General features: G+C 42.0%; 1 protein-coding gene across 1 annotated transcript; it reads left to right on the forward strand.

Moving 5' to 3' along the window:
- Positions 1-45,988: 45,988 nt before the first annotated feature.
- Slc7a11 (solute carrier family 7 member 11) lies at positions 45,989-104,468 on the forward strand. The gene is made up of 12 exons (XM_090356945.1): positions 45,989-46,975; positions 51,018-51,144; positions 53,608-53,723; positions 58,454-58,579; positions 62,531-62,630; positions 69,429-69,473; positions 89,396-89,519; positions 91,204-91,307; positions 92,060-92,156; positions 93,810-93,959; positions 94,972-95,149; positions 104,095-104,468. Exons 1-12 carry the CDS (start codon positions 46,699-46,701, stop codon positions 104,160-104,162), a joined length of 1,512 nt encoding a protein of 503 aa, XP_090213071.1. The 5' UTR covers positions 45,989-46,698; the 3' UTR covers positions 104,163-104,468.
- The last annotated feature ends 39,711 nt before the right edge of the window (positions 104,469-144,179 follow it).

Consider the following 144,179-nt stretch of genomic DNA (forward strand, 5'->3'; position numbering starts at 1 on the left):
AGTTGGTGGGAGAAGGACACCGGCATTGGTGCCTGTCCACCATGTTTGCTACACTGTTTCGTCCTGTTAGTGTCATGGTTGCTTGTGAATACTGTGGCTGTGGATGAACACAATACCCAGACTGTGCATTCAATGTCAGGGATCAAGGCAGAGGAACAATCCTGAGAACATTTAGGGCTGGGGTGGAGGCAAATGGTAGAGCCTTGCTGAGCATATTTCAGGCTGTGGATTCAACCCCAAGTATTACTGAAAAGATACCTGCCATTGCTTCATGAAATTGCCTGAGAAAAGAAAGGGCTGGGGTAAGGTAGCTCATTCCAGTGAGGGAAAGTGGTGGTAAACTGCTCTGGAAAGGTAGGAGGCTTGACAGGTGCTTTCCCTTTGTTTGTGGAACCCCTCAGATGTCCTTTGATATGCAAAACATTCAACAGACTCTGGAGTAAGTGGATTAGTCCATATAAAAAAGAAAGGAGGAGAGTCTATGGATGAAAATCTGGGAGACAATAGAAAAAGACCCAGACTACTGGTATTGTATTGCAATAAACAAGGAAAAATTCAAAAATTGGAGGGGGGGGATTCCTGAAAGCCTGTCATGAAGGATAGGCAGAAGAGGGGAGTTAGAAGCAAGGCTAGCTCTTCATGTTGTTTGGCGTAAGGTGTAAATGCTAAGGTGTTTTTCCACTTTCTTATGCAAATATGAAAAAAATCTGTACAGTTTGTATGTATATATGCATTAGTGTGTGTATGGTGTATGTGTGTGTGTATATGTATGAGGGGAGAGAGAGTGAGAGAGAGAGAGAGAGAGAGAGAGAGAGAGAGAGAGAGAGAGAGAGAGAGAGGAGTACAGAGAGAAAGAAGGAGAGAGGAGAGAAGAATGGAGAGAAAAATCCTCAGAGCACTTAAAGAAGAAATAATTTCTGTATCCAGATTTACTCAAAGAGAACAGGAAGTTCGTGTGATAAACTCAGGAGCAAGATGGTTAAGAAGCTAATATGCCTTCTGGTTACAGAAGGAAAATGCTAACTAAAGTATACTGAGGGAGAGGGTGAAGGAAGAATCTCAACTATGTTTCCTATTATTTGGCCTTAGAAAGAAAATACCTACGTGCAATTAAAATGAAAGCCTGGGAGGAAAGGAAGGAGGATTGAAATGAAGTTAATTGCTATTATTGTAATTATTAGTAACCATTTTAGAGTGAGAGTTAAGTAGTTACTCATTGCTTCACTGTTCTAATATTGCCATTTACATATTTAAGCTCCTTTTGACTCTCTGAAAACTTGATATATCTAAACTCAGAGCCTCTCCTCTTATCCCTGTGGAGTTTTTGTGTTAGCATTGAAGCAACAAGCTTGGTGCTATCATGACATGCCAACTCAAACAAAATGAGAAGAGATCAAATAAGAACAGCTAAGTAGGCTAGACTACGTGGGGAGGTTTATTGAACTGGGTCATCTTCTCTTTTCCTGGGGGTGTTCCTCTCTTTGTCCTTGAAGACTAGGGAAGCCTCTCAGTCCAGCTACTAACACAGCCCATCCAGGGCTCAGTCCAGCTGCCTACGCAGTCCACCCAGGGTTCTCAGAGCCTGACTCTGGTGCTGGGCTTCACCTCTGTCCTCCACAGTGATGTGGACAGAGTGGACTTTGCTTGGACTCCAGGAGTTTACAAGGCTCATGCCTCCAATCAGTAAAAGGGCGCAAATTATGAAAATCAGTTATTTTCACTGCAGGATACCTGCTGACTTGTGTGTTTTAGCCATTATCTCCGGGGAACCAAAGATTAGAGAACAGAATACTAGGAGCTAGACATGCAAGGAAAAGTGATCCTAACTTAAGTTGTTCACACCAAAGCAGTCTCGAACTGCTCTCACGAAAGTAGCTAAACAACTCACACTGGAGACAGGACAGCCTTCTCCACGTATGCTGCAGGAAAACTCGAGGATATACACGAAGAAGGAAATCATCTTTTGTCAGCTCCAAATAAACTCAACATTTTTCAAAGGTTTACGTATAAGACCTAAACCTATGAAACTCCTGGAATAAAATATAAGAAAGTGGTTTCAGGATTATCAGGTTTATTTTTTTAGACAAACCCCCAAATGTTCAGGAAACAAATCAAAAACAAAAAAAAAGGAAAAAGTAGACAATAAATCTACATCAAACTAAAGGACTTCTGCACAGGAAAAAAAAAATCATCATAGTTGGAGAACATGTTTGCATACTCTACAGCTAAGAAGAAGTTAAGAGGGGCCGGGAGTTTGGCCTAGTGGTTAAAGTGCTTGCCTAGTATGCACGAAGACCCGGGTTCGATTCCTCGGTACCACATACATAGAAAAAAGCCAGAAGTGGTGCTGAGGCTCAAGTGATAGAGCTCTAGCCTTGAGAAAGCCCAAGGACAGTGCTCAGGCCCTGAGCTCAAGCCCATGACTGGCAAAAAAAGAAGAAGAAGAAGTTAAGATCCAGAATAGCAAAGGAATGCCAGTTCAACAGCAAAGAACAAAACGTCAGTTGATATACATTAAGTAGTGATGACCACAACCACATCAATGCGTGTGTTTCTCTGCTTGGTTGATGTGTCGGTGTTGAGATCTCTCTTCGCCAGTTCTAAGTAAGCCAGGCAGCACTCCAGCAGTAGGCCCGTGCTGTGCGTTAGGTGTCTGGAATTTGTAGCTTTCTGTTCTCGCCCTAGGCAAGTCCTCCCATTCCGTCCATCTTCCCTTGCAGGCCATTCTTTCAACGTGCTGGAACAGTTAGGTGGGTGCTGATATGGTATAGTATTGTTGAAAGATTAATTTTAGGCAACAAGTGTTTTTCCAGTTGATGTCTAAGATGCTAATGACTCATTTGGTGTTTTTCACTGACCAAATGCAAGACATTGGAAAAGTCCCTTAGATCCCAGCGTGTTGTTTACTTACTGTAAAACCAGAAACTGGATTTAGTCCATAAATATGTAATTGAGCTCTATGTATGTAATGATTTCCTCCTGAAAGGAGTCACCTATGAGAGGGAGACTAAACACATGTGCAGCCAACACTGGTACAGAACAGACGGAGAGAGAATAGAATCGATGAGCATCTATATTGGCTTTCAAAAAACGCATTGTTGAGTGTGTGGTTGAGTATCACAGTGGTTCACCTTCTGCTTAACATGTGTGACGCCCTCGCCCATCCCCGGCCACTGTGAGAAGCAGGGAAAGAAAACAGAACCAAGAAAAGGAAAAAGAACGTACATGTGTCTATCAACCAAATGCACAAGTCAAACATAGCAAGACCCAGGGAAGGAGGAAAGGAGATTCTTCCAGTTCTTTAATTCAGGGATGTTTTTCAAGAGCTTCTTCTGTTTGTGTGGTGTGATTTAGAAAGGTAGATATCTCTGCTGGGTCACTGAGGAGGCCGTAACCCTTGTTGTGTCCATGCCCTGCTGGGCCTGCTTCACCTTGACCGTCGCTGGGAGAGAGAAACCTCCCCGTCGTGGAAGGGAGATGAGAAGGGGACAGGAAGGATATCCAGAAAAGGTGAATGTGGGCAGACAGGAGTGGCGTCTACCTCCTTCCCCAACACCCCCTTGTTCTCTTCCTTCTTCAAAACTGCACCCCAGATCTCTTGGGGGTGTTTCTGCCTCAAATAACAAGTATGGTCTAAAAGCCCATTAAGAGATACAGGACATTAGAATAATGGCGCTGGAGTTCAAGCTTGAATAATGGAAATCCACAAAGAGGGAACTGTGCAGAACACACTGGTAAGAGACTCCATGAGGTAATGGAGCCCGTGAGCAGAGAAGTGGGAGGATGAGGCAGTGGATTTCCTCACACAGGATGTATGATTCCAAGCACGGGGTTCAGGAAGTCATGGACACCGCATTGACATGCTCGTCGACCCCATGCAGGGATGGGAGTGGTACAGCATGCCATTGGGAATTGGTTCAAATCAAGCGAGTGTACCTGGAGGGGCGGGGCAGAGGAGGAGTGTACAGGGCTGGGAACTCATTCAAAGGCTCGAAGTGGGTAGCTGACTCAGTGTTGTAGTTTAGACATATAGAATTATAAATATCAACCGAGTATATATTGACAGAAGAATACAAAAGGCACTATCTAGTGTAATGCATAAAGGATGAAGTATCCATCTCTTTCTCATGTTGAGTTGGACAGCTCTTGGCCCCTGAGAAGGGAATTATGGGGTGGTGAGCTGTGTGGTGGGCAGATTGCATGCTATGAGTTTGGAATCTTGAGTATCCTGTGCCCCGGTGGTGCTTGCAGAGCCAGGAGCAGACGCCTGAAATCAATCCTGTCTACTCAGGAGGCCGAGATTTTGAGGACCAGGGTTTCAAATCCACCTGACGGAAAAATCCTGGTGACTCTGCCTCCCAACAACCAGGAACAAAACAAAATGAAACAGAAGTAAACAATGTGTCTCAAGAAGTAGAGCCCTGCTGAGCAGGCAGGTCAGACAAGTTCAAAGCCCTGTAACCAAGCACCAGTACAAAAAAAAAGTAGTTCTACTTTTCTCCCTTTAGCTTTTATTATTTTACATGTAGTCAATATTACCTAAAATAATTATTGAATGTTAATTATTCCTATCCTTTCAGATTCTGCCTTCCCTTTAGGCCTCCCCCCCTTTTTTCCCCAAGAATGCCTGGAGTTTGGTATTTGGTGGAGGAATCTTGGGGGAAAGTGTCATTTCATTATGTCCACCATGGGACTCTCCGTCAACATTACTTCTCCCTGACCACTTTGACCTTGATCATCTGGTTGGTGTGGTGTTTGTCTGGTTTCCTCATTGTGAAGTTACTCTGCCTCCCTCCCTCCACACTGTACTCTTTAGAAGGATGTCCCCACATACTCAGGGAGTAGAGAATTATGCTCTCTTGGTTGAAGGTTGGACACCTACATAAATTATTTTCCAATACAGTGTAAATATTTTTGCTTTGTTTGTTTTGTTGTTTGTTTGAGGCTCTTAGCCTCTTACCCAGGCTAGTCTCAAACTGCCGAGCTAAGTAATCTGCCCTTCTTAGCTTTCTGAATAATTGGAACTATAATATAAGCCATTGCTCCTGGCCTACATATGTGTTTAAAACTATATGTTATGGCCCAGGAGTATGGTGTAGTGGTAGAACGCCTGCCTAGCATGCACAAAGCCTTGGGTTTGATTCCTCAGTACCACATCCCCAGAATGGTTGCTGTGGCTCAAGTGGTAGAGCACTAGTCTTGAGAAAACCCAAGGACAGTGCTCAGGCCCTGAGTTCAGGCATTTTTTTAATGTTCTTTGACCAATTTGTTTTTGACTACATTTTACCTATAAGCCAATTAGGTGAAACCTACAAAATCAACTGAATTTATGACTTATTTAACAACAGCCATCTTTAGGCCACAGGCTAATTTTAGTCTTCTGCATGATTTAGTCGTTTCAGTTACTGGGCCTCTGGGTTCATCACTCAAGATCACGCTACATATTTATGAGCCAATAACACCATGTGATTTGGCAATAAAGATGAGCTGGCCCCCTGCGGGAGACACAGAAAAAGAATGTGGGCAGTGCCGCTTCTGTAGTTCACAAAGGTGACATCTCCGACTGAAGATACGTTAGCGAGGCTTCCATTTTCACAGAAGTGTGCTTAACCCGTGCTGCTCAGCATAAATGCCACCACGGTGTGACTTCAGTGTCAGTGTCAACTGAGTTTCTCATGACAGACGCAGCACAGAGATGGACATATGAGCCTGTGCGGGACGTTGGGGAGGAGGCAATGTTTTCTTCTCACCTCAAATGTGATGAGCAGGGCACCCGCCGTCCAGAGAGCTGGGAGAGACCCTGGGAGTGGGATTCTCTGAAGGGTGAGCTTCTCCTCGAGGGCTGGCGGCCGAGGCCCAGGCAGCCCGAGGCTGGCATGAGTTAGGGTATTTTCACTTAGTTCATGCTAACCCAACATTCTGCCCCTGTGACAACAGAGCTGAGAAAATTAGCTTGAACGAGGAAGATCCATTCTGTGTTAACTGTCAGAGGTCTTACACCCTGGTTGCAGGGCCTCCTGGCCTGGGCCTGTGGCCCTTCTGCAGGGCAGAAGCATGGCATGAGGGGAAGCTGCCAAGGAGCGCTGGGAGAGCTCGCTTCTCTACCAAGGCCCTTCCCTCCCTGGCCAGCCAGGACCAAGAGCACACATCTGAGAGGCCAGAGACCCGAGGGTGCAGCTACCTGCAGTGTTTAGAAGTCTTGCCACGCAACTTTGCATTTCTTCTTTGACTCATGGTTTATTTAGTAGAAGATTCTCTTGTTTCCAAATATTTGGGGATTTTCCAGGGATCTTTCCGTGGTTGATTTTGAATTTAATTTAGAATTCAATCTTGGCCAGACAAGATACTCAAGATGATGGGAACCCTTTTGGTTCCTGTCAGTCCTGGAGAGGCCTGAGGGATTGATGGACGGTCCACATGCACTGTCTTCCATACCACTCAGAGCTCGCTGTTCTTTGCTGTCTGAGGCCCAAAGCATTTAGAACTGATGGGATATCTGATACAGCATATCTATCTATCTATTTATCTATTTATCTACTTATCTATCTATCTATCTATCTATCTATCTATCTATATGTATAATGTATATGTATGTGTATATGTATTTTCTCCGTCTGGGTTCTCAGTTGTTGCAACCAAGAAGGTAAAAAAGAAAAATCTGGTCCTTGTTACTTTGTACTGTTTAGAAGCAAAAGTTGAAGGCCTTGAGTGGCAGATAAATATCTAATGCTAGCTACTTGGGAGGCAGTGGTCAGAGACGTTTGTGAGCTTCCATCCTGACCACTGCCGGGTTCACAGGTAAATGCCATCATCCCCAGCAAACTGGGGACATGCAGGTACCCATACCATAGCCCAAGCCAGCCTGGGCAAACGATGCAAGTTCCCACCTCAAAAACAACTAGTGCAAAAGGGGTGACAGCCATGGCTCAAGTGATAGAGAATGAACTGAGTTCATTATGTCCCCAGATGTGCAATCCACCTGGGTAAATGATAAACTCAGATTTTGTATAGGATTTTGAAACAACAATTTGCTTTCAATGTAGCAGGTAAAAGACTAGCCCTTACATCTTATGCTTTTATATAAGACACAGTTTCATTCATTCTGTGAAAGAGAGCCTAGAATAGCAGGGTTCTACAAATAAGATAAACAAAATTATGACTCTGATACGTCATTGTACTTACTTGTGCATTTCTTTTACTGATATTCTAGATCTTTAGTGAGAATTTATCTATTATCTGTTGATATGCATTAAATATATATCTCTATATATAGATATACATAGATAGATAGATGATAGATAGATAGATGTATTCCCTTCATAATACCTTTAAAAATGTAGCACCTCAGGTCCTAAAAGTCACTTTCATGTATTTAGTCTCTCATTGTCTCTTCCCTTCCAGCCACTTATAATCTAGTCTCTTAGTCTAATCCCTTTATAATTTTGCCTTTTGTTATAATTCAGGTGACAGTACTTTAAAGTGCCTTCTGCATGCTTATTTCCCATTTTCAACTTTGTAACCCTGGAATGGGTACAGACGTTCATATGTTAGACGTATCAGACATGAATAAATAACCTGTAATCTTGTGAGCCTCATAACGCAAAGTCCTTAAATTCCATAAGTTCTACACAGATTCTGAGGGAGGATAAAATGAAGTAAAATGGACGCTTTATGTATGTCCTGCCTAGATTTGTTTTTATTATCTTTAAGTAGCTGCACAGAGGAGTTTAGGGATATCATTTCTGTATCTCCTGATCACTGTCACCCCTTTGACCATTTTCACGGATCCTCCTCTACACACCACTTCCTTCACACTTCTTAGTCTTGTGGATATACATACTGGGTTCTTGACTCATTCTCCCCTCTTCTCCCATCCCTTCTACCCTCTACCCCTTCCCCTTTTTTTCTGGTATTTTGTTTGGCTAAACATTGATTTTGGCTTTCTGAGGAATTATACTAATTGAGAACTCCCTTGAATCTCCTGTTTACATATGTGTATACACTGGCATACCATTCAGTGTGTTTTCTTATGAGTTTGTAAGTTAAACCCAACTTCACATGTAAGAGAAAATATATGTCCATTGTATCTTTGGGCCTGAAGCATAATTGTTTCCATTTCTTTACAAATGGTACAAGGGGAAAAGATTTTATCTTTTGCCAGCTGCATATTAGACAATGTTCTAATATCCAGAATATGTAGAAAACTTAAAAAATTAAACTTTCACAAACCCAACAACAGACACAGAAAGGAGTGTTCAACATCTGGCCACACAGGAAATACATACAAAACAACATTGAGATTCCACCTCAACCCAGTCAGAATGGCCATTACTAAGAAAACTAACAATAATAGACACTGGCTAGATTAGTTTTTAAATAAATACTTAATGCTTGAGTATTTTTTAAAGGGGGAGCCTTGGATTGAGGTCACTGATTCACATTCTGCTCCTTCCTTCAGTCTCCTACCCACTTGCTTTGTCTAACTTCTCTCTGTTTAATTGGAGCTTTCTTCCAACTTGAGCTGATTTGAATGGAGTTACAGAGCGAAATTAACCAATTCCCAGGGAAAAAGCAAGGGCGGCAGCAATACTTTAGAAATCTTGTTAATTCCTCTTTTCACTCTGCCTCCCTGCTGGGCTCTCAGGCCTCTCTTGGAAGCCCCAGAGAAGAACTAACAAGTCCCTGAAGCTGAACAGCAGTCTTCCAGGGGAACTGAGTCATTTCTCTTCCAGCTCTATTAGCAGAAGGTGCTGGAGCAGTGGTCCTGGGAGAAGTAACAGGACCTGCTGCTCAAAATCCTTTCCATTTTTAAATGAATTTCCACTAAGTTTGCTTATCAAATGCCAACAAACTCCTCATAGTTCTTCTACAATGTCCATTTCAGCCATTTGAACTTCTAACTCTTTTGACAGCAAATTCTTACTGAATAGATTAGTTTCTTCCAAGCCCAGGGATTATGTTTATCAGTGGGCAGCCAATCGTTGACCTTTATTTTTTTCTAACTTGCTTATTTGTCTCCCTTTCTCCTCCACTCTACTTGCATTTCAGAATCCGGAGTGCTTCCTTTGGTCCTTGTTTGGCAATCAGTAGCACTGCATTTACTATTGAAGGCATACTCAGCTTCACCCTGGGGCTGGGAGGGTATCATGGCAAAGGATTAGAAGGTCTCTGGAAGCTCACACCACCCTGAATTGGAACGCTTTTGTCACGTCAGCACCCTGTCACATTCACAACCCGTTCTTTTCCTAGGTTAATAAATCCATTGAACATGAACAAATTTAAACTGTCCTCTGGGGGCATCCCGCTATTAACCTTTTTGCATTTTCAGCCTTAACCATTTGATTCTTCTTAGTTCAGCTCAAAGATGTTTTCATGCTGGCGCTCCATCCTTTTGCCCTTTGGTTACTAAATTTCCCATCTGTGGAGAATTTTCATAAAAAGATGGCTCAGAGTCTCCAGTGAATTTCTTTTAGCTTTTCTGTGTATAACCCTTCAATTAGTTACAGAATAACGAGAGCAAATTTGACATGAGTTTGCAAAAGTTAACATGAAGAAAACCATCAGTAAAGTAACCCTCCTTTACACACAGGCATGCCTGACAAGCAGAGGTAGATGTTTCATTTTTTGTATTAATTTACACACCTTTCTGTGGACTAAGATTCTGTTGAGTGCTATTATGTCGTGAATGTGTTAATAAAAAAAAGGAACATTTCATGGAGAAGACTTTTTGAAAACCATGGAAAACTGGGGTGTTGACATCAGAGCCTTTGACAAGTGAATCTGTTCTCATTATCTCAACATCTATCTGGGCTTGTAAAATTCCTGCAGGTTTATGATGCGTCACGGTATCCTTCAGTACCTCCTCTGCTGCTTCCACATAAAGCTGCCACTTATACTAAAACAAGCCTGATAAGATTGTCTCCTAGATCCAATTCATTTAAACAGAACATTGGTGCCGACACTAATGTCCTTTTGCTGCAGCTCTTCTGTGCCTGAGTTAGAATATTATGTTCAAGAATGAGAAGGATTTGGTGCAGGGGTGCTGTGCACACAAAATCCCCTCTCCTTCCTAAAGGGCTAGAGCCTTAAATACCGAGTCATTCATTCTGATAGCATTACAGCAAAAGTGCAGCTTTTGCACTTTTTGAATGAGGCCATCGACTTCGACCATCTACTATACTATCCTTAGTAAGTGGACAATAAGAAGAATAATAAACCATGGCTCATTTTGGATGTTAACCCACATCCAAATACCCGAATGACCTTCTCTCAAAGCTGTTTTAAATAAATGGTGTATAAAATACACACCAAGAGAGTCATAAATGGCCAAGGTGATATTTGAGGCCTTATGGGAGGCACTCATTTCAAAAATTCCATGCTCTGTCACCTCTAATGATCTTTGACTCTTCATTTAGCCATGAGTTGGCTTTTTAATGAACAAACGCCCTAACCAATCTAGATGGTAGTCTTATTATGGTCATATATTTTGGAAGTACGATGGTGAAGAAACTGATATAAGAAAGCATTGAGAGGAGTAAAAAAAAAATCCCTGAATACTGGAGGGCACCTTTGTCCCCACGAAAGTAATGACAGACTGTATACCTGTGGACATGCTTGTCGCTTGGCAAATCAAGGCCATTTCTCTGTGACCTACACCTGAAAGAGGCTGGATAACTCAATGTGTTTGCTCAGATAAATCCGAGGTCCTGGGTGCACAAATTCAGCCTCTAATCATCTTGCCTGTGTGCATACGTGTGCATGCGCTCATCTGTTTTCCTTCCAGATAGAAAATACAGGGCTGTTCCTGGAGCTGCAAAACAATGTGGGGCTTTCTGGGGTATTCTCAGCAGCGTTGAACCACAGGACCTGCTCCTACAAGGCCTTGGACTCAGAAAGCGTTGTATTTTTCTTGTTAGGGAAGGAAGGGGGAAGAACCTATTCACATTTTGTCAGGGTTCCAGTGGTTTTCTTGCCTGGGAAAGGGCCCTAATTGAGTTATCCCTACAGGGATTTAGAGCACCTTGATTTTTATGATCTTGTTGCAACCGCCTTGTAATGGCTTGGATGATATTAAGATTTAAATAAATAGTTTAGCAGCATCATTGGGTTCTAAGTCAGGGAAAAAGAAAGATTCTAGTCGTCATTTCTGTGCCAGTTGGCATAGGCCTCGACATTGGTGTCTTAAGAAATGATGGGTTGTAGCTGAATTTCATGTGCAAATATATCTTCTCAACATTTGAAGAAGTATACTGGGAACTAAGATATCTGGTTTGGGTTAGCCTCTTAGTGTACTCTTGAAAATTTACATTTGATAAATGTAAAGGTAGCCTGTGCCATGTTGAAGCATATTGTATCAACTGACCTGGCTGCAGTCACACCTGAGCACCTTACTGGATTCTCATTATCTATCGGAAGCATTTGTTTTCGTATTGCATAGAGAAGCAGACTAATCAAGAGACACAAATGGCATGTGGTGATTGCTTTAATGAAACTCCTTGGGACTTATTAAGGTACATAAGCATATATCAGACTTACACGGGTATTTTAAGCATATTAGTTGTACTTGCTTCCTGTATCTCTTGATTGGATAAAACCTTTATATAGTATGTTTATTTACTTAGGTGATTAGGAGTGCAATAAAGTTAATTTCTGGGCTTATCTTTCCATGTATAAGACTCCAGATACAAATAGCATCCATTATAGTGATGGTATATAACCATTTTAGAGTCCTGACATTATGCTAACTTACAGTAAAAAAAATGTGACTGGAGATGGTATATCCACATGCTTTTAGTTTTCAGTGTCATCTTTTTGTAGGTCATGGGGCTTGAACTTGGCCTGGGTACTGTCCCTGAGCTCTTCAGCTCAAGCCCCACTTCCCATTTTCTTTTCTTTTTTTTGTTTTTTTTTCCTTTTTTCATATATTTTTATTGTAATTCATAGAAGGGTTACATTATATTCACCAGATAGAAGGTGCATTACTTCACAAACATTGATACCCTTTCTCATGTCTTGGTCCCCATTTCCCTCCCCCCACCCTCACCCCTCATCTAGTTTTTCCCCCTTCCCTATCCTATTTCAAAAAAACCACATAAACATGTATGCAATATATCAGATAATAAGGTAAAATACTGTAACAATATGAGATAACCAAGGGACAGCAAAAGAGATGAAAGATAACACAGTACATTACCACTTCCCATTTTCTAGTGATTAATTGGAGATAAGAGTCTCAGGTCCTTTTGTGTCTAGGCTGGCTTTGAACCTTGATCCTCAGATCTCAGCCTCCTGAGTAGCTCGGATTACAGGTGTGAGCATTGTGATGTATTTCTAACCTGTGATGTGAGGAAGATGAAATCTACAATTTCCAATCCTCAGTTTTCAGTATTTCTGGGGCCATTAATCTTGTGTGCATGATTTGTATAGTATGTGTAGTTTGGGCATGCAGGATGCATAGCTTCATTTCCCAATTGTTTTTCCTTATTCTCACTCATAGTGGGGAAAACAATGAGACCCTTTGTTATTGTCACTCTGTTGTCAGAATGCAAGTTTGTCTCATTGCCTCAGTGAGGTTGAAGGTTTGCCAGGATGGCACTAATTCTGCAAAGAAAGCAGATAGATATGTAGTGGCAAAAGAAGAAAAAATGAAAGAAAAGGAACAAAAGAGGGAGCGGGAAGATGGGCTTGAGGAGGAGAGAAGAGGGAAGGGGAAGGACCATGGCAAGGGCAGGATGAGTTTTCTGGGTGGCCTTGGACTGACCTAGTTTTTCCTCCTCTGCCACATCCAGTAAGTTCTCAAGAACAGCTATAGAATACGCTGGGAATGTAACACCTTGAGATAAAGAAGGACAAACTTCCCTGCTAGCACCTCAATCCAGAAATCACTGTGCAAATAACAGATGTAGCAATTGCCCCAGTGTGCGTACTGTAAAGCTGCTATTTCATTAAACAGCAGAAAGCAGAGCACAGAACGGTGTCGCCCCCATGTCTCCTTGTGATAAACTCATGTGACATTTTAGAGAGGACAGTTGAAAGAGGGAATTGTGCAAGTGATGAAGAGGAACAATGAAATGAAAGGCCATAATGCTGGGTGTGAAAGTAGATAAGATCAGAAGGTATTAGACCATGCTCACAGGGTTATCACCGGAGAGCCTCTAACCTGGAGCCTTGCTACCAGAAAGTTAAACGAGCACACACACACACACACACACACACACTCACACACACTCACACACACGAAAACAAAATAGATCAAAATTGTTGATCTCAAAAGAGTGGAGGGTAGAAGAGTGATCACAGAGCTGGAAACAGGGGCAGGGGACAGGGGACAGGGAAAAGGCAGGTCAGTGGGTATGGTATTGCAGTCATAGAGGTCTATATTATTATTACTTTTTAAAATTTCATGATTTAAGAGGTGAGTTTTCAGTTCTTGAACCAATGAGGCTGTGTTCATACGGACACCACTGGCAGAAGAACTTCAAACTTTTTGATGGTTTATTTGTACTGGACTCATGACTTCAGAACTGGGTACTGTTTTCAGCCACTAAGTTTATGGTAATACATATTTTAGGTAGGTGGCAAAAATAAGAAAAATTGGAGAAATTGTCCAAAGAACTTGAGGAGATAGAACAACTGAAAATCATGTCTCCTTGATGTGATTTTGGAACAGAAGAAAAGACATTCCACATTTTTGCTATACACACATGTGTTGTTTCCAAGGCATCAACTCCCTCTTAGCCAGTGAAATGACGTGCTTCCCTTCAAAATGAGGCCCTCTTTGCTTTCCAATTTATTTAGTTATTAGAAACAATGAGTTAAGGAAAGAAACTTGTTTATTCCCTCTTGTAACCTGCAATAGAATCCCAGAACATGGGACTTCTTCCTCTTCCTCAAGCCTCATGTGTGCTGTTTCTCTGTCCTTTCATCTTGTGAAACTCTCTATTCTGTTTGGAGAACTAAATCACTTACTACTACAATGCTGGCATGCCCCTGTGTTTTATACTATTATCCCTGTGCTTCACAAACACCTTTTACTTCCTTATAAAGGAGTCATTCAGTATTCCATTCACTTAAAATTATGTCGTTTTCATGTTTTGATCTTCAGTGTTTTAAAGTTTATTTTTCATTTCTTTTTATCATAGCACAAAGACATTTGGATTTAAACATGTCAATTTGTAAGTGCAGAACTTCTTGATTCCTGTCAACCTGCAGAGAGCACGCTTCGGAGGGCTGTCCTCTAGCGTCTCTCACTTAGTCATGTATTAAAATATGTATTCCTTGAGTGCTTATCATATCAAAGATCGTTGCAGGCTAGAAAGCAATGTCAGGTTCAGCATAGGCAAGAGCAGGAGATGACATAACAGGGGGAAAGGGTGAAAGTAACACAAGCAGGAATGAATGGTGGGATGCTCACATCTGACCAAGGGAGGCATGGGAGAAATTTAAAAGAGATGACTTTGAAATATGTGTGGGCAGTTACCTGGGAAACAGGAGGCTGTTTTCCAAAGGCAAGCACATTTTAAAACAGGGAGAGTTGAAAACAAAAGCAAAAAAATAAAATAAAAAATGAGCGGGTATGTTTGGGCCGCGCCCGTGTGCGGGAAATGAGAAGTGGGGAGCCCTGGGGAGGCCTGCTGGAGGGAGGCGTATGGGCTTGGATCTGTCAGCAAAATCTGAGTGTGGCAGATTCCCACGCTTCTGTCTGGGATGCCCTCCAGAGTGCACAGAGGACTCATTTTCCCCATAATAAAGCAAGTCCATTCCTTTTCACTTCTCTCCTGGAAATACCAGTCCATTTGACACCATCCTCAACGACTATTTTTTGAGAGAGAAGTATCTCTTGACTCAGTCCTGCATATTTTCCCAGTGTTACTAGGCACCCTGAATTACTGAAAAGATGATGGAGAGGGAAAAAATTAGTTTTTTTTTTTTAGAATCTCAATATCTAGAAATTCACATTTATCTTCCTGTGTCTTGTTGCAAGTGGGCCACGCTCTTTCATGGACTTATTGGTTTGCATAATAGATCTTAAGTAATCCATGGGCTTCAAAGCTGGCTGTCTGTTTTATATCCCGTTCATGGGTATAATTCTGGGGTGCTACCATGTAGCCCCTGGTTCATGAGGTTTCTCAGCAGAGCGCATACCTTCTGAATCCAGGGAGATTCTGGAGACTTCCCATTTTTATCCCTCACCTCTCTTGACTTGTTCTTGTCTTCTAGAATTCTCTTTCCCTCTCCTGTCACCTGTAAACTCCTCCGTAGCCTTGGAAGCACTAAGCTTAGATGCACTTTTCCGGCCAACCCCTTTAGACCGCCTTTGTGGCCAGATTCTCCCTCTCCCTACCTCTGCAGCCATCTGCGCTTTACCCACTGTGCCTCTCCCACTTCGGCAAATAAATTTCTGCTTGGATTTTTTTCACTGTGAAACTGAAAGCTCCCCAAAGAGCCCTCCAGATAGAAGAATGCCTATCTTGTTCCTTCCCAAATTCCCACAGCTCTCTACTCACAAAACAGAGTGCCTGGAAGGTATTTCACTGACTTAGAAATCAATGAATGCATGAAGTCTTCTCTATATTTCTTCGCATGAGGAAGAGGTTAATTTATACCTATTCCAACAGAACCACGAGGGACTTGCATTTAGAGATACACATTTCGTTCCGAAGAACTGTCCCCGTGTGTTCCTGTGCCACTTATTTGTGTGTGTGTGTGTGTGTGTGTGTGTGTGATAATATTTGACACTGGAGATTACATTAAAATTGATGTTGTTGTTTGTATGGATGTTTTTCAACATTAATCAAACACCTGGCAAGGAAAAGTATGGCTCCAAGTTATGAAATTAAGTGTCTAAGGAGTGATACAGGCCAAGCAAGTGAAGTTCTGGTTTTGTGCAAGGAGATGATATAAAACCCAGGCTACTGGATCTATGTCAAGCTTATCATCCTCTACTATAGTTATAAAATATGCATTTACAACTGAAGTTCCAAGTAGCATAAGAGTTTCTGTAGTATCTGTGAAGTATAGATTACCTTGCAATAATCAGAAAGTTGCAAACAATAATGTTAATAAAAATAACATTTCCAGAGGTTTTAACCTGTGCTGAGCATGGGGTGTGGCTGTTAAATATAGATGATCTCATTTAGCTCTCATAGAAATTATAAAAAAAAGTAGCTGTTATTTTCTCCTGGTTACTAAAGGGAAGGAAGGGTAAATTATATGTCTGTGTTTTTACTAAAGGATAATAGCCAAACCCAAGTGAAAATAAAAAAAACCCCACCACCGCAACAACATTAATACGGGAATTGTAAGTCTAGTTCTAGCAGTTGCTCTCAATGAGAGTTGATGCTGTTGTCTCAAGGACTGAAAAATCCAAAGCCTTTCTCTGGGATCATCTACGAGTCCCCAAAGACTATACTTCTTTATATGTAATAGAAATTTTTATTTGCCTAACTTTCATATTCACTATAGTTTCATCTTTTAGAACATCCCAGCAAAGCCTCACTCCTCTTCGGCAATCCTGTCCTTTAGACATTTGAAAGTTGCTAGATGAAATATGATAAAAATACTTCGTTACACAAGTAGGATTTGTGCCTTGTGAAGGAGGGTCCAGGAACCAGGCTTCTCCCTTCAACATGTGAGGACTGAATTCCCACCAGACATTGAATTAACCACCATCTTGATTGTTTCCTTCTGAAACTCCAGACTTGTGCGAGTGAATTCCTATCGTTTATATGCCATCTAGTCTGGAAAGATCCAGTCTGACAGACAAACAGAAGAGAAGATTTCATATTTTTCTCAGGTTCTTTCCCCCTAGTTTTTTTTTTACTGCTCCTCAATCAACACACTAGAAGTTGAATTTAGCTATAACAGCTGAAATGATTGACTCAGAATGAGCTTCTGCTTTTCAGATTCACAAATGATTCTTTGAAATGTTTGCGGAAGGGAATTTTTCTCTGGGACGTCAACAGCTCATTCATCATAGATACAAAGTTGGGATGGTGAAACAAACCAACTTCCCACTTTTCTCCATCGTTCCTCAGATGACACAGAAATAGAAACATGTCTGGTAATAGAGCCTGTCTCATCCGTCAGCCGGAAGCTATCTCCCTCGCCATATGTTTGGAAACATCAAATAAGAAACATTTGAAAATAGAGATAGATTTCTTTTCTTCCTCTTTCTTTCTTTCTTTCTTTCTTTCTTTCTTTCTTTCTTTCTTTCTTTCTTTCTTTCTTTCTGTTTCTTTCTTAAGAAAAGGTACTGATGAGTAAACGAGTCTGCTGGAAGATAATGAGTCTCTTTCAGTTCGTATATTAGAGCAACACTCCTAATTAAATATGTATTCGGCACCATCAGAGTGAGAGTTGAGTGGTCACTCTGAGGTCAGGATTATCTTTCCAAATCAATGATCACTGCAGCAAAACAACTTGAATTGCTTTCCTGAGGGGGGTAATAAATCCTCTTTCCCCAACTCTCTACATTCTTTAATACGTATGCTATACACAAATGCATATGTGACAAGCTCAGAGTTGACTAATACGTCTTGCCAAAGTAGGCAACGCCCCCAGGGGTCAGTGCACATGTGAGTGCTGTGAGGGCCTAGGGGAGGCTTCAGAAAGCATTTCGTAGAGAGACACCTGGAATACTGGCCTCACGTTCACAAATACATCCTCATATTCAGCCAGAGTTAGAGGGTGGCTCTGTGTCAGATTTATCTAAACTTGAAACGATGTCACATGCAGGTTAGTCCCGCCCCAGCCTCACTTTCTAGACATGAATCTGTGCTGTGTGGTGTTGGGAATTCCACCCTGGTGGGTTGTGCAGAAGGGTTTGTGTTTCCAGTCTTCACACCCCTGTGCTGGCTCCTTCCTTTTGACTCTGCAGCCCAGAGCCACTGTCTGCTCCTTGAGCAGCAAAAATTCTTGTTAACTTGAGTGGAAAGAGTTACTGACTCTGCAGCAGGCTGGGTGCTACCGGCTGCCTGACTTTGAGATGGGGCCTTGCGGATGTTTAATTCATACGCTGGCCTTCTGAGGTCAGGATTATTACCCTATTTAGGGGATCTGGAAGCCAAGGCAAAAAGGTTGAGTAATTTATCCTGGGTCGCGAGAGGGATCACTGTCTGAGCTAGGATTACAGTTCAGAAAGCCTCAGATTCCAAGACCTCGGCTCAGACTGCAGCTATTTCAAGCTGGCTTGGCCTACTTCAAGTAAGCCTTCCCTTCCTCCCCCGGCCCCCGAAGCCCTCTGCGTGGCAGCGGAGGAGCTGCTGCCCACGGAGTGGGACAGGCTGGAGATAGCCTGGAAAAGGAGACCAATCTGGCTGATGAGGCTCAGGCTGCATTATGACTTTAACTGGCAGTCTCTCCTCTGAAATTGGTTTTCCTATAAAGTTAGTTCAGAAGGCTTTCTCCTTGTGTGTTGGGATATTCAGGCAATTTAGTCAACCTTCCTTCACCAGGCTTTGTCTCTGAACCAGGAGGAGGAGCTGTAGATGCTGGATTACAGAAGTGGACAGGGCCTGCCACTGAGGGTTCTCCCCCACAGCGGCCTCAGCACCTGTCACCTACACTGGTGCTACTTTCCCGACTGTTTGGAGCCATACTCTTCCTGAGAAGATATGAAGCAGAATGTATGTGCATATTTACTGTGAGTGCTGGTATTGGTCATTTGTACATAGGTTCCTGAGCTTTGGGAAAACGGACAGGGAAGCTCATAAGAAATATGTGTAGAGGCGTGGACTTGAAGGCGGAATACTAGGTTTGCTCTGTGTTTTGTGCTGGTATTCTGCAGCTTCAATAACATCGTTTAATGTCTTTGGAAGGCACAAAGACAAACGGGGAAGCTCACGCATCTACGACAGTCCGGTGTGGTAGGGAAGGTGGATGCAAAACTGGGCACGGTGCCCTGTGGTTTGCACTGTATTACTGCAAAGATCAAGAGCTCAGAGAGCACAGAGACAGCAACATTTATGACCGTGCTTGGTTTCCACTGCCTGCAACAAAAACATAGTACGTGCGATACTTGCAATGACCTGGTGGGCCTGGGGCCTAAACCAGGTCAATATGCGACATGACTGCTTGAATGAGCAGGCTGCCCAGGAAAAGTCCCGAGCAATGGAGCCAGGAAGGAAGAGGGCAAATCTGAGACCAGGTGAGACATTTAGGCAGTGTAAAAGGGGGCTGTTCACAACTCCAGTCATTCATTCATGCAGGCAGGCTATGCCTGCAATCATTCCTTCATGTATGTGCACTGTTCACTCCACTTTACAATTCAGGCACCATGATCTCTAGTGCAGGCACATAGGTGAAAGACGCAGTATCCACTCTGAGGAAATTCTCAGTGTGCAGGAATGACAGCATGGTTTGGAAGACAGATGAGTAAGTAGGCAATTACAGAGTAATAGCTGGCACTGTGAACATCGGAGCACAGGAGCACAGCAGCAGCGTCAGACTACTCAGTGTGGCCTGAGTTGTCTTGGTATACTTCAGGAAATTTCTGAGGGGGAAAGAGGAGGAAGGGAAAGACCACAAACGAGGATAGGATAGGACATAAAAAGCATTTTTAGAAACAAATCTCATCTCAGAGGTAAGTCATGAAGAGATTCCCTAGTATTCTGAAGAGCTATCACATCCTTGTCGGATTTATCTTGGGAGGAAAAGCACAGAGCACAGCAGCAGTGGATTGCCTGGGGAGAGTGAGCATGGAAGAAGAGAATCCACAGCTGGCACCGGGGGTTCACACATGTAATCCTAGCAACACAGGGGCCTGAGATCTGAGGATCATGGTTCAAAACCAACCAGGCAGGAAGAGTCTGTGAGACTCTTATCTCCAAGTAATCACCAAAAAGTTGGAGGTGGAGCTGTAACTCTAGTGGTAGAGCCCTAGCCTTGAGCAGAAGATTTCAAGCACAGGGCCCAAGCCTTGAGTTTAAGCTCCTAGACCAGCATTAAAGAAAAAAAATAGACAATTCACTAGAACAATGTAAAACAATGTGAAGTTGCTGTAGTTCAGATATAGGATATTTCATTGCTTAGGGTTAGGAAAGTCAAACATTAATTTGTTCAATTGACTTCTAATGGTGGTTGTTATTTTCAGTTGCGTTACTGGCCAAAGAATAGTTTATCATTCTTATTAAATTAGCTATAACTTGTGAAAAATTAAGAGATAAGTTATTGAGAAATGAGCTTTCAAGAGCTGATGTTCATGAGGGAAGCTGGGGGCAGATATGTGGCCATCCACAGCTCCTGTCTCATCTATCCCAAGGCCTCCTGTGATGAAAGGCTCAGGAAAATTTCAAGGTAAGTTTCATATAGTTCATTATAGAATGAATATTTCTTCAATGCTTCTTCTTCTCTCTATTTTCTGCTGGTTTTCAAAATTCTACTTGTTCTCTGTGTTTCTAACAAATAACCACAGATTTTGTTTTGGAGTTGTAATTGCTTTGAGGCAAACATGTATTATTTATAAAGTAAGTACCATCAAAACTAAGACAAACTCATAAATCTATGAACCTCTACTATTGATGGTAAAAGAATGTCATTTTGACCAATAAAGCAGATGAAAGAGGCATGTGTTTATCATCAGATCTTAATTTAATACTTGTCAAGATTAAGAACCAAACAGTTATATACACATATGCATACCCTGACTTTCTTTGTGAAAATCCTAACATGCCAGACAATGATACTTCCATGCCACAGGATGGAAAAACATACAACTTTTCCAAGGAAGTGTCCCTGTAACATTGGCACCTACTCCATTTTTCCTCACCTTGCTTTTAATGTAAATATTTTTGATAAGATCATTTTAGGAGTCTTTTAAAAATGGTTAGTTATTATCTCAATGTTAATGGTTTTATCAAGTTCAAAGTTGTTTATGCTTTTTTATTAGCACCTTGGAAATTTTTGAAATAAAAATATACCTGCAGTGATCATAGATGCCCAGATCTGATTGTGATTCCACCACTCCGGAAGAGGCTTTCTCCCTCAAGAGATGGGAGAGGGGGGCATCTAAAAAGCAGCAAGGGTGATTATAGCACCCCATGTATTAGAATTCCCTCAATATCATGAAACCCATGCTTATATGTTGTCCATCATGAGGAACTAACAGGAATTGTTTTTCTGGATTTGAGAAAAAGGAATGTCACTAAATCTAAATGCTAGAAAATACTGGAATAAGAGGTTAAAAAAAACACTGCCAAATGCTTTGGTACTAGAAACTTGTGAAACACATTTTTATTGTAAAACCAGAGAAAAGACTGGCACATATTAAGTAATATGATCCATAAAGGATATCTCTGTATGGTTAAATTATAAAATGATAACAAATCATTTATTGAAGAAAAAATGAATTCTATGATAGTTCAACTACTTGAAAACTGCAGAGACCATAAATGTGGCAAGGGCATAAGCCAGAAACAATATCAGTCCATATCTATTTAGACTTACTTGGGACAGTTATGGTGGAGATGACAGAAAAAGTAGGAGGAAGCTGGCTTGCCCTTCAGGGAGCTTGTTATCGTGGAGAAATGAGCTGTGTGGTAGACAAGGTGGAGAAGAGTGCCAGGAAATCACACTTAAGCATGAGCTGGCATGGCTGAAATGATGTCTGCAGAGGGAGTGCGACATCAGAGGGATTTTCTGTAAGAGGCAGAAATGAAGGGTAGGTTTAAGGAAATTATAACCCAACATTTTGTAGAATTTGGGAACTGAAGAAAACAACAGGGTAACAACCTATGTCATTAGGAAGCAGATTTGCCAAACTTACAGCTACGGAAGACAGTTAAATGTCAAATGGAGCCCACAGAGCAGAGCAGAGATTTCCTGATGTCAGTGGAATGTGAAATGCTGTGGCTCTTCTGGGGGGAGTCTACAAATGCAGGGATTCACCATGATTTTGCTTGAATGGATTACTTCTTTTGACAAGTTTAACTCTTCCCCCCTTCTTATTTCCCTGGATTGATTTCCTTTCCCTTACATTATCATTGTGGTCTTACAGACCCGGCCAGCTGCCTGTCTGGCGTTCAGGGCTGGGGAATTTCTGAAGTCTAAGACTTCCTCAAATTGTTTCACTTAGCTACAGAGAAATCCTTGATGATGAAAGCACTGCAACCTTTGTAAAACACTCAGTTAGGTAATAAAACTTGTTTAAGATAAGTATTTGCTCTAATATTATTTATTTAGTCTTATTTATTTTCATTTTTTAACCTGAATTAGGTCCTTTGAGAGAGGTCCTGATACCACCAGATATATCACTATTGGGTATAAATCCATTCTAGTTTCTAGTGTTCAAGACAAGCATTTTCGAAAGAGTCAGTTACTAAGAGTCGATTTCAGGGAATAAGCCTCATCTCTGGGACCTGAACCCTAAGATATGAATGTCTTTTTTAAAAATTATCTTTAGTTGTACAAAGGAATTGACATTTTTTAAAAAGCATTAATTTATGAATACAATGCATCTTGAATGTCTTGATTATTGCAGAATAATTTCTGGTAGATTTCATTTTTATAACTATCATCATTCTCTTAGAATGTGTTTGTGGCATAATACAGTACAAGATTTTGGTAATGTGGGAACCCATGTGTGCTTTGATTAGTGTAAAATGCAGATATGTGAACAAGGTGGAGAATTGAAGAACGAAGAGACACCACTGAAATGATGTTTGCAGAAGGAGTGCGACCTCAGAAGAGAGAGGGAGAACTGGTATACCTAGTACTCTGGTTGATCCTCCCTCTGAAGGCCTGAGCAAGAAAGAGGATTTCTACCTCACAGTCACGTGGGAGAACCATGGTTGTTTGGTCTCCTTGCTATTGACAACTAACCACTGAACAATATGGAGGATTGATTTGTACTATGTAAATGGACTTATTGCTTCAGATATTATCAATTGCAAAAATAGGAAGAAGGGCTTTCCATTATAGTTCCACATCATTTAGGAGTCAGAAGGTAAAAAATGGCAGGCTTTAGGCATCAGAAACATCTGGAACAAATGTCCAGTCTGCTGCTTTTGATTTGGGTCAAGGGATTTACCTTCTTGTAGGATGCCATTTCTGGTCTACTAATTGAGGGTAAGAAAGTTGGTCACATAGGCTTATTTAGGGAGTGCCATGAGCTAGCCAGATCAACAATCCGACCTTGTAGGTAAATGGTCAGTAAATACTAGTTACCTCAATACTCAGTAAAATGGGAAAGATGAGATTGCTAGTGGACACTGAAAGCTACCAACAGAAGCCTAACAATCTCAGATAATAAAACAGGCAGATGACAACAGATTTCATTTTTTATTAGTCACACATATCTTCTCAACTTTCCAGTTCTTTGGTGAAAGGTAAGAGGTGACTATTTAAAGGGGAGTCATACTTTAAGACTCCAGCATGGGTGCCTCTCGTCAGACCTTTTTTTTTTTTTGCCAATCCTGGGCTTGAGTTCAGGGCCTGAGCACTGTCTATGGACTTTCTCAAGGCTAGAGCTCTACCACTTGAGCCTCAGCATCATTTCCGGCTTTTTTCTATGTATGTGGTACCGAGGAATCGAACCTGGGTCTTCGTGCATGCTAGGCAAGCACGCTACCACTAGGCCAAACTCCTGGCCCCTTGTCAGACCTCTTGTGAAGTGGCTCACTGCGTGAGCTCTGAGAAAATGGCTCTTTCACAATTTTAAACAGTTTGAAATTCTCCTTCAAAGCAGATCTTCAAGGGGAGTCATATATAACCCCTGTCTAATTCCACCTGGTATTCCATTTCTCTTTTGTTTGCCAGGCATTAATTATTAAATGTGCTTCATATTGATAATTATAGTGCATCTTATTTATTAATGACTCACTTATTAAGCGTAAACCTAATATCTCCACAGGTTATCAGGTCTCTGTTTTGGCAGGTCATTGCTTTTTTTTTTTTCCTTTCCAGGACTGAGGGCGAGGTTTCCAGCTTTGGGACCTAAGGCAGATGAGTCTAGATGGTGTGATTACGTGGCATGGCTCATTACCACTAATGGAGTCACCCATGCAGCCCAGGAGAGGGCAGGGAACAGCAAAATCATGGACTAATGGGCGATAAATTATCACACTGGGGGTCGTCATCATATACAAGAGCAGTAAGTGGCCAGAGCCTGGGAGAAAGGTATAGACCTTTAATTTCACCTGACTGTATGTCTCTCTTTTTTCTTTTTTCAGAAAGACAGATTTCATTTTCAGAGAAAGAACAACAATAGCAATGAGAAAAAAAATTGTTTTTTTTTTTTAACCCAGTCCTGGACCTTGAGCTCAGGGTCTGAACACTGTCCTTGGGTTTTCTCAAGGTGAAAGCTCTTCCATTTGAGCCACAATGCCACTTCCAGCTTTTTTCTATGTATGTGATACTGAGGCCTTCATGCATGCTAGGCAAGCACTCTACCACTAGGCCAAACTCCAGGCCCCTCCCTAGCCAGAGAACAAAATAGTCGAGGCAGGGATCCTCATGCTGTTGTGTCCTCTTTTTCCTTGCTTGGCTATCTCTCAAACTGAGAATCATACCCGAGTGTTAGGTGCAAGACCTCAGAGAAAGAGTCTGCAAGTTTACATTAAAAGAGGATAAAAAGCCACTGGTTTATCTCAGAGGAGAATTTGTGTGTGTGTGCGTGTGTGTGTGTGTGTGTGTGTGTGTGTGTGTGTGTGTATCCTAACTAGTAAATGCTCTTCACATAGGCTTAGAGGGAGATTTAATTAGCAACAGCAAAGCCCCATCAACCTAAGGCCACATGCACACATGAGAACATGGAAACCTCAATATCCTCAGCGTTGTGGCAGCCCCTGAGTGAGTTCCACTCCCTGGGGTTCCTCTACCACGTTCCGCTGGGTAATAACCGGGGTCTCTGCTGGATTGCTTCTCCGTAGCTCCCCACTTTCGGGTCTACTTGCAATAACTCCAAAGCAAGCTCTTCTGCATTCCACTTCAAGTAACAGAGACTGTAATGAGTCTTTTCTCATGCATGGAAAGCTGCCCTGTTTAGCCAATGCTCAGCTGAGATTTGGAAGCTCTCATCCAGCCCTGAAATTAGAAAAGCCAGACCCTTTCATGCAGGTAATTGTGCTCTCCAGTCTCTCTTCTGCTTAGCCAAGGGAGTCATCTCCACTCTTCCAGGATAAACCACTATCCTCATGCTGGTTCCAGTTTGAATATCCTCAGGGTCTAACAGAAAGAATGTCCTCTTTGCATCTTTGTATCTTTATTACAAGAGGGATGGATAGAGGGAGAAGAACAAGAGAGAGGGAGATGGGGGGAGTGGAATATGAGAATAAGAGTTAAAATGGTTTGTAGAATGGTTTTAGATTTACCAAAAACAACAAAAATTCATTCTTGTCTAAGAATGGTGGACCGAAAGAAGTGAGGAAATATATAGCTTGAGACCTGAGAAAGCAGATTTCCTGATGAGGGATTCTCTGAGTATCAAACTCTGAGGTAGGAGAATAATTCAGAATATCCTAGCACAAGAATTTAAGATACCAAAATACCAGATCATGGGATATGAATGTTTAGTATTTATGAACAAATTAAGAATGAATTATGTTAAATGATGATATTATTTTAAAAGAAGTACAGTTAAAATGAAAATTAAACTAGACACATCATTCATAGTTACTTTTTTTCCATATATTTTTATTGTAATTAATAGAAGGGTTACATTACATTCGCCAGATAGAAGGTGCATTACTTCACATATATTGATACCCTTTCTCATGTCTTGGTCCCCATTTCCCCCCACCCTCACCCTCATCTTGTTTTCCCCCCTTTCCTATCCAATTTCAAATAACCAAATATGCATATATCAGATAAACATTCAGAGTTACTTTAATCTTTACAATTTTCATATGTTTCTGTGAATATGCTTCTCTCCTAAAAAAAAAACTACATAAAAATTAAATGTTTAAAAATATGTATCCAGCTGTTTAGTCCTTCAACGGGAACACAAAGTCAGTTGACTATCAGGGGATACGGAGCACCTGGGTGGGCTGAGAAGGTATGTGCAGGGGTGTGGCCATTCACTTAAGCGTGCAATTCATTCTTCAAGACAATTAGATATTTAATAGACCATTCACCTAATGTTAGCACATCTCCATTCGTAATTAATCTCCATTTTAGTGGCAATATTTTATGCCTATACTTCAAATTCTACTTTAATAATAAAGTTTTACATTTGTAAGTATTTTTACCACTAAACACATACATGCACACCTATACACACGCACGCAGGATGAGGGAAATGAGAAGCAAAGTTGGTCAGAGCGGCTTCTTAGACGATATTTCCTAATAATCCTTTCAAAAATGATTTTCGCATTTGTATTTTAAAAATATCTGTGAGCAGTTGCACAACGGGTTTCAATTCAGCGTGGGAATTCCAGTGTATCTTGGTCCTCTTCCCTCGCCACCTCTTGCACACTCAGCCATCCTCTCAGCTGTCCTAATTCCATTTCCACGTCTGCACACTGAATTTGGTGACTGCGTTCTTCCACCCTTCCTTCTCTTCACACACCTACCTCCTCCCTGGCATCTCACGGCCCCGGTACCCCAACCCCAGCCTCCTGTACTTATTGTGTTGGATTGTAAAGTACTTGTTCAAGAGGAGTGGCTCCACTGCAATTCTCCTCTGCATTTATGGGGTTATTGACATTTGTGACTTCTTTTTCTAGACCAAGGATTCCCAGCCCTGTCCTGTTGAGGGTGCCGCAGTGTTTTCCTCAGGGTTTGGGGCCACAGCCCCAGTACAGTGTCAACTGCTCAGGACCAGAGTTACTAGACACCCTCAATCTTTGCTACAGAAACAGACAGTGGGATGGACTCTGGTTTGTCCTCCTCTCAGTGCCTTCATGGGATTCAGATTAATTGCCTGCTGAGGGTGCCTGCTTCAACTTCAACAACCTCTTTTTCTTCTTCTTTTTCTTCTTCTTCTTCTTCTTCTTCTTCTTCTTCTTCTTCTTCTTCTTCTTCTTCTTCTTCTTCTTTTCCTTCTTCTTCTTCTTCTTCTTCTTCTTCTTCTTCTTCTTCTTCTTCTTCTTCTTCTTCTTCTCCTCCTCCTCCTCCTCCTCCTCCTCCTCCTCCTCCTCCTCCTCCTCCTCCTCCTCCTCCCCCCCTCCTCCTCTTCCTCCTTCTTCTCTTTTGTCCTTAAATAGTCTTTCAGCATGGAATCCAATTTTTGGTGAAAAAAAGCGCTTCTTATTTCGACTTCCACCCACAGTGCTCCTTGCCTCCTCTCCGGGGCTTTTCTCTTATGCACTGTGATCTACTGAGACGCCAGGTCTCTACCATGCAGAGTCCCTGCGAGGGGCTTCATTTTTATTATTTAAGTAGATTGTGTCCCTTAGAGAACATCTGGGAAATACAACAAAATGTGAGAAAGGTATAAGGAGTCGTAAGCATTTAGCCAACCTTTATCTGGCTGGGCTAGGCATGTGCAGACAATTCTCTCCAGAAGTCTACTGTGAGCATTTCAGTACATTAGCATGTCTTCCTCAAGTAGTAGTTGTGCTCATACCAAGCAGGGTCATATTTCTTCTTTTCAGTTTTCCATAATGAAAGTATGTAACCCTGCTCCCTCTTAACTTTCTATAAGCGGTACTTCAGTGATGGCTATTACAACTTAGACTTGTTACACTCCAGTCACTATTTAACTAGTCATCACTATAGTAATTATTATGATGACTGTTGGGGTATAGTGAAGAATACGTTTGAAAATGTTCAGGATAGAATCCATAAAGGAAATTATGGAGTCATGTGGTATAAATAATTGAAGCATATTGCCATATTGTTACAAAAAATTTGATTCTCCAGAGAGTGGACACGGGTGGGGGTGAACTTTTCTTCCCAGCTTGGTGTTGAAGGGCATCCAGATGACACCCTCTCCGCAGCCATGTCAAGAATGTTCACACCGCAGAAATCAGGCATGCTTTAACCAAGCAGGCTTCTTTTTTCCCTGGCCCGGTATAGGACATGGCACTGAGCATTTACCAACAAGTCACTGAACATAGCTTCTGTATACCATTGGAAATTAAAATGCATACTTTGAAAATTCAGAAGGCTAAAATGGATGTATGTAAAGGTATTTTCTTTTTGGTTCCTTGCAAGTATAGTTAAATAGTTTCTATTAGCCAACTGCCTTTTTTTCTTAAAATAATCTCTATATTATTTTAGTAGGGAAGTCTGTGTTTTATGTGTAGCTGTTGTAACATCTTTTGTCTTTTGCTATAGTTATTTCTGTAAGTTTGTAATCTACAAAACTCTGAAACTAAACACAGTATCACATGTGTCTGAATCTTCCATAAAGCATTGTGCTTCATGTGGAATAATCACTGAGTACTTATTTTTAGTTTAGTGATCCTATAATATGTGTTCAAATCTTGAATAATTCTTGCTTCTACTTACAATAAAATTATTCTTATTTTTGCAAAAACTTGAATCAGTCATCCCTTCCATTATTCTCCCCAAATATCCTTGTAATAAAAATATGTTTAGATAATAGAATCTCAGTATCAAATATATTCTACTGCACAGTTAAATGGTCTGAAAAATAGAACAGATTGTACATATGGAAGTCAAAATACTAATTTTGTGAGAAATTATGTTTTAAAGGACAAGAAAATCCCATAAGATACCTTTTATTCCTAAGCATGTATCAGTGCTAAGGCTTTTTAAAACATGTCATTTATTACAGCCTGTGACATTGAACAATTTACATGAATGAACAAGGACATACCTGAAACAAAAATCTCACAACAAAACAGAAAATCACTTTGTGATTCCCATTCCCATTGAAAAATCAAGATGAAAACATACAAATTTTAGCCATGTTTTCAGATTAAGGGACTGGCAAGGGGCTGAACTGTAAAGAAACTGATAAAGGACCCTGGTGATGGCCATGCCAGAAGGCCAGCATGAGATTTTCTCTTCTCACTTGATAAAGGATTCCATATGCTTGCTTGCTCCTTCCTTCCTTCCTTCCTTCCTTCCTTCCTTCCTTCCTTCCTTCCTTCCTCCCTGCCTTCCCTCCTTCCCTCCTTCCCTCCCTCCCTCCCTCCCTCCCTCCCTCCCTCCTTCCTTCCTTCCTTCCTTCCTTCCTTCCTTCCTTCCTTCCTTCCTTCCTTCCTTCCTTCCTTCCTTTCCATTTTGCTTATGGTACTAAGGCTTGAACCCTGGGTTTTGAGCACCTGAGATTGCTAGGCAAGTTGTCTTTTTTGAGCCACACAGCCAGCCCTTCTGTGTTTGCCACTTCCAAGTAGCTGGGATTACAGGCATGTCCTACCACATCCCAGTTACTCTTGTGATCTTAAATGCAGCTGGCATTGTATAAAATTCAGGCTAAGATTCTTGATTTTATTTATCACGCCGAAGTTAAAATGGGCCTCTTTATTGAGACTGGAAATGATATGTTCCTCATCACATTGAATTTGGGTACCATTAAGTTTGTCCTTTTTAGACCTGTAATTTAATGATTGCAGTTCTACACGTATCGATGTGTGCTATATGTATGAAGTGCCTGTGAATTATTTAAAAATTTCAACCATTTAAACATAACGAGTAACTCTCTAACAGCACTGAGTGGTCTTAGCATAGGGAATAACTGTAAATGATATACAATATAGTGATTTTTATTTGCATGGATTATAATTAATATGTACTCAAATATAGGGATACTTAAAACATATAATAATCTTCCACATGTACATACCTATGCACATTATGTGCTAGATAGGATCATAAAACATTAGACTTTCTGTATTTCTGTTTCATAGATGAGATACCTCCAGCGATAACAATAAGATCATAGACAAAGTACTTTGCTTAGTTGGAAGAAATAAACTTAGAAGAAAACAATTTTGAAGAAGTTGTGTAAAGAATGTGTGGGCTCACACCTGTAAATACTTTCAAAACTATAAAAATGCGTAACACTCCAGTTTGCACAGACAGCTAAAGATCAAGAGTGCCTGTCAAACTAAAAACCAGCTCTAACATCTGATTTTTCATTCTAGCAAGTCTTAGCCATACTTCAGTTTATGTCTTTTCTAATTGATTCAGCAGACCAGACACTGAATGGCACATTATACAACCAACTTGATGGGCTGGAACTTGTCCAAAGGTCACTGGAGAAATTTTAATACTTGGCACATCTGTCCTTAGGTGTAGAGCTTCAAAGTTGGGCAGTATTACTTGCAGATAAATTTGAAAACAAAGTATCCAATTGCTATGCAATTTTAAAATTTGCTTTTTCAATAAAGGTAGTTGGGGGAAAATTGTAGTAGAGACAGAATCCAGGCACATTCATAAGAAAATATTGTATTTTATAGTATAGTCAGGATTTTTTTTACTTCATTAATGAAGCAAAAGTTCCTTTACTTTAACATGAGAAGTGAACTAGAGAATTGTGTCATTTCTTTCTAGCACTGAACGTCTTCAAATAAGCAACAAAATGATCAGTATTATAAAAATGCAGACAAAAGGAGTTTTTGTTTTTTTTTGTTTTTGGCTTGTTATGTTTTTGTTCCATTTCTTGGGTCTTTGTTCTACTTTCCCTTTGAAATAATGTTTTCTTTTAATATATTTTAATAGGAATTATCAAACTTCGGTCAAGTAGATCACTGAATGATGGGATAAACCAGGACAAATCCAGAGAAGTAACTGATGTATTTCTAGGCATGCTATCCTTATTCATCTTACTTTGAAAATCGAGTTATTTATTAGTTGCTAGCAAATTGCTTAGCAAGACAACGCAGGCATTTCTTTTAAAGTGCTTAGAAGGGAGGATCAGGGATAATTTGATTTCCACTCTCCCTGCCTTTTTTCCTTTGCATTACAAAATGCCATCTGAACGAGAACGTTTAAAAGCTCTCATTGTGATCCCTGTGCAATGGTAACAGCTGCCATTGCTGCAGTGCACACAGCTGTCTAGCCAAATCCCTCTCCTGCATTACCCCAAAGATGTGTCCAGTAATCTGTCATTATTTGTCTCTGCCATTGTGGTTTTCAGAGACGAATGTCTCCCCAGTCTGAGTATGTTTTTGACAACCACTGATAATCAGACGTTAGTGTGAAGAAGCCCACTCTTCCTAAGAACTGCCAGTGTTGATGCTTGGAAAATGAGGATCATTTTCTAAGAGGATCTGTTTGGTTTTGCTCTCTCCATTAGACCTCTCCTTTCACTTAGCATTTCTAAGCAGAGACTAGAAAAAGAGAGGACTAGAAGCTGAGCGAGAGAAAGGGCTCAGGGGATGAATATCTATTTCCACAAAGAATGGAACAAACCATGCTAATATAACCACTAAAGTAACACCATTTTTATCCTGCTCCCTGAAAGTGCAGGTACAAAGAACCAGCTATTTTATTAAAAAATACCCAATCAAAAGTTTTGGGCAATATTTGCCTATTGCCAGTTTTCCTTCTAAACCTTTTTTATGGAATTATTTTTATGTGTACAGGAAACATCATAGCAGCAAACGAAGCGGGAGGCGTTATGAAACTACTCAGAGTAGCATAGCTTCAGATTCTATCCACAAGTTTACATGGTTGAATTAATTTTTCAGTTTTAAAGTATGAATGCTATAGGTGTTAAATACAGAATGATTTGATTAAATAATTTGGACACATATTTTCCCACTCTTTAAACACATATGGAATATATAGGAATTTCTGAAAAAAGTTTGGGAAAGTTAGGATTAAATGAATCCACTCACCATGCAGGTGATAACATTGAGACTTAGACAAGATCAACCATTTGCCTAGAGTCCCTTTAAATGAATGGGCAGAGAAGCCATTCTTAAGTAAGCAAATGTTCTTCTCACATTCTTGTGACAAATCTCCACAGAATGTAACACTTCCACGTTAAAATATATCCAGTGACTTATGTAACTGCAACCCCTCTGTGCATCACTTTTACAATGAAATTTAAATTAAAAATTAATAAAATATATCCAATGAAAACATGTACCAGGAAACATGTAACTTCCTACTGAAAACTTGTATAGTATTTCAGTTATACCAATGCAATGTAAGTAAATACCCAATGATTCAAACAGGGGTGTTGATTCCTGGAACTATACTTTGTAACACCCACAGATTTATTATTTGAACAATGTGGGCTCCTTGTAAAATCCCACGCCCAGCTTTACCTGTTATGCACACAGAGTACAATTTATGAATGGACAGGTTATGATTTTGCGCTCGATCTTCAGACTTGAGAAAAGGCAGAAATGAAGAACTGAGTATAATAATATATATTACAATTACACAATAATTGATACACTTAGGAAGTTTAATTTTGTAGCCAGAATGATTTGAAATTTTTTTCTGGTGAGGACATCATTCTTTGGTGTTTGCTGACTGACTCCTTGGTGCAGACATTCAGAACATTAAATTGGGTCATTGTACCAAAAAGCCAATGAAGATCTCAGATAAAGGGTTCTACATTGCAGGAATCCAATAGTGAGAGAGCAAGAACATTCCTAAATATACCTCTCAAATTAAAAAAAAATAATGAGGGGTTAGGGTAAGGACATTAAATTAGGAACTGGAAATAAATGGAATAAAACCAAGAAAACCTCAGAAAATAGGTAGACCTTGAAATAAACAGTTCACACGTAAGGTGAAATATACATTACTATATTATTATATATGTAATACATTATTATATACCTATATAATACATTATATTATATATTGTGTATATTAAATATATTACACTATATAATTAATATTATATTATATGTATATAATGTATTATATAAAATAATTATATGTCTAATATGTTATGTATTATATAAAATAATATATAATAATATAAATATATAATATAATAGATGTATACATGTGATATATAATATACTATATACCATATTGCATATAAACATTGCATTAATGTATAATATATTATTATATACATGATTATAGATATATAAATAAACGATGAAGTATTTTCTCAAATAGGCACATGCTTACCATTCCCCGGAATCCTATTAGGATAGGATTGTGTTTTTCTTGTTTGTTTTCTTTTGGTGGTATTGGGGTTTGAACCTAGGACTTCATGCTTACTGGACAAGTACTGTACCATTTAAGTCTCATTGCCATCCCTGGAGATGTATTTTAGATAATTTTTAAAATGTGAGAATGACACTCCATGACAAAATATCTTTAGAGGTCATTGAGAGTGATGTATGGGATACATTTACCTAATTTCCTATTCCTACTACCTCATTTTTCTACCAGGGTCACTTTGTAGCTTTCATACTTTCTGCTGGAGGCGCACGTTGGAGTCTATCCTGAGAGGCAGGGAGGATTCTCCGCTGACCTCCAGAGGCCCTCACACGAAGGAGGGCGCAACACATTAGGAAGCACCTTCAAGAGGGAGAAAACGTGGAACCCAGCCAAGTGTTCGTGAGGTTGAGCGCTGTGGTCAAGATCGGTGCGGGACTGACTGCGGTGCGGGGGTGGTCGTGGCCCCCGCGGCCGGCCCGGCCCCGCGCTGTCCTGTGCGCCCTGGCACCGGGAAGCGCCAGGGCGCACGTGGGCGCGGCGGGACGGGGCCCTCTCCAGGCCCTGGGCACACTCACGAGCCCGGCCACGCCGCCGGGCACACTCACGAGGCTGGAGACGCCCCGGGCACACTCACGAGCCTGATGCCCAGAGAGCGATGCTGCTCAAGCAGAGACGCTGGCCGTGGTTTCACACCGCACACACAAGGTTGCTCCTTTCGTGTTGACTTCTTTCTCAGCCCAAGGACGATAGACACACAGATGGCTGCTCTGTGACTCTGCAGGAAGGGGCCACTGCCTTAGAAAGCCGTGGTCTCCAGTGATGGGGAGCAGGTTTCTGAGGCTGAAGTGAGCGTGGATTCGCTCGGCCCTGCGGAGAAGCTGACCTCCTGCCAGAGCAGCCGGACAGCAGGAGCAGAGGCTGCCAGCAAACCGTCAAAACCTGTGGACGCCTCACAGCCCACCTCACTGAAGACGTTACCTGCCACTGACCACCCATGCCGTCACCTTTTAAAACATCTTTTTAAACCGCCCCCCCTTACTCTTTCTCAACCCCATAAAAATGTCTGGCCTTAGTGACCTTAGTGAGAACCCTAGGAAGCCTTATTTCTCTGGCATGTTGAAAGCCAAGGTTTCAGAGCTGTTACCAACCTGATGGACTATCTGCTTATCTAAGCCACAAAAATGTGGCCCAAGTTGGTAGCCATGACAAAGCCTCGCAAGCTGTGTGGGCATTCAGCGGACCTGCGCTGGTGTTAGCCGAGGAGGAAAGCTGCTGCTGGAGGAAAATTAACCATGAAGCTGGAGACTGGCAACGTTCAAGCAGCTGTGGAGCCTGCAATCCCCAACAAACACAGAGTGCCTTCGCATTGCACCCTGCTCCCCCTGAGCTGGACTTCCTTCCCCTCTCCTAGCAAATATTTTCCTTTCTCTTCCCTAAAATGTGGGTTCCATATCTATCTTTTGGCATTTTCCCGCACACAGTATTTGTTGTTAGTTGTCTCCACTCTGGCGGTGGCTTCTTCTTCTTCTTCTTCTTCTTCTTCTTCTTCTTCTTCTTCTTCTTCTTCTTCTTCTTCTTCTTCTTCTTCTCCTTCTCCTTCTCCTTCTCCTTCTCCTCCTTCTCCTTCCTCTTTCTCTTCCTCTTCCTCTTCCTCTTCTCCTCCTCCTCCTCCTCCTCCTCCTCCTCCTCCCCCTCCTCCTCCTCCATCTCCTCCTCCTTCTCCTCCTTTTTCTCTTCCTCCTCTTCCTCCTTCTCCTCCTCTTTCTCCTCCTCTTTTTCCTCCTCCTCCTCCTCCTCCTCTTTCTCCTCCTCCTCCTCCACTTTTTCCTCCTCCTCCTCCCTTTTTTCCTCCTCCTCCTCCTCCTCCTCCTCCTCCTCCTCCTCCTCCTCCTCCTCCTCCTTTTGTTCTTCCACAAGCTGCTGCAGGTTTCAGTCTGTGGCACTAGCTGGCACAGGTTGCAGTTTGCTCATTTTCTAGGCAGAGTGATCTATTTGGTGTTTTAGTGGAAGACAGAGCACATTGCTCTGTTGATGGGTGTTGTCATTTGAGTGGATCCTTCAGAGGTCCTTGTCTTTACCAGCCACCATCAGCAGTGCCAGGCTCAGTCCGCTCCAGCCCCCAGCACATGTGTGCCGGCCGGCGCCATCTACTCAGCATTCGGCCATGTCTGCTTCTCTCTCAGGCAGCTGCTGCCCTTTGCCTGTTGACCTACACCTTGACATTCTTTTGCCTGTGTCCTCCTATCACATCGTACCACCGCGTACACTTTTCTACTACGATTTGAGAAACTGATGGACACACACAAATGGAACAAGGTCTATTCATTATAATAGTTTGAATAAACCACTCTGATTGCATGTGCCAGTCAGGACATCTAAATGATTTATTAAAGACAATTTTACCCCTCAATATCATTCCTTGTAGGATTTGTTCTGATTGCTTTGGCTTTAATTTCACAGTTAATGCTTTCAAAATTGCAATAAAGAGGAAAAAGGAAAGCTGTTAATCTGATAGGCGGGGAAGAATGGTGCGTCTGTTGAAGCCAGCGCATTGGCAGGCGTCTGCTTGGTGGGCACGTGGTTTTCATGGTTGGAACAGACTGGGGTACAAGCACACAAATGTCCTATTCGGGGCAACCTGAGAATGAGAGAGAAGATGAAGGTAGCTAAGAAAGAGCTGCTAGCTCTTTGTGCAAGGGAACAGCCTCCTGTGTGTGCTGGTTTCCGCCGAGAGGCCTCACAAACGGTGGCCGTGGAAGACGTCTGTGGCCAGGACGGTGTTCAGGCACCACAGAATCGGGTGCTGAGAGCTGGGTCCCCAGTGGAAAGTGGAGTCTACTGAGAGATGGCTAGATTGCCTGCCTGACTGCCTGACTGACTGATTGGTGCTGGACTGCTAGGAAGTGGTCAGTTCCTAAGAGAGGCGGTTTATTATAAAAGACGGAGCCTGATTGTGGTTCACATTCCCGCTTCTTGCATACTCGGTGTCTCTTCTGCGTGGACGTCCCTTGTGGCTTTTCTGTTGGATTTGCTGTGGCTCGGGGTCTCTCCAGTACATGGGTCCAATACTGTTTGTTTGAATTCTCTGGCTGCTAGAGCAAATACACTTCCTTGGTATATCAGTGTCCCAGCCCTGAACCTTTTGTGATAGAAAATGGACTGAAACAACAAACATATCTAATTTTCCCATGTGAACAGTTTTGGTCTGATTTGAAATAGCCTTCTTCAGTTTCTGTTGCGACAAACTTTATCATAATCTTCTAGATGCTTTTATATAGATAATCTAGCTTATGAAATCACAAGCAAACAAAGGCAAAATAATGATATAAAAATCAGGAAAAATATGGACTGGGTTTTGGATAAGAGGTAGAATACCTGACTAGCTAGTTTGAGTACACACACGCACGCACACACACACACACGCACACACACACACACACACACACACACAGAGCACAGTCTCAGGACATCATGGCTGGCAGAAATAATGTTCCCCTCTTTCCTGTTTCAATCTACAGCACACAGAAGGAATGAAGTTCCTCTTGTTTACTTTAAATGACTTCAGTATTATAGAGTCAATATTTGCTTTAGAATATACCTGTGTTTTGAAAGGAACTCTGATGCCATCGGTTTTAAATAGTACACTCATGTGCAATAAGATAAGAAGAAACACAAAATGGGCTGGTGACAGGAAGAGGAAGAATGGGAAGAGAAAGAGGAGAAGCCAGTTCTCCCTTCTTCCACGACCCTTCTTCCTTCCCCTCTTGGCTTCTCTCTCTTCTTTCTCTTCTCCTCTCATCCCCTCATCTTCCCTGCCCTCATGTTCTCATTTTCTTCCTAGCAGGTGGGGTAGAAGAGGAGTGCGTGCATTCTGCATGCAGCCAGGAGGAATGCCTGCCTTCTTTTTGTTGCCCTTGCTTTGTGTTGTAAACAATTGTCCAGAAGTGTTTTGGAGTGAGTGCGTTCCCTGGGAGAGTGTGACGCAACGATGTAGGAGGAACAAGAGTTCCTCCGGGGAAACAAGTCAGGACATGGAAGAGAAAGAAGGAGAAGGCCACGCAAAGTACTCAGGGATAAAGGCGCCCTGGGGCAGACCTGGCAGGACAGGAAGCAGGATCAGTGGGGACTACTGTGCTCAGCTAGGGCCACCTGCCTTGCCTTTCGGGCCATTTCTCTGCCATCTAAACTCCTAGAGGCCTCCTTCTTTGAATGTATTACAGTTCTAATTCCTTAGTTATTTCTTTGCTCCCAGATTACCAAACTTCCTAGAATAGGGACTATAAAATTCTTACGCAAGGTCAGGGCATTACATTAGAGCTACACTATAATTATTAGAACCACTGTGTTCTGGTGGCCTAGTATATACTGAGTACTGGTTAAACATTGTTAAAGGGAAAAACAAATGGGCAGTGAACAGAGGAGAAGCCAAAACGGAAGTGTTCAGGATCATCTTGGCCCATCCAAAGAAAACCTTGCAACTCAGAGCTAGATGTCAGACAGGTAGACAGGACTTCACAGACTATTAACAAACGTTCAAACGGAAGGAGAATTTGTTTAGCAAAATGAATTCAAGAATATATTAACATAAACAGATGCTCCATTAAGTCAATGTTCAGAAAGCAATTTTTATATTTTAAAATGTAACTATAATTCTTTGAAACATGATGGAGAGCCAGTGATTTTTACAAGGCATGGTTTTAGTGAATTCTGGCCCTGAATTCTGGCCATGTTTGACTTTATTTTGTTTTGGTTGTTGTTTATAACTTGTGATTGAATTTAGCTGGGTTTGAACTCATTATTACTCATATGAAAGAGATAAATTGTATGAATTTATTTATACTAGAGACCAAAGTTCTCCATTCCTCCCATTTCCAATAATACTTTTGTCCTTAGATATTTCCCCTGGTAAATACCTTCAATAAGTACTTTGCCAGTACAAAGTATGAATTATGGGGCCTCTATAATATTCCAGTAGAAATTAGCATTAGTCATAGGGTACTCAGGCCAGCGTGGTAATGAAGGGCGTAGCTTCTCAGAGATTATAAGATTTCCTGCTTCTCAAAAGAACAACGATTGCAAATCCAAGTTGAGACTTGTGTGGGATTGTGTGGAGTGACTCAGTATATTTTTGACTGAAATCCAGATCCACCATTCCTGAGTGGTTTGGATTTTTGAAGCGGTAACACCACCAGGACAACGGTATTACACGAGTCGACACAGCCCACCTTCAGATCAACACTGCCACTTCTCTTTCCCTGTCTCTGTGTGTGTGCCAGGGGGGGGGGGGTCATACATCTCTTAAAAGTCACAGCCCTGAAGATCCCAGATTTTTGTTATTCGGTATATGCTAAGCGGTTTTTTGACAGTGAGGATGCTTTGTTTTGTTGTTTTCTGTGATTGGATCTTGAACTCAGGCTTTCCTGGGGCTTTACCACTTGAGCCACGCCTTCTGTCCTGCTCAAAGTGTTTTGAAAACTCTTATTTCCAAATGCTTTTAGCTTGTTTAATATAACCTCAACAAACATCTGCATAGGAGCTCATTTCCTACTGGTTAATAAAAATTCATATCCCAAAGGCTAAGAACTGCTGTGCAAACTCTCTTCCTCCACATCAGAATTTACTCTTAGCGGTGGGAAATAATTGCAGGCAATTAGTAGGTGACATCTACTGAGGAATGATTCCAGGAACCCCAGTGGGATTCTGAATCCCTGAGGCTCATTGAGGGGATGGGCTCACTGGGGTTTCACAAGTGGTTGAGATCTCAGTCTTGTTTGTTGTACAATTGTATTCAAGTTTACACAGAGACTTTATTTTGGTGCTGTGGATCGAACCCAGGACCCTGTGCACAGTAGACAAGCTCTCTACCACTGGACAGCTCCATCCTGGGTGCAAGAGCCTCTAAGATAGCTAGGCAAACACATCAGCTCTTCACTTTAATTAATGAACTGATTCACCTCCAGAGGAGAACAAACTAGAAAACAGTGTCACAGGGGTGACATATGGACTTATTTTGCCACATTTCCTGGAGTTCATATCTTTGTTTATTTGAAAGAAATAAAATGAAGAACCTCAGCCTAACCTTGTCCCTGGAACTCCTCCTGCCCCTCTCATCCGTCCATAAAGGCAACCCCTGGGAGGGTGGGGGAGTTGTTCTTTTAAACATTGGAGTAGATTCATACTATAACTCACAGTTTTGTACCTTGAAACTGCAGAAGTGGGGTCATAGAGGCATGCAACTTGCTTCTGAGCTTAACTGGATGTCTTTGAGTTGTTAATAGATGCGAACTCAGTTCTTAACACTTCAGAAAGGATTATTGTTTTATGGTATTTGTTCAGATTTGCTGTGAGAGTCATGATGTGTTGGCTGATTCTTGTCTTGTCTCCCAAGCGCTGTATGGGGATTTCACCAAGGGAGTGGTCTGGTGATATGGGCATGGACTTCGGGTTAGCATACTTGTACGCTCCTTGAGCGTGTCAGGCAAGATGTAGAGGGAAGTGCCATGCTAGCAGAAGGTGGAGCAGCCCGCTCTCATCTTCTTCCTAAGCCACAGACTCTACTAGCTGGAGAGAGGACTGTCATCTGGGCTGAAGGTAGCTGAGGCCCCTGTGCTGTGTCCATGCAAACCTGTATTTGGTTTCCTTGAGCATTGCTACTACTTCTCTGGTCAATTTCTGGTCAATGTGTATCATTGACAAATGACAGGGAGGTGATTATGTATTAAGGTATAACTAGACATTTGTATCTCCTGTGAACAATCTGCTTAACTCCTTTGTTTTTTTCTGAGTTTTTCTCTTCCTAAACATTTGCAGGTATACTTTGATATATTCTAAACTTCTTATGTGAAAAAAAACTATATGATTTCTCAATTATGCTGATTCTATGTTTTTACTGATTTTTTTAATGTACGGAGAAATTTTAACGAAATGTCATGAATTTATTATTTACTTTCCTTTATAATTTCATGAGTTCTCAAATTCTATTAAGGAAATACTATGTGCCAGGTTTTAGATCCTAGGACATACAGCAGAAAATACAGTAAACAAAGCTCCCACTCTTATCAAAGCAGTGGTAATTACTGTTGGAAGCAAAGTGAAACTAGGCAATGACCTAGAACGTGGTAGATAGCAGCATCAGGCCAGTACTTTATTTCTGGTGCCAAAAGAAAACCTTTGTAACTACGTAATCTAGGTCAGAGAGCTTATTTGATGAGGGAGAGAGCCCTGTAGACATTTCTCTTCAGTTTGTCACTATTCTGATTATTTACAGTCTTGTGAAATACCTTTTGCAGAATACTGTGAAGTAAGCAACTAATTGCCTATTTTTCTATCTAGTTACCCAATTAACCTAATCTAATCTGTGTATTAAATAAGCCACTTGATTTCTACTGTTCTGACATCCTGTCTGTTTTATGGCATTAGTTCCTTCTACAGTCAAGTTTTTTAAAAAGAGTCTTTTTATCCTGTGTCATTGGTATGTTTGCTTCTGCACCAACATCACACGTATTTATTTACTATGCACCCCCTTCACTTGTTTCCTCCTCTCGTCATTTCCTCCCCTGCTTTGAGTTACTCCTGCTTTGTGTGTTGGCCTGCTGTGCTAGGCAGACTTCGTGGCTGTGATGACAGCTGACAGAAACGAGTGTAGAGGCAGAAGGCCCATGGGCTCAGAGGTTCAGCCCAGGTGAGTTAGGTCTCTGGCTCTGGGGCTGAGGTGGGCTACAGCCTCATGAGGGTGGAGAGTGGGGTGGAGGAGATTGCTCACCACAGGGCGAGGGACAAGGAGCTGAAGAACTTCCTCCTGTTTGTGGTTGTCCCCCAGGTTGTCAGGCTATTGGCGGTGTCATGCAGAGTCAGGGTCAGATTCGCCCTCTCACTGGCTCTCCTACACGCCAGTCATCATCCCTGGAGCCGCCCTCACAGACACAGCTAGAAGTTAGTTCCCTTTTCTGCTCTCCCTGGCCTCTGTCCATGCAGTCAAGTCCACTGTCGAGATCAACCACCTCGAGTACTACTCAAGGGTGAACACAACTGTCACGTTCTTATTTAGTCTTGAAGTGTCAGCTCATTTCTCAGAGCCTCCATGCTGGACCTAGTGAAGCAGGGCGCCGTGAATGCCAGAGCACTCCAAACTTGAGAGGCAGGAGTAGGGGTCAGGGGTGGGGGTCAGGGGTGAGGGGTGGGGGGAGGGGGTAGGAGTCAGGGATGGGGCTCAGGGGTAGGGGTCAGGGGTGGGGGTCAGGGAGGAAGGCTCCTCCATGCACCATCAGGCCTGGCCAACTTCAAGAAACGTTTTGTCACATAGATTCAAAGTTTTTGTTGTTACATTAAGGTTTATTTTTCTGTCATCTGCAACTTACATGAGATAAACTTGACACCGTCAATTTCATTTTACATTTAACTCTCTGGTCTACTATCATCTCAGTCCGGTTATGTGGTAGGTACAATTGACACGACTTTGTATTTTTCTGAAAGTTGATCCATGTTCCTGAACACCCTTTTTGTTCGCTTCGAGAAAACATTTAACAGTTGGTAAAATCTTGAGCCAGGCACTGGGTGACTCATACCTGTAATCCTAGCTACTCAGGAGGCTGAGATCTGAGGACTGCAGTTCAAGGCCAGCTTTGGCACTAAAGCCCGTGAGACTCTTATCTCCAATTAATCACTACCAGAAAACCGGAAATGGCACTGTGACTTAAGAGGTACGATGGTAGCCTTGAGCTGAAGAGCTCAGGGACAACGACCAGGCTGAGTTCAAGCACCATGCCTAACAACAACAGCAACAACAAAAATCTTGAATTTATTTAAATCAGTTTCTGGTCTTTGCATTTTTGTTCACTGTCAGTTTTTGGAGAATTGTACTGTATTCTGATAACCTAATATTCCCTTAATGATTTCTTTTTTGACTTTAAACTGTTTTCAGTTTCAGAATTTTCCTATTCAAAAATATTATTTTTATCTGTATCATGTTGCATTTATAAATTAACTAAGAGCATGATAGCATTTTCCATTTGGTTAAGCAGATCTGTAAAATGTCTACCTTACTGTGATTTTTAAGCTTGCTGTGGTTTTTATTCTTAGGTTTAAATACTTTGTTGCTACTGCGATGGCAAGGTGATTTTCATTATTCCACCAAATTTATTGTGTTCATCTAAGTACAATGTTGATTTTAATTTTTATCTATTTATTTAGGCCTTAATGGGGTTTGAACTTGGTCCCTTCACTTGCTAGGCAGTTGCTTTACTACTTGAGCCAAAGCCAGGTCCTTCTTTTATGATTTAGATATTTTTCAGATAAGGTCTTACATTTTTGCACTGTGGCCTACCTTGGGCTATGATTCTCTATCTGAGCCTTTTAGGTAGCTTACCATCACCGGCTTGCCTTGAACCTTCCCTTCTCTCCTCCTGTGTAGCTGGGATTACAGGAAAGAGCCACCACCCCAGTTATATTTATATGTATTACTTTCAAAATCATTATTACTTATAGTTCATAGTTGTATGAAATTTTCATTGCAGCTGCAGCTGAATGTGTTGTTTTCCTTCCCAGTGATTTTTCATTAAATAATGAGTGTTCCTGAGTTTTCATCCACTAGTAAGCTCCGTTCTTACCTGTGCAGTAGCTAGTTGATGTATAACATACACAATGCCGCATGATAACAGTGACAATAGGTTTATTTAGCTTATTTATGACCCCAAGGCTTATTTAGCTTGCTTTGGGGTTAGAGTTGTGGGTCAAATGGTAGAGTTCACACCTAGAACCGACCAGGGTCTCACGTTCACACGTAAATACAGCCATGAAGATAACCAAACACACTGAGCTTCCTTACAGTGTTTCTCAACACCTGAGACCCCAGGAGGCTTTGTGTCCCTTCCCACCTCCACCGTTGTTTCTCAGTTCAGACTCCAGGGGAGACTCTGTGGTGGCAGTGCCAGAGACTGACACAAGAGCCAGGTGTCAGCCTGTCATCCCCTGCTCTGTGGTCGCCTCGACACCTTTGGCAGGTAGGTGAGCAGGCTCTCGAGCCTTCGTGATCCTCTTGACAACCTATGGCACTACCTTAATCTCCTCCCTTAATCTGAAGAGAAGACTGCAGGGTGAGGAATCTTATGCAATCACTTGCTCAGGAACTGCAGCTTCTGCTGGAATGCAGGAAGCAGGGCAAGTGGGAAAAGAGACTGGAGTGAGTAACCTCAGGTAAAGTCCCAGCCCAGGCTTGAAGGAAGCTCTCCGGAAGGGGATTTGTTTCAGGACCAGGCAGTCAGAAGTGAACACTTGTCCCCCCATGGGGAAGGGTCTCCAGGAGAGAAGAGCTGCCTTGGAGGAGTCAGTGTCCTCACCAAACACAGTCACAGCCAAGAGGAGGAAGGAAATGGGAAAAGTGATAGGGAGGGAGAAAGTGGCAGCATAAAGATGCAATCACTGCAGTAGTAGTCTTGGTTGGGGAGCACTGGCAAGCTGGAGAGAAGCCTGCAGAATCCTCCAACAGCGATTGTGATTGTGTTTGCTTCCTGTATCTGTTCAGGATTTGATGTTCAGATGCATAAAAATGACATTCCTTTATGTGTAACAATTTTGCCTTATTTTAATATAACTTTATACAAAATGAAAAACCCAACCTTATCTATGTCTTTTAACTGACAGTTTTAATTCACTTAATTTGGTGATAGCATGGATATATATTTTTTCTTATTTAGTCATTTTAATTAGTTGCCTTCCCTCTCTCCTCCGTCTTGATTACAATTTGGATTAATTAAACCTTTTTTTTAAAACCATCCAAATTCTTAGTTTATACATTTAGGACTGGTAACCATATAAAATTTGTTAACATGAAAACGATTTCAACATTTTCTTTGGACTTGTAGTGAAATTACATTTCTTTTTCCTTTTGCAAATTTCTAGGTGGCTGGAAGTGCTGTGCCTTGCAGCACTTTGATTGTGATGGTCTTGCTTCAGCTGTTAATCTAACTTCAGCATGTCCCTTTTAAATACACTTTTTATAGATTTTTTTTAAACTACTGTGACATTTAGTCTGGGAAGAAAGATTTTTCCCTCCGTTTAGAATTTGCCTAACTTAGTCTCCAGTCATTTATGACAGGGTACACCTGCTCCGTGCGAGTGGTGGTACTCCACCTCTGTCTCCTGTTTCTTCAGAGCTAGTTCATTCCCTTTCTGGGAACCAAAGCTCTGCTCTCCCCTTCCATGCATCAGTCCTGGGGAGCCTTCGGGAACTGAGGCCTTCCTGGAGGAGACTCCTTTCTTGGCTTTCTTTCTTAGGAGTTTCATCAACATTAAATGAGGGGATTGTCCTATTTTACTTATTTCTTTATTGGGTAACACACCAGCTGAGAAAAAAGTATCCATTTTGGCTTAAAAAATATTGTCCAAATTTAGGATAGCCAAAGGAAAATAAGTAGAATTTAGATAGAAAATGTAAACAAAAAAGTAGTCTGTAGCCACATGGTTTGGGAGTCCGGCTCCTTCTGCCCCGGGATAACCTGAAAGAAGGGTCCTGACATTTCTCTCCATCCTCTTCAGGGCAGTTTCTGGGCTCAGGTCCTCAGTCTCCTCTGCGCTGGGAGCTTTTGATTGTTGTCTCCAGGGGTCCAGCAGGCTCCTCAGGGGTGGGGGCTGTCATCACAGATGCAGTCCTGGTGACACTCCAAGCCACGCATGACCCCAGCTACAAAAATACCCAGGGTTTCTCGGTGTTGTTTGCTTGCTTGTTTTTAAACATTTCTTTTTCTATGTCTTTTTGCCAGTCCTGGGGCTTGAACTCAGGTCCTGGGCACTGTCCTTGGGCTTTCTCAAGGCTAGAGTCTACCACTAGAGCCACAGCACCACTTCCAGCTTTTTCTGTGGAGGTGGTACAGAGGAATCCAACCCAAGGCTTTCTGCATGCTAGGCAGGCACTCTACCACTAGACCACACTCACGGCCTTAACATTTATTTCATACAGATGCTTGGTTGGGTAAGTTAGATGTTCAAAAGTGTTTACCTTTATAAGCATCCTAGTCTTGGCTTCTGTCTTAAGTATACTCCCCCCCACTCTCTATAGTAGCTTTTAAAAGTTTTGTTTTTAATGGATACATAAAAATGTAACAATTATACATAATAACAGGGTGTCACTCAATGTTTCAGTGCATATGAACAAAGGGCATTAACCAGACCTTTTCCTTAATCATGTGTCATTTCTTACTGGTGACAACTTTCTTGTGATCTTTTGAAATGCAGGGAACATTATTGTCATGCCATATCTGCACATTTCATCATCCCACAGTGCAGTGACACACCAGAACACCTTCTTATTTATGTGCTTCCAACCCACAATCACAACAGTTCATAGAGGGACAAAAAAAAATCAGTATTACTTATTTATACACTTTTCTGTTTATATCATTTTTCTGATGTATTTCTTTGCAGTCTTTTGCTGTATGCATGTTTTATGTAACTGGAAATACATCTTACGTTTTTGAAAGTAGGTTTGTTTGTTTTTTATGATTCTGTTCTGGAGATAGGAAGATTTCCACATGAAATCTCAGGCCCTGGAGATCCACTGGTAAAAAGCATTTTGGGGTGTCTCAGAAAAAGGAGCCTCATGATGAGAGAGTTTTTATCAAAGATGTATTTTAGAATGGCAGGGTCAAAGTAGCAGAAAATGGCAGAGACAATATGCCCCCTTTGCAGAAAATGAGAGTTAACGATTCAAGATAGTGGTTCCTATGTGTAGGCTTAAAACATTGAGCTAGATGAACACATCTGGCCTAATCAACATATAATGTATACATATAATATGCAGCATATATTATATATGTATCTTCCATTCAAGCAAAATGTACAAGCAAACACATCTTGTACTTTAGCAAGTCATGCTGTGTCAATGAAAATCAGAGGACCACTGTTTTCTGGAGTCACTGTGATTTTTAAATTTCTCAGTGTCAGATGATTTTAGGTACCGGTTTATTATGAGTCACAAGAAATCGTTTCATCTCTCACTGTTGAGTAAAACTTACTTATTTGTGTAGTAGGTTGTAAAAAAAAAACTTTCTGCTTTGTAAATATTAGATTTGCCTGTGTTGCTAGGAAACACAAAATTAAAAAAAAAGTTTCTGTAGGAAGGAGAGAAATGAAGTCTAAATCCTGTCACACCATGAATCTTTGAGGTGCCTTGTGGTCAAAACAAACGTCTGGAACACGTTCCCATTCACTGGTAGCAGAAAAGGAAGGATCTCTAAGTGAGGAGTGACTTCCTTTGACTTCTTGGTTCTCCCTCTGCAGTTTCCTCTTCCCCGCATGGTTTAACTTCTGTGAGGTGTCTCCTGGGGGTTGCTCAGGTCTCTTTCAGGGTGCGCTTTGTTCTCTGGAGTCAGCGAACCCGTAAAAAAAAAAAAAAAAAGGGAGGAGGAAACAGCTGAGTAACGCGGCGGCGGCGGCGCCCTGCGCGGCTGATGCAAACCTGGCGGGTTTGCATCATCGTGGAGTGGAGTAAGTTGGCGTGACAGGCGGGGAGCTTAAATACCGGCGGGCGGCGGCGGCGGAGGCCGGGCCGGGCTCGAGCGGAGCGCGGCCAGCGGGGAGCAGCCGGCCGCCCAGCGCAGGCCGCCCGGGGCCGGAGAGCGCGCGGGGCCGGGGCTGGAGCGCGCGCGCAGGGCACCGGCGCCCGCCCCTCTCTCTTCCCCGCCGGCCCGAGGCCCCGGCGCGGGCGCCCCCGGCACCATGGTCCGGAAGCCGGCGGTGGCCACGCTCTCCCGAGGCGGGTACCTGGCGGGCGGCGTGCGCGCGGGGCCGGCGCGCGCGGGGGCCCGGGACGGCCCGGGCGCGGAGCAGGTGGTCCTGAAGAAGAAGATCACGCTGCTGCGCGGCGTGTCCATCATCATCGGCACCGTCATCGGCGCCGGCATCTTCATCTCGCCCCGGGGCGTGCTGCAGAACACGGGCAGCGTGGGCCTGTCCCTCGCCGTGTGGACCGTCTGCGGGCTGCTGTCACTCTTCGGTGAGTGCGTCTGGGGGCCCAGGGGTCCGGGGGATCCGGGGATCCGGGCATCCGGGGATCTGGGGGTCGGGGGGCCTGGCTCGGAACGGGTTGCTTGGGTCTTTGGCCCCGGGCGCCTGGCTTTTCCCTGGAGGTGCGGGACTCCCCCAGTGTCCCGCGCGCACCCAGCTCTCCGAGGGTCCCCTGCGGGTCCCCTGCGGTTGCGCAGGACGCTGATGACCTTTGGAGATGAACTCTGTGGAGCCACACGCCACCTGCAAGCTTCCCGGACGGGGCGTTCCACAGGCGTGGGAACGCGACGCCTGCGCGGGGCCAGCCGCGGTGGAGAGGCGCGCGGGCCGCTTGGCGGGGTGGCCGGGCCCGGCGCCCCGGCCCTGCGCGCTGGTCCAGGGGGCGCAGGGCCACGCTGGCCCCCGTCCACGCCTCCTTCCACCATCTCCCCACAGGTCCTCGCTTCAGGCTGAGCCCGTGGTAGTGTTCTCTTCTTGCAGCACCGGGTCTCGAGGGTAACAGAAAACTTTTCCACCTGTTCCGCTGCGTTAATTGAAGCAACTGGAAGAATAATGTTTCTTCTATTGAGCTGAGGATTGAGGAAAAAGAAATGCCTTTACATGGGCAAAGGACTTCAAATCCTCCTGAGTTCATTTTAACAGGAAAACTAGTAAACGGTCCAAGACATAGCTAGCTATGGGGTTTTGCTCTTTAATAGAACATAGTGTGTTTTTTCTGTTGTGGTGGTGGTGGTGGTGGTGGTGGTTTTCTAGCCATGGGGCTTGAACTCAGGGCTTGGTTACTGTCCCTGAGCTTCTTTGGTTCAAGGCTAGGTCTTTACCACCTCAGCCACAGGGCCACTTCCATCCTTGTCTGTCTGTGTGGTGCTGAGGAATTGAACTCAAAGCTCCATGCGTGCTAGGCAAGCCCTCTACCATTAGGCCACATTCCCACCCTGTGGAACACAGTGTTTCCAGTCCAATAGAGGAGATTTAAAATGACCGACCCCTGCTCTACCCCTCAGTCCAGATGCCGTTCCTCACCCGTACTGAGGCTGTCCGCTCATTCTCTGAACTTGTTCAACCCACTGGCTCGTGCAGCTACCTAGAGAACTCCTATTTCCATTTTTTAAAAAATGTTTTAAATAAAAATAGTTCAAGCAAAGTCTCCATATACAAAGGACTACAGAGGAAGGCCTTTTAAGACTTAGGAAGCTTGTGGTGACAGTCGTGTGACATTATTTTCCCTGCAGAATATGAGGCAAAGGGATGATAGGAGCCCTGCACAGAACCTTCAGCCATCCCTTAGGTGAAAGCGGTCCTGGCACAGATCAGCTTGACTGTTGATCTTGAGTAACTGGGCATACCAACCGCCCAGTCAGCTGCCTCCATTACTTGGTATATTTAGAATAAATACCTAATGAGATAAATTGTAGCCAGTCTCCTGGGCATTGGGTATAGGCAGACACCCAGCTCCCACTGCGACTTTCCATTTCCACACACCACAGAAGATGATGCAGATGTAATAACGTAAGTCACTTTGAGAATTGGACTAAAGGGGTGTGGATGACGGCCTGTGCATCCCCAGGTATGCCACCCTGTGCATGAGTGTCACAAAGAGGAGATGAGCAGAGCAGAGCAGGAGAGGCACGTAGGTCATCCTGCAGCTATGGCTTTGATTCTTCAGGGCATGTGCTCTTGCACTAGCCAACTTACTTGTGTTTTCATTAACTTGGATTTCTAGCAGATTTTTTTTTCCCACAAAGCAAAACATGAGGGGTGAAAAAAAACCTTCTCTTTCTAGCAACTTTGGAAGTCTGGAAACAACTTACAAATCTTTACCACTTTCTTATGGAATAAACTCTGTTCCACAATTTTCCTAGCCATAAGCAAATATGTATTCTGAGCATGTTTCATGTGTGCTAAGGATATTGAACACATTTTTTTCATATATTACTTCCAACCTACAGAGTTTTTTTTGGGGGGGGGTGGGTGGGTCGGAGGAACCCTTCTGTAAATGGAAGAAAACTTGTATTTGATTTACAACTTAAAGAAAAAAGCCAAGGTCAATACTTGGATTTTTATAGCCTGTTTTGAACTTCTTTCATCTGAGCAAAGTGGCTATGGAGTTGAAACCTTTAAATGAAAATCTCATTTCCCCAGCACTCAATTTAAACCTAAGGCAATCCTGTTGAGTTTCAGCAAAGCATATAGAGGTCTAGGTATTGATTCTCTCATAATAAATTCTAAGGTACTTAAGACTCCTTCCAATAACATTCTTATTGGATGATTTTTTGGACAACTTGCCATATGGCAACAATTTTCTAATAGTGGGTGGATTACAATTATAATTAGTTCCAAATATATAGCATGTATCTGTGGTCCCCAAATATCCATTTACAGCATGGTTACTTCAGAGTCTTCTGTGAGAACTGAAGAAATGTAGACATTCTGGAAGAGTCTTGACCCTTGCTTGGAGAGTGGATCTAGAATTTGGTCTTGAGTCTTTTTTTCACTTGGTTGGTTCTGAGTTTAAAAATAAAAAATGAAGATTAGTCTGCTGTAATGCCAAGCTCAGAAATCAGGTCAAGGATAGTTAGATTTCACTAAATGTCTAAATTGTATGCATGTTGGACAGTTCTATAGAAATTATCTCTGGTTAGTAAGGACAATGGTCTCTGAAGTCACTTGAGTAAAATCGTGTGTTATATATGAGTGCTAAATGGCTTGCATAGAGCTTTTTACATTACATTCAGATCATTTAAAAATTTTTATTAAAATGTATCATAACTGAGTTTTTAAATTTATTAAACTGAGTTTTCAAATGTCATGTTCTGCAAACAAGTATTGAAGAAAAGCCCTCTTCTGTGCAATCACTGGCATATCAATTTAAGAACATCATTAAAATTGTGCTGAGTCAGGCATGGTGGCTCACGCCTATAATCCTAGCTACTCATGAGCCTGAGATCTGAGGATCAAGGTTCAAAGCTAGCTCGGGCACAAAAGGAGCCGAGACTCTTATCTCCAATTAACTTCTAGAAAACAGAAAGTGGGGCTTGGTTCAAGAGTAGGGTGGTAGCCTTGAGCTGAAGAGCTCAGGGACAGCAGTCAGGCTGAATTCAAGCCCCATGACAAACAAAAAAAATTAAGCTCTTTGTGTGTTATAGATATATGTCGATCTATATAATATAATTGATCAATATATGTCTATAGAATATATATACTATCATAGACCTATATGTCTCTACAGATATATTTATATCCTCAAATTCATGTCAGTGACCCATTCAGGTCATTTTTATTTCCTTGTTAATTAACTGTACAGATTATAAATATAGCTGTATTTCTTTCCTTTTCTTTTGGTTTGTTTTGGTGGTAATAAGTTACGAAGGGAAGGAGCGTTCTAGGCAAACTCTATCCCGTGAACCATATTTCTCTTCTTTTCTGAAGAGAATATCGTATTTCTCCCAGGCTAGCCTACACCATGATCCTACCTAGGGCCTTCCACATGGCTGGGGTGATAGGTGCGGGGCAGTCTAGCTGGCCTTTCACTGGTAAAGATGGGTGTCCCAAACTTTGTGTGGGATGGCTTTGAGCTGCAGACTTCAGGAGCAGTTAATCTTTCAGCTGGTCGAATTTTCCTTTTTGTTCCAAGGTTTCCAACTCTGAATACTGAATCATATGAGCTTGGTTTTAGACATGGTGGGGTTGGAGAAGTGGCTCTGGAGGCAGAGCACGGGCCAATGAGTGAAAGCTTCAGATTTTGAGTTCAAATCCCAGTCTTGGAAATTAAAATAAAAATGTATGTGTACCATTTTAGGTAAAAAGGGACTTTTCAAGTAGAATTAGCTACACCTCAAACATGAGGAAGTTAGGGGAGGAACCTGGTGTGTAGCAGGCATTAGATAACAGTTGTTTTGAAATGAAGCTGCATTGAGGTCCAAGGAAGTAGCTAGCTCACATGAAGCACAAAGATCATTGTATTGATCCTTCTTAGGAAGGGGCTGGATCCTGTGTTAAATTCACACCTTTTTATTATAACTGTTTCATAGGAGCCTTGTCGTACGCAGAGCTAGGAACAAGCATAAAGAAATCCGGTGGCCATTACACGTACATATTGGAAGTCTTTGGCCCATTACTGGCTTTTGTGCGAGTCTGGGTAGAACTGCTCGTCATACGGTAAGAACATAAAATAAAAAGAAGAAGTACAAAGCCTATTCCTTGTATCCATCTGAGACGTGGTAAAGTGAACCTCTGACTGACCAGACATAGCTGAGCAGGCGAGGATGAGAGATTCCTTTTGTGGAGAGTATGTTATTAAGTCATTTAACTTTATTTCACTTTTGTGAGTAAGAAATGTCTGTGCCAAGCTGCTTAGCATGTTACCCAGTCCTGTGTTGTATGAAATTGTTTACATTCAGCAGATGACTCACTTCTGCACGCTAAGCCAACCAGGGCACTGCAGCTGTGAAAGTCCTTTGATTTCTATTGTTGAAGAATGTATTTCCTCACCTGAATTTCTTGGCACCAGATTTTGCCAAGTCATTCTGAAAAGCAAATTTCCTTCAACTTTGAGGAGAATTTACCACGTCACCTGAGCCCCAGGTGTCCTGGCTCCTCCTGCCTGACTGCTTCTCCAGCAGTGACTTGCACTTTCTGATGCCCTGTCTGGAAAGTTCTCATGCATGCATGGCTGAAAGGTTAGGTGAACTTGCATTCTGTTGTTTAACGTAATGACAAAAGCAGAGCAATTTTGTGTCCAGTACCAGCAATGATTTTAGGAGTTTCTTTTTTTAGCAAAGAGCTATACAGACTTCATTATTAAGAAGTATATACTTCCTTATTAAGTCTATTATTATTTTGAAAATGTCTGATTTTATTAATTGCTATAATCAAATAATGATGAAAGAATTTCTCAAAGATGCCTCTATCTGGGGTATACCCTCTGCTTCTTCTTTTCAAGTATCTGAATATATATTTCAAAGTTTTATCTTCTAGCTAACTTTCTGATTTTTTTTCTAACTTATGGTATTTTTTAATTTATTAAAATATGCCACCTTGTTTTTTCATTTCATGGCATTCCATTTTCATTATATGAAATTTGATGCCTTGTAGTTTTATTCAATATTTTAGGTGTATGTGCTATGTTGGAAGTAAAACTATTTCAAATACACAAAGCTAGGTCTTACCCTTCCCATAACCTTTCCTACATAGATTAGTGCCCTGTGTTATTCTGGATAAAGATGATTTTTGATAAATGATAGAAGGTTTATGGTTACTCTGCCATGGGTGCATTCAAATGAGTGAACACCTTATTTACAGTGCTGGCTTCATAGGCTATCGAGACTCAGTCTGATAATATTAGACTTGAATTCATTTTATCCATGTTTTTGTTGTGTAATTAATTGCTCATAATCATCATGAATATGATCATTCCATTCGTGGTAGCAGGGACATAGTACTTGTTCATTAATTTATTCATCCCACAAACTTATGGTGAATGGTAAGATAAGGAGATATCAACTGGAATGTGTCACAATTCTTCCTGATAGCTGTCTTACTTCTGGAAGGACTTCTTTATGGTGTGTGTGTGTGTACAGGAAATTACTCAGATAAATACTAGAAGATCTCTCTCCCTCCCTCCCTCCTTCCCTCCCTCCCTCCTTCCCTCCCTCTCTTCCTCCCTCCCTCCCCCCTCTCATCTCTCTCTCTCTCTCCCTCTCTCTCTCTCTCTCTCTCTCTCTCTCTCTCTCTCTCTCTCTCTCTCTCTCTCTCTCTCTCTCTCTCTCTTGGCTGTGGGTCTTGCACTCATGGCTAGCACTCTACCATTGCACCCACTTCTGGTTTTTGAGTTGTTAGGTGGAGATGAGCCTCACAGGGACTTTTCTGCACAGGTTGGCTTCAGATTCTCATATCCTCCAGACCCTTGGATCTCAGCTTCCTGAGTAGCTGAGATTATAGGAGTGAGCCATGGGTGACCAGCACAAGTTCTAAAAGTTTTTTTTTAAGGTGTCTTGTGTCCTTTAGTCCTATTGGAGTCATATTTCTGGGGTGATGTTTAAATAAGCAGAGTACTAAACAACCTTAGGGAGAGGTTAGATATCTCAGTACTAACAAGTACCTAAAGATTTCTCATCTGTTACTAATACTCAAGATACCTAGTGCCTTCATTAAAATTATACCTTCAGATTAAGTCATTATTGCCAGTAATAATTTATACAGCACTTTCCAGAAGAGAAAAAAATCACCATGAGTATACACCTGGATCATTAAATTGAACACACAGATTTTCATGAGGGTCCATATAAACTAACTTTTGACTATATGGCAGACACCATGTTAAACATGGGGGTTACAAACTGAATTTTAAAGAGAAAAAAGTCAAATATTGGGAGGAGGAGGGCAAAGTTGGTCATTACAGCCTTGTTTTCAAGGTTATTTAAAAATCAGCCACTGGCGCTGTGCTCAGTACTTCCTGTGTCTATGCAAGCCTACTTATATACGGTATCCTGAAGAGCTTCGTAGACTCTCTAAGTGTGTTCTATAAGCTAAGTAGCATGATTCACAATAGAAAACTGTACTGACCATGATTGTTATGTTTTCCCTGAGGCTAACCACAGTGTGTGCTGGTGTATATTTTAGGCCTGCATCGACTGCTGTGATATCCCTGGCATTTGGACGCTACATTCTGGAGCCATTTTTTATTCAGTGTGAGATTCCTGAACTTGCAATCAAGCTCATAACCGCGGTGGGCATAAGTGAGTACTCGAGGGACAAACAGAAGCTGGGTGGGGGGGGGAGAGGTTTTTTTTTTTTTTAAGTCGTTGTGATGTTCCTCAGATTATGTTCTTTTTGGTTTACAACTCCACATTGTGTTGGGAAATAAGGAAAAACCACAGATTTGGAATGGTGAAATCTGTTAAAATACATGCCAGTGTTTCATTGGGTCAAAAAATATTATGGCTTTATAATGTAATGGGTAAAACCACTTTGTCAGCAAAAATATTAAGTAGTTTATATATAAAAAGAGACTCGAGGGTGAAAATTCTTCTACTTTTATGGGATTCCCGTTTATTTGAAATGTATCCTTCCTCAGTGCTCTGTTGCCTGTGTTTATTTATTGGGTGTGAGATATTCACACAATTTAAAGTGTTAGTAGCCATGGTTATCATTGTTAGAATTTCTATCACCTTTTGTTGGCCTTGATGAGAATCTTCTTTCAAGATATGATGATTAGTAGCATTTCTCAAGTAGGAAATTAATTCATTCATTAATTTTTATAGTATTGGGGCTTGAACTCTGGGCCTTGTAATTGTTTGGCTAGCCCTGCCATTGAACCATGCTTCAAGTCCTGCTTTTTGCTGATTATTTTATAGATTAAATCTCATGGACTTTTCTGTGGAGCTACTTTCCAAGTAGCTAGACATGAGTCACTTTGCGACAAGTTATAATGTGTGACATATTAGGAAATTATTTTTGAATAACTTTGGACAAAAAGGAAGTAAAAACAGAAATGTGTACAAGATACTGTAAATGATATGAAACTAAAGCAGATGGTAACTTCCTGTAATATTCCAGAATGTCATAAAAGGAGTTACAGTTCAAGACTTGAATTGAATCCCTGTTTTAAGTTGCAACCTCTCACACGGCATCCCTGAATTGCGTTGTGGTTTGGAATGGTTAGGATGCGGTCCAGCGTTGCAGGGAAGATGACAGATCGAAGCACATTTGACCGAGACAGGCACTGTGACCAGCTGGCAGAAAACGTCAGGAAGTACATGGAATAATAGCCCTGAATGAGGGACGCATACCTGCATTTAGATAGGTGTATCTTCAATTTTATTCATCAAACAAATGCACACAATTATTCTGTGAAATGTCTGAAAAGACAAAAAACAAAACCAAAAAACTGAAAGGAAGCCTATTGGAGTTCTGGGGAGATAGTGGGCCCTCAGCCGACATCATTTGACTTTCACCCACGAACTCACCATTCTCAATAACCATGTGTGATCACATGTCATGGCTGTCACGGCAGTTAGTGCCGTTGAGATGGTACATGCAGAGCGTTTACGATAGTGCCGGCCACTGACTGAGAATGCAGTAGGAATGGCAGCCGTTCATGCTTCTGTGGGGAGAGTCACTGCCCTGTCTAGGAGACGGACGAGCAGCTGCTACACAGCTCCGTACAGCTCCAAGCCTGTAGTTCTTCAGGCTCAATAAGTATTTGCTGCTGATTGAATTTTTTTCCTGAGGAAAAGTCTAAAAGTTTTTTTCTTTGTTTAGCAGCAAAGTCTGTACTTACTCACCTTGAAGGATTCGAGCTTTTCGGCTTTCTCGTGTGGCAGGACAGTGGATGATACAATGCAATAGAATCTGCTCCATCTGCTCCTTAGGTCTAGCATGAAGAAGTGTTTGTGGAGTGAACAACAGCTGGGTATAGATGTGGTTAGGAATCCATCATGTTAAGATTGTATTGTGGGTCGTATCCCGCTGGAACAAACCTGCTAGAACTGGAACTAAGTGGCTCAGTTTCTCAGTTATATGATCCTGGGCTAGTTATCATCCTCTTGAGTAGCTAGGCATGAGCCACTTCTTATTTATTCCAATTCCATTAAACATTTTTAAAGGGAAAACATACAACTTAGGGGATTAAATGGAAATTCTTCATGGCAAACTTTAAAGCAATATGGGCAAGAGTAAGTCTATTAGGCTTTATAAAACATGTTCAGGAGAGATGTATGAAGAGCCTGTGTGAAAAACCTTTGCCTCCATTTTTGTCACCAGTCATTAGTTTATGCATTTGATGTTTCCTATATTGGCTTGAGATTCTGATCAGGATATTCATTCTCGGCATCAGAAGCCCTGACAGATGAAACAGAATATTCTTATAACTCAATGGGTAGTCATTTAAATCAATGGTCTAATTGGCAAAGTCAACCTGTCTTTAAGAAGAATTAGTTTTCGTGGGGTGAGAGATAGACACAGAGAAAGAGAAATTTAGTTGGGGGCAAATCTTTCACATACTTTATTTTTCCAAAGTGACTATAGGTGATTTCCTGCCTGTTAGGGATGGAAGGGTACTGAGATGGAGAAAATCATTTCATGGCATGCATTGCTTCTCTGGGTTCTGGGAGGGGATGGGGATTTTCACATCTCAGTTATGGGTGGAGAAAGGTCAAACTCGAGGATCTTACATAACAGGAAAAGCCAGTTAACAAATTCATGAGATATTAACCAGCCACTGGAGATGTGAGGATGGGGTGAAAATTGTTTTAAATGCTAATTTATCCTCATTTTTTTAAGTACTCCACTTCTGCCAAATAAAAACGATTAAGTGATTTTGCTTATCCTAAATCCTGTCCATTTCGTTAAGAACACTGGGCCGGTGGAATTGTAATGGAACGTTGTGTGTCTGCTCATGTTTGGGGGCTCTGGCCTGGCCCAGTTCTTACGCTGCTTCTGTACCTCCTGGAGACGTGCGGGGATTTCCTGTGCTCTTGAAGTTTCCATGACTACTGTGAAGCAGGTTCATGTTGAAAGTATTTAGCCTGTTGTTCTTGTCCCCTAACTAGACCCTATGTAAACGTACCATTAATGGTACAGTATTATCCTAAGAATACTTTTAAAAAGCAAATGGAGACTAGACTTCCCTAGTCTCCATTTCCTTGCCAGTTTATTTTGTGTAGGTAAGTGAAGAGCTGCGTACAACCTCTTAAACCCTTTGGCAGTAACTGTGAGGAACGAACAAATAAGATTTGTATCTCATGGTGAAAAGCAGCCAGTTCTACACATGGACCACTACAGTTTTCTTTTTCAAAACCACGTTTTCCAAATGTGGTATGTGGATGTGGGTTGGCTCTAAGTCTGAAGTCTTGGTATACCTCATGTATCATATTTAAATACCAGCTCATAGGTAACCGACTCATAGGTAAATACATGTAGTAGTGAAACATACGAATTTGGAAGAACAACCATATCCTTTAAGAGGATAATAAATAAAATGTGGAGGCAAAGTATTCACGGGGGGGGGGGGAGGTGCAGGCGGTACAGGTGGTAACGGTCTGAGTGTGCAGTGGAGCATCTCGGCATCTTTGGAGCTGTTTCCGAGTCATTTCACCTGCGAGCTAATGTGCTCAGCATTCTCATCCCTAGGTCCCAATCTTATCTTTCCATTTACCGACTGTGTGTTCATAGGCAAGCTAAATACTGCCTGGGGTTACAGCTGCTTATCTGGAAACTAAGACCAATAATAGTAAGCATGTCACAGAGATATGAGGATTAAGTACTATTATCCATGTTAAGTATTTGCACAACATCTGCCACAAAAATAATAGTTTTTACTTCTTTAATGCCTACCCTGTTTATTCCCACTAGTGAGATTGTAGATACAGACAGGCTCTCTGCCTTCTTAAAGGTGTTTGTTTGCACACATCCTCTGTGAGATGAATGCATCCAGGAAAGGAATGCTAACCAAGAGATAAAGAGAATGCAGCAAAGATCACAAAAAGCAGAGGAACCTTCTATCGCATCTCAGACATGCATGGAGAGAAACACTTGTTTATCATGTTAGCATGAAGCAGTCAGAAGTCAGAAGCCAAAGGAATCTGTACCTCAGAGAAAACCCAGTCTATCGAGCCTGTAATCTCTCTCTTCAAAACCAAAGACAAACTTGAACTATGAAGAGTGCAGGCAGAAATACTCACCAGTCTTTAAACCTCAGAATTGCCCCCACAGTCCCCCAAATATCCACCTCGAGTACAGCTCCTTTCAAATGCGTGTTTCTCATCTCCAGGATTTATAGATATAGTTTTCACTGCTGCATTTCGGCTCGCAGGAAAGTGCATCATAAACAAGCTGAGTGAAGACTCTGTGTCCTCTTATTTTCATTTGGTAAAAATTTGAGACAAACAAAATAAGTAAACAGCCTGAATGGACATGATTAGTGCATCTTATATGAAATTAGCAATTACTAGAAGGAAGTAAAGCCAGGACCTGGAGAGCTGTCTCAGAGAGCTTTTATTATGACGATATTGGTAGAAAATATATATGGTGTATACACACAGGCACATACATATCTTTGAAAAGTAGATATTGTTGATTTCAGAAACTCAAGAAAGCTCTCGCATTTAGTGAATCCCAAATCCCTCTTCAATATTATTGGCTAAGCAACATAGCGTAAAATCCTCCGTGCAGACACAGGAGGCGATGCTGCCCCATGCTTGGGTACCGGTTGTCTCGTTTCCTGTTAAGCTGCACTTTTGGGGTGGTGGAGGTACGTACAGCTCAGCTGGAATGGGGCGTATCAAATAACAAGCAGGATGCTGGGATGCTCAGCTCAAACAAGGCTGGGGAAACCTTCACGAGAAGTTACTCTTCATCTAAGCGCAAGGGGGAAAAGATGGGTTTGTGGCCTATGCTTGCTTTTCTCATCCCTTTGCTAAGGGAACTGTGGGATGTATAATTCAAAAATCCCCTCTTGTGTGTGCAGCGGCCGTGATGGTTATCAACAGCATGAGTGTGAGCTGGAGTGCCCGGATCCAGATTGTCCTCACCTTCTGCAAGCTCACCGCAATTCTGATCATTATAGTCCCTGGAGTGATGCAGTTAATTAAAGGTAAATGATCAGAAAGAAATGTTTTTTTAAATGCATACTTGCATTTGGCCTATTCTAACACCAAGTGTTGCTAGTACAGCAGATGATGTAGTCTCGGTGTGTGGAACTTAAACTTGGAGCTGTGGTCTAATTGATCTGAGAGGCTGCCACAGTGGAGAGGGCTGGCACTTACAGTGGAATGGCAACAGGAGATTAAGGCCAGATCTAGCAAGAAAATGAGGCATCCACAAATTCTTCAGGCATAAAAAAAGCTGAAATTTAGCATCAGCTTTATGTAAGCACATCCTTTTCATTTTTACATTTAGTTCCCTCAACAATAGTTAAAAAGAATAATTCGTAGTTCTAGTTTTCAAATCAAACTTTTTTGGCCAGTCTTGGGCCTTGAATTCAGGGCCTGAGCACTGTCCTTGGGCTTTCTCAAGGCTAGAGCTCTACCACTTGAGCCTCAGCACCATTTCCACCTTTTATTATGTATGTGGTACAGAGGAATCAAACTCAGATCCTTATGCATGCTAGGCAAGCACTCTACCACTAGGCCAAAACTCCCAGTCCTAGTTCTAGTTTTTGAATTAGAATTAATTTTACCTTCATGGGCACTGGTGCCCATGAAGCTAGGATGTGAGGCTTATTATTTAAAGGTAGCTTGGATGGAAAAATTCCCAATTAAGCATCAAAAAGCTGGGAGTAGTGGTCTGGCTCAAGTGGTAGAGTGCCAGCCTTGAATAAAAAAGTTGAGTAAGGGCACAAGGCCTTGGCTTTAAGCCCCAATATTAACATTTAAAAAAAGGACAGAAAAGAATTAGACAATTTTTTTTGCCATTTTCTTTTTTTTAATTTTTTTATTGTAATTAGTAAAAGGGTTACATGATATTTGCCAGATAGAAGGTGCATTAATTCACATACATTGATACCCTTTCACATGTCTTGGTACCCGTTTCCCTCCCCCCCCACACCCCCCAGAATTAGACAATTTTTGTCTTTAGAAATTGTCCTCAGAAAGGAAGTTAGATATAGTTACAGCATTTCTAAAAATAATTGTATGATAATGGAAATCGTTATCCAAATCTAACTTCTATTCTTACATGATTTCCCATGTCAAATGTGCATTTCTAAAGGAAACTTTTTCTGATATTATTTGCCTTTGTCTGCTATGTCATAAAAAGAGAAGCTGAGGGGTGCTGTCAGTTAGAGTTTTGATTGTTGTAGAAAGGAAGGTGCATCGATTGTTTTGATTTTGTGGAATGATTGGAAGAGAAGATGGGACATAAGAGTTATTCAACCCAAGCTAGGCACTCAAGCAGGAAATGAAATAAAGACAAAATTGCAGAGAGGTGACATATAACTTGAGCATGTTAAGTATTTAGTGTTTACATTGATATTGCCTCTTCCAAGAATGATAATTTGTAGAAAAATTTAATGATGTTGCAGGAGAAGAATTATAACAAGGCAAAAGAGAATGCCGAAGTCCAACAAAATCATTCCTGTTGGTTGAGGCATGAAACAATAACAACTAGCGAGGGCTTGGTCACTGCAGCTGCACTGGAGCTGCTGCTGTCCGTTTAATAAGCCTGGTGGGAGCTTGTCCAGCCCTGCTGGCAGAGTGCGTTCATCAAACCCTGCAACCTCTGCCAGCTCAGAAAACCACAATGAAGGTTTTGAATGCTCGAGCTTACAGGGAAGAGATGTGAGCTTGCTCTGCTGATTCACTGTGGCCTCGGCACACCTGGCCTGCTCACATCTGATCTCTTCTTCTTTGTAAATATAGGCAAAACCAATCTGTTTTGTTGGTCCTCTCCTCAGCCCTTTTGTCTTTGGTGAAGACTTCAAGAGCCCAGGACCTCAGAACCACTGGCCCTTCTCCAGTTGTGGTTTACATTCCTAGGTTTTAGAATCTGTTCTATTCCTTTAAGCGAAGGTTCATTTTCCTGTCTTCTCTTTCTGGAATAGTGAGATGTGGTGGGATAGGTAGTTCTATAGTCACTTGCCAGTTTCAGTTACCAACCCAGTGTGTCTGTGAGGTAGGCTGTTTATGCAGAGGTTGTTTTCTTCTGAGTTCTTTGAGAGCAGAGTTCACAATACGGTTCCTACTTCTTATCAGTTACAAGAGTGATGACTGTTGACCTCAAGCTAATATTACCAGCTTTCTCAGTTCTCCTCTAATGAAGTGGTGCCCTGGAAATGTGATCCCATTGGAAGTAGTTTAAATATCTTAGAGATCATTCTTAGTGGATATATTTGCTTTATGGCCAACAAAGTGATCATGTTCCTTAATGGTGACACATTCATCTGCTTTAGACACGAGTCTGAGATGCGGGAAGGAGACACTCTTTGACGCTGTGTGCATTTATTTTTACTCCATTCAGATCCTGAAGATAGTCAAGTGTTTGTATTCACATAGGAAGAGTTGTTGAACTTTCCTTTGAATAGTGAAACTTTCATCTTCCCCAGACCTCTATCTCGCAGCCAAAATATTCCTGAAGTTTAGAAACAAAGCACTTCTTTTTGTAATATCTTCAAAAGAGCACTTTTGAAGATCTGTGCTTATGACTCAGGCTTTATAGATTTTTTTCATTGATTATTCATAATTGCACTCTGAGGAATATTGTCTCTCGAGTCTTAGGAAACCACAGATCAGGATAAAAGAATACCCAGATACATTTTTTTAGCTGAGTCTCAGTATTTACGTTTTCTTCTGTAAAGAGACAGAGATGTTTGAGTAAAATTGACATTTTTAAATCACCCTGTCACTTTTTTTAAAGAATGAACTACATTTGCAGAGTGGCTAAAGAGAAATTCATTCTATATAACACTGGTTATTCTCTATTTTGAGTCCCCATGCTCAGCCCTCTGTCACCAGCCCGGGCTGGGCGGGCAGCTCAGGTCAGCACAGCTCTGAGAGTTCCCTCACCTGCTGCCTTCTTTTATTTACACAATACTGATTTCGCAACAAAACCGTTTCCAGTTTGGGTATTCTCATTTATTGTTTCCTTTGGGGAAAAAAAATGACTTTTCTTTTAGCTTGGTTATAAATACTGACTGAAACAAATCTGAATTTCTAACCTTTAAACTATCCAAAATATACACAAAAAAAGACACACTTCCCTTCCAAAACTAGGGGGTAAAGGAGAGGAATAAAAGTGTTCAATCTGCTTGATGCAAAATCTGTTAAAACTTGGTTTGGAATTTGGTTAGCTTTTAGAGGAAAACAATGGCATTTATCAGGACAGTGGGGATGGATCTCTGTGCACAGGTTGGTCAGGAAATGTTTTCTAGTGCTGTGGGCACTGTGGTCTCTGCAGCCACCAATACCACACACTGTGGCCGGGATGCAGGGAAATGCAGGGAGATGCAGGGAGACTTCGCTTCCCAAAACGACTTATGGATTGGGGTGTTGGTTTTGATTGGCAGGGGTTTCAAATCCCTGGTCTGGGAGTCAGGGTTCTCATGTACCACCATTGGATTATTGTAGCAGAAAAGAGAAACTTAAACAATCTTGGAAGTTAGATCAGGAATCCTTTGACTTTTCCTCATCAAAAGGTGAATTATTTTTTAACCAAGCCATTCCTTTTTTCCCTTATAAGAATTCAGCATTCTTTAGGACTACAGTTTCCAGAAAATCCTTCCATCTTCTCTCATGTTCTATTAAAATAGATGCACACTTAAACCTGAGATTGTTTCATTTAAAAGCCACTTTCATATTGGATTTCACTACATTATTAAGAAGAAATGTGATAAACCTGGATGTTGATCAGTGGACTTTTGGGGTCCAGAATTAATAAATAAAATTCTCTAGAGAGTGACCGGTACCCATAGATAAAATTGGCAAGGAGCAGGCAGTCAGAAGTCTAGACATGAAACAGCATGTCTGATCCCCCACTGTCACATTTATGATCGGAATAAATAATAAGTAGTTCCTTGGAAAACTGTAAACTCTTTCCATTCTAATTGCAGGGCAAACACAGCACTTCAAAGACGCCTTTTCTGGAAGAGAGGCAAGCATTATGGGCTTGCCGCTGGCCTTTTATTATGGGATGTATGCATATGCTGGATGGTAAGTTGCTAGCTTCTGGAACTTGAAACCATTATGATTTTCTCCTGAGAAACCCACTTTTTGTTGTAGGAATTTCAGGTATGCCATGGTGTGGAGTGAGGACAAGGATGGCAGCTTTCTGCTGTGACCATGTTTGGCTTGCACTGAATGACGTTCATGGTCATTGTTTTACGTATGTTCTAAGACGAGGGCTTGAACCCAGGGCCTCTTGGTCAGCCAGCGGTTTTGCTCAAGGCTAGCTCTCTATCATCAGAGCCACACCTCCAATTCCAGCTTTAGTTTTTACTTATTTATTTATTTTTCCTAGCTCTTTGGAATTAAAAGCCTAGGTGTCTGCCTTTGAACTGAGATCCTCAGAGCTTAGTTGTGCAGGTACCATCTGTGTCCTGATCATGGTAATTCTTGACTTACAAGTTCATGGCACAGGAGGGATTTCAAAAACCCTGGGAAGCATCTATTCTAAGGAAGGCTTGGTGTAATGGAGGCAGACCAACAGGCGAGCCTCTCATGGGCTGTTCAAGTCCTCCTGGGCACAGGAATTCTTTCTCCATCTTGCACATTGCTGATGGAACCTGCTAGATGCCTTCTGCAACAAGGGTCTACGGTGATCTACCGTGTGACAGGAAGATCAGAAAATTTATGTGTAATTCCTTACACAGAAAGGCCAGAGAAAGTTCAGTAGATATTTGCAGTTTTTATGATGTGCTTTGGTGAAAGAGGTTTCCATGGCCCAACTTGGAGAAGAGGAATTTGGGTTTCTGAGGTTCACTGTGGGTGGGGCAGGGGCAGTAGAACAAGTCAGACGAATCCCGCCTGAGGCCAGTCCACTGGCCTTCCCTTCTAGGGAGTTGGTGTGACCAGGCACCACACTGGAGGTGACTGCTTCTGTGAGCCCAACATGGGTCACTCCTAATCCCATTTCGTCATAAAACAGACGCATGCCTGGCCTCAAGAGCCAGTGTGAACTGTTCGAGAACAATAGGGTGCTAGGAGATACTAGAGATTAGTAGTTGCTGAGAGTACTTGCAGTGATTGATATTTTTTCCCTACTTTTCCTGTGAGAAACAAGTGATTCAGATATAGAAATAAATAAGATATTTCTGACAAGTTAAAATAATGCTCCAAAGGCAGAAAAGGAGAAACCAAGGTAATAAATTCATCTGTATCAATATTTTTTTTTACTGCTCTCGTGGCATTTTTGGTAGTTTATTGGAGATAAGAGTCTCACAGACTTTCTTGTCTGGGCTGGTTTTGAACCGAGATCCTGATATCTCAGCTAATAAGTGGCTAGGATTATGAGCACAGATCGCCAGTGCCAGGCTCACGACGTAACATTTTAGAGGAAACAGTTAAGTTCCTTACAACTTCTCCAGCACCTGAAGACAAAACTATGCACCAAAGCTGCTTACAATCCTGACACAGGATCCATTTCCTGTCATTTCAGTGTAAGTTTGTTTGTTTGTTTTAGCAAGGATTTATTTTAGAATAGCAGGGTTTAAGCAGGGACGAAGGGAAAGGAGAGAAGCGTTCCCTGCTTCCCTTGCAGGAAGAGTGGTGGTGGCCGCCCAGTTTGCTGCCCTTGCTCTTTTTGACCTGGGGGATGGAGGTGGTCAGGTGAGCCAGCAGATCCCAGCCGTGGTCTGATTGCTGGGCTCGGGCTGGGTGTCGTGAGCAGAGCTCACCCCAAGCACAGGCTGCAGCCGGGGCTTCTTTTCTCCAGGTGTACCTGTCAGTATTTCTGCCTTGCCCAGGGCAAGCAGTTCTCCCAAGGCAGGCTTATCCCCTTGGCATCTGCAGTCAGACAGAATCTGCCTTTTCAGTTAACTTCCTGGTTTTCACTACTGAGTCTGGATCCTTCTGATAATTGTTAATAATAATAATAATAATAATAATAATAATAATAATAATAATGTAATTCCCTTGTCTATCTGTCCTGCTCCAAATGCATTTCTAAAAGAAGAATGATTTCCTTTGGTTCTTTTAGTTTTAGGAGTTTACCTTCCAGCTAACACAGAAAAGAAAACGAGATATTTCAAAATAAATGGAGTTTGTATCCTAATAAATCTCACAAAATTCTGCAAATAATGAATTACAAGAGAGTTAAGAGAGAATATCAAATTAGAAAGTTTTGATGCATAATGTTTGGCGATGGTACCTCTCAAAGAGATCTGTGTTAAATAGTTGAATATTCCCAGAATATTTTTATAGCCATTGTGTGTACGCATTACCTTTGAGTGAGTCCACTTTTCTTCTGAGGTCTTTAACCTTTTGTCCAACGCACAGTATGACGCTAGGCAGAAAAAAGCACTGAGTGTGATCACAAGGTTAGAGGCAGATTCAACTCTCCCGTGTCTCTTCAGCTTGGGTCAGGGCTCTGTGCCCTGGACAAGGGAACCTCACCCCCTCCCTCGCCCAAGCCAGGACATCTAGAAGGTTCCATCAGCAATGTGAACCTTCGAAAGGGAGATTTGAGTAATTCTATTAGATAAAGCTTTTTGCTTAAAAGATTGTGGTCGTCTTCTTCTTCTTCTTCTTCTTCTTCTTCTTCTTCTTCTTCTTCTTCTTCTTCTTTCTTCTTCCTCTTCCTCTTCCTCTTCCCTTCCCTTTCCTCCTCCTCCTCCTCCTCTTCTTCCTCTTCTGCCTCTTCTTCTCCTCCTCCTCTTCTTCTTCTTCTCTTCTTCTTCTCTTCTTCTTCTTCTTCTTCTTCTTCTTCTTCTTCTTCTTCTTCTTCTTCTTCTTCTTCTCCTTCTCCTTCTCCTTCTCCTTCTCCTTCTCCTTCTCCTCCTTCTCCTCCTTCTCCTCCTTCTCCTCCTTCTCCTCCTTCTCCTTCTTCTCCTTCTTCTTTGCCTGTATCACCAATGCATCTGTTCTCATGAATCTGCAAGTACATCTTCCCTCCCCACTTGTCAGTCATCCAGCAATGAGTATTTTGGTCACCTGTTTTATGTGGCCTCAAGTTTCTCCGGCTATGGAGGGCTGACAGATTCCTCCATGTATAAAGACTCTTTTCACGTGGAATTATCTTGGTAACATTGGATTTTACTGATACTGAGCCCTGAAGGTGATGGCTTACAGGGTGAATGGGGTGTGGGAGAGAGAGCTGGTACCCCGACAATCCTCACGGTTGGCTCCTTGTTGGAAGGAGCGAGGCAGCATTGACTTTCTCCAATCCTTGAGGGCTCGATAACAGCTGTGGGATATGAGTCCCCAGTTTTAAATGGAATGCTGTCTGACCTGAGCAGCAAATGTCGGGGACAGCGGGTAACTGCTGGCAGGGCTTCTGTGCTACCCGAGTGCCACCTTGTGAGGGTGTGGACATAACCTGCTCCTGGACCCACAGCTTTCAGTTTTAGGTCAGGAAGGCTGCACCGAGCAGGGTCTGCTGATTTCCAGTTCAGAGGGAAAGTTATTATCTAGATGTAAAGGGACCAACACGGAGGCCAAAGCAATCCCCAAAGAGAGGGTCAGTTTATTCTCTTTGCACATGCAGCCCTTGCTTCTTTGAGTGCTCCATCTTTCCTGATGTAATTAGAGGACCAGGTTGTAGAATGATACATGGAGAGTATAAATGTGTCACCACCCTCCTCTAACTGCCAGGGCAGTGACAGAAAGGAAACAAAACTGAAGGTTGTGCATGGGAGAGAGGCAAAATCAAGGCAGCTATTGTCACCAGAAAGCGCTGGCTTGCTGGGTGCCTGTCCAGACACAGCAGGGCCACTGTTGATTTGGACACACTGCTCAGTGAACAATCCAACTCCTGCAGCACTGGGGGAAGTGGAACACTGTTCGCTTTTAGCTCTGAGGAACGAGTAGTCTTCCAGAACGATGAAATCCCCTTCAGAGAAATACAACTTAGACAAGCCAGGTCAGGGAGCTGGAGTTAGGTCGGCACAACCTTAATATCATTGCCAATGTCTGCCTTCAGAGAAATGCACCGCCAGTTCCCCCTGTGGCCCTGCAGACGTCAGCCAGTCTCCATCCCATGTCCTGATCCAAAGCTAACTATAGCTTGGTGAGGGGTGCATGTGTGTGTGTGTGTGTGTGTGTGTGTGTGTTAACTTGTGTGAAAGAGAAATAGTTTTTCAGTGTCTTTCTTTCCCTTGCTTTTAAGTCTCATCCTCCGAGGAGTTAGTCTTGATAAAGCACCTGCTGGGATTATTTTGTACCATTGTGTCTAATCTAAAGAATAAGCTTCTTTTTTCAAGCCAGCCACATGGTTCGGCTGGTATTGCAAGGCCTTTTGTGCACAGTGGCGGAGAAGCAGATACTGGGTCTCTGCGGGTTCTTCAGGGCCTTGTGGAAATGGGCTCCACGGAGGGAGCCTGGAACTCACTCAGTGCTGGAGGAACACAGGGCAGAGGTGTGGTTTTCACAGGATGCAGCATCCACGCAAAAACAAGCAGCTTCCTCCTTCCTCTCCCCTGAGCCCCGGGCCTCTCCCCTGTCCTCTGTGGTCATGAAAAATATTTGTAGTTTTTTTTTAATAATTATTTCTCTTCTTGTTTTAGAGTCACTATAAAAGAATAAGTTCTGAAACAACTGTTTAGAAGGAACTGGCAATATGACATAAGAAGACTATAGATAATCTGTGTGTGTGTGTGTGTGTGTGTGTGTGTGTGTGTGTGTATGTGTGTGTGTTCTTTTTCCTTTTGGTTTTGGTGGGAGTTGTTTTTGTTTATTTGTTTTCTTATTCTTCATACTTGCATTTGCCTCAGGATTATAACTAACACATCAAGTCTTTCTCCAAGAGTGTACCTCACAATTACCTTCTGCTGCTTGCTCTTCTAAATAACCATCATTTCTGTTCTTTTTGGAACTTAACTGTCTAATCATTCAAAGAAATCACTGGCTACAAACTCTTATTATGTTTGTGGCTGCTGTGTGTGCAGTGTTTGAGATGATTCCACTTAAACCCTAGTACTTGAGCTTGCAGACCTCTATCCTCACCAACATGTAAGCTCATGGGGATGGACTAGGATGGATTTGCTCATCACCCTTTATTTTCTTTTAATCACCTCTCCATTCCTGTGAGCTAAGTTAAGCATATTATAGGCGGAAGGGCTCATAGTCTAGATATTTGGCTTGGGAGTGTAGAGGAATTCTACCCGTGCACATGTGCTCCCGAACACCACATAAAAGTTTGTTATTGCTGGGCACTGTGGCTCACACCTGCAACCTTAGCTACTCCTGAGGCTGAAATCTGGGGGCCATTATTTCAAACCAGCCCAGGCAGAAAACTTCTTGAGACTCTTATTTCCAATTAACCAACAAAAAGCTGGACATAGAGGTATGACTTACATGGTAGAGTTCCCACCTTAAGGGAAAAAGTCCCCCCCCACATTTATGTTCATGAACCTTTCTTGGTTTTAATCATCTCAATAGACAAGAATGAGAAATGACTACTTAGTCATGTGAGTTGAAGTCATTTGGGATGAATATCAGAAAACAGTGACTTGAAAGGAAGAGGTACCAATTGATGAGGTACCATTTTTGTTATAAGCAGATAAATTAGAGTCGAATACATTTACAGGGGCTTATAGAGTGATGTTGTGATTTATGAGTACAGTATGGAAGAATTTGGCTTATTAAAATGTGGATCATCAGAAACACTTTATTTGGTAGAAGATTTGAAACCCAGTCTTGGTAATTGTGAAATGTATGTTATTAATGTCATTTGGTTTGACTCCTTGTGGTACACTGTGTTTTTGTCTAAGAAACCAATAACTCTTAATCCTGAAACGGGGAGAGGCTGCTCCACACTTCCTAGCACTGTAAGATTTGGGGCTATTTTGCTGCCAGTCTCACACTTGCTTCTTCAGCTGGTGTTCCACCACTTAAGCCACGCCTTCAGACTTATTTTTTTGCTTATTATTTTGGAGATGGAGTCTTAAGAGACATTTTTTTTTTGTTTGAGTTGACTTTGAATTTCAGTTCTCCCAGTCTCGGCCTGCTGACTAGCAAGGGTCACAGGCAGGAGCTGTTGGCACCTGGCAATGTAACTACAGTATGTTTTCTTAGTTTGTAAAAACATGATCTTTCAATAGTTGTACAAAGCAGTTTGAATTCCACATGTCAGTGACCTTGACTGGTGTCACCCTTTCCATCACTGTCCCACCTCTGCCAACCCATCGTCCCCTCAAAATACACACTGAATATTAGGACTGTATGTGTCCACTTTTCCTCTCTGCATTCATTCGTCTGTCCTCCCCACTTCTGACCCCCCCCCTCCACTATATCTTTTTACTGTTTGTCTTTACTTCTAAACCTTCAATTCCCATCAGGCATAGTTCGTCTTTCACTTCATTTCTCTTCCTTTTCTCCCCCTTATATGATGCTTCAGAATCCTAACCTCTTCCCCTCTCCCTGTGCATAATCTTCCTGCCATATTTCTGTGCTCCTGTTGGGGGCTCATCCCAGAATGACCCAGTGTTCAGCACTCTCAGAGGCCCATAGTGGGGCTGCGGCCGTGAGCTCTCCCCTTCACCTGCAGGAGGGCAAGCCAGACTTGTGGATCCAAACAGCTGCACCAGCATAGCATCACTGTATTGCACTACCCAGCAGCCACTCCATGAGTCACATGGAGCCCCGGCCTCGGTTAGAGCTTAAGCACTGCACGAACGTGGTTTACTAAAAATGATTGGTGGGCATTTTCCATTGTGAGATGTTTTCTTCTTATTGCAAGTGTTTTTGTAGGAGATTCCCTTAAAATCATTCTGAGTTCAACGTTAAATATGTGAAACTTTGTTTCTCAGTAGTCAATATATATTAATTATTGGTAATCCATTTATATTTTTGCAGGTTTTACCTCAATTTTGTTACTGAAGAAGTAGAAAATCCTGAAAGGTAAGTAAACACATTGAACCTGATGTTTTTGTGATTTTTAAAAATTTTAGAATTATCTGTAAGTAGTAATACCAAGGAGTTTCAATTCGACCTGTCATGTATGGGTATAATGTATCTTGACTGATGTCCTCCCTCCTGTCAGTTCCCCGATCTGTCCTCTCCTCACCATCGTCTCAGGTTACCTGTGGAACCTGAAGGTTTCAAGGAAAAGCCCACAGGAGATGATGTGGTTTAAAATGTAGAGTTAAAAAGGGAATGCACTGTGGGCCAGTTAACATCATCGCCATCATCATCATTTATTTTCATTAGAAGATAAAATGTATATGATTTTATAATTAATTACATATAAATAATTTTATGTTCTGTATTTCCTACTAAATTGCCTTATAACCTGAAAGCCAGAAAGAATAAAGTTATATTTTATCAGTCACATGTTTCACCTAAACATGTGCATAGACTTTCAGCTACCAATACAACTGGAAGCATAAATATTCATTATTTCCACAATGCCATTAGTGGACTATTATTTATGGAAGCTTTGAAAGAACAGCAGAATGTTATAGGAACTTCTACACTTAGAGGATGACTAATTCTGTATATATTCTTCCTAAATAACAATTTGAACATTAGATGGTTTGATGGTGACTTGTATGTTCCTGAAATAGACTGGGAACAAATGAAACTCTTTATACCTTTTGTATAAGCTTTAGATTTTGCACAGAAAAGCAACGTTAAGATCTACTGGCAAAGAAGGAAAATTGAAAAGCTAGAATGTAATTTTAAAAAGTACAAAGTCAATCAATTGCTTTCACTTCTCCTCAGCGGTGTGTGAGCAATTGCGTCAGGAGCACCCTCCATCCAGTGAGGGAAACAGTACCGAAGTATGATCAGGGCCATAGCAGATCACTCAGTCAGTTGGGCAGAGAAGACGTAAGAAGCACCTGACTCTGCTTGTGAAGCTGTTGCTCACACCTGATTGATTTAGAATGAGTGAGCGAGTCATTGTTCCCCTAGGAGATGGATGGAGGAATGAGGGAGGGGAAGGAAAGAGGTTGGCTTGATATCTCGGAAGAGGACTTAGCAGAGAGCAGCTGCACATAAGAGACTATGCTTGAGAGCGGACAACAAGTTAAGGTGAGCAGGGCACTCTGGCCCCTGGAGTACCTGGGAGGCAGAAGGCTGCTTACACCCCTCCAAGGCCCAGCAGGGCACAGGGGAGAGCACAGAGTCAGCAGAGGACACTGAAATGCTACCATGCAAATCGATAGGTAACTTCAACATGGACTAAAGCTATTTTATTAAGAAACATGTCCCACGTGTAAGAGTGTTGTGATATTTGTTCCTGGGATTGGAGGCAGAGAACGCATATTTACCAGGAACTAGTTCTCCCTGTTTCTTGAACATGTTAAGCTACTTTAGGACTGTAAACCCACTGAGGAAAAGATCAAGAGACTGGCCTTTGTTTCGTGTTATTTTTTGAATAATTACTGGGTAAGTGGCAACACAGAGATAAGACAGCTCCTAGGACATGTTATATAAAATTTTTATTGCATTTCCATTATGTAAAAGAAGTAATTATGGTTTCTGGCTATCACTTTCATATCCGAAATCATCTTAAAGGGATCACTTATATAAACATAATGGGGTGAATGTACTCCTTATGAAAAATAATGATGGATCGTCGGTTTGTGAATGTGATCAGTAACATTTGTTATGTGGCATACTGGCTGTATAGAAATCACGTTCTCTTCTAAAGTATATTTTTAATAGTTTAAACATGGTTTTTTGCCATGCATACCTTGCTCTTGCATATATTAGGCATATTTTGTAACTACTTATGCCAGTGTGAACTCGACCTGAATTTCAGATGCATTGTGCCACAGACACTTTCCCCTGTAGGCTCTCTTCTTCTCACTCTCATTTCCTGATTGATTTCTCCCTCCCTTTGTGTATTTTTGGTAGGACTAGGGCATTTAGTTTCTTCATTTCTCAGACTGATGATTGCAGAGATTCAGGGTCTGTAAACACTAAGGAAGAGTAATGGTGATGTGATTTGGTAAATGGTTGGTTTGTTTTTTTCCTGTTGCACATAAAATTCTGATTTCAAAAAATAGAAATAGCAACATGCACCCCACTTGATTGCATGGCTGAAGTAAGATTAGTAGAGACTTCAGAAGCGAGGTGCTGATAGCGCATACCTATGGTTCTAGCAACTCAGGTGGCTGAGATTTAAGGATCATAGCTCAAAGCCAGCCCTGGGAGAAAAGTCCTTGTCTTAGCCCATGCTGGCAAGGAAGGATGGTTCCCCAGATCTCAGTCTTCTGAGTAGCTAGGATTAAAGTTGTGTGCCACTGGTGCCTGGAAAGAAACTCTTGATTTCTGAGGTCAGTGTAATGAGTTACAGCTAACATAGGTTGAAGGGAGGTTTTAATGCCTTTAAATCTTCATACTAGCTATTCAGATAATCAATTCTTATATATGGAAGACTTTATGTAAAAATTAAATAAATGCATTTATTTTCTTTAAAATAAAAGAAAAGCCATAGCATTGCCTTAAAGCACAGGACGGGTTAATGAAATATGTTTATCATAAAAGTAACTTGGGATTTTGAGGAACTTCATTATTCTTATATTTTTTAAAACATGGCTTCCTCTGGCAATGTGAATGATCAATTTAGGTCTTTTAAAATGGAATGTTATTAGTAAAACACAGGAATGCGCTGGGAACTATTTAGAGTTCAATATCAAGAACAGATGGTTCAATTATGTGGATCCCATCCAGATGTGTAATCTATATTACTTTGTAGGTAGACAAGGTTCCAAAATACCTGTAGTTACAAGGGAGGATAATTCTGATTCCATCTTCCTTGTGATGTGCCAAGGTGAATGTGTTTCCCAATCAGTCCTGGGGCATGTGTCCAGCTGTGCCAGAGCCGGCAACGTTTTGGCAGCTGGTGAAATGAATCACCAGCCAAAGATACAGCACCTTTTACTACCCTCCTCCATGGAGGCAATAAAAACTTCCTACAGTTGTGATCTAATGGAAAGCGTGATCATTAATTTAGGTTAGTGAAAATAGTAATGTGATTTGAAGAAAGATAGGGTGCAGAGAGTAGTTTTCTCATCTCACTTGACTGCCCTGCACATGGAATTTCATTTTGACAAGCATTTTACATTACATAACATTAGACTATGAAAAAATGGTCTGCCTTATGTAAGCATGTTTTACGATTCTTTGGTGTTGTAACACGTGTGGAAAGACTTGGGAAAAGATCTCTGCCCATAGGTTTCCATGTAGAAGGACAATTTTTCCATGGCCTTTCTGACAATGCATATCATTTTCTCTGAGTACCTTCAGGTTGATGGAAGTAATACTCTTTTAAGTATAATTAACATTGGACTTTCATATGAGAATATTGCCTTAGTGCTTCAGCAGATAAATGTATTAGAATAAGAATAATATTTTGAGGGACACAAATGTCTGAAATTTAGACTAGGGAGGTCATAAAATCGGAAGGGACAGAAGAATTTAAAAATATTATTATTTCCCATGGGTAACCCTGAGATATTACTGATAATATATATATATATATATAAATTCATCAAGATGTTTTTGAAACTATAATGAATTTTGCCATCTGATGTTTCTTTTTTTATTTTTATTTTTATTTTTATTTATTTATTATTATTTTTTTATATTTCATTTTTTTATTGTAATTAGTAAAAGGGTTACATGATATTTGCCAGATAGAAGGTGCGTTAATTCACATACATTGATACCCTTTCACCTGTCTTGGTACCCGTTTCCCTCCCCCTCATCTGATGTTTCTTTTATATGGAATATGCAGTCTGCCATTGCTTGGAAAGTTTCACAGTACAAAGAACATATCGAGATATATAATGTTTGTAATTCTATGCTTGGATTGATAAATCATGTCTCAGGTTGATGAAAGCTAACAAATGGACTGTTTAGCTTTGACCTTCGGGGTCTGATATTAATCTTTGTGCCTATTAGATGTGTTCTCCTGTTCTTCTCACTTCATTTGTTCTTCCTGTTCTAAAGAGATGAAGAAAGTAGACTTAGAGAAAGTCAGTACAGCTTGATATCATCAGTCATTGTTGAAGAGCAGGCACTTAACATGCTCTGAATAATCCACTTTAGTAGAAGGCTTAAGTAATCAGAGTGCCCTGCTTACTGAATGCCTTGCCTACTTCCAGTTGATACTCGTTGATGCCTTGGTGTCATCACACCTGTGCCAATGATGAGAAGCTTGGTTTGGGGCAGTGCTCAGCTTGTCTAAGGCAGCATGGATGTGCCCAGTTGGTCCACGCTGGTCCCCAAAACAATTCTGTTCTGTGCATTTAGTTAAGATGCCCAACTCCTGGACATTTAGTATGCGTATAATCATCTGCCTAGTTATCTGCTCATTGCCTGTTCAGTTTCTCATTATGCCATTGTACATGGCCTCTGCCTTGTGTCATATAACTTACCCTGATAGAAAAGACAACCAAACAAGACACGTGGCTTGACTTCGGTTGTTGACGTAAGTTAAAATCATTCCATGTCATGTGTGTTTTCTATGGAAACAGACATGGAGTTTGCTGGGTCCATTTATCAACATATTTCACAGGAGCAGTGTTGATTCTTGTGGGGACACTGGACAGACCACAGACAAACGGCAGCCAGCCCAGGCCCAGGTGGCTTCCCTTAGAGAGCAAGGGCGTCACGTTGCCTGTCCTCGCTTCTACTAGGTCTGACAATTTTTCACTAATGGACATGTGCTTGATGTCCTTTGGGATCCAATTTTTTTCATTTCTCAGCTTCACATAGGCATAAAAAGACACGTGGCTCCCAAATACTTTGTTAGTGTAAGGCTGAAGTGATGGATAAGTGGTGTAGAAATTATAGGATTATATGATAATAATTTATCCTGGAGTAATCAAAAAGACAGATATTCATACTTCAGGAGCTTTGTGGAAGCCATTTAGGTTTTTCTTTTTTAATTTTGAGGATTCCAGACATTGACAGGCGATGCTTTCGAATGCTTTATTTGCTTTCATATTAGTTGTTCCTAAATTCTAACTGTAATCTTATTGAGGTTTATACTTAGACTGTAGGATAAAAAAAACTTGTATTTTAGGAAAAATAACAGAGGATAATTAATTTTACCCTGTTTCGGTTCCTGTTTTAAGAGATTACAAGTAGTAGAATGTCAGAATTACAGGGAACTCTTACTCAAACAAACTTCCTTTTATTATGTCTTTAAATAGGAGTAATTCATAGAAGATGAGAAACTGGTTCTAACTTCCTTGAACTGGTCTACTCTCTCCCTCCCCCCCTCTTTTTTTCTCTTGGACTAAAAGCCTTCTAATTACTTCAGTTACTACTGAAGATCAATTATTGGCATCTATAGCCAAGAGGCATAACCAAATGAAGGATTAAGTAAACTGGGCCAGAGTTAGAGTTCTTCTGAAATCGAATAGACTTTCAAACACTGACTCAGGTTTTGATCTAAATCTCTACTACCAGAAAACCCCATAGAACTCACATCAGAGGTCCGACACAATTGTGAGGTTGTCTCCTGTTTTCCTGTGTGCCCTTTGTCCATTTTCTCACTTATGAAATCATACTACCTTCCACTGTTCTTGATGTCTCTGTTTGAGAGTCGGACAGTTTTACCTAAAATGTGTCTCACAGGTAGATTTCATATTCTGACTCACATGAGGTGAAAAACTTCTGAAACCACTGAGATGTGTCCCTGCTGTGTGGCCATTCCTGCAGTCAGTTCTGCTCAGCATTCCCTCCACTCCCTCTGGAGTAGAGACATGTCATGTGTTGTTTTTTGGAGGAGCTGTGCAAAGGTCATTCTATTCACATATGCCATGCCCTAAAGTCATTTGAATAATTTTGTTCTAATCAATCCAATACTGATGTAGGTTATCAGTCCCACAGGCAAATGAGCAACTTGAATTTGGCTAGGCACAACTTAATACTGTATTGTCAGTATATCTGAAATAAACCAAGTGGAATTGAGATACCTCATTTAAAAAATAAATTAAATTAAAAGGATTTCCAGGCTGTGCACAATGGCTCATACCTGTAATCTCAGTTTCAGCCAAGGCAGACATTAGAACACTAAAAAGCTGAGGTCAGCTGGGGGAAACCACTTGCTCTCCCAATCAACGATCAAACGTGGGCAATACTTGTTATCCCAGACATAACCAAACATTCAAGAGGCTCCATCGTCTTTTTCTCTTATGGTCCTGGGTTTTTGGGTTCCATCTTAACTAATATGATAATATGTACCTCTCAACATATCCATGAAGGAATTGATCCTTAGAGCCATGGCTCACACCTTCTTGGGAATTAAAACAAGGAACCCACTTTGAAAAATAACCAAAGCAGAAACACCTGTGAGCACGACTCAAGTGGTAGAGCACTTGTATAGCAGGTATCAAACTCTGAGTTCAAAACTCAAATTCCTCAAACAAAACTAAAGCCAATGACAAGACCCTTTCTCAGAAATAACTAAAGCAAAAAGGGCTGGGGATTTCACTGGAGTGGTCAAGCATCCACCTAACAACTACTGACAAGCCTCACTTCTAAACCTGTGTGCCACCAAAAAAGAAAGATTTCCTTCACCTTAGAAAAGAACTATAAACTCACTTTCTGCATCACTGAAAATGGCATTGGTTCAGGAAATTAAAATTCCCATCCTGTCTCTTCTTAGCTAGCTGCTTGACCTTGGACTGACCTTCTAAACTGCTTCTGACTCTCTGCTCAACACTGTTAAATGGAAGGGAATCCTCTCTACCTTAGGGTTCTCTTGGGGTGAAGGATAAAATAGGTGGAATTCCAAAATGTTAATGAGGACCACGAGTGATATACAAATGCCATCTGCACACAGAAAACCCTAGGTTGTTTAAAGATGAGAATAGTCTCCGGACCTTGGGAAAATGGAGAGGGGAAAAAGGCTTATGGACCTTGCCTGAGGGAGGAGAGGAGAGGGGCCTTTCCTGGCCTGGTGACTCAAGAACTGGCTTGCATGGTCAGCAGAGGTCCCCATCATTCGTGGTCAGGAAGCTCAGGAGGTGGCCAGAATGGCTTTTCAGTGTGTAGCCCCCCTGCCTGGGGTTGGCCCTTCCAACATTGCCAGGCTTCACCCCTGGGCAGCTTTTCTTTTGCAACCAAATAATTGCAGCCCCCATCTCCACACTGCAGTTGTCACACAGTTGGCTGAAATAAGGGTTGGACTGCTTGTCTTTCTACCGTCTTTACCTATTGTAAGGTTCACCATCTTACCAGGAAGTGCTTTGAGGAAATGTGCTGGTGGAGGTGTGTCTGTGCAGAGCACGTTTTGACCTTTGGCTTTGTTTGCCCTAAGAAGACAGACGCCCCTGAGGTGTGCAGGTTGGAAGCAGGCATTGGGCAGCCCTTCCAGAGCTTTTGCCTGAAGTGAGGGCATTGTCTCAGGGACACCCTGCAGAGGAGAGAAAGCCTCCACATTACAGAGGCTTTTCTGTTCCTATCTTGCCTGTCTAAAGTCTGGAATGACAGAATGGATGGGAAAGAAGAATACATCCAGTTTCTCACCTTTTCATTTTAATGGCAAAGAGGAACTTAAAGCCATGGAGATAAATTCCTTTGCCTATGTTTGCAACTTAAATGTTTGTTTCACTGGTAGTCCTTCACTGAACACTCCACAGGGTTGAAGAACAGTCTAAGCGAGATGGGCAAGACAAGACTATAGTCTTGGAGTCAGCTAGGGTGGAGGCAGAATGTGATAAATCATTAGGATTGACTTGTATTCCATTCAAGAATAGAATAATATTGCTGCCTTTAAAAAGATGTAAAAGCAGAAGCCTTGCCTGCATTCAACTCTCTAATGCTGTTGCTCAAACAGAGAGTTACACCAGTGGAAGTAAATGATCTATTTTGAGTCACTTACTGCACGTCATTTGACTACAAGTTTAAAACAGAAACAGTGTTATGAAGAACTTTTTACCATCCCTAATATCTTTCCAGAAACACTGGCTCTTAATCTAGAGGATGGTTGAGAAGAAATACTTATATTCTGCTGTTAATATGCTCAAACAATTAAGTTAGGCAAGAGAAAGGGAAATTGAAACAGAAACCATGACTGGCTTTAGTTTTTCCTGCCAGTAAGTGGTAAAAGAAAAGAGCAAGATGGATAGTTAGCTGAAGTCACAATTCTAAAATACGGTTTTGTAGCTGGGTTAGTAGGTTAAGCATGCTTTCCTGCATCTAAGTGTTTGGCTATCTGTACCCACTCAGCTGGGGTCCCGTCGCCAAAGAGAGCTGAGCAGGCAGCAGATTTGGGGTGCAAGCCCCTGCAGAATGAGCCCAGCATTCTCCTAGCCATGGGGCTGTTGCCTTTAGGTCAAGCCACAACTTGCACTCGGGGGGTGAATCCGTTGACAGCTCCCACCTGCACATGCAGGTGCTTTGCAGACATTCTCGTTTGTTGATGCCAGGCAGGGACCAGACACAGCCAGTGGGGACTTCCTGCTCTCCAGAAGTAGTGTGCATTCTGCTCTGCTGGCTGCCATCTCTCGAAGGACAGCGGGTGGGTCCCAGATCTTGAATTTCTTCTCCTGCTCCGCCCTGCTGAGTCAGGCACATTTACCTAGTAGACATAGTACTTGCTTCATTTTTAATAAGCTGAGACTCAAATCTCCTCGTGGTAGCTGTGCTCCAGTGGTCCATTTCATCAAATGACAGAAAGAAAAAGTTCTGTGCGCTCTGTACCTTACTAGAAGAGGTTAAAGTGTCACATTTTCAATAAGATGGAACATCATTGTTACACCATGTCCAGTGTCATACTTTACAACCATCTTCTTTTCTTATAATGGTGATAGATGGTCAAAATAGAAAATACCATAAAAATCACAGAGGAGAAATTGAAAATCATCCATGAAAATATTCACTGCTCTCATTTGAGCATGCCCCACCCTTGTGCCCGTGTCTACACCCTGCATTATGTGGCTTGAGATAAATGAACATGAGCCTTCTCTGCAGGCATTCTGTCATGTTTCTCACTGATTTATTATCTGTTTCCCACAACTGGCACCAGGCAGAGCTCTTAGCTGTGTCCTTAATCGCTCATGCCTTTCTTCCCAGGAGACTGGAGATTTGTCCCACTCTTGACATTTCCTACCAGTCCTTAGATTTTTTTTTTCTTGTATCATTCAGATTTTAGCAAATATCATTTTTAATGGCGATATAATATTTCTTTGGATGGATGTCCTCATTTTCTTGTCATGTATTGAAAAATATTTCCGTTTTCCTTCATGCAGTGATGCTGATTTGAGTATTTTATGTCTTTGCATCCAGTTACTTTTTAGGGTGCGTGGTTATATCTAATATATCAAATGCAACCAAGTTTTTAAAAGTCCCCAAATTTTCTTTCTCTGTAGCAATAGAACCAGTAGGCTCCATTATTTATCCTCTATATTATCTGCAAACGTTCATTTGCTCCCATTTTCCTTTTTGTGAAACAGGATTATACTCTAAGTCTTGTTCTATTTTTCTCATGTTCTACTGCTCATTCAATTTTCTTTGTGATTTCAGCTTGGAGATCTTTGTGAAGTGATTGTTTTTATTTCTGTGCATTGCTTTGTCTGGAATGTATTTTTTCTTATTATTATATGAGACAGATTCTTGATTTTTCTCCCAACTTTTTAAAAAATCATTTTCTAACTTAGCATTGCCGAGCAGTCCTATTACCACTTGGTTTATGATACTTAGTTTATGACATTTCTTACTGTAAGTTACGATACTTGTTATGATATTTCATATTAACTTCATTGTATATACTAACATTTCAGAGTAATCTTGTCAGCTTCTTGTTATGCTGGCACATCAGTAAGTTACTGCATACTTTTATCATTAAATATTTGAAAATCTCCTTTTCAAATCTGGAGGAAAGAAGGAGGTCTCAATTATTACTCTTTTTCTAAATAAGTCCATATTGAATATAGATTATATATGTCTGAAGGCAGTTTCTATTCAGCCTTCCGTTTGTCTATAGGAAGATGATATGTACACTGCCTTGAAAGTTAAAGCTTATGGTTTCTCAGATGATCTTGGTTGTGCTCTCATAAGGCCTGAACTGCATCAACAGAAGATACACTGTGTGTGTAGCTAAGGTTGTGAGAGTCCTTCATTTCTTATTGTGTGCTAATTGTTAACTTGGGTTCTTTTATTTTCCTCTCAGGTTAAAATAATGTCAACTAATTAAAATGGCCTCTGAAGTACCTCTCCATGACATGAGTACCCTTTTTGGGTGTCTTCTTTTTAATCTCCTGAAGCTTATTTAATAATAACTTTTTATATTTAGAGTATTTTAAATAAAGTAATGAATGTCAAAATACTGCCAAAACTATCAATGGAAAGATGCAAGTATATCTATCTAGATTCCATCTATCTATCCATCTGTCTATCTATCTATCCATCTATCTATCTATCTATCTATCTATCTATCTATCTATCTATCTATCTATCTGTCTATCTATCTATCCATCTATCTATCTATCTTCTATCTATATAAATTATTGCGTTCTATGTACAAATAGGTAGATTTATCATTATGAGCACTCACTTTGTATTGCATGTTATACAAAGGACAATAACATATTGTCTAGCCATTCATAAAACATAAGATGTGTTTTCTTCTATTTGAACCAAGCTTGTGTAGGAAAGACATGAGTCCTCTTGTCTGTGAGTGTCTAGGCATGGCCCCCTTTCCTGACCACACAAGAGTGGCAGTGTTGGGCTGTTTCTTGGCTGGTGATCGGTACTGTGTCTCCCTTTCTCCGGAGGCCCACTGGTAGCCCAGTGCTTCATTCTGCCTGTGCCTCTAGGCATGCAAGGCCTGATTCCTGTGCTCCAGTGACTCCCTGGGTTTGTCTCCCCGACTCCCTACGGGTGACTGCGGCCAGCTTTCTGCTTTGGATTTTACAGAGAAATGTTCCTATGTGACCACTGTGTTTATATGAAGTCTGAGATGAGCTGCAGCAGGGGCCTGCTTTTTGTTGAAAGGGTTCCTGGTGAAGGGTAGTATTATTCCATCCCAAATCAGCGATTCCTGGAGATTGAATCATTTGGAATTCACTTGAACATTTGTGAAGTGCACATTTCCTTTCTGGTTTTTGCTGCTCTTCCTTACCTTGCCTTCCTCCTTCTCTGCCCACCACTCCCTTTTAAAGGCAACTTTTAGGCCATTTATACAGTTCTAACAAATAGCGAAGGGAATAACGTAGAAGTGGGGAGTTCAGGTGACAGTTTTCTTGGATGAAGTGATCTAAATTTTGTGTCTTCCAGATCACTATTTTATTTAATTGATATTTTTAAGTTAAAATTTACATTTCCCCAAAAGTTATCATAATTTCTTGTTTCAATGAGCTGCTACTTTTAGGAGATGTCATAGGCAGGAAAAGTCAAGAGAAGTAAAGTGAATAAAATAAAATAACAGACATTAGATAGGCCAGGACCCTTTCTGTGTGTGATTCAAAGCTACAGAAAACCAGAGCTGTCCTGGAGGATGATAAGCGGTCTTGACAACTGCACTGCTCTCTGAAATGTTTGCACGAGGGATTTGCAGGAAATTCTTTGGGGAGAGCTTTGTGATGCTCAGTGAACAGTCCTAATGTCTTTGTAGAATGTGGTGAGCTGCATAAAGGGAAGAAGATTGAAAGAAGATTGCTCAGTGTGCAGAGATGCTTTGGTTTCCCTCACGGGAAGGACAGTAGGGGATGGGGAATATTGGGCTAACAAGTCTGTGTAGAAAAAGGAGGGTGGTGGATCGGAGGTGAGGCTGTGCAGCGAGACATGCAGTTCTGCAGAGAGAAATCCCTCCATATCCACCCTCTTTGAATTTTAGAGTCTGTGATTCCCAAAATATCTAGCATAGAGAGGATGCTTGGCAAAATACTGGTTGAATGAATGAGCTGTGGGTTGGTGATGGATGTAGAGGTAACTGAGGGGGTCGTTATAATAATGTTATGGGGGCCAGGAGTGTGGCCTAGTGGTAGAGTGCTTGTCTAGCATGCACGAAGACCTGGATTCGGTTCCTTGGTACCACATACATAGTAAAGCCGGAAATGGTGCTGTGGCTCAAGTGGTAGAGTGCTAGCCTTGAGGAAACCTCAAGGACAGTGCTTAGGCCCTCGTCCAAGCCCCAGGACTGTATATATATATATATATATTATATAATATATATATAATATATATATGTTGTATAAATTCAAGTTACGCACAGTAAAGTTTTGGTGAAGTCAAAAGTGTATAATATGAAGACTTGTGAACATGTTTTGTGTATGTCTCTGGTCTGTGTCTCTGCTCTTCTGGAATTCTGGCTCGACCACAGACAGCCATTTATTGTGCAGAAGGGAGGACAGATCGCTTATCTTTCCAATTATCTTCTATAATGATCTTTTATTTTTCCAGCCAGCTGACACTCCAAACTTGTACTGACCGAAAGTGCTCTAATGTACTGTATTCCTGGCCAAGGACAGAATCACGTCTTCAGAGGACGGGAAAAGAGATTGTACAGTTGATATCTATTCTTTCCTCTGAAAGCCAGAACAAAGTAAAACTAGGGGTACTTGTAGGATTATCTGGTACGTGAGAACGTATCTGAGTTCCTAGGGAATTCTCTTAAACACTGTGGGAATTTATTCTTCTTGTTGTTGGTGGTGGTGGTTATGGGGATTGAACTCTGGTATGGGCACTGTACCTGAGCTCTTCAGCTCAAGGCTAGCATTCTACCACTTGAGCCACAGCTCCATTTCCGGCCTTTTCTGTGTATGTGATATTGAGGGATCAAACCCAGGGCTTTGTGCATTCTAGGTGAGAGCTCTACCACTAGGCTATGCTTCTGGCACCAAAAATTATAGATAAGCTTAATTTTTCAAAAATTAAAGATAATAGCTGTCCCGAGAATGAGCTGTGTATTACATTAGCAAGTTTAGCACTCTCTTCAGCTACTGAGGAAGTATTAACCTAGAGACTCAGTGAAGATCTGGGTTCAGTTTATATGGCTGTTGATGAGGCACAGGCTTTTTTTTATTTTATTTTTTGCCAATTCTGGGGCTTGAACTCAGGGCCTGGGCAATGTCCTAGGATACTTTTGCTCAAGACTAGCATTCTGCCACTTGAGCCACTGCACCACTTCTGGCTTTTTCTGTGTATGTGGTTCCAGGGAATTGAACCCAGAGCTTCATTGCATGATAGGAGAGCAATCTACCACTAGACCACACTCCTGGCCCAGGACCCAGGCTTTGAATTAGGGTCACGACTTCTGCAGTTGTATAAAATCAAGTTTGGATGGATGTCAAGGGCAAAACTTAAGAGAAAAAGTGTTACCCAGAGACAATTTAAATGAGGTAGAGTGTACATGTGAAGTTCTGGTTTAGGAGTTTGGGGAATGGATGTGAAGGACAAGAAGGGACATTCAAGTATGGATGACCCAAACCAGGCCCAGTGGCTTGTATTTCTGATCCCAGACCGGGAAAAGAGGCACCGATAGAGGGACAAGGGGCTGCAGGCCATCTGGCTTCTTTCACAGAGGACCCCCGAACCATGGGACAGTGCGCTTGACTTGAGGAAATTATTCTGAAGAGATTTGCCCTATAAATCTTTGTGCTGTTTCTAAAATCACCTTCATTGATATGAAATGAATGCACAAAAGCTTATTTTTCAATGTTTTTTTACCTGTTAGTTGAAAGAAAATAGAACAAAACGTTGTGCTGGGATAAGTGTCCAGAGCTGGAGACACAGAGGAGGGAGGGCGGGTTGCAGGCGTTTTGTAGATCCTCACCAGCTTTGCAGGGAGCCAGCAATGCTTCCAGCCCTGCGTCTCCTTCCTCACTTTCTCCATGAGGACACCCTGTCCTTCTCACCTGGAAGGGTGCTTGGTCCAGCAACTGTTTTTTTCTCTTCCTACTTTTCCTCTGCTCCAATGAGTGGCACTGTCCTGGGGGCCCCCCCACCATGGTGACAGAAGCCAGGCCATCTGTATTGGTTCCTTTACCAACTGCATGCATCGCCTTTGAAGGTTAGCTTTCATTGGTAGGATTATTTTTTTCTCAGTTACCACAGGGTTCAGAGTAGAGGTTTGTTGCAGTAAAACAGTATTTTCTATTTTGCACAATCAAGTATGAACATTTGTGTATATATAATCATTCATGTAAGGCACTTTATAGAATGGATTTATGCATGTGTTTTTCAACTATATTATGGAGCCACAATTAAGACCAAAATGTGATCCAAGACAGAACATGGCTTACAATCTCTAGAACAGTGACAAAAATGATTGCAAAGCTCTGGATCGTGTCATTTTTATAAAAGTAATAAAAAAAGGGACAACTTTGGTAGAACCAAGTGAGTCTGGAGAAGGCTGTCCTGAAATCTCTTTCCCTTCTGTTCTGTTTCCCAGAAAACCCAATTGGAAAGGCAGTGTCTCTTTGACCACCAGGTCTGAGAACAAAGTGCTTACTACTACTTCTAGCTGCCATTGTTGCTCAGATATATCAGAGGCAATTTTTGGTGGCAGAGCTGACAGCTTACTTGTTATGATGTTTATGTCCATTTAGTGCCAGTCCTGGGGCTTGAACTCAGGGCCTGGGCACTATCTCTTAGCTCTTTTGCTCAAGGCTAGTGCTCTACCAGTTTAACCAAGGCTCCACTTGCAGCTCTCGTCTGGTTAACTGGAGATAAGCCTTTGGTGGGATTCCTGGCTTCACAACGGGCATCTCAGGCCCAGCCGCCTGTGTAGCTGGGATTATAGGTGTGGGCCACTGAGCCCAGCGTCTTCTGTTCTATTTCTCTTTGTTGTGCAGTCTTTCCAAGTCTGAGTGGCCCTGGCAACATGCTAACACGGCCCTGCTCCGTGCAGTTACTGGTGACTTCTATGACATGCATTTGCAGTCTGAGGGAATTTTGCCAGCAATCCCCCATATACTGTGCTATCCTGGGTATGTTGAGTTTCTGTGGCCCGATCTGACATCAGAGTCTACTGATGTAACGCTTCATGTTTTATGAGGGTCCTGTGGGTGAATTATATTTTGAGCCTGATTGGATTGGTGGAAAATTTCAGAAGTACAAGAGATTTTGTATTTCTGCATTGCTGTTTCTGTGAAGTTTGAAATACAGCTGGGTTTTCTCTCTTTTAGCTGTATAAGATGAAAATTTACTTTTATTTGAGAGATTGTTATTTGGGACATTATTGTCAGTGGGACATTTGGGACATAAAGATTTCATATCATTTACCAATCTTTTTTCAAAAGTGAATCATAGTTTAATTCTCATTTTCCTCAAATTTAGAAACCTGTTGAAAAATAATGAAAAAATTCTAAAGATACTGAGACAGTCCAATGATTAAATTTATTTTTTTATCACTGGTAGTGGCTAGTATCATTTACTGATCTTTTATACGGCAAACAATATAGAACCATATTCAACAAGGAACCAGTTCTGGTCTTACATAGTCTAAAAAAGCCTATGAACCTATATATTAAAACCTCTGATCAAGACACACAGAGCTCCTAAACTACTTGCTAAATGGCAACTACTTAAAAACAATAAAAAGTAAATTTAAAAGCAAAAGCACCCCTCCCTAGAGTTCTAAACAAGTCTTGATATAATGGTCCCCTCATTCTTTTGCCAGTCAAGTTAACAATAACTGCTGTAACAGAGAAGTTACAGAACTGCAGCAGCTTTAGGTCACCACAGCTTTGCTTCTTAAATCCTTGAGAAAGAGTTTATTGTCAGCGGCTCTGGTTGGCTGGCTTGTCTTTACTCTTGTTGATGTGTGATGGAGATTGTTTCCATAGCGTGGCTTTGTCCCATTAGGATAGGGGTGACAGACCACCCTCATCCAACCACCTTGACCTCTGTTGGCAAGATGAGTCACAGTCCCCAACAAGGCAGGAGACCCCGGGAAACATGTTCTTTTCAGGTACCTGCTTCTAAAGAATAGCTTACACTTTGGAAACAGACACATCAGCGTTTGGTAGGATGTTCTAGTTATCACACATGTAAATCTGAATCTCAGAAACACAGTTCTGCAAAGGGACTCACTAAAATGTGGCATCATCTTTAGAATAAATCCCAGGGTAAACATGAGGTTTTAAAGAAAAATATTGGAAAGACATCATAACAAAATAAGAATTGAACAGTACTGTGAAATTCTATCAATGATTATTAAAATGTTTCATCTTATGATTTTTTTGCTAGCAGTTAATTTGAAATCAATATTATCTTTGCCCACTAGAACTTTCTTACAAAGATGTTGATGTTTCTCCATGATAAATATAGATAACTGTAATATATATGTAAGACACACACTGCATCTTCAGAAAATGAGAAAAAATGAGAGGTAGACAATGCAAAATTTTTGAGACTGCATGAAATGAAACCAAATGAAAATTTATGTTCAAGCTGTACTTTACTGAATAATTTTACTTAGTTAGGAATTTATTCTGGAAGTAGGGTAAAATAAGGGATAAAGATATTAATATTCATGTTTCTGCTTGATTTATATCCCATGCTTCTGAGTTGTAACTTTGCAGTGTAGTTTATTTTCCATGTGTTTTGGGTAAAATGAATCCTTTTTGGCTGCTTTTGTATGTGTGCCCCTGCCCCTTCCTTTATACCTTTCTGTATGTTGTTTTTCAGCCCTCTGCCTTTAAATATGTGTCTGTTCATTTCTTACATCTCCTTGCAGGTCTCTGTCCTCTCTTTCTGTTTGTGGATTTCTTCATCTGTGGACAATGGAATAATGGTGAGATTTAGAGCAAACATCGATGATATGGAAGATTCAAATATCTCGCTCAAGCCACATATATCCTTGTCAGGGGTCACTGTGCCTCATGGGACAATATTTATGTTTGCTCTTGGCCCAGGATGGTTAAGAAATAACAATAGGAGTCACTTTATGAAAAGGACCCATTCAAAAACAGGTGTACTAGGTGAACTGTTCAAAAACAGGTGTAATTTGCTGCATTTCTTTTCTTTCAATCACGGTCTCCTTCTTCTCCTGTGTTACTTGCTGCATCTAATGTTTAATGGCCATTTTCCCACTCGGAATAGAAAACTGTAGATTTACACGTCATATTAAATGGCCATGAGAAAAAAAAATTCACTGCAAACACAAAGAAATTTGAACTGAGTCATCTTTAGTTTAATATTCCAAATATTAAAAAGCTGTTGCTGGCAGGACAGCCAAACAGGACAGTTCTCTGCCTAGAGGCCTCTGAGGAGCTATTACAAGCAAGAGTCAGGAAAAGTAAGTAAAAATACATAGATTAAAAAAAAATCACACGAATGAAAATTACAGATAGATTCTTTGAACTATATCTGTGCATTGTTGTAGGCTATAATGTGGGCTGTGGTGATAAAATATACAGTAATGCTGTAGAAAGTGAATTTGAATCAGAAAAGAAAAAGAGAAGTAAAAGATGTTAGAACTATTTCTGGTTAGATCTAGAGAAAACCTTCCAAACTCTCTCCAGAGACACTGTAAGGAAAATGTGAAATGCTGATGGAAAGTAAGATAAATACCTAGAATCAGAAGCTACTTAATATAGAAAAAAGCACTTTATGTTGAGATGAATCACAGTTGTATTCCAATTTTGCATAAGCAAATTGTCCCCAGTTTGTCAAGAGAACTTTCTCAAAATCCTTGAAAAGAAAACCTCTCTTGTTTTTATTTTTATCTCACCGGTTAAATGTTGGCTATTTTCTGCCCTTCTTAACCTTTCCTTTTTGCATCTTTTCTTTTTCCCAAGTACTGAAAACATGTTAGAAATACTAATACCTTTTTTCTTAGTAGAAAAGCAAATATCAACACCTTTTCTTAGAAGGTTTTAGAAAGTGTAAGAGAAGGTTGTCACAGAACTGCCTTCATAGCTGGCCACATGGCCCCATGATAACCAGCTTTGTGGTATATCTGATAAAAGGGATTGTGTGACTGGTTGGAGATTTAGTACAAGTTCTAAAACAAACAGAATGTCTCAGAATTTAAGTGATTCGAGATTGACTGTGTGTTCTGGAATATCCCCAATCCCATGAAGCCTTGGGTTTTCTTGACCATGTAAAGAACCCAGCCAGGTATACTCATTCTGCTTTACAGCCGTAATTAGTTCAGCTGACATGAAGTAGTGGACACAGGCCTTTCTGAAATGTTCGTGTAGCTTTGCATAGTTTGTTTAAAAATATTCTTATACTATTCTGTGACCATTAGGTACATAGAAAAATACAATTGGCTTGAAATGTACTGGTGATCTGAATCCACAGGCATTTGTATAAAATGCGATGCATTTTTGGTTAGCATCCCTAAAGATCCTACAGGCCTGATACGTAGGGGTTAAGGAAGGTTCTAGGTTCTCGTTTCAGCCTTTCCCTTACTGCTTTCTTGATTTTGGGTGTATCAGTTAGCCTCTAGAGCCCTGTTTCATTGTGTGTGTCACCTGGCATTTCCGTGGGTTACGGTGTCCAATTTTGTTTGGCATTTGTTCATACTCAGTCTCCTTCTACAAAGACTCAGAATGGTGGCCATGCATTTGAAGCTGAAATCTATTTACAGTGCTTTGTAGATTTTACAAAGAAAAGCCACCGCCCATCACTATGGAAGCCGCAATGGAAGCTCTGTGTTTTGGAATGAAAGAGCTTCTCAGGAGAGATTTCAGAAACTTTCAGAAACAGTCTCAAACAAACGACTGTGTGTCCCTGTGTCACTCGGAATAGTGACAGCAGGGCCTGTTCAAAACCAATCAGAACTTGTTGAGGACAACTTGCAGCTAATCCAACTACCAGACGTGTGCACTTACCACCTGTTCACTAGAAGAACACATAGAGTGACAAAAGGAGGCTCTTCTTTCCAGGCCGGGTTTTGTTTATCCGCACTAAGCAGGGGCAGTTCTTTTCCTTCTGTAGAGTGACCACGCAGTACCACGAGGTTTTGGCCGATCAGTGGTCATTGGTTCCTAGTTCCTTTTATATGTCCCTGCCATCTGCTTTCATCATGAATTGGCAACAGTGCCTCTCTGCCCTCTGAATCTAAAGATCCCAGCAAGCTGGGTGGCTCCTGAGCTCTGTGATTGCCACCAGCTGCTCTCTGCTGTAAGTGACACGTTTAAGACAAGGCTGCACTTTATGTGAGCAGAGAATCCCTGGCTGCCTCCCAGACTGCTCCAGGTACAGACCTCCTCTCCCTTTCCCATCTCCCGTGATCATCTTCTCTTATATTAGGTGTGCTCAACGGTTAATGACGCATTTCAGCTTTAGTTTTAGTCTCTTCTGTTAAAAAAAATAACTTACTTAGGAAAATGTCTTCTGTGAACCTGTTTCCTTTCAAATAGGCCGTGAGCCTATTTGAAAATACTGTCTTGTCATGGACAGTCCATATTTTACAGACCATGATAAAAAAAATCTTAAAAGTCCTTTTCTTAATTTTCTAGTAGGAAAATTGTACGTCCATAAGGAACAATGTTGTGAAGAGCTTTCCGATATATTCCACGGCTAATAACTATAATTTCCCTGGCAATTTAGAGTTGAGCCATTATGAGGTAGGACAGAGAGTAAACCTGGGTGGTGGGAGTGCAGCAGCACCCAAGTAGGAGACACGTGGAGTTCAGTTCTGGCTTCCCAAAAGTGTATTATTTTATTATCTTTAAGTAGTTGAACAGAAGAGCTCCCAAGCAACCAATCACTTTACGAATATAATGCTGTTGGATCCATGTCACCCGTTTGGTGTCACCATGTGGGCGCAGTGGAGGAGCAGGCGCGGGGAAGGGCTGGGGCGCACGTGGCAGGGTCCTTGTCCGGGCCACCGGCTGTGCGCGAGGTCCAGGGCCCGACCAGCCCCAGAGCACTAAGGGCAGCTCGGTTGTGCCTTTCAGGACCATCCCAGTGGCCATCTGCATCTCCATGGGCGTCGTCACCGTGGGCTACGTGCTCACCAACGTGGCCTACTTCACCACCATGAGCGCGCAGGACCTGCTGCTGTCCAGGGCGGTGGCGGTGGTGAGTGCGGGCGCGGAGGGCAGCCCAAGCCGGCGCCCCAGGCTGGGTCGATTGGTTTCCAGCTTGGCGCACGCCTTCGCGTCTCCCCTGGAACCCCTGCGGCCAGCAAATCCCCTGGTTTCCCTGTGGTTTAAACTTTCTGTAAGACGCTCTTTCGTCCCCTGCTTGGAGAATCATCAGTGCTGTAGAGCTGATGGTGGGCAGGGAGAGATACTGAATCTAAAGGAACGCAGTTGTTTTGGTATGCAAACTTTAATCCACTCAGTATTCTTCCTGCCTTGCAGACCTTTCTAGTGCTGAGTTATAGTCCTCCCCCAAAGTGCCCAAAAGGACTTTCAGGTTAACTATGATGATATTTTTTTTCCTAGCATATTCTTGGAATACTCGCCTTGGGATATTAATAAATCTGGGAAATACTAGGTGATTAAAAGTGAGACAGATGTTGCCGCTGTAATGTGTCCCAGAATATTAAAAATGCAAATGTACATGTTTACCTCTCTAAGAAGCAGGCTCATCTCATCCTCCAACATTCTCAAAATTTAGATGACCCTAGGGCCATCTTGATCCCCAAAGGTCGTGTGTGTGAGAGGAGTGCTATTCTGACAGAGACTTTGATTTTGTTGCTTGTAAGCGAGGATGCACTCGTCAACCCACAACAATGAAGGCTTGCAGAATTAAAATTTTAGTGACATCCTCATTAGCGAGTGGCACTTCCTTTTACAACAGTCTTGCTCCTGTCGGCAGCATCCATAGGGAAGAAAGTAGGTCATTTTGCACGAACCTGGGTCTGAGTCCACTCTCCTGAAAGGAAACATGATGCAAGCTGGTCTTCCTATCGTATCAGGCAGATGCAGAATGCATATTGACGTTAGTTCCTCTTGCCTCCCCCTCGTGAAAGGACAGGACAGACTTTGGGGGCACAGTGTGACTGATTGCAGAGCAGTAGATGCACCAAGGGAAATTTAAGAAAAATTCCTGTTTTTTTTTTGAGGGGGGAATGCATCCTTTATGGGAAATATTCAGTATCCTACATGCCATATTGGGAACATTTTGGAATTTTATTCATGCTTTCTTTTGTGGCTGGTTGCATCTGCATTTATGTTTCTGTTTCTGACTTTTTACTGAAAATGAGGGAAGGAAGCCCGGGGACAGGCCTGGGAAGTGATTCCCTCAACAGTCATTTAGCCAGTGTAATCTTTTTAGTTGGATTGCTGATTGAATAAATACTACTTCTCAATGTATAGCCTGGTTTTGTTCTAAAAAATGGTGTGGGGGAGTGGGCTTTACAGATAGCAGAGAAGCTTTTGTGCAGAAGATTGTCTATCCTCTGCAATAGAACTCTCTCAAATGGAGCTTTTCCTATTATCAGAGTCAGCGAGGGTATGGGTGGCAGCGCCGCCCCAGATTCAGGAAAGGTCAGGGCACAGGGGAGCCTTGGGTTGACCTTCGCCCATGGCTCTGCTCTCAGGCCGGCCCTGGTGAATAATTCGCCTCTGATTCCGGGCATGCAGGCTGACCCTAACCACAAAGAGGGTGATAAGACACACACGCTCCACCAGGCTAAGAGGAAGTCATAGAGCACGTTTGACTAAAATGCTTTCATAATATATATATATATATATATATATATATATATTCCATTTTCGGGAAAGGCATTAATTCACCTGGTCTTTTCTTTCCCTAGACCTTTTCGGAGCGGTTGCTGGGGAATTTCTCATTAGCAGTTCCCATCTTTGTTGCCCTCTCCTGCTTTGGTTCTATGAACGGCGGTGTGTTTGCTGTCTCCAGGTGAGCGAGTTCACCTATTTCCAGAAACACATTTCTGTGTTTGAGATTGGATGTGATAAGGAGAACTTTGAAAAGAAAAGCAACCAGGCCTCCAAACCTGTTGTTTTTAAAGGGCCATGCAGGTTTGTGGTGGGTGCATGTTGGATTCTGACCAGGAGAGGGCGCTGCTCATCCACACATAGCCTACTGAGGACGTGGCCTTTTATAAAAAATAAAAAACTTAATAGCATGTCCATAGTCTAACACCAGCATTTTATTTCTAGTGATAAGATCTTTTGTCTTTACAAAAGAGTGAAGTGAGAGACATCACAGGTCAGAAAATACTATCCTGTGTCCCTTTGTTTTGTATGATGCATCTTCTTTGTTTCATTATAAGATTTTAATCTAATCAGGTTGTTAATGAATGCTAGGCGTGTGTGTGTGTGTGTGTGTGTGTCTGTCTGTCTGTGTCTGTGTGTTCAACTGGACATGCAAGCAACAGTGTGCTGACTCAAAGGCTGCAGTTGTTTCTCCTTAAGAGAAAATGAGTTTGTGGATTTTGTGTATCCTGAAGGTAGACTTCTTCGTAATATTCTCCACTGTGTCTGAAAAATGTCACCCGATTAATCAGCTCAGAAACGCAAGCTGTTCGAAGTGACAAAGGCGCTCACTTTTCTCTGGGAATCCTGGTTTTCCCTCTGAAGTGACCCATGTCACCATCCCCATCACCCCTCTCTCTCTCTCCCTCCCTCCCTCTCTCTCTCTCCCATCAGGCTCTTCTACGTCGCCTCTCGAGAGGGTCACCTTCCAGAGATCCTCTCCATGATTCACGTCCGGAAGCACACGCCTCTGCCAGCTGTGATCGTCCTGGTAACGCATGGGCACGGGGGGTGAAAGCCCATGTGCGCGGGGAGGCGTGGGGTGTTGACTCGGCAGGGCTTCTCAGGTGGATCCCATGATTTGGGGGAAGAGAGGACGTCTCTTGTGCTTCACCTCTGTGGGATTTGTGAGGTCTGAGGAGAACAGTGTAGCCCGCTCACTGTCAGGAACCCCCAGGAAAGCACAGAGGGCACAAGTTCTGACTTCCCACTGAAAGTACAGCTAAAACCGCTGTCCCCAAACCCAGACGCCAGTGATCGATTGATCGATTGATTGATTGATGTGTGTGTGTGTGTGTGTGTGTGTGGTTGGGCTTGAACTCAGGCTTTCGCTTGGCTTTGGGCTCAAGGCTGGTGTTCTACTAGAGACGCACCTCCTCCACTCTGACTTTTTGCTGCTTCACTGGAGATAAGAATCTGACATTTATGTATGTATTTATTTATTTTTACTTTGGCTGGCTTTGAACCACCATCCTCAGATCTCGGCCTCCTGAGTAGTTAGGATGACAGGTGTGAGCTCTCAGCCCCCCAAACCACAGTTCCTCTGTAAGGAAATTCACACAAAATGAGTCCAAGAATAAAAGATATCCAGCCAGCCGAAGAGTCTGATGAGTCTTTGATTAAGACTAAGATAATTAAGAGCAAACTTATAGGAAAGAAAGACAAGACCTGAAACACAAATTGAGGTTGTAGAATTCTCAAAGCAAAAGAATCACAGTCCTTAAATACCCATTGGTGATGCTATAGCCATTTTGACCTGTGATTTCTGTAACATCCTTCTCCGCTGGACTCTGTCCACAGGAGCGCCATAGAAGTGCAATGACCATCTGCTTCCCCCGTGCGTTCCATTTGTTTCAGAATGTTCCCTTGCAAAAAGCATTTTGGTTCTAAGTTCCCATGGTCTCTGCGTGGACTCTGGGAGCTGACGTCACTGTGGGAACAGAGGGTGCCAAGCCTTGAGAAGAGCTGTCCTCTGAATCCCACTGTCAGTCATCTGTGCTTGGCAGGTGCCGCTTCTCTGGCCTGCTCTGCTCTTCTCTGAGCTCCCTGCTTGTCCCCGGCCATACGTGCCCAGAACCGGGTGCAGTGTATGTGGAGGAAGAGAAGGGCAGCATTTGCTCTTCAAAGAGCCGCAGATTGACAGCTCGCTGGGAATGGGCTGCTAAGAGCTCTTTGGAAAACCTTTGCAGGGATTGCTCTGAGTTTTGCAGTTGGCTGTGCATTTCACATTTATTATTGGTTATTTGCTAATTGCGTCTTTAACTTTCGAGTGAGAGTCCTGTCTTCCATTTTCTGAAAGCACACCCTATTCTCTTGAATGTAAAAGGAAGTAACAACAACACCAAACAAGCAACAAAATAACACCACCAATAACAATATAATACCTTCATGGAAGATTCCTCCTGGATAAAGCGTCATCACTGAAGATAGCTTTCTGCCACTGTTACATACATAAAAAGATTTTAAGAACAGAATGTTGGAAAGAAGGTAGTTGAATCTAGGTTTTGATCATGATGTTATTTTAGCAGTTCAGATAATCATTTAGCAAGATAATAATAATAGTAATGATAATAATAATAACGTAGCAATGCTATTGTGTGTTGTCTCTCATCAAACTTGGATTTTCTCGCTTCTTCTCCCCCAGCATCCTTTGACGATAATAATGCTATTTTCTGGAGACCTCTACAGTCTTTTGAATTTCCTCAGTTTTGCCAGGTGGCTTTTTATTGGGCTGGCAGTTGCTGGGTTGATTTATCTTCGGTACAAACGCCCAGATATGCATCGTCCTTTCAAGGTAAGCCGGCAGTCTGGATGGGTTTACATAAATCTTCCCCCTCATGCCCAGTCCACCCTTTGTCATAACTTGAGCAGGGAACCACACTGTGGAACAGAATGCTGAGCTATGGCAGGAGGCACCTTGGCATGGGATTTATTTTAACTTGGAAAACACAGTGTATGGTTCTTTTCCTTAACGTGATGGACTGAACCATTGTATGTCATGTCTTTGAGAAGACATAGTCTTAATACAGGATGGGTCAGCTGATTTTCCATGACTGGGTCCCATGACGTCATGCTTAAAGGGTGGAAAACTTCTATCTGTCTTCAGGTGGGCAACCTGTAGACAGGTGTGCTGGAGAGAGAGGCAGACATTTTATCCAGGTTCTAAACCAGATGCTATGGAAAATGAGCAAGGAGAGAGCGCACTGCTTGGTAGAGAAGAGAAGTAGCCTTTCCTTTGGGAGGGTTGAGGCATAAACTCCCCATCTCCTGCAGCCGTGAAAGTTCACTGGTTGGTCTGACTTTACTGTTTCCTCACTTTTAAGAAATAGCAGAGATAATGTTGTCAGCCACGCTGTCAGAAGTTGCTGCTAATTATATGCATTGCCTGATGCTGGCCGCATCTTTATTAGCGGTTGAATGGGAGTTGGCCTGTTTTACCCCTGTCAGTCCTCATTGTGAAGCTCGGCAGGAAATCAATGGGCACCGAAAGGCCTGGCCAGCTGCTGGCTCTCTTGACTTCACAGGAGAGTGGATTCCAATCATCATGATCACAAAACCCATCTTTTGAGAAGGGCACTTCACTAGTCCAGGGGTCCCTGGGAGATACCTGTGCCAGCCTCGAGAACAGGTTAGACCTCGGTGACATGCAGTTTACGGAAGTCTGTCTGAGGGGCTCTCCTGGTCCCAGAAAAGGAGCTCAGGGGACTAAAGGCATGGCATAGCCTGCTGTGTGGCCCCGGTCCCGCCCCTGCTCCTGGGCCCACGTCTGCTGGCGGAACTGAGCGGCCTGTGTCTGTGCCCTCCAGGTGCCGCTGTTTATCCCGGCTCTGTTCTCCTTCACCTGCCTCTTCATGGTCGTCCTCTCCCTGTATTCGGACCCGTTCAGCACGGGCATTGGCTTCCTCATCACGCTCACTGGCGTGCCAGCCTACTATCTCTTTATCATTTGGGACAACAAGCCCGGGTGGTTTAGAAGAGCATCAGGTAAGGACTGTTCAGCTTCTGGGGCCTCGGGAGCATGGCGGCATTGAAGACACGTGTGCCCTGGGCTGGTAACACCAGAACACGGGTGCTGGGTGGAGCCATTCCTCCCCAGCCCTGGGGGCTGAGAGGAAGCAGGGTGGCCACCCCCCTCCAGGGTGCCGGGCTTGCCTGGCTCCAATCACTTGTTAGGAGTTTTATCAGCAGTTCTATAAACGAAGCGATTGCTCTTTTGAATCCCATAGGAACCTAATTACTTTTTACGGAAGCAGAGTGCAGCCCCGTGATTCCCTGTGATAACAATAACTTGACGAGTGACGGGAGATGGGTTGGGGACTTGAGTAGAAGCCTGGAAATGTCTGAAATGTCAGGGTTCTAATATTACTCGGAAAGGCGTGTTGACTCACAAAGGCTCACAATAGCAGGGAAAACCATAAAGAGAGGAATAATAGCCCAGCGTATTGTGTGACTTCTGCATGTATGACCTTACAAGAGCTTCTCGAGGTAAAATAAAAATGTCATTATCCTTATTTCAGAGATCTTGAGTTCTGACATGGGGGAATTTGTGTGTGCCCTTCCCAGCTGCACTGACTGGAGGAGTTGGAGCTGGAAGGCAGCTGAAAGGCAGGCGCAGGCAGCTTGTATTTCAGGCAGGCCATGCCTGGGCTCTGAGAGGGCAGACTGGAGAAGGGGAGATTGACAATAAGGAATGGAGCTTGCTGGTTTCTGCAGCGAGACTGGTGAGAATGGAGGCTCTTGGCAGGCTCTGAGAGGACATGGAGCCCAGCAGAGCTGGGTGAGAAGCTCGGATGAGGAGGGGAGCATTCAGTAGCTTAGTAGGTTGGGTGGTGGCGTCTGAGGCTGCTCTGTGGAAAGCCCACTGCTGTGGGCCCGCGCTCTTCTGCACGGTTGGCTCATCAGTCTTTGGTCCGAAAGATCCTGGTGTGAAGTTCCCTCATCCCTGCCTCATTTTGCCCGTTTCTGAGCAAGGCAGAGCTTTGAGGCAGAGTTTAGTTTTGAATGTCTCAATTTTATTTTTATTTTAGATCATACAGCTAGGATTTGGGACCCACATCTACAGGGTTTCAAAGTCTGTTGTGGTACTTTTTCACTGCTATGACAAAATGTCTGGTAAGAATGACTTAAACTGGGAAAGGTCATTTAGTGGCTCAGGCTTCAGAGGTTTCAGTCCACGCTTGGCTGGCAGTGATTCTGTTGACCTGTAGAACACTTGGCAGAGCCAAACTGCATCTCTCATGGCAGCCAGGAAGCAGAGAGAGAGACACAAGACTCATTCTCCAGAGTCCTTCCCCCAGCATGCACCGCCTCCTGCGTTCCAGCTCTAGCAGCCAGTTAGCTATGAGCTGGAAGCTCACTGGTGAGTAAGCACCCTTGCTTACTTGGGTACATGTTCCGCACACGAGACAGAATTTACATCTATAAAACAGAGTCAGATGAACAGATACGTGCTTGCTGGTGAGTGTGGTGAATTTAGAACACGAATTTCTTTGGTTTATATTTAATTTTAAAGTACTTGATCCGAGGCCTGATTTATATAGTAGGATGATTGCCTTGCAAACATAAAGCCCCAAGTTCAAACCCCAGTGGAGTAAAAGGTTCAGCATGTCCTAAGAAGACTGATAGTGAAATTATTAATAAATGGTAACAATGATAGCCAAAAGAGAATATAAAGTTATATCTATATCTCTCCATGTGTGTGTTTATATATAAATATATACACATGTGTATATATTTTGAATGTGTCACATATGCAGAATGTTACACAAAGTGATTTAAAGCAATCTTGCTACTTCTCTTCCTTAGTTTTTAATTGGTATTCTAGACCATACCCCAGTGTTTCCTCCAGGATTTTCCATCCTAGGTGTTAATCGTATACTCTAAAGGAGTGTCAGTAGGCAAGCCGGGTCTTAAAGGCTGACACAGCCACACTGACACCTCAATGTGTGTGTGTGTGTGTTACTTGAACTTGGCCTGGGCACTGTCCCTGAGCACTTCAGCTCAAGGCTACTGCCCTACCCCTTAAGCCAAGCCCCACTTCCCATTTTTTTTTCCTAGAGGTTAATTGGAGATAAGAGTCTCAGGCCCTTTAGTGCCCTGGCTGGCTATGAACCGGGATCCTCAGATCTCAGCCTCCTGAGTAGCTGAGATTACAGGTGTGAGCCACCACGCCCAGCAATACCTCAACTTTTGTAGATGATCTCTGTTTCTTACTAAATCATACTTTCTATTGACTACCTTGAGTCAGAGTTCTCTGTGGTGGATACCCATTGCAGAGCCTGTGTAGCACGGGAAATGAAGTCTTATTCGACAACATTTGAAGTTAAGGAGATTTGATTCCAGGGTTTAGGATAGGTTAGAGATTATGCCTTTAAGGCCCAGGTCTAGACATACTTAAGACCCCGGAAGACTGTGAGAACCGAGTGTGGAGGCTGATGGAGCGGAGAGTCCCGAGAGGGCACAGACGATGGAGCGGGTCCCTGGCCTTTCCCAGGCAGGAAGCATTCCCCGCTTCTGTCCACAGCCAGCCAGACCAAACGTCTGCGCCCACTGTTGCACAGGACTCCACATCAACTCTTGGTCAGTTCCTAACAATTGTGGCATTTCGTTCCTCCTGGTCTTTCCATGCTTAGATAAGTTTAGAGTTGTTTTCTTTTCTTTCTTGCTTTTTTCTTTCCATCCTTCTGTCTCCAATGATGTTTAGACCATCTCCAAGGGCCCCCACACGCAATGTCAGCCATTGGTGAAACGAGCAGAAATGGGGTAGTCCCAGAATGGTTATTTAGCTCTCAGCAATGCCATTGACTCTTACCAGGGAGCGAGGCCATTCTGCGTTACCCTCTGATTATTGTAACTCTCTTTATGGCCGCCTTGAAAGGGAGTAGCCAGAAAGCCACAATCCTCTGTAATTTTGTTTGATTTTCCTTGAAGGCAGCATTCTTGTAGTATGATAAAGAAATTTCATAATATTTATTGCTACAATAGCAAGTCTATTTTTAGCCTTTGGCCCAAACAAAACACATACAGACCCACAAAACACTAGCATCCTAGACGCTGCCCTTCCATTCTCCCCGGGATACGCTACTTTCTAGAGCAGAGCCCTGGGACAGAGCAGCTACGATTGGCCCACACAGGCCCTTGCTTGAGATTTCACAGCATTTTGTTTTGCATGGCAACATCCACTAGCTTTTATGTTAGCAGACTTTTTTTCTACTCTAACATATGTGGGTTGATTGGTTTTTAGAAAATCATCAAAATACAGCTTACCTGTGCTATTGCTGTGAAACAAGAGAGTGACCAAACAGCTTTGAGAAAATGGTGACAGTCAGCCAGCTGGGGATGCTCAGAACCCAAGAACCAGAGATTTCCTGAGAGCTCATAATTCTCTCTGGCCACAGGATGCCAGTGTTGAACCATTTCTTGTGTGATAGCATTTCCAGAGTACAAAGAAAATGTGCTCTTAAGATACAGTTGAGAACATTTTCTCTGCCATCTGTGACACAGCGGTTGGTTCTTCTGGCTAGTTGTTTAGATTATTTACTTATTTACAGATACAGGAGCTTCTCAGGCAAGGAAAGGGGGCAGAGGCTCCACTAGCACACCCACCTGTAGAGGTAGGAAGGCCTGGGGAACTGGGCTGGGCTAACAAGTGGATCCCTTGCCTGTTTATTGGCAGTGCCCCTCATAGCTGAGCATAGAGGGCTGACTGAAAGTGGGTCCCTTGTGTGCAGGGAGGGGTTTGGAGGACTGGGGTACTTAAAAAAAACCTTTGCCTACAAAAATCATCACCAGCAGAAAGACTGCAACCTCTTTTTGTGGCTTAAAACACAGGGTCCTGAAACACCCAACCCACAGCATGTCTAGATAAGAGAATTTATGAGCCCTCACTGAATGGTGGCTGGCTCAACTGCAGACTTCCTGAAGAAAGAAACATAGCGTTTTCAATTAATTCAGCTTGTCTATATACCTTACTGAGCCAGATGACCGGCATTAAGGAGATCAAGTGAAATCATGTATATGAACAGGTGCAAACACCACTGGAGGAAAAAATATGGTATTCTTTTTTTTTTTGGCTTTTCTTTTTTGGCACTGGGGATTGAACCCAGGATGTTGCACTTGCGAGGCAAGCACTTTGCCACTGAGCTACATCCCAGCCTGGTATTCTTAAAACAAAACAAAACAAAACAAAAATTGTACAGTGCTTGCCTAGCATGCACAAAGACCTGGGTTCTATTCCTCAGTACCACATATATATAAAAAGCCAGAATTGTTGCTGTGGCTGAAGTGGTAGAGCTCTAGTCTTTAGAAAGCCCAAGGACAGTGCTTAGGCCCTGAGTTCAAGTCCCAGAACTGGCAAAAAATTAAAAAAAGTAATTGTGCAAACAAATGGATTTCTTTACATCAATCATTTATTATTATTATTATTATTATTATTATTATTATTTTGCCAGTAGTGAGGCTTGAATTTAGGGCCTTCAGCTCTACTTTGGCCTTTTAACTCAAGGATATTCCTCTACCACTTAAGCCACAGCTACACTTCTGGCCTCTTGGCAGGTTTAAGATTCTCACAGATTTGCCTCCATAGGCCGGCTTCCAGTATGATTACTTGGGTCTCAGCTTTCTGTGCAGCTAAGATTACAGGTGTGAGCCATCGGCACCTGGCTGGCTGTCATGCACACATGAGGAAAAATGCTGTTTGTTTTCCTGAGTCTGGCTTACTTCATTTAACACGATGAACCCTGGCTTCACTCATTCTCTTGTAAATGGCACTTTGCTCTTCTCAATGGCTGTGCGAGGGTGCTGCCTTTCTGTGTGCTTGCTGCTGGTCATAAGCACACAGGCTAACTGCCCCTCGCTTTCGTGACGAGGGTGAGACAACACGTGGGTGTGCAGGGCATGCTGCCTCTGGTTTCTCGGAGTAAATGTGCAGGAGTGTGATGACAGGGTTCTACAGTGCAACCTATAGAACTGTAAACAGTTCTGTTGACAGAGGATCAGAAATTCCCACACTCACTGGGGAAATTTCCATTCCCACCAACGGTGTGCAGATTCCTTTTCCCCATACCTCCTTACCAGTAGTTGCTGTTGAATGTTGGTTGTCTTGTTTAAGATAAGCAGAGTAAATTTACTTTGGAAGTAAAGTCATAAAAGAAAGCCAAACTCTGCGTTGTCTTAATGATGGCTGATCTAACTGGAAATGACATGGAAAAACCTTTGGATTTACGTTTCCTTTATAGTGAAGGATGTTGAGTGTATTTACTGGCAACTTGTTGTACTTCTGTTGAGACCTGTCGAATTCATTTACCAATTTATTCATGAATTGGTGCTTTGATGTTGGATTAAAATAATTCTTCATATATTGAATACTAACAATTAAATAGTCAAGTGAGTAGCTCTCACCTTGTAGGCTGTCTTCTCACCCTGTGTTTTGTCTCATCTGCTCTGCAGATGCTTTCTGATCAGATATCAATTCTTGCTCTTACCTCTTGAGCCACTGCGATCTGTTTTAGAAAGTCCTAGTCAATGCCTATATATCTTATCTTACTACTTTATTTTTTAAACATTTTTATTACTGTATATTGGTTGAATGAAGGGTTTCCTTTCGATTTTCCCACACATGTACACAATGTCCCCTGCTCATTTTCACCACCCCTCCCCCAGCCTTCCTTTCCTCTACCTTTTAAAGCAATCTCAACATATTTCATTGTTCTACTTTTATACATGTGAAAGTGGATGACCTTTGGTCACCATTGACTATAAAGGACCTAGCAAAACCACTTCATGTACCCCTGTCACAGGAAAACCACATGGTCTTTGGTCTTCCTGCACAGCAGGAAGCTTCCCAGAGGCTGACTCCACCACGACCCCAGAAGAGTAAGAAAACCTAGAAAGACAAGTTGCTCACCTCCTACAGGTTCTCAGCTTCAGCATCAGTCACTGCCAGAAGCTCCACTAAGAGGCAAATTATTCCATCCCTGGACTCCAAAGGAGAATGTGGCCAGCACTGTACCCAGGGAGGAAAAGAGAGGACCGCTAGTCATTGCCACAGTGGGGAGAGAGCTGGCTGGTCAGTACACAGGGGAGAGAGCTGGCTGGTCAGTACACAGGGGAGCAAGGACTGCTGGTCAGTACACAGGGGAGAGAGAGCTGGCTGGTCAGTACACAGGGGAGCAAGGACTGCTGGTCAGTACACAGGGGAGAGAGCTGGCTGGTCAGTACACAGGGGAGAGAGCTGGCTGGTCAGTACACAGGGGAGAGAGGGCTGCTGGTCAGTACACAGGGGAGAGAGCTGGCTGGTCAGTACACAGGGGAGAGAGGGCTGCTGGTCAGTACTCAGGGGAGAGAGCTGGCTGGTCAGTACACCGGGGAGAGAGCTGGCTGGTCAGTACACAGGGGAGCAAGGACTGCTGGTCAGTACACAGTGGAGAGAGCTGGCTGGTCAGTACACAGGGGAGAGAGGACTGCTGGTTAGTACTCAGGGGAGAGAGCTGGCTGGTCAGTACACAGGGGAGCAAGGACTGCTGGTCAGTACACAGGGGAGAGAGAGCTGGCTGGTCAGTACACAGGGGAGCAAGGACTGCTGGTCAGTACACAGTGGAGAGAGCTGGCTGGTCAGTACACAGGGGAGAGAGGACTGCTGGTCAGTACACAGGGGAGAGAGCTGGCTGGTCAGTACACAGGGGAGAGAGCTGGCTGGTCAGTACACAGGGGAGAGAGGACTGCTGGTCAGTACACAGGGGAGAGAGCTGGCTGGTCAGTTCACAGGGGAGAGAGGACTGCTGGTCAGTACACAGGGGAGAGAGCTGGCTGGTCAGTTCACAGGGGAGAGAGGACTGCTGGTCAGTACACAGGGGAGAGAGGGCTGCTGGTCAGTACACAGGGGAGAGAGGGCTGCTGGTCAGTACACAGGGGAGAGAGCTGGCTGGTCAGTTCACAGGGGAGAGAGGACTGCTGGTCAGTACACAGGGGAGAGAGCTGGCTGGTCAGTACACAGGGGAGCAAGGACTGCTGGTCAGTACACAGTGGAGAGAGCTGGCTGGTCAGTTCACAGGGGAGAGAGGACTGCTGGTCAGTACACAGGGGAGAGAGCTGGCTGGTCAGTTCACAGGGGAGAGAGGGCTGCTGGTCAGTACACAGGGGAGAGAGCTGGCTGGTCAGTACACAGGGGAGCAAGGACTGCTGGTCAGTACACAGTGGAGAGAGCTGGCTGGTCAGTACACAGGGGAGAGAGGACTGCTGGTCAGTTCACAGGGGAGAGAGGACTGCTGGTTAATTCACAGGGGAGAGAGCTGGCTGGTCAGTACACAGGGGAGAGAGCTGGCTGGTCAGTACACAGGGGAGAGGCGGGCCTCTGTGCACTGCTGAGTGATGGCCCACCATGCCCTTTCCACTTCAAGTGGCTTCCCATTTGTGTAGTAAGGGTGCAGTGCTCCCACATGGGGAAGAAAATGTCTAAGAATTCGGAGCCCAGGCATGCAGGAATCTAGGGAAACAGCTTTGCCCGGAGCTTCATTCAGCATTGGTGTGGAGAGGAGAGGCTGGCGAGGAAGGGAGACTGGCGGGAGAGGGGCGGACAGGCTCTGTCCACGGAGGAGGTGCCGGATTCCTCAGACACACATTGTTCACTCCCAGACTTCTAAGTTCTCTTCTTGTTATTTTTTAAAGAATATACTTCGTGGTTATTGTAAGGGTGTACATGGGGTTACGGTTTCACAGGACAGGGAAGGAGTACACTCAGTGTCTCTCGATTTCCCCTCCTCTCCCCACCCATACAATGACACAAGTTGTGGAGTTCATTCTCTACCAGTGTTTAGTGAGTACCATGGCCGCCATGGGTCACCCTTTGCCACTCCTTTCCTTAGTTCCTTTAAATCTGCTATCGGGAGTCCTACCTCCTTGTCTGCCTAAAGAAAGCCACATCTCCTTTATCATTTGCAGATTTTATAATCCCCACCAGACTATTTCTTTTAGGATAATTTTGCAGTTTCCCTTTGTGTTTATAAGGGGTTTAATTCCCCTCCAGGTTTCCCTTACATTCTCAAGACACAACTTATTTATGCCAAGTCTGAAATTTTCCAGCCCGGTACCAGGTCTTTTACAGTGAATGTAGACAAAAAAAAAAAAAGAAGCTTCCTGTGCTTGGGAAAGGAACTAGGGGAACATGGATTCAAAAGATGAAAAAGACCTTTTCTAGAGATGCTTAGCACTGCTTGCAAGTCAGCCAGTCAGAGGGAATGGTTAGCTCCGGCTGCACAGGCTGGGAGCACATTTGAGGAGGTCTTATGGAAACTGAAGGCAAACGGGAATGTCCTCAGAAACCAGGGGTCCAGAGTTTCTGGGCCATTGAGATAAACTCACCTCAGAAATCATCCATCCTGGAAGACTCTTCCATCCCGGTTTCTGTCAGCCTCAGCCCCATTCAGTAAGTTAAGACTGAGCTTGAAAAAAAAAGACGTTGTTGGTGTGGGGACGGCTTGTAGAAGCCTTTCCTCCTATGGGTAAGACTACGGAGGCCCTGGAAACTGAGATGATTTCTTCCTTGGTCCACGGAGAGTTAGCTGCCCCAGGATGTTCTACTGATGTTCTACTGGCCTTGCATTGAGAAGGGCACATCCAATTTTCAACGAAACGGGAAGTATGTTTGAAATCTCAATCCGATTGCCTCAAAATGTTTTCAGTTTCTTGTTTCATAAATAAAAGTCCTTATTTTTGATACAAAATATGAATGCATCCTCACCCAGAAGCCCGAAGCCCTCCTGGGGAGTTGTGGAAGTGACAAGTGGTGCTATTCTGATGAAGTCCCTCTTGATAGAACTCTGAAATAGGGGGCGTGTGTTCTAGTCTTCAACTCCAAAGAATTCATCGTTTGCTATTTTTTGTGCATTTCTGATTTCCCTGCATTTTAATTTCTCTTGTTTATTTCTTTATAGACAGAATAACCAGAACCTTACAGATAATACTGGAAGTGGTACCAGAAGAAGATAGTCAGAAACTGTGAACTAATGCATTGAAATCTTAGCAGTCTGCCAGGATACAATACCGACCTATGCTTCATTTTCTGGAAATCCAGAGAAATGCAACTTTGTCAATGGACAGAAAGAATCCGTTGTTGCATATCTTCTAGTTTATTCCAGCTAATTTCTGAGAAATTTAGTTATGATTCCATGGACTCTAACATGCACATGTAACTTCAGTTTGCCACCACCCCTTTGTGTCGCATGCTTGTCTGTTGGGCTTTAGGAGAAAGACTCAGGGAATGGACTACGGCTCTGGCAGCCATTCTCCCCAACAAACCTTTTCATGACTAAGATTGAAGGCTGAGATGCACTCTGTACACAACGGCTTTATTAACATGGTTGACCCACTGTACATGGCTGCACTGTGAAAAATGCTTTCTGTACTTCTAAAAAGAGAAAAAACACGAGCTGTTGTTATGGCAAGGTGGAAAGGAACTTATTTTATGTTGACGCGCATTTCTTCTCTTACAAAGCCACCCATACGTCACTCATACTCTCTGCATGGTGTAGGGGGCCCTCAGCCAGAGTTCTCCAACGCTTTCAACTATCACTAGGGGCTGTGGTTTGTTGTTGAGATGATTCGAGCGCTCACAGTTGAGTAAAAATCCTTTATTGCGTCAGATTATTAGGCATGTCTATGGTTATCGTATTTTTGCCTCAGGTCTTATGATCAAGTATTTGTGTCCACCTCTTTAATACTTTAATTTTTGTTGTACTAATCTAAATACCTGCATTTAAAAATCTTCAAATTATACTCACTACAAGTATGAATGAAATAATAAAATGGCCAAAATATTCAGCTCATCTCTATAGTCATATAACATATGTGCAATGTTCACAATTCGGAATGCTTGTCCTTTTGCAGTTATTTTTGCAGGCAGTGAACATTGACAGTTTTTGCATCTCCTTTATTCATTTTATAGTCTGTGATGCTAGTTCTCCAGAGAAAATTGTCCAGATCAATTGGGTAAAGGTACAAATTTACATAAAATAGAGGGAAAAATATCATTGTTAAATAGGACTAAAATTCGTGTTTTCTTAAATCCATTTTCAATCTAGGCTTTCACAGTAATTTTCTCACCTTAATTATCATTCAAGTTGCAAAAGTGATATCGTGTTTAGTAAGTGAACTGTAAGCTACTGACTGTGTGTGTTTAGGAAGGTGTTACTTTGGGGGAACTAGACAATCTGTGTACTGCAGTGACAAAAATGTGATTTATTTATGTACGTCTACTCTGAAATGCTCAAACACGAACATAGCAGTGTCATCTAGATTTTTCCTATTTGAAAATAAGACATTTTTAAAAATCACACTAAATAGAATCATTAAGGCTAGACATTGAGCAATTTTGTCAATAAATTCCAAAGCAGAAATGACTTATACTTTGAAACAACTCCTATTTATCAGTTCAGTTTTATTATTGATTGCATTTTTTTTATGTAGAGACTCAAACTTTTTTTAAGCCACATTTAGTGCCTATGTCTCTGCGTAGATTTGTAACATTTTCCTTAGTTTACTCTTAGCACAGAGCTTTCAGAGTTTTATCTGTGCTTACTATTTCCAAGAAGATAGTGTGTATCTGTGCACATTTCTTTTTAGTACGCATTGCTGGAGGTGAAACATTTTCATAGCCTCATTTTTGCTTCGCCTAGGCCCATAGATGTAAAAGACAGGGGATGTGTCTTAGGGTTCTCCTGCCTGCTGGTGGCCACTTGTTTGTTGGCTTATTTCTGAAGCTACTATGTTTATAGCCACAACGGTAGATTGGTTTTTACTATTGATTTATTTATTTTTAGGTGAAACATTTCTCAGAATATATCTGCATGCTAACTCCAATACTCATTCCTTATTCTTCCTTACAACCAAAGTGATTTTTACATTGTTAAATGTATAATGTCATTCTAATATAATTTTAAGTGGACAGAAAGCTAGTAATTGTTCTAAACTGGATGGAGATTAAATTGTGCTTCAGCTTATTCTTAGGATACTTGATGAGAAGACACCGGATTCCCTTAATCAAGGAATCCATATTCATTATTTTTATAGAAAGGGTAATGTATCAGTTGGCCTCCAGTGCAAAATTTCTCCTTCTCACATGTATATGTATTTGTATACAGAGTAGAAATGCCTCACATTTTAAGTTAAGATATTTGTGTATATATAATGACATGTGTTATACTTGAACCAGTATTCACAGTCTGGTGTTTATGTGCACATAGCTACTCTAACATAAGAAGTAAAAGCAGCCATAACGTAACTTCTGTACTATTTTCATATATTTCTTCAATAGTCTCCAATAATACCGATTTTAAGAAGCCTGATACCTTCCAAAGCTAAAAGCTTTGGATTAGTTCTCTTTGACTAAAAGGATGCATTAGAGGTTGTTGAGGAGAGTTGCTGAGCCAGCTGTATATGCTGTTCTTGTCTTTCTTAATGAGGTCAAAAGTTTGTCCTGGGAAAGATGGCCAGTTCCAGTTCCATGTCGTGAGTGTGTCACTGCCCACGTGAAAAGCTGTGCGATGCTCCACTCTCTTCTGGCCCTGAGTGAAGACAGTTACTGGGCTTCATTAACAGTGCACGGCAGTTTCTGTAGCACTAACATAGATGCCTAGAAACCAATTCCCAAATTGTCTTATGTGTTTGCCAGCGCTGATTCCCCACTGCTGCTGGCTACATCAACAGATGGTTCTCAGGGGCCTCATTACATAATGGGATCCTTTATGCCCTGGGCTCCAGGAAGCTCATTATTTTATCTCAACTGAAGATGAGTGGAATTCCAAGACAGGGCGTGACTTTGACCTTCATTAGTGTTCACCCTTTATGATTGAAGTGTGATGGATGGAAAGACAGGAGATGAAGGTCGGTGAGGCAGAAAGTGAACAGGCTTATGTGATTACAGATAGCCATATTTTGGTGCTGTGCAATGTAATCACAGAAACATTAAGAGTTAATTATCTGCTGTTTATGAGGAGATATCACACAAAAGCAAGGAAATGTAAGATTCCGAGCTGCTGATTGAGACACTGGCCAATACCCCGTACTTAACTTCACATCAGGAATCTTGTCGTGAGATTCTTGAAGCACATCCTTCTGATTCTACAAAATCTGTGAATTACGTGAGACGATTTCCCTTATTTTCTCTGTTACATAAATATGCGGACAATTTTAGGATATATTGTTAAAACATTAAAGCTAGGCATTAATTGAAGTATATAGTAGCATATATTATATATGTATATATATGGCTTTCTCATTTGGTCTTTTGTGATGATATATAGAAAAAGATTTTCACCTTTGTCACCATTTTTGTGTTGGGTATTGAACAATGGAATATCAGTGAGTGGGATTTTAATTGTAGTTATTTCTCTTAATTTGGATAGGAGTAGATTTGGATTTGAGTGAAGATAACTGAAGACATTTGACTGCCACACAGGGTGCGGTGCTGCTAATGTTTACAGAATTATATTTTCCTAACCACTGAAAGTCAGGAATTAAATGATGGTATTGAGTGACTTGCAATAAGCTCATTGTGGTTATAAATTAGAGTACGTTAATAAGTCATTTTATAGCTTCTGTTTACATTCTATATATGTGTAGGTAAAATAATTATTTCCTATATATATTGTTTTAGCTTAATTCTTCCCACAAACAGTATTTTTTACAAAAATCTGTCTTCTTTTTTTTTTTTTTTGCCAGTCCTGGGCTTGAGCTCAGGGCCTGAGCACTGTCCTTGGACTTTCTCAAGGCTAGAGCTCTACCACTTGAGCCTCAGCACCACTTCCAGCTTTTTTCTATGTATGTGGTACCGAGGAATCGAACCTGGGTCTTTGTGTATGCTAGGCAAGCACTCTACCACTAGGCCAAACTCCCGGCCCACAGAGATCTATCTTAATGCATGTAACCTATGATACCTAGGTAGGCCATAGTTTATTAATACCATACTTAAAAATATTAATTTAACAGCTAATTTTTGGAAGCAATCCCTTTTGCATTTTCAAATAAACTGACATCAACAAGAAATGTTTGCTTATTTTTAGGTTACATAAACATTCACAAAGTTATCAGTCATGGGCTCATAGAAAGTCTGCCAATTTTCCTTAGCTGGTGATACTAGCCTTTCTCTTACAAGCTTGTGACAATCTTAACTCTTATCTTTCTGACCCATTCTTCTGTCTTTTTCCAGTAAATGAACAATTCTCTTAGCTTGTTTTTGATCTAATTATAGAATTATTATGGGAGTGAGATAAAATTCCATTGGCATGCATACAGTTATTTTGCTTTTCCTAAGGTGTGCAAATCTATTACACTGAGTTTACTTTCTTGGGGTATTTACCCCCTCTCTGCTTTGCTGCTATCAGCTTAACGTGTAGAGAGCAGGATGCCAGTCTCCAGGTTGCTGTCTCTTAACCCTGTGAATTCCAGTCTCTGGGTCAGGGCACATTTCAGAGCACCTGTTCCTGCTGTAGAGTTCTGAAGACCTGGTGGAGTGTTGGCTGTCTGAGATCCATACCAATAGCTCTCTGTGTTCCAAGGAAACGTATCTTCCCCTTACCACATACACTACTGAGGTTTTTTAAGAGGACGATTTTCAAGTGAATTGATTTCTTGGTTTAAAGACTAGCCAGCCAAGTCTTTGGTACCTCCTGTGGGAGACGTATTAAAAACCAGAGGGAAAAGAAAAAGCACCAGCACACAGCTCTCTCTCTTGCACCAGTGGCCACATTTTGAGTGCTTTTGCAACCTGCATTTTGCACTCCCCTTGTGGTAAAACGTGTTAAGTCTCCCAGTGCCATAGCTGTACAGTCAGCTTGTGTGTGCCTCTGTGCAGTCCTCACACGTCCTTCCTAATGAACTCTACTCGGTCCAGGTTGGCAGGACCAGCCAGCCACACGGGGAGACAATGAAACGTGATTTGCTGCTTCCTGACATGAATAGCCAAAGGATTCCTGGGTGAATTTATTCCCTACAATGGCTTCTTGATGCCACAAAATATTAGATGAAAGCAGAAGATACCTTGGATAAATAAAGCATTATTTCAGGTGGATGTGTGCTTGTAACAGATGACTCGTATGAAATCTGCCGTCTAGGTTAGTAGTTAAAATGCTATGCTAGAGATATTCTAATTATTTGAACACTACTCTACAGCACTGGTTTTTGCTCTACCAAAAAAGTAAAATGAAACCTAAAAATGAAAACCAAAACAGAAAACAACCCGTGCTCAATATAGCGGCCACCAGAGCCCTCCGACTTACAGTAATCTGATCTGCTTGGAGAAATGTGTTACCTTTCATTTTCCCCTAGGAGTTGTCATGACGATTGGTACACATCTGGAACTAAGCTTTAAATACTTACATCTTGAAGCTGGCTTCTTCGGATATCCAGATGGAGAAATAGCAGTTCATTCTTTTACGACAGTTGACAGCAACCCTAGAAATATTAGGATATTGGCTCCTTTAAAAATTGCTTTTTTTTTCGCCCCCCAGTCTTGGGCACTCAGGGCTTGAGCACTGTCCTTGGTCTTTTTCCTCAAGGATAGCACTCTGCCACTTGAGCCACAGCACCATTTCTAGCTTTTTCTATGTATGTGGTACTGAGGAATCGAACGTGGGTCTTCATGCATGCTAGGCAAGCACTCTACCACTAGGCCAAACTCCCAGCCAAAAAGTGCTTATTTTGAACAAGATATTGGCCCACATTCATTCTCTCTGTCTCTTTCTCTCTCTCTCTCTCTTTTTCTCACTCTCTGGGTAGCTGCTCAGTAGTAATAAGTTTTCAATGGAATGTCTCAACATTTGCAAACTTTGCAAGATGTATGCGCTGTGTGTGTTTTCTCCTGGTGCCATACAGGAGGACAAAGATTGTACATATGTTGTACTGAGAGTGAGTATTGGCTTCCTCTGGTTTGATAATAAGCACATGAAAGAGTAAGAGAAATGGTCGACGTCCCGAATGTGTGGTAAACTTGGTTTGTCATGAGTTGAACTTGACATTTCCTAAAGCGTCATTCTGACTTACATTCTTATGGAATACATGGTAGCTGTGCACTGGTAAAGGGGTTTTAGATTCTAATTTAGAATTCATTCCATGGTGAGTTTTGCATGTTTTAAACATATGAGGATTTACTTGGTTGGATTTTTTTTTTGGTTTTGTAGAACTATGTTTGAATTTTTTCCTAGTAATTTCTGTTTCTTTCTCCCTTGTCGATGAGTAGAAAAATCCTTATTTGCCTTGCTGTTCCTATTAACATAGCAATAGATACTGTATATACCTTGTGTGGTGTGTGTTCGTGGAATCAGTTTACAGGGCAGGGAAGGAGGAATCCAGTCGCTCTGGACGGCTGTGCTGCAATCCACCCTTTGATCTGCGCTCACGTCCTGACTTAAGTAAAGACTGTATTCCTGTGGGCTCTGATGACCTGAGCCATCCCAGTCTTGGGAGCATGGTGGGGTTGGTACAGTGATCTGAAATGAAGGACTGGGAAGACCTGTGTGCTTGGAGGGACTGTCCTCTCCCGGGACCCCTCACTCTGGAGTGGGGGGGGGCTGAAGCTTGGTACAGGGGATTCCACATCACGTCTCACTCAGGGGGTCCTAACTCCTAGAGAGGAAAGTTGCTTTTCTGCCTCTTCATTGCAACCACAGTCGTCACTAAGATCTTAAGGTATGACCACATAAGTGGCACAAAGGGGCTTGCACACGTGGCGTCAAGGTGCAGGCGCCTGTGTGCACACTCACGTGGCGTCAGTGCTGGTGGACTATGGTGTCATTCCTGTTTGAGTTGCATTTAACTTAGTTGTGTTTATGTATATTGTGCCCCTAGGCTTCTAGTTGCCACAATCTTTGTATCACTGTTTTGTACATATTTCACTTGAAAGTGTTTTAGATGGACATTTCAATAAACCTCTGACCGTTTCCATACGAAGCATCGCGCACTGAGTTCTCTTTAAAGCCGTGTCTGTCACTTCAACTCAAGGGTCTGGGTTTTCATGGCTACATTCTGAGAGTTTGTGTCTTCACATTTATTTTTCTACAAAAAAACAGGGAACAAAAACAACCTCAAAGTGGTGATGGATTCAGACTTCTGTAACTTCTCGCTAGCAGCTCACATCCACAGCTGCTGGGTGGACTTCATTGACTTAGAATTTCCGTTTGTCACGTGTGCTGGTTCAGAACCTTTTCACTTCTTGCCTTGGAGAACAGACTCATCTCTTGGTTCTCTCTAGTTCAGCATTCCACCTGTTTACCTAGAATATTTTCCATCCCAACATTAACTTTTCTATGATTTTATCTTTACATTCCTTCCTTTCTGGGGGAAATCCAAACTACCCAACATGCCTGGGGTACTTTATGAATCATACCCTCTGGAAAACTTCTGATCTCTGTCCTTATCATCTGGGGTGCACACACACACACACACACACACACACACACACACACACACACACACACATTGAAACTTTAGTCCAACTCATTTTACACTGCTGTAATTGGCTTGTCAGACCCTTCTTTATGTCTTTTATTTGTTAAGGAATAGTAGGTGCTCACTTATATTTATTAAATTTATAAAAGTGAAGGAATGAATTTGGTGTATTTTAATATACACTTTTCATAGAAGCAGTTTGTGTGACCTCTAAGGAGACACAATCTGTATAAAACTCTTACCTTCAAAACAAACTGAGAGGGAAGTCTGTCTGTCTTGTACTGTCTCTCGTAAATAAGCTATATGAATTCTTCCTGCAAAAAATATTGAGGTTCGATTTAGGTATTCTGTTTATATATTATGACAAAAAGATATTTTAAGTAAAAATATTTTGTAAAATTGTGTAATTCTTAACTGTAGAGCCAAAGAAAACCTAACATGTTGAATGACAAAGTTCATGTTGAAATTGGCCCAGGAGATGAAGTTGCTCTTTTCCTGGTGCACGTTTGGAAGAGCAAATGCAAAGCAGGCGAAAGAGCTGTGATGCCTTCAAGATGTATCAAGTCTTGGAAAGAAAAAATAGAAACAGCATGGTCCGTCGCTGTGCTTGTTTTAAATTACTGCATAGGACGGAACTTGTGTTTAGCAAAATCCCAGCATGTCTGGCGTTTTGTTCAGGAGCCCTCGTTTGCTTTCCACCTTCCTGATAAAGGTGCACAATGACTATGCCAAGTGAAAAGTGAGCAGTGATTTCTATGTGAACACCGGGGCTGAGTCCAGCTCATGAAGATGTGAGGTGACTCTGCTGGTCTGGGGGTCATAGCAGGAAAGTGCACCTTCACTTTGCCTCTACATGACGAAGAGATTAGATTTGCAGCCTCCCTGGAGATCTGACTTTGAAGGCCACACTCTCATTTTTATGATCTTAGCTCAAGAATGAACAACTGCTCACCAGCAGGCACAGGGTAAAAATATGATCCAAGAAATGGTTGATGTTTGGAAGTATTCCAAAATAAAAAATAATTAGGACTCAATGTCCTTAAACTTTTTAGCTTCTAAGATTTGTTAATCTCTGACTAGCATGAAAGAGGATTTGTTAATGCGAGGCAAACACTAGAAAAAAAAAATCGAAATAGCCTCCAGCGACAATAAAATAATAAGGATAAATAGCTCTAACCTTAAGAACTAGGCGACAAGCCAGGTATTTTTCTCTTGATGAAGTTTTTGTTCAAATTAAAGATGATAATCTTATTTTTTTACTGTAGTGATTAACATTGCAATTATGTTACATATCATTTTTATCACATGTCCCAGTTGTTAAAAATCTAATGACAGGATTAACCTTTCTTACAGGTTACCCCCAACTCTCCTCTACTTTATCTTTTATTCCCTCCCTCCCTCCCTTCCTCCCTTCCTCCCTCCCTCCCTCCCTCCTTCCCTCCCTCCCTCCCTCCCTCCCTCCCCTTCCTCCCTCCCCTCCCTCCCTCGCTCCCAATGAAAGCGACTTCACTCTTATTGTAAGAGAATAAGAATTTTGCCTAAGCAATTTGAGAAATAAAGACAAAATACTATTGGAAATTAAGGAGCTAGGATATGGAAAACAGAGTTCTCAGAGTCACATTTCTCTCCCGTAAAATCCTGCAATCATGTTTTATTTTCATGCACTTGTAGTGATATATTGATTTCTTTAAGAGAATAATTGTATATCATCCATGTGTACCTAATGAAAGAAAGGTTAATGTAGAAAGTCTCTGATTATTAGAAAAACACTTCATCAAATTAAAGTCCTCAAATTTCAGTGAGTGAATATTGAATCAAAGGGCTGAAAGGGCAGAAGGAATTGAACAATGGTTCAGTTTTGTAATAGATGATATTTATCATTTTTATTAAAGTCTTTATTAGCCATGTTCTCTGCGTTGACTGGGACACTCCTCCTCACTCCATGGGAATAAGACACATGGCAGGCCTGACTTCCTCTTTTGGAATAAGGAAATGAGTCCAAAATCACTAAGCTAGCTTGCCTAGAGCAACAGGGAAAGTCAAAGAGGTCAGAGTAGAAACTTCAGCTTTCACATGACTCTTACATTTCAGATGATTGAATTGAACCATTCTGTGGAAGGTGACAGCAATTACCTTGTTTACTTACGAGTCCCTCATCCATTCACCTTCCCATGCACTATGTGATTTACAAAGAGTTTTGTGACGTGGGAAACGGGCTGTGACTCTTCAGCCATGAGGCCTCACTGTATTTCGGCTTGTGTGAAGATGAAGCTGTACTGAATCACGACAACACTGTAGTATGTAGCGAACTGGGAAATGGAGTGATAGGTGAAAAATCAAGTTGAAAGCCAGGAGATGTTAGGTTTTGTTGGCAGAGTAGCGGGTGGGTAGCAGATGATTTCAGGTGACAAGGATGTGCGTGTTGTTTACAGCGTGAGTAAAGTTATATAGTAAACGTGTTCTGTGATTTTACTTCATGAAAGTGCTATGTTGAAGAGAAGGTTAAAAACAGAGAGCTGGGTTGGTTCATGTCCTCTTGTGGGGGAGACTTTTACATCAGGAAAACAACCCCCCTGGAGATAACCTCTTACCTCCGTCTTGATGTGGCATTTGTTTATGTTCATCTCTCAATATAATGCTTGATGCCTCGCCTTTCTTCTAGACATATGGAGGGCTCAGAGTCTCAGATCACTGGTCACAAATACAGTATTTAATTTGAACCCTAAAGGGGCTCCAAGGACACTGTATAATTAAGTGGTGAATATATAATATAATATAGCTATATATTTGTGTTATCTTGATGTCCTTAAATGAAATCTTTTTAAAAATAATCAGTTCCTCAAAAGACTAAACATAGAGCTCCCCTATGACCAGCAATTCCACTACTAGGCATTTACCCAACGGTCCAGAAACAAGGACAAACTAAATCCACTAACACAGTGATGTTCATTGCAGCACTATTTACCATAACAAAGATATGGAACCAACCCAGATGTCCCTCAGTTGATGAGTGGATCAACAAGAGGTGGTATTTGTACACAATGGAATTCTATGCTGCTGTCAGAAAGAACGACATCGTCCCATTTATTAGGAAATGGAAAGACTTAGAAAAGATCATATTAAGTGAAGTAAACCAGACTCAAAGGAACTTAGGCTCAATGGTTTCCCTCATTTGTCCTAATCAGTAGAAACCTTGGGCTCTCCTAGCAGAGATTTACAGTACAGCAAAACCTAGATACATAAAGCCAAATAGAGTATGTATGACACTAAATGAAAGGACCTCCAGAATAAGGAAAAAAAGCCATATAATGAATGACTGTTGTTCTTAATGTACTATGTTATCTCTCACCTCTTTTGCCATCCCTTGGTTATCTCATAGTGTTACAACATTTCACATTGTTATCTGATATATTTTATATGTGCTTAATTGGTTATTTGAAATTGGATAGGGAAGGGGGGAAATCAAGATAAGCGGGGGGGAGGGTGGGAGGGAAATGGGGACCATGTCATAAGAAAGGGTATCAATGTTTGTGAAGTTATGCACCTTCTATCTGGTGAATACAATGTAACCCTTCTATTAATCACAATAAAAAAAGAAAAATAATAATTTCTATTCCCTTATGACTAAATGATTGATTTTTAGTCTATCCTTGAATATTGTAATATTTTATTTACTTGATAAAAGCAGAAGAAACACCTGCTCCTGCTGGGACTGCTCCTCATTTCTTAGAATAGCCACTGGGCTCTGGACTGGCACAAAGACAGGACATTAAAATGGAAGTGTATTTTGGGAGGTTTTCTGACCTCTGTCGAATTCAGCAAATAGTAAGTCAATTCAAGTCAAGCCACAGGGTCACTCTTTAGTCTTGGCAGGAGGACACAGCTAGTAGAAAGATTTTATTTTTAGTTCACATTCCACCTTTCCCCTCGGGTTTCTTGGTTTCAGAAGTTCTCTTGTTAAAGAAGGAGTGGGGTGAGCAGTGGCCAAAGTAATAGAAAAATCTTGAAGAATTGTCAGTTTGAGTTGGAGATTTTACCACATCCTGAAGATTTTTTGAAAAAAAATCAATGTGTTTTTAGTGTTCACACATAGAGATTAGCTTTATGTGTATGCTGTAAATATAATTCGCACACAATAGATAATCATAACTTTTGAGCAAGGACTATCCAATGAAATCAACCAAACTCAAAGCATTTAGTATCATAGAGATGATGTCCATAATACAGTAAAATTAGGAATCAAATACAAAAGGATAGTTCAAAATTCCATTTATCTGTAAGGAACCTATGGACAAAAGAACAAAGAAAATTACTTATAAGTAGATGATGCTATAGGAAATGGTAAATGGGCTTTTATTTGGGGGGGGGGCAATTGTGGAGTTTGGTGCCTGGACACTGTCCCTGAGCTTTTTCATTCAAGGCTAACACTCTGCCACTGTGAGCCACAGTTCCTCTTCTGATTTTCTGGTGTTTAAATGGAGCTAAGAATCTCATGGACTTTCCTGCCTTCAAACCATGGCCTTCAGATCTCAGCTGCTGCATAGCTAGGAATCCAGGTGTGGGTATCAGACTAAATTGGCATTTTTAAGGTAGAGCTAACTTGGTTTCCAGAGGCATTGCTGGGGAAGGCATCACTGCAGAAATACACCCAACTCTACTAGATGAAGCATTAGGAGCTGAAGAAATGCTTAAAATAGATGTCACCTGGGGATGGAACTCAGGGCCTCGATTTTGCTAGGCAGTTTCCACTTCATGCAGACTTCCAGCCTTTTTGCTTTTGTTAGATCTTGCTAGTTTCGAATCACTGTCAGCTTTTCCTGGCTTGAACCACAGTCCTCCTATTTGCAGTTTCCACGTAGCTGGGTTGACAGGAATAAATCACCTCACCCAGCTCTTTATTTGTTGAGATACAATCTTGTGACCTTTTTTGGTCAGAGAAGACCTTGAACTGTCATCCTGCAGATCTCAGTTTCTCAAGTATTTAGGATTCCACAGCCATTTTTTAAACATGGTTTGCATAGCCATATCCTTACTTTGAAAAGAACAGATTTGAATGAAGTAAAATCAGCATTTTATTTTGGAAAGAAAGGTATTCAACAAGAAGTAATGCACCTATTACCTGATGAATGTAACTGTAACCCCTCTGTAAGTTACCGCAACAATAAAGTACAATTTAAATTTTTTAAAAAGAAATGTATTTAGCAGCAAATGAAAATGCTACTGAGGACCTCTGTTAGAAATGTATAGCCTAATAAAAATATCAATATTGCAAAATACCATAACCTTTTCAGGTATTTATGCTGCTGAGGTCTAAGAAGGCAAGAGGAATGAATGAAGAATAAGAGCAGAGTAGCTTGTTCACTATTTTCACAAGAACAGTCCGTGTCCTCGAGCGTGTGCTGTGTCCTGTCTCCCGGTCAGGGAGTTCTCTGTGCTGTGCAGATCTTGGGAAACAGAGCCCAGGATGATACAGAGCGAAGCTTCTCACTTCTGTCTTCTTGGAGAGGAGCTGTGACTCTGGGCCTTGCGAGTGGTGTAATCTTCAAGCAAGATAGTCTCCACAATTTACCTCTCTTGCTCCAGTAAAAGAAGCAACGAAAGACCCCTCCTGATGACCCTCTTGACCTCTCACCACATGATGCTTGGGGAGGAGGGAGTTGTTATGAGGACTTCTGCCGAATTCCAATCTGAGTATGAATTTTAAGTCACTAGATGATGCTATAGAATGCTTTCCTTTCCTTTACCACACATGACCTTAGCTGAGTCACTCGAGCATGGTGGTAAGTTACACCTTTAATCTAGATGTCTATTACTGCCCTGATTGTATTTCTGCATTTTATACCAAGGACAGACTTCTCTTTCCCAGTATTTGTCATATAAACATATGTAACTAAAAATGAATGTATGTCTTCTTACGTCATTAACTGAATGGTTTATAACACAAATTAAAATTTCTTCCTCAGGTCAGGTATTTCCAAGTATTATTTCAATTTACTGTTGAATTATTCCCTTTGTGAGAAGTGGATCTTAAAAAAAATACACTCCTAAAACAATACAGTTTAATGCAATGACTAACAAATAGCAAGGCTCACCAAGTGAAGCACCACAAAAGGCCTGAGACGAGAGCTGCAGTCCAAGCCAGAGGGCACAAGGTGCCAGGTAGAAGTCACGTGTGTTGCGAGGCTGAGACCGGAGGTCAGACCCCCGCTGCTGCATGGACGAAGGCTGGGTCACCAGGGACCATGTAACTCTGAATGAGGAATCCCCACAGCATTGCCGAGGAGAGAAGCATGGGAAATTCTCAGAAAACCCTGAGCAGAGCACGGAGCTGAGGCTCCACCAAGAGAACAGGCTCTGGACAAAACCAGTAAGAACCCAAATGAGGGCTGCAGGTGTTAGGGGGGGCGAGGAGTCTCTTCCTACTGTAGTGTGGTCAGCCCCTCTTCTGGAGATGAGAATTCTGAGAGGGGTCTAGGCATGAGGTGTGGGCCTTGCCCAGGCCCTGGCTCTCCCAGCTTTTCTGTGTTCCTTAGGTTGTTCTGGCCTCTGTTGTCTTTCATGCTTGTCTGCCCAGGCTGGACTGGCAGTGTGGCCCACAGATCTCAGCCTCTTGAGTGGCTCGGGCTGCAGGTGAGAGCCAGCGCCGCCCAGCACTATGTCAGTTACCCACCTCGGTTCCCAGGGCATTTTGCTGGACTAGAGTTTTGTGATTAGAGTTAGAGTGCAGATGGGCTGGTGAGGACTTGACCAGGCCAGGCCGCTGGGGATCTGGAGAATCACTGTCCCCAGCCACCGATGAGCCGGAGGGAGGAGGTCCCGGCTGGGAAGTGCCTCTCACGCTCTGGCTACATTTTTATTTTACCTTCTTTGAATCCTTGTCTAGACTTCACACCTAAAAAAATAAAATAAAATAAAAACTCTCCAGAGACTTTCTTTGTTGACTTGCAAGAGTGAAAAGTTAAGGAGAAATGTATTCTCTCACCGCCTCTGAAAGAGAAAAGTGTCTGTCTTCAGAAGAGGGAGGCCGCTCTCCACAGGAGCCTGGCAGGCCCCCCGCCCGCCCCAGGGAGGAAGCTGCAGGGTGTTGTGCTCCCGGGAGGAGCGAGGAAGAGAGGAGCATGTAGACAAGACAGACCCTGGACAGAGGGTGAGGAGAAGACAGCTCTGCTCCCAGGGGCTGTGCTGTGCCTTGCGATTTGTCACCAACATCTCTCCACACGCCAATTTCTATTCTCTGAAGTAACTAAGAGAGGTTCTGAATTTTTCATTAGTCTAGAGCAAAACAGCCAGTGTGTGAAGAGTAAATATTTGAAGAAAGGGCCGTGAAAAATGTAATATCTGAGAAGGTAAAGAGATCACAAAGAGACTTTTAACTCCCCTAGGTCAAGCACTGTGGAAATAGAATACTTTTAGACCAGTGTGACCCAGTAAATGCTCATGGGAGCCACCCACAGAAACCACATCTGTAATTCCAAATGCTCTCACGGTCACCTTTACGAACGAAACGTGAATAGGGAAATGCATTTTAATAACCTTTCGTTTAGCACAATACATCCAAAATATTAACATGGAGTCAGCCCAGAAATGGTGAATGAGGTGGTTTTTATGTCCTGCTGTGGACTCCGTGCATATTCCATATTTTATAGTGCATCTGCACGTGGAGTGGCCGAGTTTGGGTGTTGGATAGCCATATGTGGCCATGGCTGGAATGGGCCTGTGTGGACGGGACTGTGGTGCTGGGGTTGGGCCCAGTCCACTGCCGTGAGCCTGCTGCCTGAGCTGAGGGCCAGGTCACTCACGTACCTGACCGTTCCTCACTGAGAGGCACCATCAGAGGCCAGAGGTCCCGGAACCCCAGCGGCTCCTCTTCCCATAGTCCTCAGCTGTGCGTGTCCTGTCTCAGACTCCAGCCAGGGACTCTTGAAGGCAGCCCTGGGTGTGAAACCTGGGGCTTCTCTGGGGTGATTCTAGTGGGTGGAACGGCACTGGCTGCACTGAGGCTGCCCCTTCCCACCACATTTTATTGGCAGGTAAGCAGAAAACTACCATCAAGATGAGGGCAGGGGAGGGGGAAGCGGGGTTGTTCGGGTCCCCCAGGGACCTGTTCCATGACACTGAGGAATGAAGTCTCAAAGAGGAGGGAACTTGAATTCAGAAACCACCTTTCTGTTTCAGGTCCCCTCCAGGATGGAGGACTTAGGAGAAACAGGGAGCTTCACCCCAGCAGCCCCAGTCCATAGCTGCCTCGCCGCTGGGTATGCCAAGGAATGCAAGTGTCTTGAGGAAAATGTGGAAGAAGCATCAGGTTTCTGACTTGTTCCTTCCTTTTACCTAGAAAGTGCTTTCAGGAAAGAAAAAAAAAGTGATCCAGGGAAGTGTTTTGTTTTTAACTGCAGGTGGATTCTGCCTGTGGAACATGGAATACAATCGACGTGGCCCCCGCTCTTTCAGGGGTGGCTTTTGACAAGTGCTTCCCTTGTTGAGAATGGCTGGGTGGGCCTGCCTTCCTGGGGAATTTCTGGAAGGCTGTTTTTGATACAAAGCGGTGATGGCTCATGACTGAGAGCTACTTTGCGTGATGTGGCAGTGTCTCCTGTGCGATTAAAGATAGTGATGTTCGTGGGCTGAGAATGGACACCAGAAGAGCTCAGGAGGGCATGTGCCTATGCCAAGCTCAAAACTATTACCAAACCTTGTTGCTGGGCAAACACCGCTGGTGGATGGAAATCTGGCTTGATAGTCAGATACTTTAAAAAAATTAAGATATATAATTATTTAATATGAAGAAAATGAAGTTTATGAATACATATTTGATAAGTTGACTGCAATAAGCACTAGATAATTAAAATAAGTACACAGTGCTTGGTGGAAGTTCTTTATCTAGACTGGTCCTGTGTTAATTAATAGCCACTAGCCACATGGGATCATTTAAAAATAAAAATACCTAAAGATTCAAGTAGTTACAAATTGAGTCGCTCAGCTTTACCAGCCTTTGTTTTACATGTTCAATAGCTACGTATCACTGTGGGTTGTTCAATGTACACATTGAACAGAAAACACTCATCATCACAGAAAGCTCTATGGAATAAACCCCTTTCTAGAAACTGGACATGTTATTGGGGTGTCATGAACTATAAAGAAAACATTGTCATTGTTACAACATTTTAACGTGATTTGCAGAGATCACAGACAGCCAGTAAGAAGATCGCTTTGCTCTCAAGAGCTGAGGGAGAGAGAGGGAGAACAGTAGAAGTGGACAGAGATGCAGGGAAAGGGGAAGAACAGTAGCTCTAGCACACATTCCTGTGCCTGGGCCTGTGCCTAGAGCTTGGGTTTGGTGCTTCTGTTCTGAGCTGGTGGAGAGTGAGGGAAGAGAGAGGGAGGGGCAGGGGAGTGGTGGGGGAAGGGGAAGGGTAATTCTGGTAACATCAGGATAAAGTCAGGCTCCAGAGTCATGGGGACAGTGCAGGCAGGTAGCTTTGGCTTTTCAAATTCTTGTAGAATTTGTGATTCCAGCTGCACAGCTAAGTTCCCAAGAAAGACAGGGAAGATGAACTTGATACATGGATTATTAGCACATGACATAGTTTCTGACATAAAGTAGATTCTTAATAAGCTGGTAGAGTGAATGGATTATTTTAACATCAATTGAATCTCTTGAAACAGCCTTCATTCCCAGACATCCACTTTGGTGTAAATAGCTAATGTAACACCATCATGTGCTTGTTTGGCTTTTTCAATGACAATGTAAATTTGGATCAATCATAGTTTAGACAGAAGGACTCTTAAAAGCCAAAAGGGAGATTTGCTTTTGCTGGTGTCCTCTTAACCTTTGGGATTTGATAGTATTTCTTTCTATTACATTTATTGCCATACTTGAACCTCCAAAGTGACTGAGTAGGTATTAATATTCAGTGCATCTGCTTCAACTACAGAACCCACCCTATAAATTCAAAAAGATTTACAGACACCATCAAGTTGGGCAAAAAAATTGAAAAAAAAATAGATGACACCAAGACATTGTACCTTTAGCTGGCCTAAAAAATTGTTCCTTGAAGTGCAGAAAACCAGTCTGGAGATCTGACTTGAATGCTGAAATTGTCTTGTCTGGAAATTGGTTTAGATTCATTGTTGCTGAATGGTATAAAAAAAGACTTCATTAAGGTGGCTTTCATTCTATTTATGCCTTTGTCATTTCCTTCAATGTTTAAGTGAAACTAACACATAAGAAATCTTTGCTGACAGGCCTAGAATTTGTCTTCTATTATTTATTGTGATGTTCTTCTCTCCACCCACCATTACACTCTAACAAGTCAAATATCAGTTAAAGGGATGTTTAAGACCTTGTAATTCACAGCATGGTATCTGTTTTGACGATATTTAATGGCCAACAGTTACTCCAAATGAGTTAAAGCATATTATTGTGTAAGCATTTATTTTCACTACTTTACTGCCTGGATAAAACCTCTTCCTATTTCTCCCATTGCTTTTTTTTTGTTAGCATAGAAGTTTAAATCACAGAATGTCGCTAGCTAATAAACAGGATTAGATATTATACTATGTTGATACATGTACAAAAATATTCTCATACTAACAATTCGATAAACATGTATATACCTATCACCTAATTGTCCTGACCCTTTATTTTTACATGTCTGTGTCTATATAACACTAATTCCCTTCAATTTTGTCTGTCTACTGAACATACATTACTTTTGGTGAACTTAGAATCTAATTATACAGTAGAAAAATGTTCTAGCACAGCTAAGCTTTCTCTGTCTCTTCACCTTCTTTTAGAAGTGTCAAGGTCATCTTATGAAGTTGTATCATCCATGCATATTTCATTATATTTTAGTTTTCCTTAATTACTAAAATTTTCCTGTTCCACAACTGATCATTCATAATCTCGGTCTCGAGAAACACTATGTTCAGTAGATTTTCATTCCTGGATATGAAATAGAAGCAGGATCTGACTATATTAAAAAGTTGGCTCTTGTCATTTTAACGAAAGCTTGGCCTTCTCTATCAAATGTGGGATAAAATTCAGTTCAGATTGTAAGATTTAGCTGTCCTGTAAATCAAATATAAACATGCATGCAGTTAGGTTATTAAACTGCAACTACAATTCAGAAATTATTTCATCATCCTGTCAATTATCTTGGTAAGTGTCAGAGGAAATATGCTCATAATATACCTTGTAGCTGGCTAGTTATAATTACAATGCCTTAGCTTTAGGTAATTTAGTAGAATAAATATCAAATAATATGGCGTGAAAATAGTAAGTGCATATAGGAAAATAATATGTGCCTATAGGAAGCTACAAGGTGGTTGAAAGAACAATACAAAAAGGAATTTAAGGGGGCTGAGAGTTTGGCCTAGTGGTAGAGTGCTTGCCTAGCATGCACGAAGACCCAGGTTCAACTCCTCGGTACCACATACATAGAAAAAAAGCCAGAAGTGGTGCTGAGGCTCAAGTGGTAGAGCTCTAGCTTTGAGAAAGTCCAAGGACAGTGCTCAGGCCCTGAGCTCAAGCCCAGGACTGGCAAAAAAGGCATTTAAAATGTAAAATTCATAAATAAGCTTCTAAAATTATGTGCTCAATATGTGAATCTCAGGAGGCCTCTGGCTTGTGGCGAGGGTGACAGGATATGTGCCCAGCGTCTCGGGCACTCACACTCTCTTGCTGCTGGCCTGCTCCTGCCGCTGACCTCAGGAGTGGCAGGAAGGGAAGGCTTAGGTCTATGCCCAGGTAAAGCTGAAGAAAGAGAAAGGGCCCATGGTAGCTGCGACAGGAGACAAAGTGAGCAAATCCCCAATTTTGGTGTGTCTGGAGTCCTTGAGGTTATCATCGTGAAGAGGTTGTTGCTTTATTTTGTCCTAGTAATTGGCATGCTGTCTCCCCAGAAGATGGTCATGTCAAGTTTAGTCTCCTGATGGCATATTTATCTAATGATTTGGGCCAGGAAGTACTACACTCAAGGCCTTATCTGACAGATGGGTTTACAGATATTCCTGATTTGAATAAGGTGCTGTTAGATGGATCTAACTGGATCAACTCACTTCAAGAATTTCCAGCTCAACTTGAAAATAACCCAGAACTATGAAAAGATGGACACAGGGCAATCATTTTGTTCTGATTAGACTAGACCTTCTGCTGCTTCACCTATAGGAACTAAATAGTTATGACAAAGAGTTTCCACTCAAAATGTCAGTTTACCTGCAGTGTGCATCATGGTGGAGTTGTTTGTTTGTTTTAAAATACAGCCAGGCCATTAGTAATTCATGAACATTTTCCTTAGAAGACACTGTTGCTGAGGTTTAGCATAGGAGATTTACAGTTCAGATATTGTCTACCCTTTGTGGGTATAAAGCAAGAGGTTGCTGCCTGGGAAGTCACTATTGGTATTAGCAATCTTAGATGAAATCTGGGATGAAATGATTGTACGTAGTACATTTACAAGGGAAGAAATTTGAGTTAGGTTGAATAAAGAAACATAAAATCTGTGTTACATACTATAGAAAGTTGTTTCTTTCACTGTTTGATGCTATGGACAGAAATAGTAGAAGGGATCTATGTATTCTGGATAATCTCTTTTGGAATTGCAGCAAATTTCTTAGAGTAAAATAATATGATTGGGATCGGGAATGTGGCCTAATGGTAGACTGTATGTATATAAACATGTTTTATCAAATCATTAGTAGTAACACAATAGACAAGAAAACTTCAAATGGGCAATCTCGGTTACATTAACATCTCTACTAAAATTTGTCTTATTGCTGGTTTATTGGGGTATTCTGGATTAATGGCTCAATACATATATACCCTTATGGCTTCTCTGGCTATTACATGAATATTTATTTCTGATTAAAAGTTAGAGGGAAAGTCAAATTATAAAATATAAAACTTGAATAAAATTCAATGAAAGAAGGAAAGCTAAAACAACCTCTAAGAGTTCAAAATAATAGAAAGCATTGAAGTATAAGAAAAGAATTCCTTAGTGCCTTAATCTATGATTAAGGCTGACCATTCATCCCGGGTAATTGGATCAATTTGTGGTGAAAATTTGGTTCTATAAGTGTGAATTGGAAGTGATCGGATTAGGGTTTTACTCCATCAGGTTTGATAAAACCCCCAATCTATTTCAGTTAAGTTTCTATTGATCCACTTAGGCGATCAATTTGGACTTGTTTGATTCTTTTGTCAAGGGAGGTCATCTCGTCTGAGTTTAACCTGTTATGATATGGATGTCTCTAAGAGGGAATAAATACAAGATCTCTGAACTCAGGACTTTATATCTGAGCATTTTGTAGACCAACACCATCTAGAAAGGGGACAAAGATGTCAAGGAGTGACCCATCACATTTCTCTTACTGTTGACCATGTTTCTGGTGGTAGCTAAATATCTGAGATCTATCGAGGTGGCAGATGGTCTTTCTTTATTTTTAAATATGTTGTATTTATCTATCATCTATCTTCATTAGAAAAGTATGTCTTTCACATTTATCAGTTTTCTCTTCCCTTCTGCATTTCAGATGAATTTTTTCTTGTGACAAAAGAGTGAAATTCAATGTGTGGGCAGATGCCAAGAGCAATTACTAAAGGTTTGTGTGATCACCATTCCTTCTTCATCAGGAAGTTTGAGATTTGAGAGTGTGACATGTGTGGAAATACTTCTCCTTCTTGCTTAGTTTTATTTTCTTGTTTGTAGAATAAAGAAAGCCTTTTAGGAAGAAGCAAACTTAATGTTCTTTCTGGAGAAGAATAGACATATAGGTTTGCAGCAACTCTGAATTTGCTCAATCAAAAGTCAAATAAGGAAAGGTACAAAAGGCAGAGATTAAGCACCATGCAAAACAATGTCAGGCAGTAATTGATGGTTAGTATGTTATTTAATGTCATTCTAACCACAAGGTTTCAGAAAGAGAATAGAGCCAATATAAGCTCTCTTGGAATGAAGGACTTAGAACAATTAGTGAAAGAAATGATACTATAGATAGAGGTAGAAGCTTTCTAAAGAAGTCTGATTCTGGAAAGAAGATATTGGAAGATCAGAGGCATAAATCATTTCTAAGAAAGCATGAAACTACTGGTGCAAACAGAAAAATAGGGTTTAGAGGGAAAAAACCCAAGAGGCCAAGTTTGCCTGAAATCCGGGTTTGGGGACTCATTAATGTATGTGCATATAGGTATATGCTCATTGTTTCACAAACCAGAAAATAAATGGAAGAAAAAGATATGGCCTTGGCCATATAAGATGTTCCCTTTCACCCTGGCTTTATTTCTATTTCCCATGTTTTTATTATTATTAGTTAATCATTATAGATTGTTATAAATTCCTCATCACTCATCATATATTAGTTATTGGAGATTAAGTAACATCTGAATGATATTTGTCATGTTTATTGGCTAGCAATAACCTAATAATTAAAGTCTGACTAGAGAACTTTGGGGTTCAACTTGCTGCATTTTGCCAATTGGTAGATTGACACATAGAGAGCTCATCAAATGCAGGCATGTAATTCTGTTTATGCAGTGGATGGAGGAAGGAATTCTAACAGCCAAGTCTGTCTAGTGGTCTTTCTTTTTTTTCCATATATTTTTATTGTGATTAATAGAAGGGTTACATTATATTCACCAGATAGAAGGTGCATTACTTCACAAACATTGATACCCTTTCTCATGTCTTGGTCCCCATTTCCCTCTCCCCACCACTGCCTCTCACCTTGTTTTGCCCCCTTCCCTATCCAATTTCAAATAACCAAATATGCATCTATACAATATATCAGATAACAAGGTAATATACTGTAACAATATGAGATAACCAAGGAACAGCAAAAGAGATGAGAGATAACACAGTACATTAAGGACAACAATCTGTCATTATATGGCTTTTTTTTCTATATCTTGGAGGTCCTTTCATTTAGCATCAAACCATATGGCCTTATGTATCAAGGTTCTGCTCTATTGCAAATCTCTGCTAGGAGAGCCCAAGGTTTCTACTGATTATGACAAATGAGGGAAACCATTGAGCCTATGTTCCTTTCAGTCTGGCTTACTTCACTTAATATAATTATTTCTAAGTCTTTCCATTTCCTTACAAATGGGGTGATGTCGTTCTTTCTGACAGCAGCATAGAATTCCATTGTGTACAAATACCATATCTTGTTGATCCACTCATCAATTGAGAGGCATCTGGGCTGGTTCCATATCTTTGCTATGGTAAATAGTGCTGCAATGAACATTGTTGTGCTAGTGGCTTTAGTACGTTGTTTCTGGACAATTGGGTAAATGCCAAGTAGTGGAATTGCTGGATCAAGGGAAGCTCTATGTTTAGTCTTTTGAAGAACTGCCATACTGCTTTGCATAGTAGTTGAACAAGTTTACACTCCCACCAACAGTGTAGTAGTGATCCCTCCTGGCCACATCCCCTCCAGCATCTGTTATTAGATTTTTTGATCCTGGCCATTCTAACTGGAGTGAGGTGGAATCTTAGAGTTGTTTTGATTTGCATTTCTTTTATGGCCAGAGATGTTGAGCATTTCTTCATGTGTCTATAGGCCATTCTTATTTCTTCTTCAGAGAAGACTCTCTTTAAGTCTTTGGCCCATTTTTTAATGGGATGGTTGTTTCTTTGGAGACTAGTTTGGGAGTGATTCAATTTTTTGAGCTGTTGATATATTTTAGATATGAAGCCTTTGTCTGTTGTATGGTTAGTGAAGATCTTCTTGTACGCTGTAGGCTTTCTAGTTAATTTACTAGCTATGTCCTTTGCCTTACAGATGCTCTGCAGTTTAATGAAGTCCCACTTATCTGGCCTTTCTCTGATTTGTTGTGTTTCTTGGTCCTTATTAAGAAAGTTTCCATCTGTGCCAAGGAGACCTAGGGTATCTCCTATTCCTTCTTGTAAAGTTTTCAGTGTATTTGTTTTTAACTCAAGACCTTTGATCCATTTGGAGTTAATCCTGGTTGCCTAGCGGCCTTTCTGCTATCGTTTTCACAACCTGGGAGATATTTTGACTCAAAGCTTCTAGGCACCTCTACACATTTTTGTGCTTTGAATCTACCACTGGCCTTACTGACATTTAGCTTAGCAAAGTAATTTTTCAAATGTTGTCCCAAGAACCTAGATAGCGTTTTGCTTCCCTTGAGACCATGCTGTGAGTGGGAGAAGACAAAAGGTAGTCTACTGTCTGTAAGCCTCCTCATTTCATTGTGTAAGAGGAAAGAGATGACTTCTCTCTCTCTGCATTTTTGAGGGGAATGGAGATAGAGGGTGTGCTGGTACTGGGCTTGAACACAAAGCCTGGATGCTCTTTTGCTCAAAGCTGGTACTCTTACTACTTTAGCTACAGCTCCACCTCTGGGCTGTGCTGGTTAGCTGGATGCTTATAAATGTGTCAGGCATTGCATTGGCCTTAGGCAAGTGTGTCCCAGCCTGTGGCTGACTGAGGACAAGGCGATGATGGAAACTGGGCCGTGGAATCGGGGCTTGGACACCATGGGCCTGAAGTCTTCCGCCAGCTTCGGGTGTCCAGGGTCATTGTGTGAGGTATTTATTGAGCAGGGAACAGGTGCATGCACAGAAAGGGAACTCGCAATTTCCTGAAGTCACAAGCGCTGGTCATGTGGTATAATTTTCCTCAAGTAATGAATAACTTTTATCTTTAGAAACAGGTGTAAGCAGTAAATGATTTACCATTAACATAGATTTTTGTCTATTTTTTTTCCCCAGAAACTTTGGTGTGGAATTAGCCTACACCCACGATAGAAATCTGAATTTCCTTCAAGCCAGGACTGACCCCCCCCCCATTTCAGGAAACTCTCAGCGTTCCATCTTCCCCAACCTTTCAGGCCTCACAGCTTGGCTTTTGGGGACTCTCCCACAAGTATATACAAATGTATAAATTGAGAGAAGGTAGATTCCAGTCTGCTTTCTTAGAAAGAAAAAGACAAATTTTAATAAAACAAATACCAGGAAGTGGGTACTTAAAAGGCGTGGAGTAGGATGAAAGGGGAACGGGGCAGACAAATGAGAAGAAGAGGGGCAGAAGGCAGCAATGAATTTGACATGCGTATCCCACAAATTAAGAAGAGTGAGGAAGGAGTGGGTGGGGAGGGATGGGTAAGAATGTTGAAAGAGATGACATCGATCAATATGATCAACATTCTTCATAAACTGCCTTGTTAAATGGCAACGCCTTTATATAACTACTGAAAGATTCTTTTTTCCCCAAAAGTTAAAGGAAAGTGTTTCATGGACTTTCCTGTCTGGGTTGGCTTCAAACCGCAACCCTCAGATCTCAGCCTCCCGAGTAGGATCGCAGGTAGGAAATACCAGTTCATTCCCAGCTTCCTCCATGTTCTAGAAGAACATCACATAGAGGCTATTTTCCTCATTCTATTTTGTCATGTCACATTGGCTATCTTCACTTCAGCTTTTTAACGATGGAAAATGTTCACTGAAGTAGATAGACTAAATGTCCTTCTCAAATTTATTCCAGCAAGGGGAAAAAACACACTCAAAGGTTGTAAAAAAAGGTGAAATGAAGTATTTTTTTCCCCTCAGAGATACATAATGAGAGGGGAAGAGTTACAGCATTGCAGTCTTTGTTTTCTCAGGAAAAAAAATCTAAATCTTTTAAAATTGGAACACATCAAGAGCCAAAGTCTATTGTAAAATTTTACAACTTAAAATCAAATTCTGCTGGCGTGAACATAAAAATATGGCAATGTATAGATTTCTGTGCTATTTACTATCTGCTTTGCCTCCCATTTTCATGGAATTTCCAAGATTTCTTGCACGAATGTCAGCCAAATTTAGTTGTTCCCATTGACTTTCGGCTCACTTTGTTTACAACAGGGAAAGTAGGAAGTTGCTAATATCATTGATTAACGGTCAGAGCGGCACTTGGGAATGAAATTAATCTTCCAAAGTACTTAGTGTTTGTCTACTGCCAATACTGCAATAAAGATTTTTCTTTTCATCTACTTAAACTCCTGGGGAAATTGCCTTGCTTGCTCTGGAACAGCCGGAGGCTGCTCCTTCTCTGCCATTCAGGAAGAGGTTGGGAGGAATGAGGTATGGCCAGCCCCCACTCCACCCCGAGAAAGGACCAGGATCCAAAGCACACCTGAGCAAATGAAAGGTCACTAGTGGAAGGGACAGGCGTCAGCTGCTGGGTGCAAGTGCACAGGTGGATGGAGAAGACGGAGTGCCCGGCCAACCCCTTCGCCAGCAGTCACTTCTGGGCCTCCTTGGCTTTCTTCTGCTTGCTAATGCTGGACTCTCCACATCAGAGCCCTTCCCTAAGCTCCAAAGCTACGAGTCCTTCTCTTAAATCATCTCTTCCGTTCTACCTGAAAGAGCATGGGCAGTGTGAGGAAAAAACCTAAATCCACGATGGTGCCAAGCGTTTGGCTCACTCCTAGATGTAGGGACATAATGGACTGTACTGGGGAGAGAGCAGAGCTCCCTAAAGCTGGAATAAGCAGAAACAGGACCTGCTGTCTCTGTAAGTGTGGGAGCAGCCATGAGGTGGTCGGTTTGTTTACTTGGTGGATGGATTTCCTTCCTTCCTTTTTTTGATTTTTTCTCATATATTTTTATTGTAATTAATAGAAGGGTTACATTATATTCACCAGATAGAAGGTGCATTACTTCACAAACATTGATACCCTTTCTCATGTCTTGGTCCCTATTTCCCTCCCTCCACCACTGCCCCTCACCTTGTTTCCCCCCCTTCCCTATCCAATTTCAAATAACCAAATAAACATATATACAATATATCAGATAACAAGGTGAAATACTGAAACCATATGAGAAAACCAAGAGACAGCAAAAGAGATGAGAGATAACCTATTACATTAAGGACAACAATCACTCATTATATGGCTTTTGTTTCTATATCCTGGAGGTCCTTTCATTTAGCATCAAACCATATGGCCGTATGTATCTAGGTTTTGCTCTATTGTAAATCTCTGCTAGGAGAGCCCAAGGTTTCTACTAATTATGACAAATGAGGGAAACAATGGAGCGTATGTTCCTTTGAGTCTGGCTTACTTCACTTAATATGATTTTTTTCTAAGTCTTTCCATTTCCAAAACTAATCTCCAAAGTAACAGCCATCCCATTAAAAGAATGGCCAAAGACTTAAAGAGAGTCTTCTCTGAAGAAGAAACAAAAATGGCCTATAGACACATGAAGAAATGCTCAACATCTCTGGTCATAAAAGAAATGCAAATCAAAACAACTCTAAGATTCCACCTCACTCCAGTTAGAATGGCCAGGATCAGGAAAACTAATAACAACAGATGCTGGAGGGAATGTGGCCAGGAGGGATCACTACTACACTGTTGGTGGGAGTGCAAACTCCTTCAACCACTATGGAAAGCACTATGGTGATTCCTTCCTTCCTTCCTTCCTTCCTTCCTTCCTTCCTTCCTTCCTTCCTTCCTTCCTTCCTTCTTTCTTTCTTTCCTCTCTCTCCCTCCCTGCTTCTCTCCCTCCTTTCCTTCTTTCCCCTCCCGCTCTTCTTTCTTTCTTTCCTTTCTTTCTTCTTTCTTTCTTTCTTTCTTTCTTTCTTTCTTTCTTTCTTTCTTTCTTTCTTTCTCTTTCTTTCTTTCTCCTTTCTCCTTCCTTTCCTTCCTTCCTTCCTCCCTTTCTTTCTTTCCTTCTTCCTCCTTTCCTTCCTTCCTTCCTTCCTTCCTTCCTTCCTTCCTTCCTTCCTTCCTTCCTTCCTTCCTTCTTCCTTCCTTCCTTCTTTCCTTTCTTTCTTTCTTTCTTTCTTTCTTTCTTTCTTTCTTTCTTTCTTTCTTTCTCTCTCTCTCTCTCTCTCTCTCTCTCTCTCTCTTCTTTCTTTCTTTCTCTCTTTCTTCCTTTCTTTCATCCTACGGCTTGAGCTCTGGGCTTCCTTGGCTCCAGGCTGGTCCTCCAGCACCAGCTCTGGCTTCTTCTGTTATGACCTGGAGGCGAGAGTCTCATGGACTTTCCTTCCCAGGCTGACTCTGAACTGCGATCCTCAGGTCTCAGCTTCCTGAGACGTGAGGATTGCAGTTAGGAGCCTCTGGCGCCCACCTGCTGGATGTTCTTACTGCTCACATCTGTATAATACCATGGAGGAAAAGGGAAACAGATTCTGATTTGCCCCAGATGTGGTACTTTTGCCCTCTTAAGAGTGTCCATTCTACTGAACTCAGAGAATTTAAAGATGGCACTGCAGAAACTAAAGGGCGAAGAAGCTAAGGGTTTACCATGAAAAACAGAGACATGAGCCAGCTGAAAATGTACAGGGCGGGCTGTGAACCCCAGATGTTAAGATGATGTTCTCCCTGGCAAAAAAAGCCAAGGATGCATGGTGCCAAGATCTTTAGCTTTTATAATTACAGAGTTTGAAAAATATTTTCAGTTGCTAGTATATTTATAGGCATAGTGTTATGTTTGTTCCAGGAAGAGATTATGGAAAAATTAAATAAAAGCTGGGGTGTGGCTTGGATCATAGAGCATTTGCCTAGCATGTGTGAAGTCCTGGGTTCAAACCCAAGTACCATTAAGAAAATGAAGCATTTTTAGTGATACATCGATCACCCTATCAACTGTCACTTAGTTTTGGTAATGTCAATTAAAAGTATCTATTGTTTTTCAAAACTCTAAATATATATTATTATTATTTACTGTGGTTACAACATTGTACATCAGCTTATTGAAATGTATTCTACCACTGCAAGGGAAACTTGGTGTTCTTTGATCAAATCTTTCCTACTCACATTCTGTTCCAAATTCCAGGCCCTGACAACCCCATAGCCTGTGTTTCTAAGAGACTGACAGATCACATACTGAAGTGAAATCCTGTAAGGCCTGTCTCTCTGTGCCTGTCTTTTTCTCTTTGCATAATGTTCTACCTGTGTTAATTCAAGTGGCTCTTGACGGGGTGATCCCTGCCTGCCCCCCACCCCATGTGTCTCTAAGCTGGTGAGTTTATGTCTTCTTTTTCTAAAGAGTGAATCAAACATACAGAATTCCTCTGATCACCTATAGCAGATTTCTAGAGTTACCTATCGTTCAAGTAATTTAGGTCATTATCATGCCATGACTATTGTGATCATTAAATAGAAAATTAAGAATAATCGTATTCTTCTGGGTATATGCTCAGAACAATCATAGCTTTTTAAGGGCTGTCTTGAATGCCATCTCTTTCATGAATTCTTTTCTGATTTTGTTTTTTGGCTAGTGAAGCCTTTATACCACATCTTCTTAGAAAGACTTTACTTTTTTTTTTTTTGCTAATTATAACCTATCACTGGTTTTAATTAAAATATACTGACACCTATAAATCTCTGTAGAATGTCAGAGTATTGAACACTACAGGAAGTTATAACACAATTATGATTATTCACCTGCCTTCATGTACCTGAACTTATATGAGGGTATGGACACTTCCGAGGTGACAAATGGCACTTGACATAATGGAGAATGGACAGTGCGGCTGTGTGAGTTGGTGAGTGATTTCTGGGTGCATGGGAAGGTGCAGGATTCTGCAGAGCTCTCACACAAACCCCACACACTATGCGCAGACTACACCGAATTCATACATTTTTTAGTCACTAATCAAATAAACTTAGATTATTATAATTAAGTAACTTTAAAACCTTTTAAACCTTTCTTAATCTTTTGTCAAGAGCACAATTTAGAATGTACACTATGCAGCTGCACAGAATTCCTTCTTCATGTTCTCTATTTGTAAGCTTTTGTTCTATTTTTATTTTATATTATTATTTGTATGTGTTGGTATTGGAGTTTGAAATTGGGGTCTTGCATTCTCATTTGTGGATTTGCTCAAGGCTGGCACTCTACCAGTTGAGCTTCCTGCTTTCTTCTGGTTAGTTACAGAGAAAGTCTCTGGGATGCTTCTCCTCAGGCTGGCTTTGAATCCAGATCTTCAGATCTCGGTCTCTTGAGTGGCTCAGCAACTTCGTAGGAAATGTTGATCATCTTAAGATTTTTACTAAAAAGAAGACACAAACTCACCAGCTTAGAGACACACGGGGGCAGGCAGGAATCACTCCATCATGGATTCCAGGGCCATTCCACGTCCCACGAGAAGGCCTGGGGACAATGACACAGGGAGTTGCTCCTTCTGTAACATCTTCTGACAGCCTCACCTGAGGCTGTGTACAGTTGACACGTTGTTAAGTGGAGGGCTTCTGAACGGTAGAGTGTGGCAGGTAGAACACAGGGTCCCAGCTGTCTAGTGTCATTGTCAAGTATCCTGGGCTGGGCTTTGTTGTGGCTGTGTGGGCTGGGTCTACTGCTGTCCCCATCACTGTCCAGGGGAGGCTGGTGGAAGGAGGCGGTGTCTGGAGGTCAGGAGGAGATAGGCGCTGGCTGCTCTGCTGTGATCCTACAGCTCTGGCATCTTTTCAGTCCATCATGGATCACGGGTTTGTGCAGGGCAATGAAAATGAGCTCAAATGAAAATAGTGAAAAAGAAGGTGTGGTCTACTGCCACTCACCATGGAAATGGCGGGGGTTTCGACAGGTCCCAGAGCACTCTATGCATGCAGGGGATGAGCTCATGCCCTAGGCAAGCGAATCAGGAGCCTAGCACCCCCACATTGCACGCGGTCTGGAAATGAGCCCACAGGACACGAAGAGTCTGTTCAATGTTCATCTTCTTTCTGAAAGCCAGCCACAGTGAATCAATCTAAAGTTCAATTTCTAATCTAAATACTCAGAAACAGCTCTCCGGTTTTTACTGGAGCCATGTGATGTTGCTAATTTTAAGAGGAAATGACCCAAATGAGAAGCTGGACATTTGAAACTTGTTTTCAACCATGCCCCGAGTGTCTCCTGATCTCATCCTTATTTTATTCCTAAGCCTAAGCAGAAAAACACGATGTTAAAGGATTCTGGGGGGAAATATGGACCTCAACGAATACCCGAGGAAATAGTTTATGATGTTGGCACGAAGAGTTGAAATCCGGGTCTGCAGGTGGATTAGCCAATCCACAGGCGTACACGGCGAGTTCAAGGCAGGCATAACTAGCACAGAAAGCTGGACGTGGAACTATTTCTTCAAGATTAATCATAGATTCATTGCTGTAACTGGCTTCTTAAGGAAGATTTTATTCTGCATCTTACTGTTTCCTGACTACATGATGGACTAAGGCCCTTCAGACCATGGATAAATGGGCTCTGTATGTTCTAAATGAGCAGAGTATTGACCCTCATCTTTCCAGCAGGGTGATACGGCAGATTGGTGCAGATGACTTATGGGGCAAGCCTGCCACATTAATTTAGGTGACAAACTCCTCCCTTCACCAATGGCTTCCGCATTCTCTGCCCACACCTCGAATGCCGTCCTCTGAATCAGCAGTAGCTTGCTCACTTCCACACATTTAAATGACTGCCTCTTAGACTCCCACGTAGTGCAGGCTGCACATGTCAGATGAGGAGACGCTTCGTGTGTGTGAAAATTCATGTGGAGTATTGAACCTCTCAGTGCCTGGTTTTGGTTTTTTAATAATTTGGGTAAACTGATTTAAAATAAAAATATGCAAATTAAAGTGAAAGAAAACACACACATAGTAAAAATACAAATCAAAGTGAAGGAAAACATGACGTATGGTAGCACTGTGTGATGTACCTTACAATGTTACAATACCACTAAGAATATGGAAAGCATGCACATATTATACATGAAATAAAAATTTTTAATTCATTTACTTAATAAATAGTGTTTAATTTCAAAGGCATGGAAATAGAATAAAACATTTAGACAAAATTTCATCACCTTTAGAATAATTGTGCTGCTAATTAGTTTTAAATGTTCTAAGTTTTTGCTCTATTTTAGTGAAGGAACTATATGGTTTTAAAGTGTAATTTTTCAGGACAGGCTACTGGATCATTTAAATTAATCATATTTACAGTTCAAATTCTTGATGCATTTTGGTCTTCATTAAGCAAACATCTTAATGCATATGAGTGCTCTGTAAATTCACTAACGAAGTATTTTGAATGTCAAACTTTCTCACGTTTATACTTTATGGTGGAATTACACACGTGAAGCAGATGGCTAGATGAGTTTTATTTAGCTTACCTTCTAGAGGGGAAAGCAAGGTACAAAGGTGAATGGATGGCTTGCCTTCCTTTGTGTTGGATACAAATCAAAGCACTGATGGATTTTTCCTGATTCTTCCAAGTAGTTTTTAACTCATTCTACTCCCAAGGAAATGTGCCAAAAGTGATCACTTTTTAATTACTGACACATATTATACTTTCTACTATATATTTGGCTTTATAATATTGGCATAGAGATAAGAGTAAATCACTTTAACTTTATATAGTTCTTATTTCCATTAAGTATGGTTAAAATAATTAGAAGAGAGTTTTATTTTTTAAATAAGAAATTAGAAAAAAAGAAGAAATTAACTATGAAAAATAAGATGAATTCAAGGGGAATAGTAAATCACAAACCATCCCTTCCAAACACCTGGTAAAAACCTCAATAGTTCCAATTGCTAAGACTGGGACCTTCAAGTGATTTGGCCCCTAACCATTAAGATTTTTCTTGTGCCTCCTTCCTTGAGTTAACATGGTGCATCTATTTCCAGTATATACTTCCCAAATGATATAGTTAGTGAAAGGATAACACAGTGAGAAAGGATTGTGAAGCTCTGCATGAAAACAAGCTCAGTCTTGGTGACAGTGTAAGCTAACGTAGTCTCTGTATCCAAAATTTTAGGTGGGATAAGATTGTCTCTTGTATTTGTTTGGAGAACAACTGAAAAGAACTTTAAATTCAAATTGGTGGGTTTCTGTAATATTGATTCAATAACCCTACAGGCCTTGATAATGTGGTGGGTGATTTTATTATAACAAATTTTCAGAGTTTACTGGCAGAGTCCATAAGGAATTTTAAGTATTAAATATAAGCCAAACAAATCCTGGTATCTCTGCAGAGCATACTGGAGGAGCCAGTAGCACTGGCCAAATGGGAGAGGGTCCAGAGTTATATTTGGACCATGTTACCTCTTTTCTGTTTCCTAGAGCCTGGGAATACTTGCTGTCTCTCCTGATGTTAGTTAAAAGAATGTTCGCAGAAGTTCTATGTCGCTACCCCCAGGAGCTGCAGTGATGTTTAGAAAGAGCAAACCCATCGTGTAACATGTGCATCTCAAGTGCATGCAATCACAGAGGCATGAGGCAGAGGAGCCAGGCCCCATGGCACTGTCAGGAAAGCAATGCCACCAGCCATTTCTGATGGCGGCAGGAAGGGGACAGAATGGCCTTCTGTTGATGGGGAGGAGAGGGCTTCATGGTGTGGTTCTGTCAGGATTAAGTTATACTGGATGTGGAATAACACTATGATTTGAAGTGGCAGAGGAAGGCCTTCCATGCAGAATGACGTGGTAGTGACACGCAGTTCTTTTCATCTCCCTGTCTCTCTGTGCTCACACACTGGGAAAGCAGTGACTACAGGAAGAGATGTCTCCTCTCCTCCTCTCCCCTCCCTGCCCCGCCCCTACCCTTATCCAGCTCCCTACCCTAGGACGCTGATCAGGTCTGGTCACCTGTGTAGCCTGTCTGCTTTCCTGGTTTCACCATGGGGTTCTTGGTTTTATGTTTTTATTTTTATTTATTTTGTCCCACTTGTTTGAGTGAGTGATATGTTTGGCACCTCTATGTGGGCATCTCGTCCTCCACTCTGAGAGCGGCTCTCTTCATCCAGCTGCTGCCTCCACCCACCTCCCTGCCATGCACACAATGACCTGTCCTTGCCCACATCTCTACCTCCTTCTCCCCTGCCACACCCGGGGCCTCTAACACCAGGGTGGGTAGATTCCAGGACCCTGTGTCTTTTCTTACCCATGGACAGAACCTGAGCGGCATCACAGGGGAACGGTGTCGACGTTTATCAGGAATAGGAGCTACACAAAGGAGACTGGCAAAATAAAGGTTACAACGTGATCCAAGCTCCCATTATGAAAGGTTTTTATAGACCGAGGAAGCTATTTCGATTTGGTAAGAAATTTCGTGTTTGCTCTAAAAGCGTGAACAGACATTAGCTCATGTTCACATGCACTTCTCTGTTGATATGGAGCGTGCCTACACATCTTTCTGTGAGTTTGTTTTTTTGGAGATACATCACTATAGCAGAAAGCTTGGAGTCTGGTAGATGTTCTTCATTCACAACTCTGGGTCCCCGAGAAGGGGTTGTGGAGAGGAGAATGGTGATGGGAGTTGGGGAAATTTTTCCCTCTCTAATGCTTTACCCAATATTGCATTTGTAAGGTGGGAAACTTACTGCTTACCAAAAGGAATGTCTACAGTGGCCTTGGGCCTGGAGATGCGTATTCAACCTCCTGGAAGTCTTCAGTGTTCACTGGCAGAGGCTTGGTGGTAACGGAAACAAATCTCAGAGTTTCACAGTCTGCTGACGGCAGCGACGGGCGTCAGTTAGCTACTAGCCGAGCGTTTAAGGGATGTTGAGATCCCTCTGGTTTACAGTACATTTGGCAGCTCTCCGCTGGATAATCTGTTTTTATGTGGATTCTGTGTGGAAGTGAATTCTACATCCGTTATTTTAAGTAGTACTTCAAAAAAAAATCTATGGCAATGTTAATTATAGCAGAGACAATGGTGACACTATCACAGGCCAGTGGGAATATTTTGTTCAGTGAAGCAAGGGAAAGGCCACCAGAGCTTTACAGATGTTTCCATGGGCTGAAAATAATCAAATATGGTGGGTTTCAGCAGCCAATGGCAGTCACAGCATATGAAGCTGAACATCAGATTTCTTTTCCTTCCTACGGAAGTTTTATGTGAGTCACTGAAGAAAGAAACCCCTGGCATGGTTATATTTTCTTCTGGAATGTAACTAATTTCACAGTGGAATAATTTTGACAAGTATTCTTAGTTTTCTTCCATATTTTTATTTCCTTTTCTTGAAGAGCAGTCTTTACCCTGGCACATTTGACCGCTATTGAGCACTGCAGGAAAAATATTTGCTTTTTGTGGAATCAACAGTGAGAGCAAAATAAAGAAATAAAGAGGTGTGTGGCAGTGAATTGTTCTCTCTTGTGTTATTGCTGGCTGGCAGAGAGACTTCAACACCAACAACAAAGCAAGAGGCCATCTTGGCTTCTTCTTAGCAAACTGAACCAAACAGAACACTGAAAATGGCAGATGTCATGTGGAACTGCATAGCTCCCCAGCCAACTCGAAAAGCAGGTATGCAGAACAATTTTCCTTCAGAAACTGGCTGGGGATTCTACTGTGTTGTCTTCTGCAAACAGAGACACTTGAAAATATCATGAAAGTGGCTGATATTCCAGAAAACTAACATTTTAGTTGTTTTCAACGTAAAGACATTGGGAAATGTATATGTATGGCCTGTAAAAGGGAAGAGAAAGAACACATGAAAGCATTGCTAACAGCTGTCGAGTATGTTGAAGAGCATGTCTCTTATTTCTTTGAATTGTCCATTAAGTTACTTTAAAGCTATTATTGCTAAAATAGCTTTCAGGTATTAGAAATCTTAGCAAAAAGTCATTGGGAAGTTTTAGGAGCTTTTCTCCTGCACTTACTTGTTTGGAAGATTAATATGAAAATTTGACCCTTAAATAGCTGACAGGTTATTCTTCCATTCTCTCCTATATATCTGAAGACACAAATATACATACAGTCGCATGCACATGCATACACAGACACATATGCACATATTCATACATATTCATGTTTTCACACATGAACACACATGGACACACATGTATACATTTAAAAATGTTGGCATGAAGAAAAAGTTTTTTCCTACAATTTTGGAGTTTTATTCAAAATGCTCTATACTAAAAGATAAATCAAAGAAAAAACACTTTAATAACCGTGTTTTCCTTGTGTATCTATGGGAGAAATTGGCACCTATTTAAAATTGTACACTTGTAAACCTCTGCAGAGATGGGGCATGTACAGGATCTTTTTTTTCATATATTTTTATTGTAATTAATAGAAGGGTTACATGATATTTGCCAGATAGAAGGTGCATTAATTCACGTACATTGATTCCCTTCCACCTGTCTTGGTCCCCATTTCCCTCCCCCCCACCCCCACAGGATATTCTAAATATTTTGAGATCAAATCTAGGGAATAGACCCATATCCTCACTATCTCTCATGTATAGATGTGTGTGTGTGTGTGTGTGTGTGTGTGTGTGTGTATGTGTGTGTTAACTTCAGTTTGCTTTTCCCCGAGTAATCTGTTATTTGTTATAGGGAGTTCCAGTTTAGAACCACAGTTTAGAAGGAGAAAGAACCACAACTGTAGATAGAACGCTTTAGAGTAAAGTCAAGCACCGTGAAGACAGAAATGACCAGCTTTTCTCTTGTTTTTGGTTAATTCATAGGTCCAAGTAAGGAGCCAGTGGTTTCCAACCAAAGCAGGTTAAGTACCTGTTATTTAGGGTGATTGCTAGTTGAAAAAAGGAAAGAAATGTCCTGCTGGATGATGAAAATCTTGCTGAGAACGTGGCCTTTCCTCCCAGTCTTTCCTGGCTCCCATCCCATCCCATGCCTCTCTTTCCTTCTCTACAAAACTCCCCACAAGTCCCTGAGCACACTCCTCCTGGCTGAGGAAAGGGGGAAGCACAGAGCCTACCACACCTTGGGTGGGCACAGGCCTCTGAGTACATCTGTTTTCTAGGCTATCAACTCTTCTCTCCTGAGAACTAGCTTTTGAGCAGTGTGTTTGGTAGGGAGACTGAACTCATGAAGGACAACTGAAAATATATCAGCAGACTCCCAGCATGTGTATAAGATGATTAATTCCATCATTGCTTATGATAGTGTATGTTTGAAGCTATGTAAGGTGTATCAATAGAAGCATGATTGAATAGAGCCTACTGTAACCTTGCAGTAAAAGAAATTGCAGAGCTTTAAGAGAACGATGCCATACTCTATATACTTCTATGCAAACACTGCCTTCCAACACATGTAATTAAGTAAGAAACGACGTCAGACTGTGTAATACCCTATCATTTGTGTAAAAGCAGAGGAAAATATGCTTGCCTTTGCTTATTTGCACATAAACATCTTTGGAAAATACAATAATCACTTGATGATAAGAAAAATGGGGAAAGAATCATTTTCCTGCATGTGGTAGCTATTTCCAACCACACACACACACACACACACACACACACACACACACACACACACACACACAAAAGATGAAGATGGAAATAACTAATTCCAACCTGGATGGTCAGGGAGATTTTAGAAAGGAAGCAGTATTTGAGCTGAATCCCAGAAGATAAGTTCAAGTGGAGAACAGAAAAAGCAAAGCATCTGCTAGCGCCTAGAAGGAAGGTTCAAAGAGCTAAGAAGAGAGTGGTGATGTCTAAAACAGAGGGAAGCACACATTGCAGGATTTAGGGCAGGAGAGGCGCCATCATTGGCATTGAGTGCCCCGAGGAGGCCGTCCAGGCCATGGCCTCCTGTGGGTGTCTGTGGAGAATCTCCACTTTTGGCTCTTCACTCTTTGCCATTGGGTCCTGCGGTTTATGTCTGGGCTAACCTGGATCCTGATCCTAGCTAAGCTTCCCACAGATGCCCACCCCGAGCCTAACTTTTCTTGGCTGAGATGGGCTTGTAAGAACTTTGTGGTCAGACCGGCCTCTGAGCACAATCCCCCAGCTCTGTCTCCAGGGAGGCAGGATGACAAGTGGAAACCACTGTGTCTGGCCATCCATGATTTAGCATTTGAAAATGATAAATAAGCCACGTACGTGTTTTCCCGAAAATCGTACCAATTGATAGTTGCCTAATTGAAAATTTCCAAAATTCTCGAGAGGCACTTCCTGTGCCCAGGGCTCCCTTGGTTCATTGTCTTGTCAGGAAGGAGTTAACGGGGGCCTGAGGACCGCAGGGGCTCTGGCTGCCTCTGGTTGTCTGGGCAGATGTGTGTCAGCAGCTCTGTCTTGCGCCCGGGAATGAAGAAAGCGGGCTCCATGTGTGCCCAGGGCTGGCTCCTGTTGCTGGCCTAAATACTGGCATGCTGTGTAGCCTTTCTGTTCTCAGCGAGTGTTGGGCTTGATTGGCAGGTTCTCTAGGAAGCGGCGAGGCTGGCCAGGAGACAGAGGGATAGCGAGGATGATATCAATAGCCTCCATGGCGGGGGATTTATTTTAATGCCTGCCATCTTGTCAACACTGCTCCAATACGACAGCTCTGGCTTCTGCCAAGTATTGAACATCTGACCCCATTTGGCTGTCACTTTAAGCCGAGTCTCACTCTAAATGGAAGGGCTGACCCTCACAGAAGCGCTCTTGTGGATCCCCTTTGGTTATCACCAAGTTCAAGATGATTATCTGAAGTTTGTTTGAACCTCCAGGGAGAGCGAAATTGAACTGAGAAATCTCACCCGAGCAAATGTCTCCAGTGAGTTTTGGCCTTTCAGCTTCTGCTTGGAAATGACTTGAAAGCAGTTTTTGTCTTCTAGCCATGTGGAACTGGACAGCAGCCCTTAGGAACATCTATGTCATTCTGGCGCTAATCTAGCGAGGAAAGACACTGAATCATTTCTGAAATGAGAGAGAGGACACAGAACGGAATCTCAAGCTTGAAGATTGTTTAGCTAGTTTCTCTACTGAGCCACAATCGAACGTTGTCAACCTACGGGGCAATTTATGTAGTTTCATGCCTAGGATTGAAAAGTGTTGTTAATAAAACTTCCATTGTAAGGAAAACATCCAAACCTTCAGGAACATCCAGTAGGTATGTAAACTTTGAAGTTAGACTTGATTTTTTTCCCAGTTCTTAGAGAATATTATTCATCCCTCTGGATTTGTCTCTGTATCTTGGATGTATGTATTGCCATATCTTCCACACAGCTGTAAAATGAAGAGTATGTAACTAGCTAAGAGCAATGACTAGATGACATTGTCCATAAATGGTAACAATCGCATGCTATTAATAAACCACAGGGGAAGAGCAAATTATTTTCAGTTAGCCTAACTTACTTGCCTAGCCAAACCAACTTGCCTACGGCCCTCCCTAAACCACAGGCATAAAACCAGTCCTTGCAGCAATGCAATGATATGTTTGGGGAGGTTTATCATTTTAGACCTTGGCATTTTACTTCAGAAATGTTTACGAGATGAATGTGTGCCTTTTGTCTTCACTGAATGTTGTAAGCACTGCTGTTGTTTTTTTTTTTTGTTTTTTTTTTTTAAGACCATGATAGATTTGGGAGTGTGGCCTAGTGGTAGGGTGCTTGCTTTGCATACCTGAAGACCTGGATTCGATTCCGTAGTACCACATACTCAGAAAAAAGCCTGTAGTGGTGCTGTGTCTCAAGTGGTAGAGGGCTCTCCTTGAGAAAGCTCAAGGACAGTGCTCAGGCTCTGAGTTCAAGCCCCAGGATTGAAAAAAAAAATAAAACAAAACAAAACTTACCATTCCATTTCAACAGCTAATATATTAACAACTTTTTTTTTGCCAGTACAGGGGCTTGAACTCAGGACCTGAGCACTGTCCTTGGGCTTTCTCAGGGCTAGAGCTCTACCACTTGAGCCACAGCACTACTTCTGGTTTTTTCTATGTATATGGTACCAAGGAATTGAACCCAGATCTTTGTGCATGCAAGACAAGCACTCTACCACTAGGCCAAACTCCCAGCCCTGTTATCTTTTTTTTTTAAAAAAAAATTTTTTTATTAGTATCAATTATTAGTAAAAGGGGGTTTTATGTTGACAGATACACGTACAACATACCTTCCTTCCGACGCTCTTTTGCAAAGTGACGTCAGTAAGTTTCTTTGCTTTATGTTACACATGCACAAGAACTATTTTGACCACGGCCACCTCCCTTCACCTTCTCAGTTCACCACTCCTTCTGTTAGCAGCCACACCCAGACAGAACCTATCTCGAGCTCCTGTCATTTATCCTCGTAGTTCACACCTGTACATGCAGAATTTCAACCAGGTTGCCTCCTCCTTTGTTCTCCCTTTCTTTCCCTCCTACCCTCTGTTCCACAGCCTTCTGGGACTTTCATTTATTTAGTCATCATGCTGAGACATAAGAGTAACGTGGAGCTTGGGAGATTCTCCAAGCTGTGGCGATTTGGGGCCTTCTGAGGGTCTTGCCTTCTAAATGGGGGATGCTTCTTTCCTTGGTGCCATCATGAGGCCTGCCTGTGTGGATGATAGCTGGAGGGGAGGGCAGTGGGAGGGTGAGATCCAACCTGGCTGGAGAATTTACACAGGCACTGAGCTAGGATAACGTGGAAACTGAGGACAAAAATACATTCCCTGGCTATGCCACTTCTGCTGGCCTGGGCAGGAAACTTCTCTCCCTAATCATTCACCCAGGGACGTCCCACACACGGCCTTGTGTCACCAAATCAGCACCACACGGATCTTGTGGTGTGGGCTGGCTCATGACCCCTCGCTCAGCCTGTTTAGCATGTCAGTGATGCGAAACCTTCCCGTCTCTGGGTTTAACTCCCTGGTTGTAATCGTGGATCTTGTTCCTTTCAGTTCTTCCATTTAATTATATGGCTCTGTCAGTGACATTAGGGAGGTAGCA

This window comes from Megascapheus bottae, chromosome 23 (assembly GCF_031878675.1).
Source record: "Megascapheus bottae isolate mThoBot1 chromosome 23, mThoBot2.hap1, whole genome shotgun sequence".
Classification (NCBI taxonomy): Eukaryota; Metazoa; Chordata; class Mammalia; order Rodentia; family Geomyidae; genus Megascapheus; species Megascapheus bottae.

What these genes read in the sequence shown, in the direction of transcription:
- Slc7a11 (XM_090356945.1), top strand. Translation starts at nt 46,699, where the DNA reads ATGGTCCGGAAGCCGGCGGTGGCCACGCTCTCCCGAGGCGGGTACCTG. An exon ending in ATATGCATCGTCCTTTCAAG is followed by an intron (nt 93,960 to 94,971) that starts GTAAGCCGGCAG and finishes TGTGCCCTCCAG; the next exon opens with GTGCCGCTGTTTATCCCGGC. An exon ending in GTGGTTTAGAAGAGCATCAG is followed by an intron (nt 95,150 to 104,094) that starts GTAAGGACTGTT and finishes ATTTCTTTATAG; the next exon opens with ACAGAATAACCAGAACCTTA.